General features: G+C 43.0%; 4 protein-coding genes, 1 non-coding gene and 2 pseudogenes across 7 annotated transcripts; 5 read left to right on the forward strand and 2 right to left on the reverse strand.

Annotated features, from left to right (window-relative positions):
• Positions 1-2,908: 2,908 nt before the first annotated feature.
• LOC103690178 (nucleolar GTP-binding protein 1-like) lies at positions 2,909-21,425 on the forward strand. Its single transcript, XR_010059014.1, has 12 exons — positions 2,909-2,941; positions 7,973-8,164; positions 8,879-8,944; positions 11,496-11,585; positions 11,907-12,017; positions 13,430-13,507; positions 13,895-13,941; positions 14,535-14,635; positions 15,745-15,942; positions 18,353-18,418; positions 19,092-19,241; positions 20,394-21,425. It is a non-coding gene; the product is annotated as a nucleolar GTP-binding protein 1-like (transcript).
• Positions 21,426-24,394: 2,969 nt separating this feature from the next.
• LOC134482634 (isopentenyl-diphosphate delta-isomerase 2-like) lies at positions 24,395-26,970 on the reverse strand. Its single transcript, XM_063276837.1, has 4 exons — positions 26,829-26,970; positions 25,979-26,071; positions 25,439-25,569; positions 24,395-24,712 (listed from the first exon to the last, which is right to left on the reverse strand). The coding sequence occupies exons 1-4, from the start codon at positions 26,968-26,970 to the stop codon at positions 24,395-24,397; spliced, it is 684 nt and encodes a 227-aa protein (XP_063132907.1).
• Positions 26,971-38,611: 11,641 nt separating this feature from the next.
• Positions 38,612-42,826, forward strand: LOC134482635 (isopentenyl-diphosphate delta-isomerase 2-like). Its single transcript, XM_063276838.1, has 5 exons — positions 38,612-38,621; positions 40,020-40,163; positions 40,921-41,013; positions 41,433-41,563; positions 42,509-42,826. Exons 1-5 carry the CDS (start codon positions 38,612-38,614, stop codon positions 42,824-42,826), a joined length of 696 nt encoding a protein of 231 aa, XP_063132908.1.
• Positions 42,827-45,609: 2,783 nt separating this feature from the next.
• LOC134482732 (GTP-binding protein 4-like) lies at positions 45,610-53,010 on the reverse strand (annotated as a pseudogene).
• Positions 53,011-93,521: 40,511 nt separating this feature from the next.
• On the forward strand, positions 93,522-100,355 carry LOC134482779 (isopentenyl-diphosphate delta-isomerase 2-like). The gene is made up of 4 exons (XM_063276974.1): positions 93,522-93,663; positions 94,649-94,741; positions 95,178-95,308; positions 98,596-100,355. Exons 1-4 carry the CDS (start codon positions 93,522-93,524, stop codon positions 98,911-98,913), a joined length of 684 nt encoding a protein of 227 aa, XP_063133044.1. The 3' UTR covers positions 98,914-100,355.
• An 18,239-nt stretch (positions 100,356-118,594) lies between these two features.
• On the forward strand, positions 118,595-127,508 carry LOC100360477 (hypothetical protein). 3 transcript variants are annotated; one of them, XM_063276962.1, is made up of 5 exons: positions 118,638-118,766; positions 120,042-120,202; positions 123,535-124,574; positions 124,951-125,349; positions 127,215-127,508. In XM_063276962.1, the coding sequence occupies exons 3-4, from the start codon at positions 123,601-123,603 to the stop codon at positions 124,982-124,984; spliced, it is 1,008 nt and encodes a 335-aa protein (XP_063133032.1). In that variant the 5' UTR covers positions 118,638-118,766; positions 120,042-120,202; positions 123,535-123,600; the 3' UTR covers positions 124,985-125,349; positions 127,215-127,508. The 3 variants fall into 3 exon arrangements, with proteins under 3 accessions (XP_008770018.1, XP_063133032.1, XP_063133033.1); XM_008771796.4 differs by lacking the exon at positions 120,042-120,202 and having other exon boundaries at positions 118,595-118,766; XM_063276963.1 differs by lacking the exons at positions 118,638-118,766; positions 120,042-120,202 and adding an exon at positions 120,842-122,704.
• An 11,697-nt stretch (positions 127,509-139,205) lies between these two features.
• Positions 139,206-140,491, forward strand: Eef1g-ps11 (eukaryotic translation elongation factor 1 gamma, pseudogene 11; annotated as a pseudogene).
• Positions 140,492-142,023: the final 1,532 nt, after the last annotated feature.

Here is a 142,023-nt window from a genome sequence, read left to right on the forward strand (position 1 = left end):
AAATTCCAGTGCAAGGGATGGCATCATTCCCTGCAAATTGTTGATCAGGAAGACCCAGAGGCCCCTAAAATGACAGAGTATCACTAATGCTATTGGTTGCATGCCCGAGCTAGATGGTACAACTGTAGGCTTAAGATCATGTAGTGGGGTTGGGGATTTAGCTCAGTGGTAGAGCACTTGCCTAGCAAGCACAATGCCCTGGCTTCAGCCCCCAGCTCCGAAAAAAAGAAAAAAGAAAAAAAAAAGGATCATGTAGCACGTGAAGAAGACAACCTGAGACTGAGCTGAAAGCTCCCTTCTGAAGGGTGACTTTTATGGTCACTGGAAGTTATTATTATCCAAGATGTCAAGGGAGAATTTTCAACAACTGTCTCTGCAGGAGTGTACCTTATCAACATGAACAATAAGATTTGCCATCTAGTACAGTAGTGGCATAGGTACAATGGTTATGAACAGAGCAACAGATTCCTGGTTGGGTTTAAGAACTGCTCCATAAAGGAAAGTCATGTCTGGCACTGTAGTCAAGGACAAACTTGTGATTTGTGAAGTCCTGGGCCCCATTATGGAAGCAACAGCGACTGTCTGGTTGAGTAGGGTACCTGTCAAATTGTCCTCTCTCTAAACATTTGTGTTGATGCCTATAGACTACAGCTGCTGTTCCACATTTGTTTTGGAAGAAAACAACAAATGGGTAGTGGTTGCTGATAGATTTACCACTGGCTAAAATCTCAGGTAGAGATGAAGCTTAGGGTGTCATTGCCATCCAACATTAAAAGAGGGATTATGAGTATATCACCCCTTCCAGGGTTCAAGGAACACTGTAGACAAGAGGATAGAGAGAATGTAAGAGTTGAAGAAAAGGGGAGATAGCCTTGATCTAGACATGGAAAGTAATGACTAGTGGAGCAGAGTGATAGAATGATAGCAGTCAGATCTATGGTGGCAGTCATGGGGCTAATGATACTAGTAGATGGGTGGGGGTAAACTCAAAGGAGCTTCACTTGGGATTTAAGCCATTCATCCTTTCTGTCTTTCCCACTCCACCATCTTCAAATGATCTTGGAAAATGCTAGAGCATTCAAGAAGTAGACGGCTGATTGAAGGAGGACTCCATGATGCAGCTTCTATATTGCAAGGACTGTGAATTGACTCAGCCAATTTTTTTCAATTAAATTCATTTAATGAGTCAAAAATTGAATTATGAGCATTAGAAGAAGAAACTTGTTTAGTGGTCAAAGCTTCCACCAACACCTCATTTCGCCATGCTCCATCCTCATCATGCTCAAACTTTCCACCCTTAGATTATTTCCTCTCTTTCATTTTGTCTCTATTTTATCAGTATTATTTATTTATTTATTTATTTATTTTTTTATTAACTTGAGTATTTCTTATATACATTTCGAGTGTTATTCCCTTTCCCGGTTTCCAGGCAAACATCCCCCTCCCCCCTCCCCTTCCTTATGGGTGTTCCCCTCCCAACCCTCCCCCCATTACCACCCTCCCCCCAACAATCACGTTCACTGGGGGTTCAGTCTTAGCAGGACCAAGAGCTACCCCTTCCACTGGTGCTCTTACTAGGATATTCATTGCTACCTATGAGGTCAGAGTCCAGGGTCAGTCCATGTATAGTCTTTAGGTAGTGGCTTAGTCCCTGGAAGCTCTAGTTGCTTGACATTGTTGTTCATAAGGGGTCTCGAGCCCCTTCTAGCTCTTCCAGTTCTTTCTCTGATTCCTTCAACGGGGGTCCTATTCTCAGTTCAGTGGTTTGCTGGACTCAGCCATTTTGAAGTCACCCAAATTCTTGTAATGTACCCTTGCCCCATGCTCCATAAGGAAATGAACACACCGAGTCACCAACCTGGATTCTGGTGGACTCATACTTTGGTCTGTCATTGGTGTCCTATCTGAGTGAACATGCATTTGTTTTCATCTTGCCTGTTATTGTAATCATTATGTCTCACAGTATATTCAGATGGAAAAATGAGGAAAAACCACCCTGTGTACATAGAACACATTAATAATTAATTTGTTGGCCTCTGAACATGCACTTTCTTGTCCCAGGACCCAGACAGTCAGCTATCCAGAGTAGACAGTCCAATCTGGTCTCCCATCTTATTCTGTCTGTTTGTCTCTGTCTGTCTGTCTGTCTGTCTGTCTGTCTCTATCTCTCTCTCTGTGTGTGTGTGTGTGTGTGTGTGTGTGTGTGTGTATGTGTACATATTCATGTGGATGTGTGCATGTGTTTGGAGGCCAGATGCTGACATTGTTGCCTTCAACTGTTCTCCTCTCTGCCTTATTTATTGAGACAAGATCTGTCGCTGGGCCTGAAGCTCAGTGACTCCGTTAGGCAGAACAGCCAATGTGTGCCTGACACCCTCCCCTTCCCTCCCCTCCTCCCAGCATTGTCACCAGGTTTACAGGTGCTCACTGCTGCACTTGGCTTGTTACCTGGGTGCAGGGGTTTCATGCTCTTGCAGGACACTTTACTGACTGAACCCTTTCTTTAGCTCCTTAACTGTCACTTTTTAAAATCTACATTCCCAGCTTTTCACCTCAGGAGTAAGTCAGTTTAGGATGACTTGTTGAGAATATATTCGTGGATTCAAGATAGGTCTTCCCTGTTCCTACGACTTGCTATAAAAATTCTAGGTCAAGTTTTCCTTGAAAATATTTTTTAAGATTTGCGTGCATGCATGCATGTGTGTGCGTGGATGCGTGCATGTGTGCGTGCGTGTGTGTGTGTGTGTGTGTGTGTGTGTGTGTGTATTACCCTGAAGTACAGCTTGCCCTAATGTTTCTTTCCAGGTGATTTTAGTCTAGGTGACTTCCTATTGTGTGGCTATGATTAGAACATTTTATCCCCATAGAAATAAAGATAATTATTGAGTATGAAAAAAGTTTCGCAAACATGGGAGGAGGAACTAAAGAGCCTAGTATTGATGTAAATCACACGCACACAATGAGCAGTAAAGCAAGCTTTACTTGGCAGCAGAGTTAGTATTTCAGTGAATTAAACAAAAGGGAAAAAACAGTGTAGGCATAGGACCTGGAGCAAGGGCTCATTGACTTTCAGATGCTGAGTTACCAAAGGTGATAGGTTAACAAAGGCTTTGTTAAATGGTTCATTGTGTACTTGGTGAATGACAGAATGGTGGCTGCACAGAGTTGTCTAGTTCTCTTAGGTCCACTGAAAAATCTATTGAAGAATCTATTTTCAACTGGTATCCCTTAACGAAATTGGGTTGTTCTGGCTAGTTTTATGCCAACTCGATACAAGCTAGAGTCATCAGAGAGAGGGGAGCCTCACCTGAGAAATGCCTCCATAAAATCAGGCTGTAGGTAAGCTGTAGGGCATTTTTAAATTAGTGATTAATGGTGGAGAACTGAGAACTTATGGGTGGTGCCATCCCTGGGCTGGTGGTCCGGGGTTCTGTAAGAAAGCAGGTTGAGAGAGTCATCAAAAACAAGCCAGTAAGAATCACCCCCCATTGTCTCCATATCAGCTCCTCTCTGCAGGCCCTTTTCCTGCTTCAGTTCCTGTCCTGATTTCCTTGGAACCATAACCTAAATAAACCCTTTCCTCCCCAAGTTTCTTTGGAGTTTTATCACAGTGAGAGTCTCATCACCCTACGACACAAGTCTATTACTTTGTGTTTGTTACATAGATTATTGGATAAAGAAGTTCTCAGAGGGTTTCAGTCATCCCCAATTGTGGTACAGTTCCCATTAGTGTGATGCCAGTTGAGTGACACTGTACTAAGAATAATACCTCTTTCTCTTCCCCACCTCCCCTCACTTCCTTTCCACCCCTGACCCATCTTTCCCTGTCTTTCTTTTTTATGCAGATGCCAAACTCAGGACCTTGGATACACTAGGCAAATACTTTACTCTAATAGCTATTTGGCAAACACACAACAACCAGAAGTCTAAATTTTAGATCTGGAGAAATTCTCACCAGATTAAGAGCACTTGCTGGTCTTGCAGAAGACCCTAGTTCGTTTCTCAGTACTCATATGTGGTGGTTCTCAACCACCTGCAACCCAACTCCAGGAGGTCTAATGTTCTCTTCTTATCTCTACAGGTATATATGTACACACACACACACACACACACACACACACACACACACACACACAAAGTGGTAATTTATGGTTTCTTTGGAAACTCAGTTATGTCATATGATGTTTTGTTGGGGAAGATAGGTGAAAGGATATTTTGCTGAAGCAAACACACGAGAGGACATACGATGTTTAGAAAGAATAGAAATATGACCCCACAGCCGGTGGGAGGAGTCTCTGGCATTGGTTCACCTTACATCTTGTTGCTGATCTTTGCTTGTCATGACTTTGTAGAGAGAAACTCACCAAAGTACTTTTCATGATATTGTGGAGGCTGCTTGCTGCTTGCTGCTTCCATGGACTCAGATGGACTGGTGAGGTCTTGAAGAACTTTGGACAAAATCCAAGCCTACATGCATGCATACAAACAAACAACATGCAGGCAAAGCACTCATACACATAAAATAAAATAGGAAAAAAATTTTAAAGTCTAAACTTTCTATGTCAGGTCACCGTATATATAGAACATAGTTTCCTATTTATAAGGTGACCTGAAGTACTAACTTGTCCTTCCTTTGCAAAACAAAGGAAGAAAAAGTGAAGAGCTAAGTACTTCTTGTTTTGAGGCAGGGTCTCTCTCCTTACACACTAGTTTCCGGCCAAGTCTCCTGCCTGTGCTCCTGTGTCACCCTGGGAAATCTGAGATTACAGCTGTGCATCACTACATCCAAGGGCTGAAGTCAGCTCACCAGACTTGTATGGCTTTTGTCTGCAGAACCATCTCCCAGTCCCTAGGCATCATCCTCTTTAAAAGTGAACGAGTAGTTTGCACTGGTTGGCTCACCTTTGCATTCATTCCCCTGCCCGGCCTTGAATGCTTTCCAAGGCAAAAACCACCATTGGCTTTTTTGTGGCTGGATCAGAAAGATCCGATGGCAGTGTGGTTCAGCAGACACCATTTGAACATGAAGCAGAATGGTTGAAATATTCCCAGAAGGGAAGTATTTGGCATTCATATTTAACAGAAAATAGATGCTTCTTGGGGTTGGAGAGATGGGTCAGCAGTTAAGAGCTCTGGCAGCTCTTCTAGGGGACCTGGGTTCAAGTCCCAGCAACTACATGACAACTCACAACTGTCTGTAACTCCAGTTCCAGGGAATTTAACATGCTCGCACAGACATACATGCTGGAAAAACACCAATGCAAATAAATCATAAACTTCATTAAAACTTTGAGGTTTTTTTTTCTTTTATGTAATTTAACCATCATTTCTCCAGTGTGAACTTTGTAGATATCAAACTGTTGTAAAGGTTGAAGGGCTTCAATAGAGTGGCAAAAGGCAAATAAGAAACAAGGTTTTGACCTGAAGGGACTGACCGGATAAACAGTTCTCTGCACCCGAATCCCATGGGAGGGAAAGCTAAACCTTCAGAGAGGCAGACATGCCTGGGAAACCAGAAGAGTCTACACTCGGCCCACATCTCTGACTCCAGAGGAAAACACCAAATGCCATCTGGAACCCTGGTGCACGGAAGCTCCCGGAAAGGGAGGCAAAGATCTTCCTGAATGCCTCCGCCTCGGAGAGCTCATAAGCAACACCCCACGAGCAAACTTGAGCCTTGGCACCACAGGTAAGACAAACCTTCCAGCTCCAAGCGACCTGCCTGGTGAACTCAAGACACAGGGCCACAGGAACAGCTGAAGACCTGTAGATAGGAAAAACTACACGCCCCAAAGCAGAACACTCTGTCCCCATAACTGGCTGAAAGAAAACAGTAAAACAGGTCTACAGCACTCCTGACACACAGGCTTACAGGACAGTCTAGCCACTGTCAGAAATAGCAGAACAAAGTAACACTAGAGATAATCTGATGGCGAGAGGCAAGCGCAGGAACCCAAGCAACAGAAACCAAGACTACATGGCATCATCCGAGCACAATTCTCCCACCAAAGCCAACACAGAATATCTAAACACACCAGAAAAGCAAGATCTAGATTCAAAATCACACTTCATCATGATGCTGGAGGACTTCAAGAAAGACATGAAGAACTCCCTTACAGAAACACAGGAAAACATAAATAAACAAGTAGAACTCTACAGACAGGAATCACAAAAATCCCTGAAAGAATTCCAAGAAAATATAAATAAACAAGTAGAAGCTTATGGAGAGGAATCACAAAAATCCCTGAAAGAATTCCAGGAAAAAATAATCAAAGAATTGAAGGAATTAAAAATGGAAATAGAAGCAATCAAGAAAGAACACATGGAAACAACCCTGGATGTAGAAAACCAAAGGAAGAGACAAGGAGCCATAGATACAAGCATCACCAACAGAATACAAGAGATAGAAGAGAGAATCTCAGGAGCAGAATATTCCATAGAAATCATCGACTCAACAGTCAAAGATAATGTAAAGCAGAAAAAGCTACTGGTCCAAAACATACAGGAAATCCAGGACTCAATGAGAAGATCAAACCTAAGGATAATAGGTATAGAAGAGAGTGAAGACTCCCAGCTCAAAGGACCAGTAAATATCTTCAACAAAATCATAGAAGAAAACTTCCCTAACCTAAAAAAAGAGATACCCATAGGCATTCAAGAAGCCTACAGAACTCCAAATAGATTGGACCAGAAAAGAAACACCTCCCAACACATAATAGTCAAAACTCAAAATGCACAAAATAAAGAAAGAATATTAAAAGCAGTAAGGGATAAAGGTCAAGTAACATATAAAGGCAGACCTATCAGAATCACACCAGACTTTTCGCCAGAGACTATGAAAGCCAGAAGATCCTGGACAGATGTCATACAGACCCTAAGAAAACACAAATGCCAGCCCAGGTTACTGTATCCTGCAAAACTCTCAATTAACATAGATGGAGAAATCAAGATATTCCATGACGAAAACATATTTACGCAATATCTTTCTACAAATCCAGCGCTACAAAGGATAATAAATGGTAAAGCCCAACATAAGGAGCCGGATTTAGATCGCTCCTGAGAGACACAGCCAGAATACAGCAAATACAGAGGCGAATGCCAGCAGCAAACCACTGAACTGAGAACAGGACTCCCGTTGAAGGAATCAGAGAAAGAACTGGAAGAGCTTAAAGGGGCTTGAGACCCCATATGAACAACAATGCCAAGCAACCAGAGCTTCCAGGGACTAAGCCACTACCTAAAGACTATACATGGACTGACTCTGAACTCTGACCTCATAAGTAGCAGTGAATATCCTAGTACGATCATCAGTGGAAGGGGAAGCCCTGGGTCCTGCTAAGACTGAACCCCCATTGAATGTGATTGTTGGGGGGAGGGCAGCAATGGGGGGAGGATGGGGAGGGGAACACCCATAAAGAAGGGGAAGGGGAGGGGTTAGGGGGATGTTGGCCTGGAAACCGGGAAAGGAAATAACACTCGAAATGTAAATAAGAAATACTCAATTTAATAAAGACAAAAAAAGTTAAAAAAAATGATGAAGTAGCCAAGTCTTTAGGAGGTGGGAGAGTTTGTCAGTTTTGATAGCCATGTGAAGAAAAGGCTCATTTCTCCCAGGGCCAATGTCTCTTCAGTGGACTCTGCAGGGTTTCCTTAGATGCCTGCATCTGTTCTTTTGAGACAGGCAGGGTCTCTCTAGTCAGGGTGACCTTAGCTCACTCACTGTAGTCACTCTAGTTTTACACTCATGGCAGTTACAGATGAGAGCCACCATACCAGCTCCTGTATTGGGTTTTTGTCTTATTAAAAAATAAGTACTTTTTCTCCTTGTTCCTTTGGTTATTGTGGGCAGTTTTCAATGTTGCATTTTACACACTAGTTTTGTTAAAACTGTTTTGGATGTAGGAGAGTGACTCTGGGACAGCCGAGACACTTTGGAGTGAGTGTACTTCGGTTAATGAAGCCTGGTTGTTAGGTTGTAGATACTCCAGGGATTTCGGATCATCCTTTGGAGGATCGGAACACCATTGAGATGCAGGCCATCACAGCCCTGGCCCAGCCCCGAGCTGCAGTTCTGTATGTGATGGATTTGTCTGAGCAGTGTGGACATGGGTTGAAGGAGCAATTAGAACTCTTCCAGAATATCAGACCCCTGTTTATCAACAAGGTAAGTGTGCTAACTAATGCTTAGTTTACGTAGTAGCCCCTTCTCACTCATAGGTAATGGGTTCCAAGACCACTGGAGCCGTTCTATGTTCCTTGACCATAGATGTTAGTGATGTGACAACTTACATAAACCTGGTTGCCTGGTAGCACAGACAGTAGTAAGCCAGACAAAGGGATGATCTGTGTCCTGGTGGGAATGCAGCACTAAGACAAGACTTCATTGCACTGCTTAGGATGGAGCACATTTTATTTACAAGTTGTTTATTTATAGAACTTTCCACTTGGTGTTTTATAGCAGTAATTGATTTCAGCTTGGGTCAGGGAAATAGCAGAAAGCAAGGGCGTGGACAAGGAGAGGGACTACATGACTCTATACATGGTTTTATACATGGTTCTATACATGATTCTATACATTCTTCTATACATGATTCTATACATGATTCTATACATGCTTCTATACATTCTTCTATACATTCTATAAATGATTCTATACATTCTATACATTATTCTATACATTATTCTATACATGATTCTATACATGATTCTGTACATGATTCTATACATGATTCTATACATGATTCTATACATTCTTCTATACATGATTCTGTACATGATTCTATACATGATTCTATACATGATTCTATACATGATTCTATACATTATTCTATACATGATTCTATGGTGTGAAAGTAGTGACTTCTTTCTTCCTTGCTAGCCTCTTATTGTTGTAGCAAACAAATGTGATGTGAAGAGAATAGCTGAACTTTCTGAAGAAGATCAGGTAAGTCACTGATACATTAATTATGTATACTTTATTTTAAAGTAGCTGTGAGTCCTTTGACTGTCCTTTAGAAAGATTTTTAGTGCTCCCAGAACAGGTTTCTATTCGAGAACTAAGATGATCCTCAGTGGTTTAGTGGCAGGACATTAAAGCTGGAGTGTAGGTTCCTGACTCCTGCTCTGTGTCCAGTCTGTAGGAACGCCTGTGTTCTGGGGTTGCTACACTAAACCATTGGGAAATGTGCTTCCCTAGAAAAGGACTGCTTTTAAATTGGTACCCAAGGGGAAGCCAGGTACCTCAAGTCATGTGTACTTTTATCTTTTCCAGGCCTTAGGCTATCAAATGTTCTAGGGAAGTATTTCCCACAAGTTTCTCTTTAGAACGAGTGTAAATATGGCTTACTTTATTACATAGTGGAATCTGTAGCTAAGTAAGTTTGCAAGTGAGTAAGGGAGAACACCTTCTAAGTTCAGTGTCTGCCAGCATTATCCATGAGGTAGGCTGCATTGGTAGTCAAAAATTTTCAAACAGTTTAATCCTTTTAGTAGACAGTTTTCAGGATAAATGCTTTGAGAGACAGGTACTTGAACAGTGCTCTCACTGCCATCCTGAGTATAAGTTCCCTTCATGTTTACCTGTAGCTTGTCAGAAATTAATACCCTAGGGCTCATAGACTCCTCGTCCAACCCCCTGGGGTATGAAGCAGTATGAGTTTCCACAGGTGACAAGTGCACACTGAAAGTGCTGTCTGGATATATCTTTATATCTTTTGTCATGTTTAAACCAAGGTGGATGGTTCCTGAGTGGAAGGGACTTCTGTCCATGGGAAGCATTAGTTTGTCCTAAGTTGTCTTCTTAGGGCAGAACACAGCAAGTTTGGGGTTTTTTTTCGACTACTTACTTATTTAAAGACAGGACTAATGTAGGTTAGGATGGCCTTGAACTCTTTATCCTCCCGTCTGCTCATTCCAGCTGGCAGGATCGTATATTCTTTAAATTACTAATTACCTAACTGATGTCAGAGAATCAGTTTATTTTGAAAAGCAGAGAAACAAAAACTCTTTATATCTTATAAATAATCTTAATTTGTCAGTCCATATGGCATTGAAGAGAGGAGGAGGCGGGAAGGGAGTGGGCAGAGCCTGGGAGACTTACAAGTGAAACAAACTGGTCAGGTGCTCAGGCTTTGGGGTCAGCTCAGGTCCAGCTTCACTACTCAGCAATGTGGTAGGAAAGGGAGTCACCCTGTGGAGCCCCACATGTCTGGCTAGTGAAGGTACTGCCTGGATAATTGGTCACTGGCCAGCTGTTAGTAGAGAGCTGACATCACTGTAGGTTATCTTTCTGGTCTCTGATTCTCTCTAGTGAAAACAGTGCCTACCCTGCAGTCATTGGTGTTACAGGAATTGGGAAGTGGATGCTGTAGAAATGTACAGCTTGCTTAGCACTTGCACTATAGAGCCTGTCCTTCAACATTGGTGTGTTGTCACATGGTAGTAACAGTCAACAGTTATCACATGACTGGGGACTCAGTGACTGCCTTACACCCCGGGTCACAGTGACTGCCTTACACCCTGGGTCACAGTGACTGTTTTACACCCCGGGTCATTCTTTGTTAAGTGACAGGATTTGTGCTCAGAGACCCTAGCTTTCGCTGAAATCATGCTCTACACCCTTGATAATAGAAGTTGACCTTGTTCATGGGAACTTTTAGTGTCTATTAGAAGTTGGTCCCCCGTCTCTAAGCTAGAGAGAGGTTTGTAGTTGTAAACATTTGAGAAGAGCATATTGCGTCCCTTCTTTAGAGTCTTAGTGATTCACAAAATGAAACAGCAAATATTTTTGTATTTTCTGAAGAATTATCTTGGGCTATTATAGCAGAAACTTTAAAATAAGGAATAGCATTGAAAACGTCTTTTGAAAAGTTGGTCCTGTCTTCATGAGGAACTGTGCTTCAGAAATCCCAGCAGGGAGACTGAGGCAGAAGCTAGCTTGTATTACATGGTGTATGTGTTCTAGGCCAGCCTGAACTACGAATCCAGGGTCTGCCTTCTTAAAACAAAACAATAAAAGTTGGTCATCCTCTTCTTTTGCATTTTTCCTCCTGAGAAATTGCATCTTGAGTTTGTGGATATAGGTCAGTGGGAGCTTGCTTGTAGCTGAGTTTAACCCCTAGTGCTGGGAGTTGGGGAGTAGGGGAAATCTTACAGAGTATTCCACAGAGCTTCTGACTTTGATTCGGTTTGATTCTGTGGGGGTTTGTTTGTTTGTTTAATTTTTGAGGCAACATTTTTCTCTGTAGCTTTGACTGTTGTAGAGCCTCACTTTAAACCAGGCTGGCCTTGAACTCAGAGATCCACCTGGCTCTGCTGTTCCACTTATGTATTTATTTATTTATTTATTTATTTTTAATTATATAAGATTGTTGTAGAAATTAACTTAAAACTGTTCTTAGAGTTAAAAACAAATCATAGTTGTTGAGCAAATAGTGTTTGCAACTTCCATTCACAAAACATTAATGCATGTTGCCCTTCTTTTCTTTGTATTCCAGAAAATATTTCTAGACTTGCAGGCTGAAGGATTTCCTGTCATCGAGACCAGCACCCTGACTGAGGAAGGTGTCATTCAAGTTAAAACAGAGGTTGGTGCTTTCTTAACTCGGGGCTAGTGTTTTTGTCTGAGATAGGTCAGTTGTGGGAAACTGTTTGCATTTTGGGAATTACTAACACTGGAAATAATTTAGGTTGGGTTTTTGTTTTTGTGTTTGTTTTTGTTTTCCTTGAATAGGATTAGTTGTTTAAATTCTTAGGGGAACCTAGTTACCTGCTGAAAGAAAATATGTAGGAAGTTCCATACTGGGTTGTGAACCTGTGGATGAGTGGAGGACTTGATTCTTCCTTGCAGTGTGAGGCTGGGGACTGGCCTCAATGGCTTTGTGACTCTTGTTTTTCTACTTTCTTAGGCTTGTGATAGGCTTTTGGCTCACCGAGTAGAAACGAAAATGAAAGGAAATAAAGTGAATGAGGTTCTGAACAGATTGCACTTAGCTGTGCCCAACAAGAGAGATGACAAGGTAAGGCAAGGCTGCCCTTCTTCGCAGGCTTCAGTTTGTGTTGCTGTGCTGGGCCGGTGGCCGCTTGGCACGTCCTCTTCCTGGTGTACACAGAGTCACATGTGGGTTTCACTTTTTCGTTCCTGGTGAAGTCACACATGCCTGTGGGAGGGATGAAGTAAAGAAGAGTTCTGTGCACCTACTTCTCCCTGTCACAGTCTGTGTTGTAACTTGTTGTTTGTCCCTTAGAAGTAGCTTGGGTGCAATTGTCACACATCCCCATCCCCCCTGTTTTTTAAATTGTCAGTGGAAGCATATTTTTGTGTTTTTCTGCCATTATAAGCAGTCTACATCTTTATAGATGTGTTCCTACAAATAAATCTGTATTTTAGGATAGAAGTTCCTAAAAGTTGTTTTCTTTACCACTTTTTTCCTTGCCTGCTTTGTAAATATGTACACAGTGTGCATTCCTGGTGTCTGTGGGGGTCCAGAGACAGCATCAGATCCCCTGAAGTCATAGTTAGCGGTGAGCCAATTGAGTCCTGAGTCCTGTGAACTGAACTAGGTCCTCCACAGGAACAACCTGCAGATTTTCTTAACTGCTGAACTGTCTCTCCAGCCCCTCTTTATTTTATTGTTGTTTTTAAACACCTCAAAAACCTGCACATTTTCATTACATTAGCATTAGTGCTCTTTCGTAGTTATTAGATTGTGGGTTCTAGAGAACTGACAACATTATTTCTAAAATACTTTAGTGTCATTTTTCTCTGTATTTTCGTATTTTTGTTTCTGTTTGCTTTCATTTTTCTTCTGAATAGAGTTTTATGTGTGCTCAATTTAGTTTTTCCTGAGGGAGGTGTGGTTTACTACTTGTTTCATGGGGTGGTCATTGTTCTCAACTAATTAATGAATTTAATTCTGTTGAATTGTAAACATACTTAGGTTTATGTCTGTTTCTCATTCTACTGTTTTCCTGTATGTTTTTCTTATATGTTTCATGATAATTTTTTAAAAAGATTTATTTATCTATTATATATAAGTATACCGTAGCTGTCTTCAGATACACCAGAAGAGGGCATCGGATCTCCTTACAGATGGTTGTGAGCCACCATGTGGTTGCTGGGAATTGAACTCATGACCTCTGGAAGGGCAGTTGGGTCCTCTTAACCGCTGAGCCATCTCTCCAGCCCTTACGATAATTTTTGTTTTTGTTTTTTTTCCAAATGAACTATAGAATCAATTTTGGTGGTTGTCTGGTCTCTTTTACCTACTCTGGCCCCAAACCTCACTCCCCAGAATGCACTTTCTTTTAATTGGTGTGGGTTGTTTTGTGTTTCCCTTGTAGACTGTCTTTTTGTGTGTGTGTTTGGTTCCTTTAAGTTTCTTTCATACTTGGGAAGGCATTTCACATACTTTAAACAATGTCTTCTTAGGAGAGACCCCCTTTCATCCCAGAAGGAGTGGTAGCTCGTCGGAAGAGAATGGAGATCGCAGAACCCAAGAAGAAGAGGGTCGGTTACTGGACCTCTTTGTCTGAGTTTCTTATGAACAGGGACAGAGGGCCTGCCTGTGCACCAGAAAAAGTGATGCTGGGTGGTGGTCTTAGCCATGTGAAGCCTCCTTGGTGCAGGAAATGCAAATTGAGTGTGCCCAGGGTTTGGCCCTGTAAGATTCAGGGACACAGTGGTGAATCCTTAGCATATGCTTGACTGGAGCTTTTCAGTTGATGTCATAGTTCAGTGAACAAAGTCCATGAGACACGTAGTCCTCAGGTGGGCAAAACAGCCCTCCTGATAGACATAGATGTGCAAAAGGTCAGAGGCTGCTTCATCGGGAAGGAGGCTGCAAAGCATCTGGGGACATAAAGCTAAGACAAACTTTTGGGGCTTTCTTTTCAGGAACGAGATCCTGAAAATGGGAGATGATTATATTTTGGATCTTCAGAGTAAGTAAGGTGTTTTGGAATGTCAGTTGTATGAAAAGTGTTTCAGAAAAGAAAGGAACTCAGTGAGTGAAAGTCTTCCAGAGAGTTTATTGGTTTATAAACTTTTACTTATTTTCTTTTTTTTAAAAAATATTTATTTATTATATATGAGTCCACTTAAGATGTCCTCACACACACACAGAAGAGGTCATCAGATCCCATTACAGATGGCTGTGAGCTACCATGTGGTTGCTGGGAATTGAACTCAGGACTTCTGTAAGAGTAGTCAGTTCTCTTAACCACCAAGCCATCCCTCGAGCCCCCAAGATTTTACTTTTTTGAAGATTAGAACTTGCAGACTTACAGAGATGTGTATAAATAATGTCCTGTTGTTTCAGATGAAAGGATTCTTTTTTTGTAGTATTTGGAAGTCGGACACACGGGTCAGTATTCTTGTTAGTAGTAAGTTAAGGGTGTTGAACACAGCTGTTTTGTTAGGCTGTAAAGTGGTTTTACTTATAAAGGGATTATCCAGAGTAGTCATCTTGATGACACAGTACTTGAAGATTTGAGAAACTACCATAAACATAACTCCTTTTTCCTTTCAATATTAGAATACTGGGACTTAATGAATTCATCTGAGAAGTATGATAAGATACCAGAGATTTGGGAAGGCCACAATGTTGCTGATTATATCGATCCTGCTATCATGAAGGTCTGCAATGCTTTTTGAATTACTTGCCCCACTTTGACATTTAGAAGAACTTCACCAACTTTTACTCCTTCCTTGTTCTCCTTTTGTTAAATGCCCTCAGAGATCCTTTCACCCTGTTTTTGCTCTCTTGGAGACATCACTTCTCAATTCAAAGGACATTAATTATTCTTTTTCTGTGTGGTCCTGGTGGCGCCCAGCCTTCCCTACCGAGCTGCAGTGGCCCCATCATTTTGCTTGTGTTGATGTCCAGTGTGGAGATCCATCCTGTCCCTGGCTCCGTCCTCTCTCTGGAACATCTTCTGAGTCTTCTCAGACATCCTCCTGCAGTCTTTTGCCAGTTTAGCAAGTGACAGCAAATTAACAAGAAAATTCAGTCCATGGGGTGTGAGCTCTGATTTCCAGATTTCTCTGTCTCACTGACCTTTTTATGTTTGGTTCCTTCTAATCTGGAAGGGGGGATTAACCTCAGTGCCTTTCTTAGACACATTCCCACAGAGAGCTGGCCCACCGCCGACCTCTCTCCTGCCGGGCACCTATCCCTTGCTTGCTTTTTCATAGCGCGTCAATGTTTACACGATTATCTTCTCATTTATCTATATTTCTGTGTGCGTGCGTGTGAGTGTGCATGTTTGTGTTCGTGTGCATGTGCGTGTTTGTGTGCGTTGCTGGGGCGTGAACCCAGGATCTTGTGCTTGTGAGCTTTGTCACCTCGCTGCATCCCCAACCTCTGTGCATTTAAAGTTTCACTTTGTCACCAGTGCAGTTGTGCTTAGTATGGTATTTGAGAGGATGAATGGGGGTTTGTACAGATTTATTTTGTGTATCTGCAGTGGACACTAGGGAATGAGGGAAGGGGTCCCTATGTTTTTTATCTTTAAAGATGAAATGCAATTGGCAGAAAACAGTGCATACGTTGGTCATGCTGTCTCTTTGGCCTTCGTAAATCCTCTTTTCCATGAGATTAACTGTACACGTGGGCCCCGGTTGTGACGAGACCACACAGCGTTCTCATACCTTCAGGTATCTGAGGACACATGATTCCTGTAAATATGTCGCTGCACTTACCTCCCTGCAGGGTTTCCTTGTTAACTTCATGATTCTTTTTAAAGAAATTAGAAGAGTTGGAAAAGGAAGAAGAGCTCAGAACAGCTGCTGGGGAGTATGACAGCGAGTCTGAGAGTGAAGACGAGGAAATGGTGGAAATCCGACAGCTGGCAAAACAAATTAGAGAGAAGAAGAAGTTGAAAATTCTACAGTCCAAAGAAAAGAACACACAGGGACCCCGGATGCCCCGGACTGCTAAGAAGGTTAGTGTGGAGCCCCGCAGAGCCAAGTCCAGGCTTGCATGCTGGATCCTGTGTAATCCGCCATGAGAGCCCGGCTTCGCTGCCTGGGATGTCAGGTGCGGCACACCCCGGCGTTCGCAGGGTCCTGCTCTGGGCTGCAGCTTCTCTCCATGCATTGCAGCTCCAGGTGCATCCCTGCTGCAGACTGAGTCATTGCTGCCATGATGTGAGTTAAACCGAAACCTGATGACGGCTGAGGATGTTAGGTAGTTGTTAAAGAGGGTCTCAGGTAGTCCGGGCTTGAACCTGCAGCCAAGGAGTTCCTTCCCGACTCCTGCTCCACAGGTGCCAGGAGTACAGCCGTGTGCCACTGTGCATTTTCGTGACCTAGTTTTCTATTGATTGAGACTCCTAAATCCACAAGGCAGCTCGCCAGCCCCTGATGTTGCTGAGCATAGGAGCATCGCTCTCCAGGTGTGAATGGACCCTGAGCACCACTTGGCTTTGTGTCGGGATGTCATTGTCTTTACTTCTGTTCTCCTTGGAACTACCTCTGTGTCCATAGCCTTCCTGAAAGCTGAGGTCAGGGAGTGAGTGGCAGGTTCCCAAAAGGGATAGATACTGGGCAGTTAAAGTATAATGGAGGTGGGGGGTTGGAGGTGGGGGGTTGGCGTTGTAGATTCCACAATGGACGCTCCTGGTTTGAAAATACTGTTTTCATGTGCTTGGGCGGCCACTAATATTCACAGACGTGTTGTTTCTCCTGGTGCTTAGTTGTCTGTGAGAAGAGAGTCTGGTTCCCGAGTCTGTCTTCCCTCAGCTGTAGTGCCTTCTCTAGCCCATGCAGCCATTCTCTCACCCCGAGAACATAGCAGTCTTGCCATGACTTCTGTGTAGCAAATGCACTGTTTGTTTTTGTGGGGTTTAGCTGAACTGTCCAGAAACTGAAGTTATCCCAACTGGCAACAAGCATTGACAGTAGGTAATAGTCACTGTACAGCTATACTCTGAAGACCCAGAGCAGGAACAAACTCAGTCTCTCCTGCTGTATGATGACACGTGGATCCTTTATTTGACTCCGGCTGGGTGGGAGAAATCTCCACCATCAAGCCATCAATCAGTCCTGCACCGACTCTGCTGGGTATCCCTCAGTTAATTCACATCTCACACTGTCTCCCTGCCTGAAGGGAGCATCAAGACCGTGAGGCTGAGAGTTTCCTTGCACCAGGCTAGCCCCACTTGCAGGTTATGGGGCAGGGCCTCTAGAGCTCAACTCTCTAATTACAGAGTGTGGTTCCCCTGATCCTGTCTTTGAGTTTGATTAATTTACTAGAGTACCTCACAATTGGGAAAACATTCCCTTTTGTTGATTACATTTGCCAGTTCATCGTAAAGTGTATTTTAAAATTTAAGAGATGAAGGCAGTGAAGTGCTGAATGAGGGCAATCTGAAGGGACCTTCAGTCCTGGGCCATGTGACCCCTCTTAGCACATGGCTGGGTGTTTCTCATTTTCCTGTATGCTAGGCATTTAGAGTCACTTCAAACTCTGTTCTTTTAGGTTTTTATTAAAGCTTTTTGCATAAACATACTTGGATCCTGGACTGTAAAAGTGTGATGGGCAAGCTTCTAAACTAATGCTAACAGACTATGTCTGTCCGCCCAGCCTCTTTAGGCCTTTCTGTGCTACATACCTGTGCGCCTCTGAAACAGGGTCTTGAGTTTGCTGCCACAGGGTAATCATAGGTGGCCTGCTCCCGTACAGAAAGGCGGGGGAAGGGGAAGGGACATTTTTTTCCCCTTCGGAGCTGGGGACCGAACCCAGGGCCTTGCGCTTGCTAGGCAAGCGCTCTACCGCTGAGCTAAATCCCCAACCTGGGAAGGTACCTTTTTAAGGTCTGTCGTCTGCCTTGGAGAAGAGATTATAATATTACATGTAATGGTGTAATACTATAGCCTGTCCTTCCATAGAGACGTAGTTGGTGCAGCTTTCTATTTCTTAGGAAGAAAATGGAGCATGTGTAAAGGGGGCAGAAGATGAGAGAAACCGAGAGACAGACAGACTGACTGACTGACTCTTGTGTATGACCTGAAGTCCATAGTTAAAAAGACTCAACTTTACCCCAGGTAGCCTCTGGAACCAGGGACTAAAGGCCAGATGCTCTAGTCCTTTCTGTTCCAGTCCTGAGGAAAGGATGAGGGCTGCGGGCTGGCATCCAGTAACCGAGAGCAGAGCACGTGTCTGCCACTTCTCTGTCCAGCACAGCTTCACCTGTTTTTTTCCTCTCTCTCTTTCTCTCTCTTTCTCTCTCTCTCTCTCTCTCTCTCTCTCTCTCTCTCTCTCTCTCTCTCTCCCCTTTTCTTTTAAAATTAAATTTCAACAGACATCTTACTTAGAACAAGTTATCTTCCCTCCCTTCCCCACCTTCTCAGGTTCAACAGGCAGATTTAGAGAATGAGATGCGTAGTCTTGGCGTGGACATGGATGATAAAGACAATGTAAGTCTGGAGGGGCAGTGTGGTTTCAGATGATCCGTGCTTTTGTTGTTTTGAGACGTTCATTGTCTTGCTGTGTCGCCCAGCCAGCCTTCAATCTCAGTCTTTCCCTGCCTCTAGTTCTCCAGTGCTGGTGGCAGGCATGTGCTGCCAAACCCTTCCCACAGTCAGTTTGCTTAACGATGCGGGTACCTTCCGAGAAATCTGTCCTAGGTGATCTGCTAATGTAAATGTCATGGCATGCACATGATATACGTAATGTAGCTGATGCATATGCCTACTGCCTCAGCTGTTTGGAGTGGGAGGTTAAAACCTCAGCATACATCATGTGAACTGTGGACCAAAACCATTGCCATTACTGCTTGTGATTGATGTTATCCAGTAAAGAACATTAGTGCACAGGATGTGCAAGAGCTGTGGCCTAAGAGCACCATCTTACTCACCACCAGCATGGGTGCTGAGCTGGACATTTCTGAAGCCTTGTCAGGAGACACAGGAGAGCATAGCACTGCGTCTGACCCTTAACCCCTGGCTTCAGACCAGAGCCCGCGAGTAAGCTGCAGTAGGCCTTCCAGAGTCTTTCACTTGCGAGTGATATTGTCTTTAAGAGCTTGTCTGTTTTCTCTTCTTGTTGGACTAATTTCGATTGTTACCAAGAGCACTGTTTGTTTTCCAGGCCCACTATGCAGTCCAGGCCAGAAGATCTCGGAGTGTCACCAGGAAAAGAAAACGAGAAGAGTCTGTTCCTCCCTCTTCCATAGCCCGCAGTCGCAGTCGGAGTTGCTCTAAAACGCCACGTGATGTTTCTGGTCTTCGGGATGTCAAGGTTTGTTTCGTTGATCTGGGACAAAAGAAAATAAGAACCTTCAGGGGTGTTTATAGAACCTCCAGCAAGCACCAGCCATTACTTGAGGAGGGTTGTGATTAAGAGATTAGCTGTTCGTCCTATCTTCTACTTTGTAGCATCTTTGGAGAGGAACTTGGACCAGAAGCAGTTGGATCCCCTGGATAGGTGTTCTGGCAAACCATTCTGAACCCCTTGACATGGCAGATAGACAGACATGGCCTCATAAAGTATGGATAGTCTAGGCTTAGGTCCCAACTGTTTGCAAAATACTAGGAAGAGGCCCCATTTCCAGTGAGGAAGTAGGCTGGGAAAACTTGGTTCATTTTCCTCATTAGGGGAATTGTTATCTCTTCAAGGTGGTAGCTTGTCACTATGGTATAATTTGTAATGTCTTTTTCAAAGGTGCAATAGTTGCTTAAAATCTCACTGAAATTTCTTTTTGAGAAAAAACTTTTTTTTTTAGTATTTTGAAAATTCAAATATAAGAGAAAACCTATTTAAACTAGCAGGTTCTCTAATAGAAGGCTGAAGTTTTCATTTCAGATGTCATTTCTATCTGGAAGTCTAGGAAGTGAGTGTTGAGTTGAGGTAGTGTTTTACTATGACTCCTAAGCGGCCTGAGAGTCCAGACTGCTCCATGTTCACCCGGGAGTAAGATTACACTATTGGTCTATGGGTTTCAATACTGGCATTGACATAAGTCAGAAGGTTCAGACCCTGGAAGTCTGAACAGATGCTCTTATAGTCTACTAATGGTAGAAAGGTCCAAGGCTTCCTCACGTAGTCACTGAGCTCAGATGCTCTTGTAGTCTATTGACTGTAGAAAGGTCCAAGGCTTCCTCATGTAGTCACTGAGCTCAGATGCTCTTATAGTCTACTAACGGTAGAAAGGTCCAAGGCTTCCTCAGGTAGACACCGAGCTCAGATTCTCTTATAGTCTATAACTGTAGAAAGGTTCAAGGCTTCCTCACGTAGTCATTGAGCTCATGCAGATAGTTGGGTGGTCTGAGAACCCGGTGACTGAGACAACTGGGTCTTGATGGTTCCTTCTGACTTTGGTAAAATGGTTCCCAGGTAATTACAATGCAGGACAGAAATGTGGTTTTCATTGTTGTGTGTTCTCCTGTGTAGATGGTGAAGAAAGCCAAGACCATGATGAAGAAAGCCCAGAAGAAGATGAATCGCTTGGGGAAGAAGGGGGAAGCAGATAGGCATGTGTTTGATATGAAGCCCAAGCACCTACTCTCTGGGAAGAGGAAAGCTGGTAAAAAGGACAGGAGATAATGTCCTCTTCGGTCGGAGTAGTTTAACTAGACCCGTGATTATTTCTGAGTGTGTGATCTTGTGTTTTATAGAATTTGGGATCAACATCTGTTAACCAAAGAAACGATGGAAATGACTTTTAAATGCTTGTTGCTGTGCTGAAAACTGGTAAAGCCGAGTAAGCGTGTGGTGCCGTGGCCCTGCGCAGTCAGATGTTACCTGCAGAGCGCTCTGTACTGGATGACGCGCTTCTTTCACAGCCAAGGGACTCATTTTGCAGAAAAGATGTATTGGTGTAAGGAGGCTGCTTTGGTGGGGGAAAACTTTTGTAGTAGATCTTTTGACACCCAAAATACCTATTTTTGTTAAGAAAGTATTCCTGCTGGGAGGTCTTACATTTAGCGTGTATCAGAACTTAAACTACAGTCTTAAATTATTTTCTGCATCTGTAGTACAATGTATCATTGTAACTTCAAACATTTTATCCAAAGTAAACATCCAGCAAAAACATAGTTTTGATCATTTACATTTAGTTTGATTTAATTGCAAGTCTCTTGATAGCCAAAAGGAACGGGCAGGGAATAGGACTTTGCTTAGAGCAAAAATAGTTTTTTAAAGGGAATAAGTGCCTGGATATGTCTTCTTTCACTAACAACAGCTGGATTAAGATTGGTGTCCTAGAAAGTAAAGAAACATTGATGAGAGGGATCCCAGTGTGGCTGGAACTGCAGCCCTGTCCACAGATCAGAAGACAGCCTTCCCACTGTCAGCGCTTCCTGTCAGTGTGACCGCTTCTGACCTGTATCGGAAACCAGTGATGTATACATGTATTATATTCTCTATCCTAAATCATATGGACTCTTTGAGACTTTTTTAAAAAATAGTTTTATTTGTCTTGGATATGTCATGTATTTGCATTTCAAGTGTTATCCCCTGTCTCCCCTCTTCCATCCCCCTCCCCAGCTTCTATGAGGGTGCTCCCACTCCCACCCACCCACTCCAACCTCAACACCCGAGACTTCTTATATTGGCTTTAGTTGTCTGATGACATTTGATGTCTTGATCTATTTTTTTATGTGTAGATGATTAAAGTTTATAATCATTAGTATGACTAATACCTTGATTAAATCATAGAATTATTCATCTAACAGTAGAAGATCTAGACAAAGCTTTTTTTTTCCTTAATAGAACTTGTATTTACTTAAATTTCAGAGGCGTTAGTGAGAAAGGGTAGAAGGTGCTGTTCAAAACAAAACAATTAAGCAAATACAGGAGCAGAATGTTCGAGGTCTTGAGCTTCACTGTGTTAGGAATCTGTCCTCATTGCTGTTAGAAAGAACTGGCTGTGAATGCTGGTGTTTGGTAGGTAGGCACTGGGCTACCTCTCTGCCTACCATGCCCTTTAGCAGTGCTGGTTACTAATAGAAGAAGCTGGAATGTGGTGGGGATTCAGCCGCTCCTCCTCTAGAGAGACACTAAATAGTCTTTAAATGTTAGAGGACTCATTCTGATTGTAAGCATATACTACAAAGACTACAAAGACTAAAGACAGCACTGCAGTACTGTCATAAAGACAACCATGCAGATGGTTGGAACAGAGTAGAGTAATAGCAGAAATCATTATCCTAAACAATGGACCAGAACAAACAGTGGGCAAAGGACTGTTTCTCCAGCAGCCACTGTGGGAAATGTATGGTTAAAGTCAGGCTCTACCTTACACCACATTAGAACATACATGTTTAAAAGCCTAAGGAGGAGAAGGACCTGCAGAACTCCAAAGCTTTAAAGAAAAGGGTAAAACCATCAGAACAATTGACAATTTCTTGGCTATGGCACCAGAGTAAAGGAAAGGTGAAAGTACATAAGCAGGACGCCCTCGGGATTCTTGGTATCGGAGGAGACAGCCTGCGGGATGGGAGAGGAGGTCTGCAGGTGGCAGGAGTATGAGTAATCCATGGTTTGTAAAGCTCAACAGAGACCAACTCAATATTGCAAGGGTCTTGAATATGTATTTCTCCAACCGAGATAGTCAGGTGTCCAGATAGCCACAGGCAGACATCTTCAGGGATGCTTTCACCTAAACATTGGGGAAATAGGAATTAGCGTGAAACCACTGCTGCACACCCACCAAGCTGACCAGGTCAAACAACAGCCAAGAAGGGGGTAAGCATGGGAAACCCAGGTAATTCTTCCCTTGTAGTATGTCCCTCAGGTGCTTGGTAGAGTGCTTTGCTAACATGAAACATTCCTGGATAGACAGTCAACACACAGGTGGAAACCTTACCATGCCTTGCTCCTTATCCTGCTTGCTGCTAAGGTGATCCCTCCTTGTTTGAGAAAAATAACTGACTGTATTTTCAAAAGCTATCTCACTCATTTTTAATTTTTTTCTAAAGATATCAGTCATCTTGTTTGTAACAATGATAGTTTAATTTCATGTTTATTCTGTTCCTGGGGTTCAATACATAAAACGAAAAATGTTTATAACCAGAAAATGTTCACTGGATCAAAGTTTTCCCTAAATCTGTCTGTGAATTATCAATAAAAAAGTGATCTGAAGTTAGGGTCTATTTCCAACAAGGTAAAAGTTATTGTTCACAGTGGGGAGGGCGTGATGCCTATTCTTGGTTGTCAACCTGACTATGGGGATTAACTAAAACCCCAAAATGGCGAGCACAACTGTGAGGGATTTTTGCTTAATTTGAAGCTTAGATTCTTCCTGGGCATTCCAGCAGGAAAAATCTACTGAGTCTAAATGTTGCAGCACGACAGGAGAGATGGGAGAAAAGACATCCTGGGGTTTCGGTGTTAGAATTTGTTCCCTCCAAGTCAGCCTGTTGAACTCTGAATTCATTATAGGAATAATGACTCCTACTCAAGGAAGAATTAGGCAACATCCACTGGATGTTTTTAATTTTCAAGACAGTTGCCCAAGCTTGGTGTAGTGGCAAATGCCTTTAATCCAGCACCTGGGAGGCAGAAGTAGAGGGATCTCTGAGTGGAATGCTAGCCTGGTCTACAGTGAGTTCTAAGACAGCCAGAGCTTATAGTGAGACCCTGTCTTTGAAAAAAGAAAAGAAACATACCCAGTACTATGGGGAACAGGGAATTTTTTGATGACTGAATCTTCTAGCACAATTCTCATAGTAAAGATTATATGTTTCCATCATTATTGGTAAGTATATTCACAATGACATTTGACCAGGCAAATTTATTCGTTGATTTATACTGACGAACATTAAGCTGCTTGCTTTTTGGCCGTTATTTAACATGTAGAAGACAGGCTTAATGTTTTGTACTGGGGGTCAGCAGTGGCCTAGGTAAAAATTCAACAGGAAGTACTTGATTAAGCTCATCAGCTCCACAAAGAGTCCTTGTGAAATCTGTGAAGCCGGTGAAAACCAACAAAGCTCTTATGTAATCCTCACGCACCACATGCTGCCTACAGAGAGAGCCCTGATCAGGTGAGCCTATGTAACACAAGGGACGGTGGTGACACCACAGGGAGGTTTTAGGAGAAAAGAGATATTTTTCCATAGATGATACAGAAATATTCTGAGCTGGAGAGAAAGAGGAAGCAATTAAATGAAATGAAGAGCTTGAATTTTATTTAGTGCAAGCAATTAAAGGAAATTAGAACTCAAGGTTCTGTCATACATGCCAGTTTTACCCATGGGTTATTAAAGAACTTTGTTTTTGAGACATTTTATAATTTTATGCACACGAGGTTTTGCCTTGTTCTGTATGTATACCACATAGTTCATTCCAGGTACCCACAGAGGTCATAAGAGTGAACAGGAGCAAGTACTCTTAGCTGCTGTCATTTCCCACACCCAATCCCTGCTTCAACCATTACTTTTCTATACCCCTCAAAGTCCATATATCTTGTCAGGCTCCACAAATGGGGACACATCCTCTAAATAAGGCCACCAAGGCAACAGGAAGTCTTCTACCATGCTTCTGAACCATGGGGTGATCTTCTCTGCCCCACGGGCCTCCCTGTCCAGTAGCCCCTGCACATCCTCCTGGCTCATATAGCTGTAGCTTCTCACTTCCCTGGGATCTGGGTTCAGCGTAAGGTCCTTCCTTACCAACAGAAGATAGCCAATCTCATGGTCTCCCCAGACGGCATCTGACTGACACTTTTGGTATTTTCGGGTCATGAAGGTTATGTCCTTTATGGAAATCTGTTAAAGTTGTTACAGTATTAATAACAGAGAAAATGGGCATTAGATAGAAAACAGCTCATTTCTTTCCTCATTCCTTTCCAGAATGCCATACAAGCACTTAAGCTTCAAGCAGATGGTAGGCAAATCACAATGAGGAGAGCACCGAACTTGGGTTTCATTTCCTGGTCACTATGGCTTCCTTGTTCACTTACAGTGAAGACCATGTATACAGGACATAAGGCTAAACACAGTTATGTAGTGTAGGACATACAGTTACGGGAAAGATTTCTTTTAGAAAATGCAAATAAAAGCACTGGAGGGCTGGTGATGGTAGTACACGCCTTTAATCCCAGTACTAAGGCAAGGCAAGCAGATCATTGTGAGATCCAGGTTAGCCTAGTTTACAAAGCAAGAACCAGGACAGCCAGGCTTACCTACACACACAGACAGACACACACACTCACACACACACACACACACACAAGCACACACACATACACACACACACACACACACACACACACACACAAGCACACACACATACACCCTGTAAAAAAAGTTGGGCACTTCATAGGAATGCTGTTTCCTACGGGAGACAGAAGCCATGTTAGCCCAGCAGCCACTCCCTAAGTTACCATTTTATGGATGAAACTTGACAACACTGGCATGTGACCTTCTATGTATCAAACAGATCCCTGAGCACATGAAAAAGTTCATTGAGCCCCATGCTGAGTAAGTGTGTACCTGGTCCTGGGGGATGCCCAGTTCAGCCTGCAGACGTCTCAGGGCCGCCCTCCTCACTCCCACGGCATCCTCCTCTTCCAGCTCCTCAGGCACATATAAAGGGTGACTAGAACAGGAATCTGTAAAATGTCCTGGGGCAGCATACAGCATGCTGCTTTAGAGAGAACACTATTGAATAGGAGCAATTTCCTTCCTGGTCATAGTGTAGAGAGTGGGTTCACCTTGGACTTTTATCAGTATCAGCTCTTCTATATGCAAATAGTAGATTATAAAATCTCAAAACTTGATTCGAGTTGCAAAATGCTTATAATTTAATGTCCTTGTATCGAGTGCGAGTGGGACTGTCTTTCTGTCTCTCTCTCTCTCTCTCTCTCTCTCTCTCTCTCTCTCTCTCTCACACACACACACACACACACACACACACACACGGGGTTGTGAGGGAAGAGTGCTCAGATGTGTTCTCTCACTAGTCATTCCTGTGAGGTTCCCAAACCCTAAGTTAGACTCAAGTGCTCCCTGGGGTTGAGCTGGGTGGCTCACCAGGAAAAGTGTACTTGGCATCTGCTCTCTGCTGAACCAAGAGCTGGTTTTGTGTGTTGAAGAGGACCACACTGAAGCCTCGGTGTAGCAGACCTGCAAAGTGACCATGTGCGAGTTAGGGTCATGCTGGAGTCAGCATGGAGTCTGCATATCCATCTCTTTCTCAGTCTCATGCAACTCAGGATGATGGCACCAGGAGTGGCTGGTGATTCTTGCTGGGATAGAACCTATGCCAGTCGACTGCATTTGGTGACTCACACAGTAAGTCTGCAAGTGAGTACTGCAGTTTTCCTCCACTTGTAAACAAAACCTAGAGAGCCAAGAAGTAAAGTAAGCCTTGCAAGGCAGGCTGAGCCCCACTGTGTGAATCTAAAGCTATAACTTGAAAGTATGTCCTAGCTGCTTTGGTCACACTGTGCAGGCATATGGATGACCGAGTGGCACACAGACTCACTGCTTATGCCTGGAAGTTGGGACACATGACGCACCGAGAGGGCTCACAGTGGGGTGTCTCCCACCACCCCCTTTTCCTGAGACACATATAGACCTCACAGGCCTGCCTATGGAGAAGAGGCTGGCCTTGAACTCAGAGAGATAACTTGTCTCTGCTTCTCTACTGGGACTAAAGATGTACAGCGCCACCCCCAGCTTGTCTACAATTTCTGACTTTCCCAATCCCTTCGAGGCAGCAGTCACAGTCTGCATCACCCAGTGCACTGATGGAAGTGTTAGCCTTATCAAGTTAGCAGCAGCCGCAGCAGCACCCGCTGGACAGCTGCCTCCTGACCCTGCATGGCTCAGAGTGGCCCATGGCACCAGGCCTGCACATGGCACCCTCCTTTCCACTCACCCTTGTTGATGTTTTCCATCAGGTGGCAGTTCCTCTTGGTGTCGGCCCCAATGATCTGGTCCTGCTTGTCAATGACAATGAGGATCTCCTCCAGGCGTTTTATCTGGAGTTCATTCAGGTGGGTTTTGCTTGCCTGGAACATACCTGTGAACACCAACGGCCTCTTGTGTAAACAGAAAGCATAAGGGGAGAGAGGTGTGTGAGCCCCTCCAATGTCAGCGCCGGAAGCATGTGCAGATATGGAAGTGTAAGGAGAAGGATGAGGCTTTAGTGATCAGACAGTGAGCTACACGGGCAACTGAGAGTGCTCATGGTCTGAATTTTATTTCTCCATGATGATTAAATCGCTGTGTAGAGAGAGCAGTGTCCTCAAATGAAGCTAACTGTGGGCAAGGGACACTCCTGCACGAATGCCACCAAAGAACGTCTCTACTGTTAGCCATCATTGTCGCTGTCTGGGTCTTCCTTTAATATGTGATATTTTTATCTTTATTAACTTAAGTATTTCTTATTTACATTTTGATTATTATTCCCCTTCCCTGTTTCCAGAGCAACATGCCCCTATCCCCTCCCCCTCCCCTTCTATATGGGCTTCCCCTCCCCACCCTCCCCCCATTACCGCCCTCCCCCAAACAATCACATTCACTGTGGGTTCAGCCTTCGCAGGACCCAGGGCTTCCCCTTCCACTGGTGCTCTTACTAGGATATTCATTGCTACCTATGAGGTCAGAGTCCAGGGTCAGTCCATGCATAGTCCTTAGGTAGTGGCTTAGTCCCTGGAAGCTCTGGTTGCTTGGCATTGTTGTACATATGGGGTCTTGAGCCCCTTCAAGCTCTTCCAGACCTTCTCTGATTCCTTCAATGGGGGTCCCAATCTCAGTTCAGTGGATTACTGCTGGCATTCGCCTCTGTATTTGCTGTATTCTGGGTGTGTCTCTCAGGAGCGATCTACATCCGATTCCTGTCGGTCTGCACTTCTTTGTTTCATCCATCTTATCTAATTGGGTGGGTGTATATGTATGGGCCACATGTGGGGCAGGCTCTGAATGGGTGTTCCTTCTGTTTCTGTTTTAATCTTTGCCTCTCTATTCCCTGCCAAGGGTATTCTTGTTCCCCTTTTAGAGAAGGAGTAAAGCATTTGCATTTTGGTCATCCTTCTTGAGTTTCATGTGTTCTATGCATGTAGGGTAATTCAAGCATTTGGGCTAATAGCCACTTATCAATGAGTGTATACTATGTGTGTTTTTCTGTGATTGGGTTACCTCACTTAGGATGATATTTTCCAGTTCCATCCATTAGCCTATGAATTTCAAAAGTCATTGTTATTGATAACTGAGTAGTATTCCATTGTTTAGATGTACCACATTTTCTGTATCCATTCTTCTGTTGAAGGGCATCTGGATTCTTTCCAGCTTCTGGCTATTATAAATAAGGCTGCTATGAACATAGTGGAGCACGTGTCTTTGTTATATGTTGGGGCATCTTTTGGGTATATGCCCAAGAGAGGTATAGCTGGGTCCTCAGGTAGTTCAATGTCCAATTTTCTGAGGAACCTCCAGACTGATTTCCAGAATGGTTGTACCAGTTTGCAGTCCCAGCAGCAATGGAGGAGTGTTCCTCTTTCTCTGCATCCTCGCCAGCATCTGCTGTCACCTGAGTTTTTGATCTTAGCCATTCTCACTGGTGTGAGGTGAAATCTCAGGGTTGTTTTGATTTGCATTTCCCTTATGACTAAAGATGTTGAACATTTCTTTAGGTGTTTCTCAGCCTTTTGGCATTCCTCAGCTGTGAATTCTTTGTTTAGCTCTGAACCCCACTTTTTAATAGGGTCATTTGTCTCCCTGCGGTCTAACTTCTTGAGTTCTTTGTATATTTTGGATATAAGCCCTCTATCTGTTGTAGGATTGGTAAAGATCTTTTCCCAATCTGTTGGTTGCCATTTTGTCCTAACCACAGTGTCCTTTGCCTTACAGAAGCTTTGCAGTTTTATGAGATCCCATTTGTCAATTCTTGATCTTAGAGCATAAGCCGTTGGTGTTTTGTTCAGGAAATTTTTTCCAGTACCCATGTGTTCGAGATGCTGCCCTAGTTTTTCTTCTATTAGTTTGAGTGTATCTGGTTTGATGTGGAGGTCCTTGATCCACTTAGACTTAAGTTTTGTACAGGGTGATAAGCATGGATCGATTTGCATTCTGCTACATGTTGACCTCCAGATGAACCAGCACCATTTGCTGAAAATGCTATCTTATTTCCATTGGATGGTTTTGGCTCCTTTGTCAAAAATCAAGTGCCCATAGGTGTGTGGGTTCATTTCTGGGTCTTCAATTCTGTTCCATTGGTCTATCTGTCTGTCTCTGTACCAATACCATGCAGTTTTTATCACTATTGCTCTGTAATACTGCTTGAGTTCAGGGGTAGTGATTCCCTCATAAGTCCTTTTATTGTTGAGGATAGTTTTAGCTATCCTGGGTTTTTGTTATTCCAGATGAATTTGCAAATTGTTCTGTCTAGCTCTTTGAAGAATTGGATTGGTATTTTGATGGGGATTGCATTGAATCTGTAGATCGCTTTTAGTAAAATGGCCATTTTTACTATATTGATCCTGCCAACGCATGGGAGATCTTTCTATCTTCGGAGGTTTTCTTCAATTTCTTTCTTCAGTGTCTTGAAGTTCTTATTGTACAGATCTTTTACTTGCTTGGTTAAAGTCACACCGAGGTACTTTATATTATTTGGGTCTATTATGAAGGGTGTCATTTCCCTAATTTCTTTCTCGGCTTGTTTCTCTTTTGTGTAGAGGAAGGCTACTGATTTATTTGAGTTAATTTTATACCCAGCCACTTTGCTGAAGTTGTTTATCAGCTTTAGTAGTTCTCTGGTGGAACTTTTGGGATCAGTTAAATATACTATCATGTCATCTGCAAATAGTGATATTTTGACTTCTTCTTTTCCGATCTGTATCCCCTTGACCTCCTTTTGTTGTCTGATTGCTCTGGCTAGAACTTCAAGAACTATATTGAATAAGTAGGGAGAGAGTGGGCAGCCTTGTCTAGTCCCTGATTTTAGTGGGATTGCTTCAAGTTTCTCTCCATTTAGTTTAATGTTAGCAACTGGTTTGCTGTATATAGCTTTTACTATGTTTAGGTATGGGCCTTGAATTCCTATTCTTTCCAGGACTTTTATCATGAAGGGGTGTTGAATTTTGTCAAATGCATTCTCAGCATCTAATGAAATGATCAGGTGTTTTTGTTCTTTCAGTTTGCTTATATAATGGATCACGTTGATGGTTTTCCATATATTAAACCATCCCTGCATGCCTGGGATGAAGCCTACTTGATCATGGTGGATGATTGTTTTGATGTGCTCTTGGATTCGGTTTGCCAGAATTTTATTGAGTATTTTTGCGTCGATATTCATAAGGGAAATTGGTCTGAAGTTCTCTTTCTTTGTTGGGTCTTTGTGTGGTTTAGGTATAAGAGTAATTGTGGCTTCATAGAAGGAATTCGGTAGTGCTCCATCTGTTTCAATTTTGTGGAATAGTTTGGATAATATTGGTATGAGGTCTTCTATGAAGGTTTGATAGAATTCTGCACTAAACCCATCTGGACCTGGGCTCTTTTTGGTTGGGAGACCTTTAATGACTGCTTCTATTTCCTTAGGAGTTATGGGGTTGTTTAACTGGTTTATCTGTTCCTGATTTAACTTCGGTACCTGATATTTGTCTAGGAAATTGTGCTTTTCCTGTAGATTTTCAAGTTTTGTTGAATATAGGCTTTTATAGTAAGTTCTGATGATTTTTTGAATTTCCTCTGAATCTGTAGTTATGTCTCCCTTTTCATTTCTGATTTTGTTAATTTGGACACACTCTCTGGGTCCTCTCGTTAGTCTGGCTAAGGGTTTATCTATCTTGTTGATTTTCTCAAAGAACCAACTTTTGGTTCTGTTGATTCTTTTTTTTTTTTTTTTAAAGATTTATTTATTTATTATATATAAGTACACTGTAGCTGTCTTCAGATGTACCAGAAGAGGGCATCAGATCTCTTTACAGATGGTTGTGAGCCACCATGTGGTTGCTGGGAATTGAACTCATGACCTCTGGAAGAGCAGTCGGGTGCTCTTAACCGCTGAGCCATCTCTCCAGCCCCGGTTCTGTTGATTCTTTCTATGGTCCTTTTTGTTTCTACTTGGCTGATTTCAGCTCTGAGTTTGGTTATTTCCTGCCTTCTACTCCTCCTGGGTGTATTTGCTTCTTTTTGTTCTAGAGCTTTTAGGTGTGCTGTCGAGCTGGTGACATACGCTCTCTCCTGTTTCTTTCTGCAGGCACTCAGTGCTATGAGTTTTCCTCTTAGCACAGCTTTCATTGTGTCCCATAAGTTTGGGTATGCTGTACCTTCATTTTCATTAAATTGAAAGAAGTCTTTAATTTCTTTCTTTATTTCTTCCTTGACCAGATTATTGTCGAGTAGAGCATTGTTCAACTTCCACGTATATGTGGGCATTCTTCCCTTAATGTTATTGAAGACCAGCTTTAGGCCGTGGTGGTCTGATAGCACGCATGGAATTATTTCTATCTTTCTGTACCTGTTGAGACCCATTTTTTGACCAGTTATATGGTCAATTTTGGAGAAAGTACCATGAGGAGCTGAGAAGAATGTATATCCTTTTGCTTTAGGATAGAATGTTCTATAAATATCTGTTAAGTCCATTTGGTTCATGACTTCTCTTAGTCTGTCTAGGTCTTTGTTTAATTTCTGTTTCCATGATCTGTCCATTGATGAGAGTGGGGTGTTGAAATCTCCTACTATTATTGTGTGAGATGCAATGTGTGCTTTGAGCTTTAGTAATGTTTCTTTTATGTATGTAGGTGCCCTTGTATTTGTAGCATAGATATTCAGGATTGAGAGTTCATCTTGGTGGATTTTTCCTTTGATGAATATGAAGTGACCTTCCTTATCTTTTTTGTTGACTTTTAGTTGAAAATTGATTCTATTTGATATTGGAATGGCTACCCCAGCTTGCTTCTTCAGACCATTTGCTTGGAAAGTTGATTTCCAGCCTTTCACTCTGAGGTAGTGTCTGTCTTTGTCTCTGAGGTGTGTTTCTTATAGGCAGCAGAATGCAGGGTCCTCGTTGTGTATCCAGTTTGTTAATCTATGTCTTTTTATTGGGGAGTTGAGTCCATTGATGTTGAGAGATATTAAGGAATAGCGATTATTGCTTCCCGTTATATTCATATTTGGATGTGAGGTTATGCTTGTGTGCTTTTCTTCTCTTTGTTTTGTTGCCAAGGTGATTAGTTTCTTGCTTTTTCTAGGGTGTAGCTTGCCTCCTTATGTTGGGCTTTACCATTTATTATCCTTTGTAGCGCTGGATTTGTAGAAAGATATTGCGTAAATATGTTTTCGTCATGGAATATCTTGATTTCTCCATCTATGTTAATTGAGAGTTTTGCAGGATACAGTAACCTGGGCTGGCATTTGTGTTTTCTTAGGGTCTGTATGACATCTGTCCAGGATCTTCTGGCTTTCATAGTCTCTGGCGAAAAGTCTGGTGTGATTCTGATAGGTCTGTCTTTATATGTTTCTTGACCTTTTTCCCTTACTGCTTTTAATATTCTTTCTTTATTTTGTGCATTTGGTGTTTTGACTATTATGTGACGGGAGGTGTTTCTTTTCTGGTCCAACCTATTTGGAGTTCTGTAGGCTTCTTGTATGCTTATGGGTAATTTTTTCTTTAGGTTAGGGAAGTTTTCTTCTGTGATTTTGTTGAAGATATTTACTGGTCCTTTGAGCTAGGAGTCTTTACTCTCTTCTATACCTATTATCCTTAGGTTTGATCTTCTCATTGAGTCCTGGATTTCCTGTATGTTTTGGACCAGTAGCTTTTTCTGCTTTACATTATCTTTGACAGGTGAGTCGATGAATTCTATGGAATCTTCTGCTCCTGAGATTCTCTCTTCTATCTCTTTTGTTCTGTTGGTGATGCTTGTATCTACGGCTCCTTGTCTCTTCCTTTGGTTTTCTATATCCAGGGTTGTTTCCATGTGTTCTTTTTTGATTGCTTCTATTTTCATTTTTAATTCCTTCAACTGTTTGATTGTGTTTTCCTGGAATTCTTTCAGGGATTTTTGTGATTCCTCTCTGTAGGCTTCTACTTGTTTATTTATGTTTTCCTGTGTTTCTGTAAGGGAGTTCTTCATGTCTTTCTTGAAGTCCTCCAGCATCATGATGAAGTGTGATTTTGAATCTAGATCTTGCTTTTCTGGTGTGTTTGCTTTGGTGGGAGAATTGGGCTCCAATGATGCCATGTAGTCTTGGTTTCTGTTGCTTGGATTTCTGTGCTTGACTCTCGCCATCAGATTATCTCTAGTGTTACTGTGTTCTGCTATTTCTGACAGTGGCTAGACTGTCCTATAAGCCTGTGTGTCAGGAGTGCTGTAGACCTGTTTTCCTGTTTTCTTTCAGCCAGTTCTGAGAACAAAGTGTTCTGCTTTTGGGCATGTAGTTTTTCCTATCTACAGGTCTTCAGCTATTCCTGTGGGCCTGTGCCCTGAGTTCACCAGGCAGGTCTTTGGAGCAGAAAAGTTGGTCTTACCTGTGGTCCCGAGGCTCAAGTTTGCGCGTGGGGTGTTGCTTATGAGCTCTTCGTGGGGGTAGCAACCAGGAGAACCTGTGCCGCCCTTTCTGGGAGCCCCCATGCACCAGAGTCCCAGATGGCGTTTGGTGTTTTCCTCTGGATTCAGAGATGTGGGCAGAGTGTAGTCTCTTCTGGTTTCCCAGGCGTGTCTGCCTCTCTGAAGGTTTAGCTCTCCCTCCCATGGGATTTGGGTGCAGAAAACTGTTTATCCAGTCAGTCCATTCAGGTTCCGGCGGTGTCTCATTCGCAGGAGACCTGCTGCTCCTGTGCCCTTATCTATGGGAACCCAGAGGCCGTATACAGTTTCCTCTTGGGCCAGGGATGTGGGCAGGGGTGGGCAGTGTTGGTGGTCTCTTCCGCTCTGCAGTCTCAGGAGTGCCCACCCTGAGAGTTTTAACTAGTTGTTCCCTTGATTCTTCGAGCTCTTAAAAAGTTTTCCACTGCAGTCTACAGAAATATCACTTTCCTCCCTAAAACTTCTGTGTGGTGCATCTGATATGCTGTAGTCTCTGTAGAGCAGAGGCTCAGACAAGGACCACTGCGATCCCGGTCATCTCTCTGCCTTTTATAGTCATCACTTGCAACTGCAGAATTCCCTCCGGTGGGATGTGTGCTGCATGATTATAACAACATACAGGAGGAATTTGTGGCTGGACAGGGGTTGGGCACCTTTGGTCATAGCACTCCAGAGGCAGAGGCAGATGGATCTCTGAGTTTGAGTCTAGCCTGATCTACTTAGTGAGTTCCAGAACAGCCTGGACTACACAGAAAAACCCTGTCTCCAAAAACTAAAATAAATAGAAAGATAAAAAGGTAAGTAGATGATTGAAAGATAGGTAGGTAGGTAGGTAGGTAGGTAGATAGATAGATAGATAGATAGATAGATAGATAGATAGATAGATAGAATAAAGTTAAAAGAGGCAGAAATTTGCATTTCTAATCAGGTTCATTAACTTCACAGAAGCTCGCCCTCATTTGGTGAGCTAAACCCCAGAATTCCAGTTGCTTTCAGGTCTAACTCTATGCTATCTAGTAATGATTTACAAGAGAAAATACAGGACTGTTTTGGACAAATGTAAAAAGAAGTCAAAACATTCATTTTCTTCAAAGTGAGGAAGGGGTGAATATTTTTGGCAAAATGCTATACCTATATTATAAAAAATGTTGAATGTCTATTCCAAACTACCTTTAATCTATAAAATTCATGGAAATGCTCAATGCAGACTCTGGAGCCATTGGCTTGTTAGTCGGCGTTCTGGAACTGTGATAAAATAGCTGGGAAACAAACTTAGTACACAGGGACGAATGCTTTGGGTTTACTGTATCAAAGTCTCAATGTGTGTTTATGGCTCAATTGCTTTCGACCTAAGGTAAGACAGAAAGCAGTAAGGCAAAAGCTAGAGCTATGAGGTAGGTAGAAGAGGGCAAAGTTCATGTTGGCAGGGAAGCACAAAGAGAGAGAGAGACGCACAGAGAAGAGTAAATCCTTCACAGGCATAACCCACCTAGATCCCACCTCCTTAGAGCCCATTATCTATGAGTTCAATAGATTTGCCCGCTGTTGCAATAAGAAAGCCCCAATGTTCTAGTCACCTAAACCATCTATCATCAATCCTGCATCAGGGTAAACACTTAAATGCATGGGCTTTGGGAGAAACATTTCTGAACTAACTAATAACAAGCAGATGAAAAAAAAAAACTAGCTGGGTTTGGGGATTTAGCTCAGTGGTAGAGCGCTTGCCTAGCAAGCGGAAGGCCCTGGGTTCGGTCCCCAGCTCCGAAAAAAAAAAAGAAAAAAGAAAGAAAAAACTAGCTATTTTGATTTTTCTAAGTTTTTTGGGTTGTTTTTTTTTGTTTTTGTTTTTTTTTGTTTTTTGACTAATGAGAAAAGTAATTTCTTGTTACTACAAAAACAAAAAGGTTTTTTTGTTAACTGCTTTGCCATTTGCTGTCTTATTGCATTCGGTCGTTTTTCTTGTCAATAAATAAAAACTGAGAACAAATTACCTGTTCCTTCACTGAGTATTGTATGGCCTATAGTCCTGGGGTGATTGTTGGAATAAGGAATTCATAGGATTTCAAGGTAGAACTGGTCACTTGGAGAGGAGGGCTTCTGTCATTAGGATCTCTTCTCTGTCATTCCCAGTCTTGTCCCTTGCCACATTTAGACTCAGTGCTTTTGTCCTGATGACATCCCCAGCAGAGTCGAGGAGTCATCTGCACTCGTCATCACCGACCCTTCTTGGTTGATTTCACACTGTGATGTTTCTCCCAACAACTTCCCAGCGCACTGTTGGGGAGCACTGATTCCAACGATAATTCAAAGATGAGTGTAGAACCCATGACATCTATAGGTTTGCCACATTAAAGACCGTGGTTAGTGTATTCAATTTCCCATCTGAGCAGAGCCATTTCACACTTTGACAGTAATAGATCCTACTGTGAGGAGGGAATGTGATGCAGTCCTCAAAATGTTTCCCTTGCAAGTCTAAAGACCTGGGTTTGATCCTCAGAACTCAGGTAGAGATGTAAGGTGCAGGACCAGGTGAGAGGCCCTTACTGCTAAAAGCACGTATGAGTCAAGACTGGAGAGCCCAGTTCAATCCCTGGACACACGTAAAGGTGAAGGGAGAGAACCAACTGTGCAATTGTCCTCTGACCTCCCCAACAGTGCTGTGGAACATTCCACTCCCCATATTAATGATCGGTGTAATCATTTCATTGTAATAAATCACAGTACTAAGGCAAAGACAGGAAAATCCCTAGGGCTTACTGCTTCCTCAATCTAGCCTAGTGAGAGATCCTGCTCCCAGGAGTTGGCTGGTGCTTGTGAGGCCGACACCCACCTTCCTGTGGTGTCTCTTGTACACATACAATCCCCATATGCAGCTGAACATGTGAACCTGTACATAATGTACACATGCATACAGCACACACATATAACACACACACACACACACACACACTCACCTGATGAACCACTAAACTCCACAATGAGACCCAAGCAGGGCCATGTGTGACAGCAGACAGACAGATTCTTTCAGCTCAGCCACACCTGCCCATTCAGTCTACACTGACAAAACCCTGCCCCAAATCCTTCTAAGGGTTCTGTTGTTGTTGTTTTCACCAAAAATGGTCAGTCTTTCTTCTCCTTCCAACTAAGACTCTGCATTGCAAACAAGCTTCCAAATACTCCTGCTGGTTCCGGGCTGAGCTTAGAATAGGAAAGATGACTGAAGTATCCGCACCACACAGGACACGTCATTTAAACCCAAGCTCAAGCTCTGCTTGAAGTGGAACAATACACAGATCCTACTTGGGGTTTTTATTGCTGCAGTGAAACACCATAACCAAAGCAACTCAGGGAGGAAAGGGTTTATTTTTCTTATGCTTTTGACTACTGTTCACTACTGAAGGAAGTCAGGACAGGAACTCGGAGGCAGAAGCTGATGCACAAACCATGGATGGGTGCTGTTACTGGCTTCTCCTCATGGCCTGCTCAGCCTGCTTTCTTATACAACCTAGGATGACCAGCCCAGCAGTGGACCAATGAACAATGGACTGGGCACTTTCCCTGTCAATCACCAATTTAAACAATGCCCTACAGGTCCTATGGTGGCGTTTGGCAACTGAAGTTTCTTCTTCTCTAATGATTGTAGCTTTGTCAAGTTGACATCATGCTAGACAGCACAACATACAAAATATTTTGACTTTTTCTACAAATAATATGTTCCAGCTTCAGGAAATAGTGATGGTTTGGGTGTGTGTGTGTGTGTGTGTGTGTGTGTGTGTGTGTGTGTGTGTGTGTGTGTATTGTGTGTGTGTATAAAATAAAAGCAAGGATGTGAAGAACCAACAAAATGATTGTCAGGCAATCTGGAGTCCCTAGATAAATTTAAGGTCTACAACCCCTCACACTTTTTACATGCATACATACATACATACACTCAATATGTATTTCTTGTTACTAGACTCAAACAGAGCTAGGAGCCACTGTCAACTTTAATATTTACATGTGATCATTTTAGGGGCAGGGGGAGATGGTTCGACACTTAAGAGTGCTCACTGCTCTTCCAGAGGATCTCAGTTCAGTTCCCAACATGCACCTACATGATAGGTCAAAACCATTTGCAACACCAGCTCCACGGGATCTGATGAATCTTCTGATATCTACCTGTTCCTGCACGCACATGGTGTGTGTGGGCGTGTGTGCCAATACACACACACACACACACACACACACACACACACACAAACACACACACTTTCACAAAATAAGATAAACACATAGAAAACGTGATCAGTCTTGGTATGACCTTCAGGGTAAGTAGCTTTACTCCTTTGGGCCAGTGCAGAGGCTCCATGTAAGTGACCACAGCCTAAGTATTTTATTTAATCAATAATTTGGCTAAGTAGCAATCTAATCGGAACGTCTAGACTAACTTTACATGAGTTCATTGAGATGCATGGTGTTGGGAATGGAAAAATGTTGGTTTTTATTTGTGTGTTCATTACAATAATGTGACTTTTAAAATTAATATATGTATGTATACATATATGTAACTTATATATAAAAGTAAAGATTTGATTTATTCAACATATTGTGTATATGTTTGAATTTTTGCATTTCAGCTGAGATTACAAAGACATTATATGAATAAAACTTAGAAGGGACTGAATATTTTTTCTGCAATGCAAAAAGAAGTCAAGCCTTGAAGAATCTTTAACACAGTGTGGCTCTTTCTGTAGACAGGCCCGTCCCAGTGTTAACTGCAATTTTCCTTCTTTCACTCTGAAACAGTAGAGAGCCATGTGTTTTCCAGAGAAAGAAGACAGACCACTTACAGCATGGAATGACATTCAAACACCTACTTGGTGAAACTTAAGTCAGCTGCTACATCCCAGTTGTTGGCATAAAAACTGAATCCAGCGGGTGGAGGAGAGAGAGGAGATGGGCTGGGGCAGGAGATCAGCCTAGTTCAGACCTACAGGGAGGGATGTTAAGACTTTCCTTAAGACTCCACTGCATCTTCTCAAGTTTGAGTCGGAGAAGGTTACACGGACAGAAGTAGATGCCTGAGTGAGTGTGCATGGCCTGCCAGGGAGAGGGACGTTAGCATGCATGTACCTTGGGAGAGTGTGACGGGATGCGGCTGGGTAGGTGGCCTCCACACATAGTCTCTACTCCAGGCACTGATGCTTCAGATTTGGGGCCTTCATTTATTTAATTTTGTGTGCATTGGTGTGAAGTTGTCAGATCCCCTGGAACTGGAGTTATGGACAGTTGTGAGCTGCCTTGTGGGTGCTGGGAATAGAACCTGGGTCCTTCAGAAGAGCAGACTGTGCTCTTAACCACTGAGCCGTCTCTCCAGCCCCGCTCCTGCTTTTTCATTTTAAATTTAGTTTATTTTGCTCTGCTCTGACCTGACTACTGTATTGGAGATGAAAAGCATTCTGACATCGCTATGGACTTCCGTGTTCTAGACATGTACAACTACCTAATTCAAACTGCCGCCTCGGCCTTTTTATTTTACTTTATGTGCTTTTGGGGTTAAGTGCAATCAAGACTCTTGAATAATGTTACAGTGACTTGAGCCTCTAAGATCTCAGATAAACTACAGTGGAATACTTAATGCATGGATTCCAGGAAAAAAGTTGCAACACCTGTCATTCTTATTCATCTATGCTAATACACTGAGGTAGGCACACCGTCTGTCAGTCTCCAGTGGGAAGGGATAAGGACAGAGACCGTTTTGTCACAGAGCCAAATCTGAAAAGGTCTTCCAACAGGATACTACTGTGTTACCACGTATAAAGGAAGCTGCAGCTGAGGTCTCCTGTGTCCATTCACTCCCGGGTTTCAGAGGCGGCACAAACAAAACTTCAGAGAAGGTGAGAGCCTAAGTCTGTCTGTGCCTAACGGTTGGTATCTCAGAGCTGTGCTGTCAGTGCGGTGTGTATCTCTCTGACCCAGGCACTCGTCTCCTGGCTTCCTTAGCATGATCACCCTGTATTGGGAGTGGGCTGCATGGGCTTGTGGGAACATTTATTTATCTATTCTGTAGTACTGCGCATTGGGTCTCAGGTCCTCGCTCAGATAAAACAAGTTCCCTATCACTGAACTCTATTCCCAACCCTGGTGCTTTTGATTTCTCCAGTTCTACATTCTCCTGGACTTCTTTTGTGAACAGGCAAGTATCAAATACAAAAAAAAATAATAATCGCAAATTAAAGGAAGACACAGAGAGCGACAATGATGGCTAACAGTAGAGACGTTATTTGGTGGCATTCGTGCAGGAGTGTCCCTTGCCCACAGTTAGCTTCATTTGAGGACACTGCTCTCTCTACACAGCGATTTAATCATCATGGAGAAATAAAATTCAGACCATGAGCACTCTCAGTTGCCCGTGTAGCTCACTGTCTGATCACTAAAGCCTCATCCTTCTCGTTACACTTCCATATCTGCGCATGCTTCCGGCGCTGACGTTGGAGGGGCTCACACACCTCTCTCCCCTTATGCTTTCTGTTTACACAAGAGGCCGTTGGTGTTCACAGGTATGTTCCAGGCAAGCAAAACCCACCTGAATGAACTCCAGATAAAACGCCTGGAGGAGATCCTCATTGTCATTGACAAGCAGGACCAGATCATTGGGGCCGACACCAAGAGGAACTGCCACCTGATGGAAAACATCAACAAGGGTGAGTGGAAAGGAAGGTGCCATGTGCAGGCCTGCTGCCATGGGCCACTCTGAGCCATGCAGGGTCAGGAGGCAGCTGTCCAGCGGGTGCTGCTGCGGCTGCTGCTAACTTGATAAGGCTAACACTTCCATCAGTGCACTGGGTGATGCAGACTGTGACTGCTGCCTCGAAGGGATTGGGAAAGTCAGAAATTGTAGACAAGCTGGGGGTGGCGCTGTACATCTTTAGTCCCAGTAGAGAAGCAGAGACAAGTTATCTCTCTGAGTTCAAGGCCAGCCTCTTCTCCATAGGCAGGCCTGTGAGGTCTATATGTGTCTCAGGAAAAGGGGGTGGTGGGAGACACCCCACTGTGAGCCCTCTCGGTGCGTCATGTGTCCCAACTTCCAGGCATAAGCAGTGAGTCTGTGTGCCACTCGGTCATCCATATGCCTGCACAGTGTGACCAAAGCAGCTAGGACATACTTTCAAGTTATAGCTTTAGATTCACACAGTGGGGCTCAGCCTGCCTTGCAAGGCTTACTTTACTTCTTGGCTCTCTAGGTTTTGTTTACAAGTGGAGGAAAACTGCAGTACTCACTTGCAGACTTACTGTGTGAGTCACCAAATGCAGTCGACTGGCATAGGTTCTATCCCAGCAAGAATCACCAGCCACTCCTGGTGCCATCATCCTGAGTTGCATGAGACTGAGAAAGAGATGGATATGCAGACTCCATGCTGACTCCAGCATGACCCTAACTCGCACATGGTCACTTTGCAGGTCTGCTACACCGAGGCTTCAGTGTGGTCCTCTTCAACACACAAAACCAGCTCTTGGTTCAGCAGAGAGCAGATGCCAAGTACACTTTTCCTGGTGAGCCACCCAGCTCAACCCCAGGGAGCACTGGAGTCTAACTTAGGGTTTGGGAACCTCACAGGAATGACTAGTGAGAGAACACATCTGAGCACTCTTCCCTCACAACCCCGTGTGTGTGTGTGTGTGTGTGTGTGTGAGAGAGAGAGAGAGAGAGAGAGAGAGAGAGAAAGAGAGACAGAGAGACAGAGAGACAGAAAGACAGTCCCACTCGCACTCGATACAAGGACATTAAATTATAAGCATTTTGCAACTCGAATCAAGTTTTGAGATTTTATAATCTACTATTTGCATATAGAAGAGCTGATACTGATAAAAGTCCAAGGTGAACCCACTCTCTACACTATGACCAGGAAGGAAATTGCTCCTATTCAATAAAGAGTGTTCTCTCTAAAGCTGCATGCTGTATGTTGCCCCAGGACATTTTACAGATTCCTGTTCTAGTCACCCTTTATATGTGCCTGAGGAGCTGGAAGAGGAGGATGCCGTGGGAGTGAGGAGGGCGGCCCTGAGACGTCTGCAGGCTGAACTGGGCATCCCCCAGGACCAGGTACCCACTCACTCAGCATGGGGCTCAATGAACTTTTTCATGTGCTCAGGGATCTGTTTAATACACAGAATGTCACATGCCAGTGTTGTCAAGTTTCATCCATCAAATGATCACTGAGGGAGTGGCTGCTGGCTAACATGGCTTCTGTCTCCCATAGGAAACAGCATTCCTATGAAGTGCCCAACTTTTTTTAGAGGGTGCATGTGTGTGTGTTTCTGTGTGTGTATGTGTGTGTGTGTGTGTGTGTGTGTGTGTGTGTGTGTGTGTGTAGGTGAGCCTGGCTGTCCTGGTTTGTGTGTGTGTGCATGTGCGTGTGCGTGTGTGTGTGTGTGTGTGTGTGTGTGTGTGTGTGTGTGTGTGTGTAGGTGAGCCTGGCTGTCCTGGTTTGTGTGTGTGTGCATGTGCGTGTGTGTGTGTGTGTGTGTGTGTGTGTGTGTGTGTGTAGGTGAGCCTGGCTGTCCTGGTTTGTGTGTATGTGCGTGTGTGTGTGTGTGTGTGTGTGTGTGTGTGTGTGTGTGTGTGTGTGTAGGTAAGCCTGGCTGTCCTGGTTCTTGCTTTGTAGACTAGGCTAACCTGGATCTCACAATGATCTGCTTGCCTTGCCTTAGTACTGGGATTAAAGGCGTGTACTACCATCACCAGCCCTCCAGTGCTTTTATTTGCATTTTCTAAAAGAAATCTTTCCCGTAACTGTATGTCCTACACTACATAACTGTGTTTAGCCTTATGTCCTGTATACATGGTCTTCACTGTAAGTGAACAAGGAAGCCATAGTGACCAGGAAATGAAACCCAAGTTCGGTGCTCTCTTCATTGTGATTTGCCTACCATCTGCTTGAAGCTTAAGTGCTTGTATGGCATTCTGGAAAGGAATGAGGAAAGAAATGAGCTGTTTTCTATCTAATGCCCATTTTCTCTATTATTAATACTGTAACAACTTTAACAGATTTCCATAAAGGACATAACCTTCATGACCCGAAAATACCAAAAGTGTCAGTCAGATGCCGTCTGGGGAGACCATGAGATTGGCTATCTTCTGTTGGTGAGGAAGGACCTTACGCTGAACCCAGATCCCAGGGAAGTGAGAAGCTACAGCTATATGAGCCAGGAGGATGTTCAGGAGCTACTGGACAGGGAGGCCCGTGGGGCAGAGAAGATCACCCCATGGTTCAGAAGCATGGTAGAAGACTTCCTGTTGCCTTGGTGGCCTTATTTAGAGGATGTGTCCCCATTTGTGGAGCCTGACAAGATATATGGACTTTGAGGGGTGTAGAAAAGTAATGGTTGAAGCAGGGATTGGGTGTGGGAAATGACAGCAGCTAAGAGTACTTGCTCCTGTTCACTCTTATGACCTCTGTGGGTACCTGGAATGAACTATGTGGTATACATACAGATCAAGGCAAATAACTCGTGTGCATAAAATTATAAAATGTCTCAAAAACAAAGTTCTTTAATAACCCATGGGTAAAACTGGCATGTATGACAGAACCTTGAGTTCTAATTTCCTTTTTGCTTGCACTTTCCTAATTGCTTGCACTAAATAAAATTCAAGCTCTTCATTTCATTTAAGTGCTTCCTCTTTCTCTCCAGCTCAGAATATTTCTGTATCATCTATGGAAAAATATCTCTTTTCTCCTAAAACCTCCCTGTGGTGTCACCACCATCCCTTGTGTTACATAGGCTCACCTGATCAGGGTTCTCTCTGTAGGCAGCATGTGGTGCGTGAGGATTACATAAGAGCTTTGTTGGTTTTCACCGGGTTCACAGATTTCACAAGGACTCTTTGTGGAGCTGATGAGCTTAATCAAGTACTTCCTGTTGAATTTTTACCTAGGCCACTGCTGACCCCCAGTACAAAACATTAAGCCTGTCTTCTACATGTTAAATAACGGCCAAAAAGCAAGCAGCTTAATGTTCGTCAGTATAAATCAACGAATAAATTTGCCTGGTCAAATGTTATTGTGAATATACTTACCAATAATGATGGAAACACATAATCTTTACTATGAGAATTGTGCTAGAAGATTCAGTCATCAAAAAACTCCCTGTTCCCCATAGTACTGGGTATGTTTCTTTTCTTTTTTCAAAGACAGGGTCTCACTATAAGCTCTGGCTATCTTAGAACTCACTGTAGACCAGGCTAGCATTCCACTCAGAGATCCCTCTACTTCTGCCTCCCAGGTGCTGGATCAAAGGCATTTTCCACTACACCAAGCTTGGGCAACTGTCTTGAAAATTAAAAACATCCAGTGGATGTTGCCTAATTCTTCCTTGAGTAGGAGTCATTATTCCTATAATGAATTCAGAGTTCAACAGGCTGACTTGGAGGGAACAAATTCTAACACCGAAACCCCAGGATGTCTTTTCTCCCATCTCTCCTGTCTTGCTGCAACATTTAGACTCAGTAGATTTTCCCTGCTGGAATGCCCAGGAAGAATCTAAGCTTCAAATTAAGCAAAAATCCCTCACAGTTGTGCTCGCCATTTTGGGGTTTTAGTTAATCCCCATAGTCAGGTTGACAACCAAGAATAGGCATCACGCCCTCCCCACTGTGAACAGTAACTTTTACCTTGTTGGAAATAGACCCTAACTTCAGATCACTGTATTATTGATATTATCACAGACAGATCTAGGGAAAACTTTGATCCAGTGAACATTTTCTGGTTATAAACATTTTTCGTTTTATGTATTGAACCCCAGGAACAGAATAAACATGAAATTAAACTATCATTGTTACAAACAAGATGACTGATATCTTTAGAAAAAAATTAAAAATGAGTGAGATAGCTTTTGAAAATACAGTCAGTTATTTTTCTCAAACAAGGAGGGATCACCTTAGCAGCAAGCAGGATAAGGAGCAAGGCATGGTAAGGTTTCCACCTGTGTGTTGACTGTCTATCCAGGAATGTTTCATGTTAGCAAAGCACTCTACCAAGCACCTGAGGGACGTACTACAAGGGAAGAACTACCTGGGTTTCCCATGCTTACCCCCTTCTTGGCTGTTGTTTGACCTGGTCAGCTTGGTGGGTGTGCAGCAGTGGTTTCGCGCTCATTCGTATTTCCCCAGTGTTTAGGTGAAAGCATCCCTGAAGATGTCTGCCTGTGGCTATCTGGACACCTGACTATCTCGGTTGGAGAAATACATATTCAAGACCCTTGCAATATTGAGTTGGTCTCTGTTGAGCTTTACAAACCATGGATTACTCATACTCCTGCCACTTGCAGATCTCCTCTCCCATCCCGCAGGCTGTCTCCTCCGATACCAAGAATCCCGAGGGCGTCCTGCTTATGTACTTTCACCTTTCCTTTACTCTGGTGCCATAGCCAAGAAATTGTCAATTGTTCTGATGGTTTTACCCTTTTCTTTAAAGCTTTGGAGTTCTGCAGGTCCTTCTCCTCCTTAGGCTTTTAAACATGTATGTTCTAATGTGGTGTAAGGTAGAGCCTGACTTTAACCATACATTTCCCACAGTGGCTGCTGGAGAAACAGTCCTTTGCCCACTGTTTGTTCTGGTCCATTGTTTAGGATAATGATTTCTGCTATTACTCTACTCTGTTCCAACCATCTGCATGGCTGTCTTTATGACAGTACTGCAGTGCTGTCTTTAGTCTTTGTAGTCTTTGTAGTATATGCTTACAATCAGAATGAGTCCTCTAACATTTAAAGACTATTTAGTGTCTCTCTCAGAGGAGGAGCGGCTGAATCCCCACCACATTCCAGCTTCTTCTATTAGTAACCAGCACTGCTAAAGGGCATGGTAGGCAGAGAGGTAGCCCAGTGCCTACCTACCAAACACCAGCATTCACAGCCAGTTCTTTCTAACAGCAATGAGGACAGATTCCTAACACAGTGAAGCTCAAGACCTCGAACATTCTGCTCCTGTATTTGCTTAATTGTTTTGTTTTGAACAGCACTCTCTACCCTTTCTCACTAACGCCTCTGAAATTTAAGTAAATACAAGTTCTATTAAGGAAAAAAAAAGCTTTGTCTAGATCTTCTACTGTTAGATGAATAATTCTATGATTTAATCAAGGTATTAGTCATACTAATGATTATAGACTTTAATCATCTACACATAAAAAAATAGATCAAGACATCAAATGTCATCAGACAACTAAAGCCAATATAAGAAGTCTCGGGTGTTGAGGTTGGAGTGGGTGGGTGGGAGTGGGAGCACCCTCATAGAAGCTGGGGAGGGGGATGGAAGAGGGGAGAAAGGGGATAACATTTGAAATGCAAATACATGACATATCCAAGACAAATAAAACTATTTTTTAAAAAAGTCTCAAAGAGTCCATATGATTTAGGATAGAGAATATAATACATGTATACATCACTGGTTTCCGATACAGGTCAGAAGCGGTCACACTGACAGGAAGCGCTGACAGTGGGAAGGCTGTCTTCTGATCTGTGGTGTAGTTCCAGCCACACTGGGATCCCTCTCATCAATGTTTCTTTACTTTCTAGGACACCAATCTTAATCCAGCAGTTGTTAGTGAAAGAAGACATATCCAGGCACTTATTCCCTTTAAAAACCTATTTTTGCTCTAAGCAAAGTCCTATTCCCTGCCCCTTCCTTTTGGCTATCAAGAGACTTGCAATTAAAGCAAACTAAATGTAAATAATCAAAACTATGTTTTTGCTGGATGTTTACTTTGGATAAAATGTTTGAAGTTACAATGATGCATTGTACTACAGATGCAGAAAATAATTTAAGACTGTAGTTTAAGTTCTGATACACGCTAAATGTAAGACCTCCCAGCAGGAATACTTTCTTAACAAAAATAGGTATTTTGGGTGTCAAAAGATCTACTACAAAAGTTTTCCCCCACCAAAGCAGCCTCCTTACACCAATACATCTTTTCTGCAAAATGAGTCCCTTGGCTGTGAAAGAAGCGCGTCATCCAGTACAGAGCGCTCTGCAGGTAACATCTGACTGCACAGGGCCACGGCACCACACGCTTACTCGGCTTTACCAGTTTTCAGCACAGCAACAAGCATTTAAAAGTCATTTCCATCGTTTCTTTGGTTAACAGATGTTGATCCCAAATTCTATAAAACACACCATCACACACTCAGAAATAATCACGGGTCTAGTTAAACTACTCCGACTGAAGAGGACATTATCTCCTGTCCTTTTTACCAGCTTTCCTCTTCCCAGAGAGTAGGTGCTTGGGCTTCATATCAAACACATGCCTATCTGCTTCCCCCTTCTTCCCCAAGCGATTCATCTTCTTCTGGGCTTTCTTCATCATGGTCTTGGCTTTCTTCACCATCTACACAGGAGAACACACAACAATGAAAACCACATTTCTGTCCTGCATTGTAATTACCTGGGAACCATTTTACCAAAGTCAGAAGGAACCATCAAGACCCAGTTGTCTCAGTCACCGGGTTCTCAGACCACCACACTATCTGCAGGAGCTCAATGACTACGTGAGGAAGCCTTGAACCTTTCTACAGTTATACACTATAAGAGCATCTGAGCTCAGTGACTACATGAGGAAGCCTTGAGCCTTTCTACAGTCATACACTACAAGAGCATCTGAGCTCAGTGACTACGTGAGGAAGCCTTGGACCTTTCTACAGTTATAGACTATAAGAGTATCTGAGCTCAGTGACTACGCGAGGAAGCCTTGGACCTTTCTTCCGTTAGTAGACTACAAGAGCATCTGTTCAGACTTCCATGGTCTGAACCTTCTGACTCATGTCAATGCCAGTATTGAAACCCATAGACCAATAGTGTAATCTTACTCCCGGGTGAACATGGAGCAGTCTGGACTCTCAGGCCGCTTAGGAGTCATAGTAAAACACTACCTCAACTCAACACTCACTTCCTAGACTTCCAGATAGAAATGACATCTGAAATGAAAACTTCAGCCTTCTATTAGAGAACCTGCTAGTTTACATAAGTTTTCTCTTATATTTGAATTTTCAAAATAGTAAAAAAAAAGTTTTTTCTCAAAAAGAAATTTCAGTGAGATTTTAAGCAACTATTGCACCTTTGAAAAAGACATTACAAATTATACCATAGTGACAAGCTACCACCTTGAAGAGATAACAATTCCCCTAATGAGGAAAATGAACCAAGTTTTCCCAGCCTACTTCCTCACTGGAAATGGGGCCTCTTCCTAGTATTTTGCAAACAGTTGGGACCTAAGCCTAGACTATCCATACTTTATGAGGCCATGTCTGTCTATCTGCCATGTCAAGGGGTTCAGAATGGTTTGCCAGAACACCTATCCAGGGGATCCAACTGCTTCTGGTCCAAGTTCCTCTCCAAAGGATGCTACAAAGTAGAAGATAGGATGAACAGCTAATCTCTTAATCACAACCCTCCTCAAGTAATGGCTGGTGCTTGCTGGAGGTTCTATAAACACCCCTGAAGGTTCTTATTTTCTTTTGTCCCAGATCAACGAAACAAACCTTGACATCCCGAAGACCAGAAACATCACGTGGCGTTTTAGAGCAACTCCGACTGCGACTGCGGGCTATGGAAGAGGGAGGAACAGACTCTTCTCGTTTTCTTTTCCTGGTGACACTCCGAGATCTTCTGGCCTGGACTGCATAGTGGGCCTGGAAAACAAACAGTGCTCTTGGTAACAATCGAAATTAGTCCAACAAGAAGAGAAAACAGACGAGCTCTTAAAGACAATATCACTCGCAAGTGAAAGACTCTGGAAGGCCTACTGCAGCTTACTCGCGGGCTCTGGTCTGAAGCCAGGGGTTAAGGGTCAGACGCAGTGCTATGCTCTCCTGTGTCTCCTGACAAGGCTTCAGGAATGTCCAGCTCAGCACCCATGCTGGTGGTGAGTAAGATGGTGCTCTTAGGCCGCAGCTCTTGCACATCCTGTGCACTAATGTTCTTTACTGGATAACATCAATCACAAGCAGTGATGGCAATGGCTTTGGTCCACAGTTCACATGATGTATGCTGAGGTTTTAACCTCCCACTCCAAACAGCTGAGGCAGTAGGCATATGCACCAGCTACATTATGTATATCATGTGCATGCCATGACATTTACATTAGCAGATCACCTAGTGACAGATTTCTCAGAAGGTACCCGCATCGTTAAGCAAACTGACTGTGGGAAGGGTTTGGCAGCACATGCCTGCCACCAGCACTGGAGAACTAGAGGCAGGGAAAGACTGAGTTTGAAGGCAGGCTGGGCGACACAGCAAGACAATGAACGTCTCAAAACAACAAAAGCACGGATCATCTGAAACCACACTGCCCCTCCAGACTTACATTGTCTTTATCATCCATGTCCACGCCAAGACTACGCATCTCATTCTCTAAATCTGCCCGTTGAACCTGAGAAGGTGGGGAGGGGAGGGAAGATAACTTGTTTTAAGTAAAATGTCTGTTGAAATTTAATTTTAAAAGAAAAGGAGAGAGAGAGAGAGAGAGAGAGAGAGAGAGAGAGAGAGAGAGAGAGAGGAAAAACACAGGTGAAGCTGTGCTGGACAGAGAAGTGGTAGACACGTGCTCTGCTCTCGGTTACTGGATGCCAGCCCGCAGCCCTCATCCTTTCCTCAGGACTGGAACAGAAAAGACTAGAGCATCTGGCCTTTAGTCCCTGGTTCCAGAGGCTACCTGGGGTAAAGTTGAGTCTTTTTAACTATGGACTTCAGGCCATACACAAGAGTCAGTCAGTCAGTCCGTCTCTCGGTTTCTCTCATCTTCTGCCCCCTTTACACATGCTCCATTTTCTTCCTAAGAAATAGAAAGCTGCACCAACTATGTCTCTATGGAAGGACATGCTACAGTCTTGCACCATTACATGTAATATTATATATAATGTCCTCTCCAAGGCAGACGACAGAACTTAAAAATGTCCGTTCCCCTTCCCCCGCCTTTCTGTACGGGAGCAGGCCAGGTCTGATTACCCTGTGGCAGCAAACTCAAGACCCTGTTTCAGAGGCGCACAGGTATGTAGCACAGAAAGGCCTAAAGAGGCTGGGCGGACAGACGTAGTCTGTTAGCATTAGTTTAGAAGCTTGCCCATCACACATTTACAGTCCAGGATCCAAGTATGTTTATACAAAAAGCTTTAATAAAAACCTAAAAGAACAGAGTTTGAAGTGACTCTAGATGCCTAGCATACAGGAAAATGAGAAACACCCAGCCATGTGCTAAGAGGGGTCACATGGCCCAGGACTGAAGGTCCCTTCAGATTGCCCTCATTCAGCACTTCACTGCCTTCATCTCTTAAATTTTAAAATACACTTTACGATGAACTGGCAAATGTAATCAACAAAAGGGAATGTTTTCCCAATTGTGAGGTACTCTAGTAAATTATGCAAACTCAAAGACAGGATCAGGGGAACCACACTCTGTAATTAGAGAGTTGAGCTCTAGAGGCCCTGCCCCATAACCTGCAAGTGGGGCTAGCCTGGTGCAAGGAAACTCTCAGCCTTACGGTCTTGATGCCCCCTTCAGGCAGGGAGACAGTGTGAGATGTGAATTAACTGAGGGATACCCAACAGAGTCAGTGCAGGGCTGATTGATGGCTTGATGGGGGAGATTTCTCTCACCCAGCCGGAGTCAAATAAAGGATCCACGTGTCAGCATACAGCAGGAGAGACTGAGTTTGTTCCTGCTCCGGGTCTTCAGAGTATAGCTGTACAGTGACTATTACCTACTGTAAATGCTTGTTGCCAGTTGGGATAACTTCAGTTTCTGGACAGTTCAATTACACCCCACAAAAACAAACAGTGCACTTGCTACACAGAAGCCATGGCAAGACTGCTATGTTCTCGGGGTGAGAGAATTGCTGCATGGACTAGAGAAGGCACTACAGCTGAGGGAAGACAGACTCGTGAACCAGAGTGTCTTCTCACAGACAACTAAGCACCAGGAGAAACAACACGTCTGTGAATATTAGTGGCCGCCCAAGCACATGAAAACAGTATTTTCAAACCAGGAGCGTCCATTGTGGAATCTACAACGCCAACCCCCCACCTCCAACCCCCACCTCCATTATACTTTAACTGCCCAGTATCTGTCCCTTTTGGGAACCTGCCACTCACTCCCTGACCTCAGCTTTCAGGAAGGCTATGGACACAGAGGTAGTTCCAACAAGAACAAAAGTAAAGACAATGACATCCCGACACAAAGCCAAGTGGTGCTCAGGGTCCATTCACACCTGGAGAGCGATGCTCCTATGCTCAGCAGCATCAGGGGCTGGCGAGCTGCCTTGTGGATTTAGGAGTCTCAATCAATAGAAAACTTAGGTAACAAAAATGCACACTGGCACACGGCTGTACTCCTGGCACCTATGGAGCAGGAGTCGGGAAGGAACTCCTTGGCTACAGGCTCAAGGCTAGCCCGGACTACCTGAGACCCTCTTTAACAACTACCTAACATCCTTGGCCATCATCAGGTTTCGGTTTAACTCACATCACGGCAGCAATGACTCAGTCTGCAGCAGGGATGCACCTGGAGCTGCAATGCATGGAGAGAAGTTGCAGCCCAGAGCAAAGACCCTGCGAACGCCCGGGTGTGCCGCACCTGACATCCCAGGCAGTGAAGTCTGGCTCTCATGGCAGATTACACAGGATCCAGCATGCAAGCCTGGACTTGGCTCTGCGGTGCTCCAGACTAACCTTCTTAGCAGTCCGGGGCATCCGGGGTCCCTGTGTGTTCTTTTCTTTGGACTGTAGAATTTTCAACTTCTTCTCTCTAATTTGTTTTGCCAGCTGTGGATTTCCACCATTTCCTCGTCTTCACTCTCAGACTCACTGTCATACTCCCCAGCAGCTGTTCTGAGCTCTTCTTCCTTTTCCAACTCTTCTAATTTCTTTAAAAAGAATCATGAAGTTAAGAAGGAAACCCTGCAGGGAAGTAAGTGCAGCGACATATTTACAGGAATCATGTTTCCTCAAATTCCTGAAGGTATGAGAATGCTGTGTGGTCTCGTCACAACCGGGGCCCACGTGTACAGTTAATCTCATGGGAAAGAGGATTTATGAAGGCCAAAGAGACAGCATGACCAACGTATGCACTGTTTTCTGCCAATTGCATTTCATCTTTAAAGATAATGAGGGACCCCTTCCCTCATTCCCTAGTGTCCCCAGCAGATACACAAAATAATCTGTACAAACCCCCATTCATCTTCTCAAATACCATACTAAGCACAACTGCACTGGTGACAAAGTGAAACTTTAAATGCACAGAGGTTGGGGATGCAGCGAGGTGACAAAGCTCACAAGCACAAGATCCTGGGTTCACTCCCCAGCAACGCACACAAACACGCACACGCACACACACAGAAACATAGATAAATGGGAAGATAATCGTGTAAACATTGACGCGCTATGAAAAAGCATGCAAAGGATAGGTGCCCCAGCAGGAGAGAGGTCGGCGGTGGGCCAGCTCTCTGTGGGAATGTGTCTAAGAAAGGCACTGAGGTCAATCCCCCCTTCCAGATTAGAAGGAACCAAACATAAAAAGGTCAGTGAGACAGAGAAATCTGTAAATCAGAGCTCATACCCCATGGACTGAATTTTCTTGTTAATTCGCTGTCACTTGCTAAACTAGCAAAAGACTACAGGAGGTTGTCTGAGAAGACTCAGAAGATGTTCCAGAGAGAGGATGGAACCAGGGACAGGATGGATCTCCACACTGGACATCAACACAAGCAAAATGATGGGGCCACTGCAGCTCGGTGGGGAAGGCTGGGCGCCACCAGGACCACACAGAAAAAGAATAATTAATGTCCTTTGATTTGAGAAGTGATGTCTCCAAGAGAGCAAAAACAGGGTGAAAAAGATGTCTGAGGGCATAGAACAAAAGGAGAACAAGGAAGGAGTAAAAGTTGGTGAAATTCTTCTAGTCTCATCAAAGTGGGGCAAGTAATTTAAAAAGCATTGCAGACCTTCATGATAGCAGGATCGATATAATCAGCAACATTGTGGCCTTCCCAAATCTCTGGTATCTTATCATACTTCTCAGATGAATTCATTAAGTCCCAGTATTCTAATATTGAAAGGAAAAAGGAGTTATGTTTATGGTAGTTTCTCAAATCTTCAAGTACTGTGTCATCAAGATGACTACTCTGGATAATCCCTTTATAAGTAAAACCACTTTACAGCCTAACAAAACAGCTGTGTTCAACACCCTTAACTTACTCTTAACAAGAACAATACTGACCCGTGTGTCCAACTTCCAAATACTACAGAAAAAGAATCCTTTCATCTGAAACAACAGGACATTATTTATACACAGCTCTGTAAGTCTGCAACTTCTAATCTTCAAAAAAGTAAAATCTTGGGGGCTGGAGGGATGGCTCAGTGGTTAAGAGAACTGACTACTCTTACAGAAGTCCTGAGTTCAATTCCCAGCAACCACATGGTAGCTCACAGCCATCTGTAATGGGATCTGATGCCCTCTTCTGTGTGTGTGTGAGGACATCTTGAGTGGACTCATATATAATAAATAAATATTAAAAAAAAAAGAAAAAAGTAAAAGTTTATAAACCAATAAACTCACTGGAAGACTTTCACTCACTGAGTTCCTTTCTTTTCTGAAACACTTTTCATACAACTGACACTCCAGAACACCTTACTTATTCTGAAGATCCAAAATATAATCATCTCCCATTTCCAACTCAAGATCTCATTCCTGAAAAGAAAGCCCCAAAAGTTTGACTTAGCTTTATGTCCCCAGATGCTTTGCAGCCTCCTTCCCGATGAAGCAGCCTCTGACCTTTTGCACATCTATGTTTATCAGGAGGGCTGTTTTGCCCACCTGGGGACTACGTGTCTCATGGACTTTGTTCACTGAACTACGACATCAACTGAAAAGCTCCAGTCAATCATATGCTAAGGATTCACCACTGTGTCCCTGAATCTTACAGGGCCAAACCCTGGGCACACTCAATTTGCATCTCCTGTACCAAGGAGGCTTCACATGGCTAAGACCACCACCCAGCATCACTTTTTCTGGTGCATAGGCAGGCCTTCTGTCCCTGTTCATAAGAAACTCGGACAAAGAGGTCCAGTAACCTACCCTCTTCTTCTTGGGCTCTGCGATCTCCATTCTCTTCCGACAAGCTACCACTCCTTCTGGGATTAAAGGGGGTCTCTCCTAAGAAGACATTGTTTAAAGTATGTGAAATGCCTTCCCGAGTATGAAAGAAACTTAAAGGAACCAAACACACACACACACACAAAGGCAGTCTGCAAGGGAAACACAAAACAACCCACACCAATTAAAATAAAGTGCATTCTGGGGAGTGAGGTAGGTAAAAGAGACCAGGCAACCACCAAAATTGATTCTATAGTTCATTTGGAAAAAAAAAACAAAAATTATCATAAAACTTATAAGAAAAACACACAGGAAAACAGTAGAATGAGAAACAGACATAAACCTAAGTATGTTTAGAATTCAACAGCATTAAATTCATTAATTAGTTGAGAACAATGACCACTCCATGAAACAAGTAGTAAACCACACCTCCCTCAGGAAAAACTAAATTGAGCACACACAAAACTCTATTCAGAAGAAAAAAGAAAGCAAACAGAAACAAAAATATGAAAATACAGAGAAAAATGACACTAAAGTATTTTAGAAATAATGTCGCCAGTTCTCTAGAACCCACAATCTAATAACTACGAAAGAGCACTAATGCTAATGTAATGAAAATGTGCAGGGTTTTTGAGATGTTTAAAAACAACAATAAAATAAAGAGGGGCTGGAGAGATAGTTCAGTGGTTAAGAAAATCTGCAGGTTGTTCCTGCGGAGGACCTAGTTCAGTTCACAGGACTCAGGAGTCAAGCGGCTCACCGCTAACTATGACTTCAGGGGATCTGATGCTGTCTCTGGACCTCCACAGACACCAGGAATGCACACTGTGTACATATTTACAAAGCAGGCAAGGAAAAAAGTGATAAAGAAAACAACTTTTAGGAACTTATATCCTAAAATACAGATTTATTTGTAGGAACACATCTATAAAGATGTAGACTGCTTATAATGGCAGAAAAACATAAAAATATGCTTCCACTGGCTCAATTTAAAAAACAGGGGGGATGGGGACGTGTGACAATTGCACCCAAGCTACTTCTAAGGGACAAACAACAAGTTACAACGCAGACTGTGACAGGGAGAAGTAGGTGCACAGAACTCTTCTTTACTTCATCCCTCCCACAGGCACGTGTGACTTCACCAGGAATGAAAAAGTGAAACCCGAGTGTGACTCTGGGCAACACCAGGAAGAGGCACGTGCCAAGCGGCCACCGGCCCAGCACAGCAACACAAACTGAAGCCTGCGAAGAAGGGCGGCCTTGCCTTACCTTGTCATCTCTCTTGTTGGGCACAGCTAAGTGCAATCTGTTCAGAACCTCATTCACTTTATTTCCTTTCATTTTCGTTTCTACTCGGTGAGCCAAAAGCCTATCACAAGCCTAAGAAAGTAGAAAAATAAGAGTCACAAAGCCATTGAGGCCAGTCCCCAGCCTCACACTGCAAGGAAGAATCAAGTCCTCCACTCATCCACAGGTTCACAACCCAGTATGGAACTTCCTACATATTTTCTTTCAGCAGGTAACTAGGTTCCCCAAAGGTTCACCTAACAATTTAAACAACTAATCGTATTCAAGGAAAACAAAAACAAACACAAAAACAAAAACCCAACCTAAATTATTTCCAGTGTTAGTAATTCCCAAAATGCAAACAGTTTCCCATAACTGACCGTTCTCAGACAAAAACACTAGCCCTGAGTTAAGAAAGCACCAACCTCCGTTTTAACTTGAATGACACCTTCCTCAGTCAGGGTGCTGGTCTCGATGACAGGAAATCCTTCAGCCTGCAAGTCTAGAAATATTTTCTGGAATACAAAGAAAAGAAGGGCAACATGCATTAATGTTTTGTGAATGGAGGTTGCAAACACTATTTGCTCAACAACTATGATTTGTTTTTAACTCTAAGAACAGTTTTAAGTTAATTTCTACAACAATCTTATATAATTAAAAATAAATAAATAAATACATAAGTGGAACAGCAGAGCCAGATGGATCTCTGAGTTCAAGGCCAGCCTGGTTTAAAGTGAGGCTCTACGACAGTCAAAGCTACAGAGAAAAATGTTGCCTCAAAAATTAAACAAACAAACAAACCCCCACAGAATCAAACCGAATCAAAGTCAGAAGCTCTGTGGAATACTCTGTAAGATTTCCCCTACTCCCCAACTCCCAGCACTAGGGGTTAAACTCAGCTACAAGCAAGCTCCCACTGACCTATATCCACAAACTCAAGATGCAATTTCTCAGGAGGAAAAATGCAAAAGAAGAGGATGACCAACTTTTATTGTTTTGTTTTAAGAAGGCAGACCCTGGATTCGTAGTTCAGGCTGGCCTAGAACACATACACCATGTAATACAAGCTAGCTTCTGCCTCAGTCTCCCTGCTGGGATTTCTGAAGCACAGTTCCTCATGAAGACAGGACCAACTTTTCAAAAGACGTTTTCAATGCTATTCCTTATTTTAAAGTTTCTGCTATAATAGCCCAAGAGAATTCTTCAGAAAATACAAAAATATTTGCTGTTTCATTTTGTGAATCACTAAGACTCTAAAGAAGGGACGCAATATGCTCTTCTCAAATGTTTACAACTACAAACCTCTCTCTAGCTTAGAGACGGGGGACCAACTTCTAATAGACACTAAAAGTTCCCATGAACAAGGTCAACTTCTATTATCAAGGGTGTAGAGCATGATTTCAGCGAAAGCTAGGGTCTCTGAGCACAAATCCTGTCACTTAACAACGAATGACCCGGGGTGTAAAACAGTCACTGTGACCCAGGGTGTAAGGCAGTCACTGTGACCCAGGGTGTAAGGCAGTCACTGAGCCCCCAGTCATGTGATAACTGTTGACTGTTACTACGATGTGACAACACACCAATGTTGAAGGACAGGCTCTACAGTGCAAGCCCTAAGCAAGCTGTACATTTCTACAGCATCCACTTCCCAATTCCTGTAACACCAACGACTGCTGGGTAGGCACTGTTTTCACTAGAGAGAATCAGAGACCAGAAAGATAACCTACAGTGATGTCAGCTCTCTACTAACAGCTGGTCAGTGACCAATTATCCAGGCAGTACCTTCACTAGCCAGACATGTGGGGCTCCGCAGGGTGACTCCCTTTCCTACCACATTGCTGAGTAGTAAAGCTGGACCTGAGCTGACCCCAAAGCCTGAGCACCTGACCAGTTTGTTTCACTTGTAAGCCTTCCTGGCTCTACCCACTCCCTTCCCGCCTCCTCCTCTCTTCAATGCCATATGGACTGACAAATTAAGATTATTTATAAGATATAAAGAGTTTTTGTTTCTCTGCTTTTTAAAATAAACTGATTCTCTGACATCAGTTAGATAATTAGTAATTTAAAGAATATACGATCCTGCCAGCTGGAATGAGCAGACGGGAGGATAAAGAGTTCAAGGCCATCCTAACCTACATTAGTCCTGTCTTTAAATAAGTAAGTAGTTGAAAAAAAAAACCCCAAACTTGCTGTGTTCTGCCCTAAGAAGACAACTTAGGACAAACTAATGCTTCCCATGGACAGAAGTCCCTTCCACTCAGGAACCATCCACCTTGGTTTAAACATGACAAAAGATATAAAGATATATCCAGACAGCTCTTTCAGTGTGCACTTGTCACCTGTGCAAACTCATACTGCTCCATACCCCAGGGGGTTGGATGAGGAGTCTATGAGCCCTAGGGTATTAATTTCTGACAAGCTACAGGTAAACATGAAGGGAACTTCTACTCAGGGATGGCAGTGAGAGCACTGTTCAAGTACCTGTCTCTCAAAGCATTTATCCTGAAAACTGTCTACTAAAAGGGTTAAACTGTTTGAAAATTTTTGACTACCAATGCAGCCTACCTCATGGATAATGCTGGCAGACACTGAACTTAGAAGGTGTTCTCCCTTACTCACTTGCAAACTTACTTAGCTACAGATTCCACTATGTAATAAAGTAAGCCATATTTACACTCGTTCTAAAGAGAAACTTGTGGGAAATACTTCCCTAGAACATTTCATAGCCTAAGGCCTGGAAAAGATAAAAGTACACATGACTTGAGGTACCTGGCTTCCCCTTGGGTACCAATTTAAAAGCAGTCCTTTTCTAGGGAAGCACATTTCCCAGTGGTTTAGTGTAGCAACCCCAGAACACAGGCGTTCCTACAGACTGGACACAGAGCAGGAGTCAGGAACCTACACTCCAGCTTTAATGTCCTACCACTAAACCACTGAGGATCATCTTAGTTCTCGAATAGAAACCTGATCTGGGAGCACTAAAAATCTTTCTAAAGGACGGTCTAAGGACTCACAGCTACTTTAAAAGAAAGTATACATAATTAATGTATCAGTGACTTACCTGATCTCCTTCAGAAAGTCAGCTATTCTCTTCACATCACATTTGTTTGGTACAACAATAAGAGGCTAGCAAGGAAGAAAAGAAGTTACTACTTTTACACTATAGAATCATGTATAGAATCATGTATAGAATCATGTATAGAATCATGTATAGAATCACGTGTAGAATCATGTATAGAATCATGTATAGAATAATGTATAGAATCATGTATAGAATCATGTATAGGATAATGTATAGAATAATGTATAGAATCATGTAGTCCCTCTCCTTGTCCATGCCTTTGCTTCCTGCCATTTCTCTGACCCAAGCTGAAATCAATTACTGGTATAAAACACCAAGTGGAAAGTTCTATAAATAAACAACTTGTAAATAAAATGTGCTCCATCCTAAGCAGTGCAATGAAGTCTTGTCTTAGTGCTGCATTCCCACCAGGACACAGATCATCCCTTTGTCTGGCTTACTACTGTCTGTGCTACCAGGCAACCAGGTTTATGTAAGTTGTCACATCACTAACATCTGTGGTGAATGAACATAGAATGGCTTCAGTGGTCTTGGAACCCATTACCTATGAGTGAGAAGGTGCTACTACGTAAATTAAGCATTAGTTAGCACACTTACCTTGTTGATAAACAGGGGTCTGATATTCTGGAAGAGTTCTAATTGCTCCTTCAACCCATGTCCACACTGCTCAGACAAATCCAACACATACAGAACTGGGCCAGGGCTGTGATGGCCTGCATCTCAATGGTGTTCCGATCCTCCAAAGGATGATCCGAAATCCCTGGAGTATCTACAACCTAACAACCAGGCTTCATTAACCGAAGTACACTCACTCCAAAGTGTCTCGGCTGTCCCAGAGTCACTCTCCTACATCCAAAACAGTTCTAACAAAACTAGTGTGTAAAATGCAACATTGAAAACTGCCCACAATAACCAAAGGAACAAGGAGAAAAAGTACTTATTTTTTAATAAGACAAAAACCCAATACAGGAGCTGGTATGGTGGCTCTCATCTGTAACTGCCATGAGTGTAAAACTAGAGTGACTACAGTGAGTGAGCTAAGGTCACCCTGACTAGAGAGACCCTGCCTGTCTCAAAAGAACAGATGCAGGCATCTAAGGAAACCCTGCAGAGTCCACTGAAGAGACATTGGCCCTGGGAGAAATGAGCCTTTTTTTCACATGGCTATCAAAACTGACAAACTCTCCCACCTCCTAAAGACTTGGCTTCTTCATCTTTTTTTTTTTTTTTACTTTTTTTTTGGCTTTATTAAATTGAGTATTTCTTATTTACATTTCGAGTGTTATTTCCTTTCCCGGTTTCCAGGCCACCATCCCCCTAACCTCTCCCCCTCCCCTTCTGTATGGGTGTTCCCCTCCCCATCCTCTCCAAATTGCCACCCTCCCCCTCAACAATCACATTCACTGGGGGTTCAGTCTTAGTAGAACCCAGGGCTTCCCCTTCCACTGGTGATCTTACTAGTATATTCACTGCTACCTATGAGGTCAGAGTCCAGGGTCAGTCCATGTATAGTGTTTAGGTAGTGGCTTAGTCCCTGGAAGCTCTGGTTGCTTGGCATTGTTGTTCATATGGGGTCTCAAGCCCCTTTAAGCTCTTCCAGTTCTTTCTCTGATTCCTTCAATGGGGGTCCTGTTCTCAGTTCAGTGGTTTGCTGCTGGCATTCGCCTCTGTATTTGCTGTATTCTGGCTGTGTCTCTCAGGAGCGATCTACATCCGGCTCCTGTCAGCCTGCACTTCTTTGCTTCATCAATATTGTCTAATTGGGTGGCTGTATATGTATAGGCCACATGTGGGGCCGGCTCTGAATGGGTGTTCCTTCTGTGTCTGTTTTAATCTTTGCCTCTCTATTCCCTGCCAAGGGTATTCTTGTTCCCCTTTTAAAGAAGGAGTGAAGCATTCACATTTTGATCATCCGTCTTGAGTTCATGTGTTCTATGAATCTAGGGTAATTCAAGCATTTGGGCTAATAGCCACTTATCAATAAGTATATACCATGTGTGTTTTTCTGTGATTGGGTTACCTCACTCAGGATGATATTTTCCAGTTCCATCCATTAGCCTATGAATTTCATAAAGTCATTGTTTTTCATAGCTGAGTAATATTCCATTGTGTAGATGTACCACATTTTCTGTATCCATTCCTCTGTTGAAGGCATCTGGGGTTTTCCAAGCTTCTGGCTATTATAAATAAGGCTGCCGGTTGGGGATTTAGCTCAGTGGTAGAGCGCTTGCCTAGGAAGCGCAAGGCCCTGGGTTTGGTCCCCAGCTCCGAAAAAAAAAAAAAAAGAATAAATAAGGCTGCTATGAACATAGTGGAGCACGTGTCTTTTTTTGAATATTTATTATTCATTCATTTATTCATTCATTCATTCTACAACCCAATTGCTTCCTCCCAGCTCCACCCCCATGGAGTCTCTCCCCTCCCTCTCCCCTTTCCCTGAGAGGGTAGGGCCCCCTGTAGGTATCCCCCAACCCTGGCACATCAGGTCTCTGCAGAGCTAGATGCATTCTCTCCCACTAAGGTCAAACAAGGCAGACCAGTTGGGGAACGAATTCCATAGACAGGCAACAGATTTAGGGAGAGCCTCTGCTCCAGGTTTTGGTGGACTCCCATGAAGACTGAACTACCCAACTACACATCTGCTACATATGTGCAGGAAGGCCTAGGTCCAGCCCGTGTATGTGCTCTTTGGTTGGTGGTTCAGTCTGTGAGAGCCCCAAAGGTCCAGGTTAGTTAACTCTGTTGGTCTTCCTGTGTATCCCTCAGTCCTTCCCTCAACTCTTCCATAAGAAACTCCCAGCTCTAATGTTTGACTGTGGGTCTCTGCATCTGTCTGAGTCAGCTGCTGGGTGGAGTCTCTCAGAGGACAGTGATGCTAGGCTCCTATCTGCAAGCAGAACAGAGTATTTATTAATCATGTCAGGATTGATGCTTGCCCACGGGATGGGTCTCAATTTGGGCCAGTTATTGGTCAGTTATTCCTTCAGTCTCTGTTCTATCTTTGTCCCTGCATTTCTTTTATTTTTTTTATTAACTTGAGTATTTCTTATATACATTTCAAGTGTTATTCCCTTTCCCGGTTTCCGGGCAAACATCCCCCTCCCCCCTCCCCTTCCTTATGGGTGTTCCCCTCCTCCCCTCCCCCCATTGCCGCCCTCCCCCAAAAGTCTAGTTCACTGGGGGTTCAGTCTTAGCAGGACCCAGGGCTTCCCCTTCCACTGGTGCTCTTACTAGGATATTCATTGCTACCTATGAGGTCAGAGTCCAGGGTCAGTCCATGTATACTCTTTAGGTAGTGGCTTAGTCCCTGGAAGCTCTGGTTGCTTGGCATTGTTGTACATATGGGGTCTTGAGCCCCTTCAAGCTCTTCCAGTTCTTTCTCTGATTCCTTCAACGGGGGTCCTATTCTCAGTTCAGTGGTTTGCTTCTGGCATTCGCCTCTGTATTTGCTGTATTCTGGCTGTGTCTCTCAGGAGCGATCTACATCTGGCTCCTGTCGGTCTGCACTTCTTTGCTTCATCCATCTTGTCTAATTGGGTGGCTGTATATGTATGGGCCACATGTGGGGCAGGCTCTGAATGGGTGTTCCTTCAGTCTCTGTTTTAATCTTTGCCTCTCTATTCTCTGCCAAGGGTATTCTTGTTCCCCTTTTAAAGAAGGAGTGAAGCATTCACATTTTAATCATCCGTCTTGAGTTTCATTTATTCTAGGCATCTAGGGTAATTCAAGCATTTGGGCTAATAGCCACTTATCAATGAGTGCATACCATGTATGTCTTTCTGTGATTGGGTTAACTCACTCAGGATGATATTTTCCAGTTCCAACCATTTGCCTACGAATTTCATAGACTCGTTGTTTTTGATAGCTGAGTAATATTCCATTGTGTAGATGTACCACATTTTCTGTATCCATTCCTCTGTTGAAGGGCATCTGGGTTCTTTCCAGCTTCTGGCTATTATAAATAAGGCTGCGATGAACATAGTGGAGCACGTGTCTTTTTTATATGTTGGGGCATCTTTTGGGTATATGCCCAAGAGAGGTATAGCTGGATCCTCAGGCAGTTCAATGTCCAATTTTCTGAGGAACCTCCAGACTGATTTCCAGAATAGTTGTACCAGTCTGCAATCCCACCAACAATGGAGGAGTGTTCCTCTTTCTCTGCATCCTCGCCAGCATTTGCTGTCACCTGAGGTTTTGATCTTAGCCATTCTCACTGGCGTGAGGTGAAATCTCAGGGTTGTTTTGATTTGCATTTCGCTTATGACTAAAGATGTTGAACATTTAGGTGTTTCTCAGCCATTCGGCATTCCTCAGCTGTGAATTCTTTGTTTAGCTCTGAACCCCATTTTTTAATAGGCTTATTTGTCTCCCTGCGGTCTAACTTCTTGAGTTCTTTGTATATTTTGGATATAAGGCCTCTATCTGTTGTAGGATTGTTAAAGATCTTTTCCCAATCTGTTGGTTGCCATTTTGTCCTAACCACAGTGTCCTTTGCCTTACAGAAGCTTTGCAGTTTTATGAGATCCCATTTGTCGATTCTTGATCTTAGAGCATAAGCCATTGGTGTTTTGTTCAGGAAATTTTTTCCAGTGCCCATGTGTTCCAGATGCTTCCCTAGTTTTTCTTCTATTAGTTTGAGTGTGTCTGGTTTGATGTGGAGGTCCTTGATCCACTTGGACTTAAGCTTTGTACAGGGTGATAAGCATGGATCGCTCTGCATTCTTCTACATGTTGCCCTCCAGTTGAACCAGCACCATTTGCTGAAAATGCTATCTTTTTTCCATTGGATGGTTTTGGCTCCTTTGTCAAAAATCAAGTGACCATATGTGTGTGGGTTCATTTCTGGGTCTTCAATTCTATTCCATTGGTCTATCTGTCTGTCTCTGTACCAATACCATGCAGTTTTTATCACTATTGCTCTGTAATACTGCTTGAGTTCAGGGATAGTGATTCCCCCTGAAGTCCTTTTATTGTTGAGGATAGCTTTAGCTATCCTGGGTTTTTTGTTATTCCAGATGAATTTGCAAATTGTTCTGTCTAACTCTTTGAAGAATTGGATTGGTATTTTGATGGGGATTGCATTGAATCTGTAGATTGCTTTTGGTAAAATGGCCATTTTTACTATATTAATCCTGCCAATCCATGAGCATGGGAGATCTTTCCATCTTCTGAGGTCTTCTTCAATTTCTTTCCTCAGTGTCTTGAAGTTCTTATTGTACAGATCTTTTACTTGCTTGGTTAAAGTCACACCGAGGTACTTTATATTATTTGGGTCTATTATGAAGGGTGTCGCTTCCGTAATTTCTTTCTCGGCTTGTTTCTCTTTTGTGTAGAGGAAGGCTACTGATTTATTTGAGTTAATTTTATACCCAGCCACTTTGCTGAAGTTGTTTATCAGCTTTAGTAGTTCTCTGGTGGAACTTTTGGGATCAGTTAAATATACTATCATATCATCTGCAAATAGTGATATTTTGACTTCTTCTTTTCCGATCTGTATCCCCTTGACTTCCTTTTGTTGTCTGATTGCTCTGGCTAGAACTTCAAGAACTATATTGAATAAGGGAGAGAGTGGGCAGCCTTGTCTAGTCCCTGATTTTAGTGGGATTGCTTCAAGTTTCTCTCCATTTAGTTTAATGTTAGCAACTGGTTTGCTGTATATGGCTTTTACTATGTTTAGGTATGGGCCTTGAATTCCTATTCTTTCCATGACTTTTATCATGAAGGGGTGTTGAATTTTGTCAAATGCTTTCTCAGCATCTAATGAAATGATCATGTGGTTCTGTTCTTTCAGTTTGTTTATATAATGGATCACGTTGATGGTTTTCCGTATATTAAACCATCCCTGCATGCCTGGGATGAAGCCTACTTGATCATGGTGGATGATTGTTTTGATGGGCTCTTGGATTCGGTTTGCCAGAATTTTATTGAGTATTTTTGCGTTGATATTCATAAGGGAAATTGGTCTGAAGTTCTCTTTCTTTGTTGGGTCTTTGCGTGGTTTAGGTATAAGAGTAATTGTGGCTTCATAGAAGGAATTCGGTAGTGATCCATGTGTTTCAATTTTGTGGAATAGTTTGGATAATATTGGTATGAGGTCTTCTATGAAGGTCTTATAGAATTCTGCACTAAACCCGTCTGGACCTGGGCTCTTTTTGGTTGGGAGACCTTTAATGACTGCTTCTATTTCCTTAGGAGTTATGGGGTTGTTTACCTGGTTTATCTGTTCCTGATTTAACTTCGGTACCTGGTATCTGTCTAGGAAATTGTCCATTTCCTGAAGATTTTCAAGTTTTGTTGAATATAGGTTTTTATAGTAAGATCTGATGATTTTTTGAATTTCCTCTGAATCTGTAGTTATGTCTCCCTTTTCATTTCTGATTTTGTTAATTTGTACACACTCTATGTGTTCTCTCGTTAGTCTGGCTAAGGGTTTATCTATCTTGTTGATTTTCTCAAAGAACCAACTTTTGGTTCTGTTGATTCTTTCTATGGTCCTTTTTGTTTCTACTTGGTTGATTTCAGCTCTGAGTTTGATTATTTCCTGTCTTCTACTCCTCCTGGGTGTGTTTGCTTCTTTTTGTTCTAGAGCTTTTAGGTTTGCTGTCAAGCTGCTGACATATGCTCTTTCCTGTTTCTTTCTGCAGGCACTCAGCGCTATGAGTTTTCCTCTTAGCACAGCTTTCATTGTGTCCCATAAGTTTGGGTATGTTGTACCTTCATTTTCATTAAATTCTAAGAAGTTTTTAATTTCTTTCTTTATTTCTTCCTTGACTAGGTTATCATTGAGTAGAGCATTGTTTAATTTCCACGTATATGTGGGCATTCTTCCCTTATTGTTATTGAAGACCAGTTTTAGGCCGTGGTGGTCCGATAGCATGCATGGGATTATTTCTAACTTTCTGTACCTGTTGAGGCCCGTTTTTTGACCAATTATATGGTCAATTTTGGAGAAAGTACCATGAGGAGCTGAGAAGAAGGTATATCCTTTTGCTTTAGGGTAGAATGTTTTATAAATATCTGTTAAGTCCATTTGGCTCATGACTTCTCTTAGTCTGTCTAATTCTCTGTTTAATTTCTGTTTCAATGATCTGTCCATTGATGAGAGTGGGGTGTTGAAATCTCCTACTATTATTGTGTGAGGTGCAATGTGTGTTTTGAGCTTTAGTAAGATTTCTTTTACGTATGTAGTTGCCCTTGTATTTGGGGCATAGATATTTAGGATTGAGAGTTCATCTTGGTGGATTTTTCCTTTGATGAATATGAAGTGTCCTTCCTTATCTTTTTTGATGACTTTTAGTTGAAAATGGATTTTATTTGATATTAGAATGGCTACTCCAGCTTGCTTCTTCTGACCATTTGCTTGGAAAGTTGTTTTCCAGCCTTTCACTCTGAGGTAGTGTCTGTCTTTGTCTCTGAGGTGTGTTTCCTGTAGGCAGCAGAATGCAGGGTCCTCATTGCATATCCAGTTTGTTAATCTATGTCTTTTTATTGGGGAATTGAGACCATTGATGTTGAGAGATATTAAGGAATAGTGATTATTGCTTCCTGGTATATTCATATTTGGATGTGAGGTTATGTTTCTGTGCTTTTCTTCTCTTTGTTTTGTTGCCAAGACGATTAGTTTCTTGCTTTTTCTAGGGTGTAGCTTGCCTCCTTATGTTGTGCTTTACCATTTATTATCCTTTGTAGTGCTGGATTTGTAGAAAGATATTGTGTAAATTTGGTTTTGTCATGGAATATCTTGGTTTATCCATGTATGTTAATTGAAAGTTTTGCAAGGGTTGGGGATTTAGCTCAGTGGTAGAGCGCTTACCTAGGAAGCGCAAGGCCCTGGGTTCGGTTCCCAGCTCCGAAAAAAAGAACAAAAAAAAAAAAGAGAGTTTTGCAGGATACAGTAACCTGGGATGGCATTTGTGTTCTCTTAGGGTCTGTATGACATCTGTACAGGATCTTCTGGCTTTCATAGTCTCTGGCGAGAAGTCTGGTGTGATTCTGATAGGTCTGCCTTTATATGTTACTTGACCTTTTTCCCTTACTGCTTTTAGTATTCTTTCTTTATTTTGTGCATTTGGTGTTTTGACTATTATGTGTCGGGAGGTGTTTCTTTTCTGGTCCAATCTATTTGGAGTTCTGTAGGCTTCTTGTATGCCTACGGGTATCTCTTTTTTTAGGTTAGGGACGTTTTCTTCTATGATTTTGTTGAATATATTTACTGGTCCTTTGAGCCGGGAGTCTTCACTCTCTTCTATACCTATTATCCTTAGGTTTGATCTTCTCATTGAGTCCTGGATTTCCTGTATGTTTTGGACCAGTAGCTTTTTCCGTTTTACATTATCTTTGACTGTTGAGTCGATGATTTCTATGGAATCTTCTGCTCCTGAGATTCTCTTCTATATCTTGTATTCTGTTTGTGATGCTTGTATCTACGGCTCCTTGTCTCTTCCTTTGGTTTTCTATATCCAGGGTTGTTTCCATGTGTTCTTTCTTGATTGCTTCTATTTCCATTTTTAATTCCTTCAATTGTTTGATTGTGTTTTCCTGGAATTCTTTCAGGGATTTTTGTGATTCCTCTCTATAGGCTTCTATTTGTTTGTTTATATTTTCCTGGAATTCTTTCAGGGATTTTTGTGATTCCTCTCTGTAGACTTCTACTATTTATTTATGTTTTCCTGTGTTTCTGTAAGGGAGTTCTTCATGTCTTTCTTGAAGTCCTCCAGCATCATGATCAAATATGATTTTGAAACTAGATCTTGCTTTTCTCGTGTGTTTCAATATTCTGTGATTGCTTTGGTGGGAGAATTGGGCTCCAATGATGCCATGTAGTCTTGGTTTCTGTTGTTTGGGTACCTGCGCTTACCTCTCGCCATCAGATTATCTCTAGTGTTACTTTGTTCTGCTATTTCTGACACTGGCTAGACTGTCCTATAAGCCTGTGTGTCAGGAGTGCTGTAGACCTGTTTTCCTGTTTTCTTTCAGCCAGTTATGGGGACAGAGTGTTCTGCTCTCGGGCGTGTAGTTTTTCCTATCTACAGGTCTTCAGCTGTTCCTGTGGGCCTGTGTCTTGAGTTCACCAGGCAGGTCAGTTGGAGCTGGAAGGTTTGTCTTACCTGTGGTCCCGAGGCTCAAGTTTGCTCGTGGGGTGTTGCTTATGAGCTCTCCAAGGCGGAGGCATTCAGGAAGATCCTGCCCTTTCCGGGAGCTTCCGAGTACCAGGGTTCCAGATAGCGTTTGGTGTTTTCCTATGGAGTCAGAGATGTGGGCCGAGTGTAGACTCTTCTGGTTTCCCAGGCGTATCTGCCTCTCTGAAGGTTTAGCTTTCCCTCCCACGGGATTCGGGTGCAGAGAACTGTTTATCCGGTCATTCCCTCAGGCCAAAACCTTGTTTCTTATTTGCCTTTTGCCACTCTATTGAAGCCCTTCAACCTTTACAACAGTTTGATATTTACAAAGTTCACAGTGGAGAAATGATGGTTAAATTACATAAAAGAAAAAAAAACCTCAAAGTTTTAATGAAGTTTATGATTTATTTGCATTGGTGTTTTTCCAGCATGTATGTCTGTGCGAGCATGTTAAATTCCCTGGAACTGGAGTTACAGACAGTTGCGAGTTGTCATGTAGTTGCTGGGAATTGAACCCAGGTCCCCTAGAAGAGCAGCCAGTGCTCTTAACTGCTGACCCATCTCTCCAACCACAAGAAGCATCTATTTTCTGTAAATATGAATGCTAAATACTTCCCTTCTGGGAATATTTCAACCATTCTGCTTCATGTTCAAATGGTGTCTGCTGAACCACACTGCCATTGGATCTTTCTGATCCAGCCACCAAAAAAGCCAATGGTGGTTTTGCCTTGGAAAGCATTCAAGGCCGGGCAGGGGAATGAATGCAAAGGTGAGCCAACCAGTGCAAACTACTCGTTCACTTTTAAAGACGATGACGCCTAGGGACTGGGAGTCGGTTCTGCAGGCAAAAGCCATACAAGTCTGATGAGCTGACTTCAGCCCTTGGATGTAGTGATGCACAGCTGTAATCTCAGCTTTCCCAGGGTGACACGGGAGCACAGGCAGGAGACTTGGCAGGAAACTAGTGTGTAAGGAGAGAGACCCTGCCTCAAAACAAGAAGTACTTAGCTCTTCACTTTTTCTTCCTTTGTTTTGCAAAGGAAGGACAAGTTAGTACTTCAGGTCACCTTATAAATAGGAAACTATGTTCTATAGATAAGGTGACCTGACAAAGAAAATTTAGACTTTAAAATTTTTTCCTATTTTATTTTATGTGTATGAGTGCTTTGCCTGCATGTTGTTTGTTTGTATGCATGCATGTAAGCTTGGATTTTGTCTAAAGTTCTTCAAGACCTCACCAGTTCATCTGAGTCCATGGAAGCAGCAAGCAGCAAGCAGCCCCCAGAATATCATGAAAAGTTCTTTGGTGAGTTTCTGTCTACAAAGTCATGACAAGCAAAGATCAGCAACAAGATGTAAGGTGAACCAATGCCAGAGACTCCTCCCACTGGCTGTGGGGTCATATTTCTATTCTTTCTAAACATCGTATGTCCTCTCATGTGCTTGCTTCAGCAAAACATCCTTTCACCTATCTTCCCCAACAAAACATCATATGACATAACTGAGTTTCCAAAGAAACCATAAAATACCACTTCGTGTGTGTGTGTGTATGTGTGTGTGTGTGTGTGTGTGTGTGTGTGTGTGTGTGTACATATATACCTGCAGAGATAAGAAGAGAACATTAGACCTCCTGGAGTTGGGTTGCAGGTGGTTAAGAACCACCACATATGAGTACTAAGAACCGAACTAGGGTCTTCTGCAAGACCAGCAAGTGCTCTTAATCTGCTGAGAATCTCTCCAGATCTAAAATTTAGACTTCTGGTTGTTGTGTTTTTGCCAAATAGCTTTTAGAGTACAGTATTTGCCTAGTGTGTCCAAGGTCCTGAGTTTGGCATCTGCATAAAAAAGAAAGACAGGGAAAGATGGGGTCAGAGGTGGAAAGGAAGTGAGGGGAGGTGGGGGAGAGAAAGAGGTATTATTCTTAGTACAGTGTCACTCAACTGGCATCACACTAATGGGAACTATACCACAATTGGGTATGACTGAAACCCTCTGAGTACTTCTTTATCCAATAATCTATGTAACAAACACAACGTAATAGACATGTGTCGTAGGGTGATGAGACTCTCACTGTGATAAAACTCCAAAGAAACTTGGGGAGGAAAGGGTTTATTTAGCTTATGGTTCCAAGGAAATCAGGACAAGAACTGAAGCAGGACAAGGGCCTGCAGGCAGGAGCTGATGCAGAGACCATGGGGGGTGCTGCTTACTGGCTTGTTTTTGATGACTCTCTCAACCTGCTTTCTTACAGAACCCCGGACCACCAGCCCAGGGATGGCACCACCCATAAGTTCTCAGTTCTCCACCATTAATCATTAATTTAAAAATGCCCTACAGCTTACCTACAGCCTGATTTTTTGGAGGCATTTCTCAGGTGAGGCTCCCCTCTCTCTGATGACTCTAGCTTGTATGGAGATGGCATAAAACTAGCCAGAACAACCCAATTTCGTTAAGGGATACCAGTTGAAAATAGATTCTTCAATAGATTTTTTTCAGTGGACCTAAGAGAACTAGACAACCCTGTGCAGCCACCATTCTGTCATTCACCAAGTACACAATGAACCATTTAACAAAGCCTTTGTTCCCGGCCCGCAGCAGCTCTCTGCTCCCAGACCCGGTGAGAGAGAGACCCAACCGCCTGGTCAGGTGGGCACTCCTGAGGCTGCAGAGCGGAAGAGACCACCAACACTGCTCACCCCTGCCCACATCCCTGGCCCAAGAGGAAACTGTATAAGGCCTCTGGGCTCCCGTGGGGGAGGGCCCAGGAGCGGCAGGACCCCTGCCACAGACACCGCCGGACCCTGAAGGAAACAGACTGGATAAACAGTTCTCTGCACCCAAATCCCGTGGGAGGGAGAGCTAAACCTTCAGAGAGGCAGACAGGCCTGGGAAACCAGAAGAGACTGCTCCCTGCACACACATCTCGGACGCCAGAGGAAAAAGCCAAAGACCATCTGGAACCCTGGTGCACTGAAGCTCCCGGAAGGGGCGGCACAGGTCTTCCTGGTTGCTGCCGCTGCAGAGAGCCCCTGGACAGCACCCCACGAGCAAACCTGAGCCTCGGGACCACAGGTAAGACCAAATTTTCTGCTGCAAGAAAGCTGCCTGGTGAGCTTGGGACACACGGAAGCAGAATTTCTCTAGAACCGGGCACGTTCTGTGTTTACCGGAAGTCCCACACCCGCGGATCCCGGCCCGCAGCAGCTCTCTGCTCCCAGACCCGGTGAGAGAGAGACCCAACCGCCTGGTCAGGTGGGCACTCCTGAGGCTGCAGAGCGGAAGAGACCACCAACACTGCTCACCCCTGCCCACATCCCTGGCCCAAGAGGAAACTGTATAAGGCCTCTGGGCTCCCGTGGGGGAGGGCCCAGGAGCGGCAGGACCCCTGCCGGAGACACCGCCGGACCCTGAAGGAAACAGACCGGATAAACAGTTCTCTGCACCCAAATCCCGTGGGAGGGAGAGCTAAACCTTCAGAGAGGCAGACAGGCCTGGGAAACCAGAAGAGACTGCTCCCTGCACACACATCTCGGACGCCAGAGGAAAAAGCCAAAGACCATCTGGAACCCTGGTGCACTGAAGCTCCCGGAAGGGGCGGCACAGGTCTTCCTGGTTGCTGCCGCTGCAGAGAGCCCCTGGACAGCACCCCACGAGCAAACCTGAGCCTCGGGACCACAGGTAAGACCAAATTTTCTGCTGCAAGAAAGCTGCCTGGTGAACTCAAGACACAGGCCCACAGGAACAGCTGAAGACCTGTAGAGAGGAAAAACTACACGCCCGAAAGCAGAACACTCTGTCCCCATAACTGACTGAAAGAGAGGAAAACAGGTCTACAGCACTCCTGACACACAGGCTTATAGGACAGTCTAGCCACTGTCAGAAATAGCAGAACAAAGTAACACTAGAGATAATCTGATGGCGAGAGGCAAGCGCAGGAACCCAAGCAACAGAAACCAAGACTACATGCCATCATCGGAGCCCAATTCTCCCACCAAAACAAACATGGAATATCCAAACACACCAGAAAAGCAAGATCTAGTTTCAAAATCATTTTTGATCATGATGCTGGAGGACTTCAGGAAAGACCTGAACACACTTAGGGAAGCACAGGAAAACATTAATAAACAAGTAGAAGCCTACAGAGAGGAATCGCAAAAATCCCTGAAAGAATTCCAGGAAAACACAATCAAACAGTTGAAGGAATTAAAAATGGAAATAGAAGCAATCAAGAAAGAACACATGGAAACAACCCTGGATATAGAAAACCAAAAGAAGAGACAAGGAGCTGTAGATACAAGCTTCACCAACAGAATACAAGAGATGGAAGAGAGAATCTCAGGAGCAGAAGATTCCATAGAAATCATTGACTCAACTGTCAAAGATAATGTAAAGCGGAAAAAGCTACTGGTCCAAAACATACAGGAAATCCAGGACTCAATGAGAAGATCAAACCTAAGGATAATAGGTATAGAAGAGAGTGAAGACTCCCAGCTCAAAGGACCAGTAAATATCTTCAACAAAATCATAGAAGAAAACTTCCCTAACCTAAAAAAAGAGATACCCATAGACATACAGGAAGCCTACAGAACTCCAAATAGATTGGACCAGAAAAGAAACACCTCCCGTCACATAATTGTCAAAACACCAAACGCACAAAATAAAGAAAGAATATTAAAAGCAGTAAGGGAAAAAGGTCAAGTAACATATAAAGGGAGACCTATCAGAATCACACCAGACTTCTCGCCAGAAACTATGAAGGCCAGAAGATCCTGGACTGATGTTATACAGACCCTAAGAGAACACAAATGCCAGCCCAGATTACTGTATCCAGCAAAACTCTCAATTAACATTGATGGAGAAACCAAGATATTCCATGACAAAACCAAATTTACACAATATCTTTCTACAAATCCAGCACTACAAAGGATAATAAATGGTAAAGCCCAACATAAGGAGGCAAGCTATACCCTAGAAGAAGCAAGAAACTAATCGTCTTGGCAACAAAACAAAGAGAATGAAAGCACACAAACATAACCTTACATCAAATATGAATATAACGGGAAACAATAATCACTATTCCTTAATATCTCTCAATATCAATGGCCTCAACTCCCCAATAAAAAGACATAGATTAACAAACTGGATACACAACGAGGACCCTGCATTCTGCTGCCTACAGGAAACACACCTCAGAGACAAAGACAGACACTACCTCAGAGTGAAAGGCTGGAAAACAACTTTCCAAGCAAATGGTCAGAAGAAGCAAGCTGGAGTAGCCATTCTAATATCAAATAAAATCAATTTCCAACTAAAAGTCATCAAAAAAGATAAGGAAGGACACTTCATATTCATCAAAGGAAAAATCAACCAAGATGAACTCTCAATCCTAAATATCTATGCCCCAAATACAAGGGCACCTACATATGTAAAAGAAACCTTACTAAAGCTCAAAACACACATTGCACCTCACACAATAATAGTGGGAGATTTCAACACCCCACTCTCATCAATGGACAGATCATGGAAACAGAAATTAAACAGTGATGTAGACAGACTAAGAGAAGTCATGAGCCAAATGGACTTAACGGATATTTATAGAACATTCTATCCTAAAGCAAAAGGATATACCTTCTTCTCAGCTCCTCATGGTACTTTCTCCAAAATTGACCATATAATTGGTCAAAAAACGGGCCTCAACAGGTACAGAAAGATAGAAATAATCCCATGCGTGCTATCGGACCACCACGGCCTAAAACTGGTCTTCAATAACAATAAGGGAAGAATGCCCACATATACGTGGAAATTGAACAATGCTCTACTCAATGATAACCTGGTCAAGGAAGAAATAAAGAAAGAAATTAAAAACTTTTTAGAATTTAATGAAAATGAAGATACAACATACTCAAACTTATGGGACACAATGAAAGCTGTGCTAAGAGGAAAACTCATAGCGCTGAGTGCCTGCAGAAAGAAACAGGAAAGAGCATATGTCAGCAGCTTGACAGCACACCTAAAAGCTCTAGAACAAAAAGAAGCAAATACACCCAGGAGGAGTAGAAGGCAGGAAATAATCAAACTCAGAGCTGAAATCAACCAAGTAGAAACAAAAAGGACCATAGAAAGAATCAACAGAACCAAAAGTTGGTTCTTTGAGAAAATCAACAAGATAGATAAACCCTTAGCCAGACTAACGAGAGGACACAGAGAGTGTGTCCAAATTAACAAAATCAGAAATGAAAAGGGAGACATAACTACAGATTCGGAGGAAATTCAAAAAATCATCAGATCTTACTATAAAAACCTATATTCAACAAAATTTGAAAATCTTCAGGAAATGGACAATTTCCTAGACAGATACCAGGTATCGAAGTTAAATCAGGAACAGATAAACCAGTTAAACAACCCCATAACTCCTAAGGAAATAGAAGCAGTCATTAAAGGTCTCCCAACCAAAAAGAGCCCAGGTCCAGACGGGTTTAGTGCAGAATTCTATCAAACCTTCATAGAAGACCTCATACCAATATTATCCAAACTATTCCACAAAATTGAAACAGATGGAGCCCTACCGAATTCCTTCTACGAAGCCACAATTACTCTTATACCTAAACCACACAAAGACACAACAAAGAAAGAGAACTTCAGACCAATTTCCCTTATGAATATCGACGCAAAAATACTCAATAAAATTCTGGCAAACCGAATTCAAGAGCACATCAAAACAATCATCCACCATGATCAAGTAGGCTTCATCCCAGGCATGCAGGGATGGTTTAATATACGGAAAACCATCAACGTGATCCATTATATAAACAAACTGAAAGAACAGAACCACATGATCATTTCATTAGATGCTGAGAAAGCATTTGACAAAATTCAACACCCCTTCATGATAAAAGTCCTGGAAAGAATAGGAATTCAAGGCCCATACCTAAACATAGTAAAAGCCATATACAGCAAACCAGTTGCTAACATTAAACTAAATGGAGAGAAACTTGAAGCAATCCCACTAAAATCAGGGACTAGACAAGGCTGCCCACTCTCTCCCTACTTATTCAATATAGTTCTTGAAGTTCTAGCCAGAGCAATCAGACAACAAAAGGAGATCAAAGGGATACAGATCGGAAAAGAAGAGGTCAAAATATCACTATTTGCAGATGACATGATAGTATATTTAAGTGATCCCAAAAGTTCCACCAGAGAACTACTAAAGCTGATAAACAACTTCAGCAAAGTGGCTGGGTATAAAATTAACTCAAATAAATCAGTTGCCTTCCTCTATACAAAAGAGAAACAAGCCGAGAAAGAAATTAGGGAAACGACACCCTTCATAATAGACCCAAATAATATAAAGTACCTCGGTGTGACTTTAACCAAGCAAGTAAAAGATCTGTACAATAAGAACTTCAAGACACTGAGGAAAGAAATTGAAGAAGACCTCAGAAGATGGAAAGATCTCCCATGCTCATGGATTGGCAGGATTAATATGGTAAAAATGGCCATTTTACCAAAAGCAATCTACAGATTCAATGCAATCCCCATCAAAATACCAATCCAATTCTTCAAAGAGTTAGACAGAACAATTTGCAAATTCATCTGGAATAACAAAAAACCCAGGATAGCTAAAGCTATCCTCAACAATAAAAGGACTTCAGGGGGAATCACTATCCCTGAACTCAAGCAGTATTACAGAGCAATAGTGATAAAAACTGCATGGTATTGGTACAGAGACAGACAGATAGACCAATGGAATAGAATTGAAGACCCAGAAATGAACCCACACACCTATGGTCACTTGATTTTTGACAAAGGAGCCAAAACCATCCAATGGAAAAAAGATAGTATTTTCAGCAAATGGTGCTGGTTCAACTGGAGGGCAACATGTAGAAGAATGCAGATCGATCCATGCTTATCACCCTGTACAAAGCTTAAGTCCAAGTGGATCAAGGACCTCCACATCAAACCAGACACACTCAAACTAATAGAAGAAAAACTAGGGAAGCATCTGGAACACATGGGCACTGGAAAAAATTTCCTGAACAAAACACCAATGGCTTATGCTCTAAGATCAAGAATCGACAAATGGGATCTCATAAAACTGCAAAGCTTCTGTAAGGCAAAGGACACTGTGGTTAGGACAAAACGGCAACCAACAGATTGGGAAAAGATCTTTACCAATCCTACAACAGATAGAGGCCTTATTTCCAAAATATACAAAGAACTCAAGAAGTTAGACCGCAGGGAAACAAATAACCCTATTAAAAAATGGGGTTCAGAGCTAAACAAAGAATTCACAGCTGAGGAATGCCGAATGGCTGAAAAACACCTAAAGAAATGTTCAACATCTTTAGTCATAAGGGAAATGCAAATCAAAACAACCCTGAGATTTCACCTCACACCAGTGCGATTGGCTAAGATCAAAAACTCAGGTGACAGCAGATGCTGGCGAGGATGTGGAGAAAGAGGAACACTCCTCCATTGTTGGTGGGATTGCAGACTGGTAAAACCATTCTGGAAATCAGTCTGGAGGTTCCTCAGAAAATTGGACATTGAACTGCCTGATGATCCAGCTATACCTCTCTTGGGCATATACCCAACAGATGCCTCAACATATAAAAGAGACACGTGCTCCACTATGTTCATCGCAGCCTTATTTATAATAGCCAGAAGCTGGAAAGAACCCAGATGCCCTTCAACAGAGGAATGGATACAGAAAATGTGGTACATCTACACAATGGAATATTACTCAGCTATCAAAAACAACGACTTTATGAAATTCGTAGGCAAATGGTTGGAACTGGAAAATATCATCCTGAGTGAGCTAACCCAATCACAGAAAGACATACATGGTATGCACTCATTGATAAGTGGCTATTAGCCCAAATGCTTGAATTACCCTAGATCCCTAGAACAAACGAAACTCAAGATGGATGATCAAAATGTGAATGCTTCACTCCTTCTTTAAATGAGGAAAAAGAATACCCTTGGCAGGGAAGGGAGAGGCAAAGATTAAAACAGAGACTGAAGGAACACCCATTCAGAGCCTGCCCCACATGTGGCCCATACATATACAGCCACCCAATTAGACAAGATGGATGAAGCAAAGAAGTGCAGACCGACAGGAGCCGGATGTAGATCGCTCCTGAGAGACACAGCCAGAATACAGCAAATATAGAGGCGAATGCCAGCAGCAAACCACTGAACTGAGAATAGGTCCCCTATTGAAGGAATCAGAGAAAGAACTGGAAGAGCTTGAAGGGGCTCGAGACCCCAAAAGTACAACAATGTCAAGCAACCAGAGCTTCCAGGGACTAAGCCACTACCTAAAGACTATACATGGACTGACCCTGGACTCTGACCCCATAGGTAGCAATGAATATCCTAGTAAGAGCACCAGTGGAAGGGGAAGCCCTGGGTCCTGCTAAGACTGAACCCCCAGTGAACTAGTCTATGGGGGGAGGGCGGCAATGGGGGGAGGGTTGGGAGGGGAACACCCATAAGGAAGGGGAGGGGGGAGGGGGATGTTTGCCCGGAAACCGGGAAAGGGAATAACACTCGAAATGTATATAAGAAATACTCAAGTTAATAAAAAAAAAAAAAAAAAAAAAATAACAAAGCCTTTGTTAACCTGTCATCTTCCGTAACTCATCATCTGAAAGTCGATGAGTCCTTGCTCCAGGTCCTATGCCTACATTGTTTTTTCCCTTTTGTTTAATTCACTGAAATACTAACTCTGCTGCCAAGTAAAGCTTGCTTTAGTGCGCATTGTTGCGTGTGATTTACATCAATGCTAGGCTCTTTAGTTCCTCCTCCCATGTTTGCGCAACTTTTTTCATACTCAATAATTATCTTTATTTCTATGGGGATAAAGTGTTCTAATCATAGCTACACAGTAGAAAGTCACCTAGACTAAAATCACCTGGAAAGAAACATTAGAGCACGCTGTACTTCAGGGTATTAAACACACACATGCACGCACGCACGCACACATGCACACACACGTGCACGCATGAATGCACACAAATCTTAAAAAATATTTTCAAGGAAAACTTGACCTAGAATTTTTATAGCAAGTCGTAGGAACAGGGAAGACCTATCTTGAATCCACGAGAATATTCTCAACAAGTCATCCTAAACTGACTTATTCCTGAGGTGGAGAGCTGGGAATGTAGATTTTAAAAAGTGACAGTTTAGGAGCTAAAGAAAGGGTTCAGTCAGTAAAGTGTCCTGCAAGAACATGAATCCCCTGCACCCAGGTAGCAAGCCAAGTGCAGCAGTGAGCACCTGTAAACCTGGTGACAATGCTGGGAGGAGGGGAGCGAAGGGGAGGGTATCAGGCACACATTGGCTGGCCTGCCTAACAGAGTCACTGAGCTTCAGGCCCAGCAACAGATCTTGTCTCAATAAATAAGGCAGAGAGGAGAACAGTTGAAGGCAACAATGTCAGCATCTGGCCTCCAAACACATGCACACATCCACATGAATATGTACACACACACACACACACACACACACACACACACACACACAGAAAGAGAGAGAGAGAGAGAGAGAGAGAGAGAGAGAGAGAGAGAGAGAGACAGACAGACAGACAGACAGACAGACAGAGACAAACAGACAGAATAAGATGGGAGACCAGACTGGACTCTCTACTCTGGATAGCTGACTATCTGGGTCCTGGGACAAGAAAGTGCGCCCAGACCCCGTGAGAGAGAGACCCAACCGCCTGGTCAGGTGGGCACTCCTGAGGCTGCAGAGTGGAAGAGACCACCAACACTGCTCACCCCTACCCACATCCCTGGCCCAAGAGGAAACTTGACAAGGCCTCTGGGCTCCCGTAGGGGAGGGCCCAGGAGCGGCAGGACCCCTGCCTGAGACACCGCTGGAACCTGAAGGAAACAGGCCAGATAAACAGTTCTCTGCACCCAAATCCCGTGGGAGGGAGAGCTAAACCTTCAGAGATGCAGACAAGCCTGGGAAACCAGAAGAGACTGCTCTCTGCACACACATCTCGGACGCCAGAGGAAAAAGCCAAAGACCATCTGGAACCCTGGTGCACTGAAGCTCCCGGAAGGGGCGGCACAGGTCTTCCTGGTTGCTGCCGCTGCAGAGAGCCCATGGGCAGCACCCCACGAGCGAACTTGAGCCTCGGGACCACAGGTAAGACCAAATTTTCTGCTGCAAGAAAGCTGCCTGGTGAACTCAAGACACAGGCCCACAGGAACAGCTGAAGACCTGTAGAGAGGAAAAACTACACGCCCGAAAGCAGAGCACTCTGTCCCCATAACTGACTGAAAGAGAGGAAAACAGGTCTACAGCACTCCTGACACACAGGCTTATAGGACAGTCTAGCCAGTGTCAGAAATAGCAGAACAAAGTAACACTAGAGATAATCTGATGGCGAGAGGCAAGTGCAGGAACCCAAGCAACAGAAACCAAGACTACATGGCACCATCGGAGCCCAATTCTCCCATCAAAACAAACATGGAATATCCAAACACACCAGAAAAGCAAGATCTAGTTTCAAAATCATTTTTGATCATGATGCTGGAGGACTTCAAGAAAGACGTGAAGAACTCCCTTAGAGAACAAGTAGAAGCCTACAGAGAGGAATCGCAAAAATGCCTGAAAGAATTCCAGGAAAACATAAATAAACAAGTAGAAGCCCATAGAGAGGAGACACAAAAATCCCTGAAAGAATTCCAGGAAAACATAAATAAACAAGTAGAAGCCCATAGAGAGGAGACTCAAAAATCCCTGAAAGAATTCCAGGAAAACACAATCAAACAGTTGAAGGAATTAAAAATGGAAATAGAAGCAATCAAGAAAGAACACATGGAAACAACCCTGGATATAGAAAACCAAAAGAAGAGACAAGGAGCTGTAGATACAAGCTTCACCAACAGAATACAAGAGATGGAAGAGAGAATCTCAGGAGCAGAAGATTCCATAGAAATCATTGACTCAACTGTCAAAGATAATGTAAAACGGAAAAAGCTACTGGTCCAAAACATACAGGAAATCCAGGACTCAATGAGAAGATCAAACCTAAGGATAATAGGTATAGAAGAGAGTGAAGACTCCCAGCTCAAAGGACCAGTAAATATCTTCAACAAAATCATAGAAGAAAACGTCCGTAACCTAAAAAAAGAGATACCCGTAGGCATACAAGAAGCCTACAGAACTCCAAATAGATTGGACCAGAAAAGAAACACCTCCCGACACATAATAGTCAAAACACCAAATTCACAAAATAAAGAAAGAATTCTAAAAGCAGTAAGGGAAAAAGGTCAAGTAACATATAAAGGCAGACCTATCAGAATCACACCAGACTTCTCGCCAGAGACTATGAAAGCCAGAAGATCCTGGACAGATGTCGTACAGACCCTAAGAGAACACAAATGCCATCCCAGGTTACTGTATCCTGCAAAACTCTCAATTAACATACATGGATAAACCAAGATATTCCATGACAAAACCAAATTTACACAATATCTTTCTACAAATCCAGCACTACAAAGGATAATAAATGGTAAAGCACAACATAAGGAGGCAAGCTACACCCTAGAAAAAGCAAGAAACTAATCGTCTTGGCAACAAAACAAAGAGAAGAAAAGCACAGAAACATAACCTCACATCCAAATATGAATATACCAGGAAGCAATAATCACTATTCCTTAATATCTCTCAACATCAATGGTCTCAATTCCCCAATAAAAAGACATAGATTAACAAACTGGATATGCAATGAGGACCCTGCATTCTGCTGCCTACAGGAAACACACCTCAGAGACAAAGACAGACACTACCTCAGAGTGAAAGGCTGGAAAACAACTTTCCAAGCAAATGGTCAGAAGAAGCAAGCTGGAGTAGCCATTCTAATATCAAATAAAATCAATTTCCAACTAAAAGTCATCAAAAAAGATAAGGAAGGACACTTCATATTCATCAAAGGAAAAATCCACCAAGATGAACTCTCAATCCTAAATATCTATGCCCCAAATACAAGGGCGCCTACATACGTAAAAGAAACCTTACTAAAGCTCAAAACACACATTGCACCTCACACAATAATAGTGGGAGATTTCAACACCCCACTCTCATCAATGGACAGATCATGGAAACAGAAATTAAACAGTGATGTCGACAGACTAAGAGAAGTCATGAGCCAAATGGACTTAACGGATATTTATAGAACATTCTATCCTAAAGCAAAAGGATATACCTTCTTCTCAGCTCCTCATGGTACTTTCTCCAAAATTGACCATATAATTGGTCAAAAAACGGGCCTCAACAGGTACAGAAAGATAGAAATAATCCCATGCGTGCTATCGGAGCACCACGGCCTAAAACTGGTCTTCAATAACAATAAGGGAAGAATGCCCACATATACGTGGAAATTGAAGAATGCTTTACTCAATGATAACCTGGTCAAGGAAGAAATGAAGAAAGAAATTAAAAACTTCTTAGAATTTAATGAAAATGAAGGTACAACATACCCAAACGTATGGGACACATTGAAAGCTGTGCTAAGAGGAAAACTCATAGCGCTGAGTGCCTGCAGAAAGAAACAGGAAAGAGCATATGTCAGCAGCTTGACAGCACACCTAAAAGCTCTAGAACAAAAAGAAGCAAATACACGCAGGAGGAGTAGAAGGCAGGAAATAATCAAACTCAGAGCTGAAATCAACCAAGTAGAAACAAAAAGGACCATAGAAAGAATCAACAGAACCAAAAGTTGGTTCTTTGAGAAAATCAACAAGATAGATAAACCCTTAGCCAGTCTAACGAGAGGACACAGAGAGTGCGTACAAATTAACAAAATCAGAAATTAAAAGGGTGACATAACTACAGATTCAGAGGAAATTCAAAAACTCATCAGATCTTACTATAAAAACCTATATTCAACAAAACTTGAAAATCTTCAGGAAATGGACAATTTCCTAGACAGATACCAGGTATCAAAGTTAAATCAGGAACAGATAAACCAGTTAAACAACCCCATAACTCCTAAGGGGATAGAAGCAGTCATTAAAGGTCTCCCAACCAAAAAGAGCCCAGGTCCAGACGGGTTTAGTGCAGAATTCTATCAAACCTTCATAGAAGACCTCATACCAATATTATCCAAACTATTCCACAAAATTGAAACAGATGGAGCCCTACCGAATACCTTCTACGAAGCCACAATTACTCTTATACCTAAACCACACAAAGACACAACAAAGAAAGAGAACTTCAGACCAATTTCCCTTATGAATATCGACGCAAAAATACTCAATAAAATTCTGGCAAACCGAATTCAAGAGCACATCAAAACAATCATCCACCATGATCAAGTAGGCTTCATCCCAGGCATGCAGGGATGGTTTAATATACGGAAAACCATCAACGTGATCCATTATATAAACAAACTGAAAGAACAGAACCACATGATCATTTCATTAGATGCTGAGAAAGCATTTGACAACATTCAACACCCCTTCATGATAAAAATCCTGGAAAGAATAGGAATTCAAGGCCCATACCTAAACATAGTAAAAGCCATATACAGCAAACCAGTTGCTAACATTAAACTAAATGGAGAGAAACTTGAAGCAATCCCACTAAAATCAGGGACTAGACAAGGCTGCCCACTCTCTCCCTACTTATTCAATATAGTTCTTGAAGTTCTAGCCAGAGCAATCAGACAACAAAAGGAGATCAAGGGGATACAGATCGGAAAAGAAGAAGTCAAAATATCACTATTTGCAGATGACATGATAGTATATTTAAGTGATCCCAAAAGTTCCACCAGAGAACTATTAAAGCTGATAAACAACTTCAGCAAAGTGGCTGGGTATAAAATTAACTCAAATAAATCAGTTGCCTTCCTCTACACAAAAGAGAAACAAGCCGAGAAAGAAATTACGGAAGCGACACCCTTCATAATAGACCCAAATAATATAAAGTACCTCGGTGTGACTTTAACCAAGCAAGTAAAAGATCTGTACAATAAGAACTACAAGACACTGAAGAAGGAAATTGAAGAAGACCTCAGAAGATGGAAAGATCTCCCATGCTCATGGATTGGCAGGATTAATATAGTAAAAATGGCCATTTTACCAAAAGCAATCTACAGATTCAATGCAATCCCCATCAAAATACCAATCCAATTCTTCAAAGAGTTAGACAGAACAATTTGCAAATTCATCTGGAATAACAAAAAACCCAGGATAGCTAAAGCTATCCTCAACAATAAAAGGACTTCAGGGGGAATCACTATCCCTGAACTCAAGCAGTATTACAGAGCAATAGTGATAAAAACTGCATGGTATTGGTACAGAGACAGACAGATAGACCAATGGAATAGAATTGAAGACCCAGAAATGAACCCACACACATATGGTCACTTGATTTTTGACAAAGGAGCCAAAACCATCCAATGGAAAAAAAGATAGCATTTTCAGCAAATGGTGCTGGTTCAACTGGAGGGCAACATGTAGAAGAATGCAGAGCGATCCATGCTTATCACCCTGTACAAAGCTTAAGTCCAAGTGGATCAAGGACCTCCACATCAAACCAGACACACTCAAACTAATAGAAGAAAAACTAGGGAAGCATCTGGAACACATGGGCACTGGAAAAAATTTCCTGAACAAAACACCAATGGCTTATGCTCTAAGATCAAGAATCGACAAATGGGATCTCATAAAACTGCAAAGCTTCTGTAAGGCAAAGGACACTGTGGTTAGGACAAAATGGCAACCAACAGATTGGGAAAAGATCTTTAACAATCCTACAACAGATAGAGGCCTTATATCCAAAATATACAAAGAACTCAAGAAGTTAGACCGCAGGGAAACAAATAACCCTATTAAAAATGGGGTTCAGAGCTAAACAAAGAATTCACAGCTGTGGAATGCCGAATGGCTGAGAAACACCTAAAGAAATGTTCAACATCTTTAGTCATAAGGGAAATGCAAATCAAAACAACCCTGAGATTTCACCTCACACCAGTGAGAATGGCTAAGATCAAAAACTCAGGTGACAGCAGATGCTGGCGAGGACGTGGAGAAAGAGGAACACTCCTCCATTGTTGGTGGGATTGCAGACTGGTAAAACCATTCTGGAAATCAGTCTGGAGGTTCCTCAGAAAATTGGACATTGAACTGCCTGAGGATCCAGCTATACCTCTCTTGGGCATATACCCAAAAGATGCCTCAACATATAAAAGAGACACGTGCTCCACTATGTTCATCGCAGCCTTATTTATAATAGCCAGAAACTGGAAAGAACCCAGATGCCCTTCAACAGAGGAATGGATACAGAAAATGTGGTACATCTACACAATGGAATATTACTCAGCTATCAAAAACAACGATTTTATGAAATTCGTAGGCAAATGGTTGGAACTGGAAAATATCATCCTGAGTGAGCTAACCCAATCACAGAAAGACATACATGGTATGCACTCATTGATAAGTGGCTATTAGCCCAAATGCTTGAATTACCCTAGATCCCTAGAACAAACGAAACTCAAGACGGATGATGAAAATGTGAATGCTTCACTCCTTCTTCAAATGAGGAAAAAGAATACCCTTGGCAGGGAATAGAGAGGCAAAGATTAAAACAGAGACTGAAGGAACACCCATTCAGAGCCTGCCCCACATGTGGCCCATACATATACAGCCACCCAATTAGACAAGATGGATGAAGCAAAGAAGTGCAGGCTGACAGGAGCCGGATGTAGATCTCTCCTGAGAGACACAGCCAGAATACAGCAAATACAGAGGCGAATGCCAGCAGCAAACCACTGAACTGAGAATAGGACCCTCGTTGAAGAAATCAGAGAAAGAACTGGAAGAGCTTGAAGGGGCTTGAGACCCCATATGTACAACAATGCCAGGCAACCAGAGCTTCCAGGGTCTAAGCCACTACCTAAAGAGTATACATGGACTGACCCTGGACTCTGACCTCATAGGTAGCAATGAGTGTCCTAGTAAGAGCACCAGTGGAAGGGGAAGCCCTGGGTCCTGCTAAGACTGAACCCCCGGTGAACGTGATTGTTGGGGGGAGGGCAGCAATGGGGGGAGGATGGGGAGGGGAACACCCATAAAGAAGGGGAGGGGGAGGGGTTATTGGGATGTTTGCCCGGAAACCGGGAAAGGGAATAACACTTGAAATGTATATAAGAAATACTCAAGTTAATAAAAAAAAAAAGAAAGTGCATGTTCAGGGGCCAACAAATTAATTATTAATGTGTTCTATGTACACAGGGTGGTTTTTTTCCTCATTTTTCCATCTGAATATACTGTGAGACATAATGATTACAATAACAGGCAAGATGAAAACAAATGCCTGTTCACTCAGATAGGACACCAATGACATACCAAAGTGTGAGTCCACCAGAATCCAGGTTGGTGACTCGGTGTGTTCATTTCCTTATGGAGCATGGGGCAAGGGTACATTACAAGAATTTGGGTGACTTCAAAATGGCTGAGTCAATTCACAGTCCTTGCAATATAGAAGCTGCATCATGGAGTCCTCCTTCAATCAGCCGTCTACTTCTTGAATGCTCTAGCATTTTCCAAGATCATTTGAAGATGGTGGAGTGGGAAAGACAGAAAGGATGAATGGCTTAAATCCCAAGTGAAGATCCTTTGAGTTTACCCCCACCCATCTACTAGTATCATTAGCCCCATGACTGCCACCATAGATCTGACTGCTATCATTCTATCACTCTACTCCACTAATCATTACTTTCCATGTCTAGATCGAGGCTACCTCCCCTTTTCTTCAACTCTTACATTCTCTCTATCCTCTTGTCTACAGTGTTCCTTGAACCCTGGAAGGGGTGATATACTCATAATCCCTCTTTTAATGTTGGACGGCAATGACACCCTAAACTTCATCTCTACCTGAGATTTTAGCCAGTGGTAAATCTATCAGCAACCACTACCCATTTGTTGTTTTCTTCCAAAACAAATGTGGAACAGCAGCTGTAGTCTATAGGCATCAACACAAATGTTTAGAGAGAGGACAATTTGACAGGTACCCTACTCAACCAGACAGTCGCTGTTGCTTCCATAATGGGGCCTAGGACTTCACAAATCACAAGTTTGTCCTTGACTACAGTGCCAGACATGACTTTCCTTTATGGAGCAGTTCTTAAACCCAACCAGGAATCTGTTGCTCTGTTCATAACCATTGTACCTATGCCACTACTGTACTAGATGGCAAATCTTATTGTTCATGTTGATAAGGTCCACCCCTGCACAGAACAGTTGTCGAAAATGCTCCCTTGACATCTTGGATAATAATAACTTCCAGTGACCATAAAAGTCACCCTTCAGAAGGCAGCTTTCAGCTCAGTCTGAGGTTGTCTTCTTCACATACTACATGATCTTAAGCCTATAGTTGTACCATCTAGCTCGGGCATGCAACCAATAGCATTAGTGATACTCTGTCATTTTAGGGGCCTTTGGGTCTTCTTGATCAACACTTCACAGGGAATGATGCCATCCCTTGCACTGGAATTTTCATTTGATACCCTTTTGGATTGGGAGGTTAAGCCCCTTTTCATGCAGGCAGGATACCACTTAAAAATTCTGATTTTTTCCAACTGTTTCTCCAATTCTATAAACACTCAGAGGCTAGCAGTATGTCACCCATGTGATACAATCTTTGTATTTATTCACCGAGGAATGGAAGGATCTCCGAGGGCCCACAGATGTCCAGCCAAAACTGAACCAGAAATCAGCAATGAAAGCGATACTAAAGCAAAATGTTTGCAAGTAACAAGACAGGATGAAAAGATTCCATTACTTGCTTCGTCAAAAGACCAATGTTGAGTTCAATGCAATGGTGGGAAGGCACTGCTTTACTTAGATTGCTAACATCCACAGATGTTCTCCATAAACAGGTTTGCCTCTTTTTCCCAAGGTGTTGCCATGGGTCTTCTAATCATCCTCCCATCCCCGTGGAGCTAGGAGAGGCTGGCTCAACTAAATACTGACACATTCGCCTTTACATGACCTGAATGAATCTCTTTGCCTTTTGAACTCTATCTGACAAACACATACTGAGGAGCCCCATATGTTAAGGATTCTACAAGGTCAAATGATGGAACCTATGATTATAGAGTTAAAATATAACAGGTTAGAGCCAATTACTTTGGGCTAATTTCAGTTCCTTTGGAAGCCATTCTTCTATGTCATTCTTTTATATCTGTTACTATCCAATTCTCTTAGAAAAACACTAGCCTTCAGCAGTTTGAAAGCCAAAGAATATCACTGGAAAATATTTGGGTCATTAACAGAGATTTCCTTAGTTCATATCTACCTATTGTCCTCCACCAATGTGTTTGGTAAAGGTCCCTATTTTTTTTCTCACTTTGTTCTATAACTAATAAAATCCCATGTGACTACACTTTCACAGTGGAACATGAGGTTTGAGATAACCGGAATCTGTGTTCCCACCTGGTGATCACTCATATTTGATAATAATATCTTATTCCCCTGGAGTTGAGAGTTTCGTTTTTGTGTTGACAGTTTTGTGTGGATAAATCTGGGCACGCCAAACAATCTGTGATCACCAAACGAGTCACCCAGGTAGACACCGGATACCAGCACGGGACCTCGTGACCATCTGATATTGCCACCCCAAGTGGATTGTTAGGGAGTTCTTTCTGGGCTGGGACCTTCATGTTTTTGCTGATGGTCCACTCTTTTGCTGATGGTTTACTCTGAGCTCGATTTTCAGATGTATTTGGGTGCCATTTTGCTGCTTTCAATAAGCGATTTAAGGTATCCTTTTGTTTGTGTGCTCACTTGAACCTTTCATCTGTCATCACTCTGATATTTAATTTGACAAAAAGAGGAAATGGTTGCAGGGGAAACTGTAATTTGGTACTTTAGCTGCTCCTGTGTTTTATGATTATGTTAATTCAACTCATGAGGATTTGGGGAAAATGGGAAGGCTATCTACAAAGAACTTGGCTTTCTTCCTGCCTTATGGGGGAAACCCTTGACCCTGTATGGTTGGGATTTCTTTTCCTCACTCTACTGAAAGTTTTAACTGAAGGTCACACATGAACAGGCTGCTGTGATTAAAATTTAAAAATAAGGAAAATCATTCAAGGAGACGTTAAAAATAAATAGAAAACTAAGAAAAACTTAGAGGTCATGTCAGAACTAATGATAAACTCTGAGGGGAAAAAAATCACACTTTTCTCAACCATCTGCTTTCATGTTGCTCCAACCTTGCCTAGTCATTCTTTCTCTCTAATCATGGCAGAATTCTAGATCAAAGAAAAAGATGGTTATGACATATTTCAGAATCAAAGCTAGAGGGGAGGAGAGATCCCGTAAATACTAAAAATTCTCACTTTTAGCTGGACAATGGTGGAAGATACCTTTAATCTCAGAACTCAGGAGGCAGAGGCAGGCAGATCTTTGTGAGTTTAGGGCCAGCCTGGTCTACAGAGTGAGTTCCAGGACAGATGGGGCTGCACAGAAAAACCCTATTTTGAACCCCCCACCTCCCAAAAAAATCTCAGTTTTGAAGACTACTCTGCTGATTAATTTTGTTCATTTAGATTTTTTTAATTTTATGTGTATGAATACATTTCAGGATAGGCTGAGACGTGGAATAGAATTTAATAACTGTAAAGGGAAACAAAATCATATGAGATCAATAAGATTAAACCACAAATCAATAACAGGAGGAAATTTATAAAATCCAAACATTTGGAAGCTAAATCACACACTTCTTCTAGGTAACTTACAATTCAAAGATATCACAAAGGAAATTAGCGAAATATATTTAATCAAGTGAGGGACACCCACAACATATTGATAAATAATGCTGGGGGAGCAGTTATAACTATGAGTGCCCATATCAGAAAAAAAGGTCGAATGGGTTGGTGAGATGGCACCGTTGTAGACTATTTACCTCCATAGAGTGAGGAGTGGAGTTCTGATCTCTAGATTCCACATTGAAAAGCTGGGTGTGGTGGCAGCCTTGTACCTCTGGTGATGGTGAGACAGGAGAAAGCAACAGACAAAACCTTCTGAAGCTTGCTAGTAGGGACAGATGCAGGATAATAAGAGACCCCATATCAAATAGCAGATAAAGGTCACCTGAAGACAGACACCCAGGGTTGTCCTCTGACCTCCACATTCATGCCATGGGTGCATGCACCTGTACCCACAAGAGCACGCTCACACATGTGTACACAAAACTCTAAAAGCCATAAGAAACCTCAGACAGATAACAATTTACACCTCAAGAAATCAGAAATTGAAGAGGGAACTAACCTCAAGAAAAAAAGAAAGAAAGTGAAGGTTGGAGAGGAAATCAATCGGTTGAGAAGAGAATAGAATCGGGAAAATCAATGGCTTTGGAAGCAAACCACTAAATAAAGATGGTAAGAAAACACTGTAACAGAAACTGACATCATGGCATCAGACCCAAAGGCTTGAGGACAACAGAGACAGCTGTACCACGAGTTAGGATGGCCACGTTCTGATAGAGGATGTGGACACAGGGACATGCGTGCATCTATTCTAATCTTCTTTCATTTCTCATGTGTGTGTGTGTGTGTGTGTGTGTGTGAGAGAGAGAGAGAGAGAGAGAGAGAGAGAGACAGAGAGACAGAGAGACAGAGAGAGACAGAGAGAGACAGAGACAGAGAGAGACAGAGAGAGACAAAGAGATGGAGAGAAAGAAACTTCTGCATGCATGTGTTCACGGGTGTGTTCTCATGTCTGTATGGGTTCAAGTGCACATGTGCGGCAGTGTGAGGTTGATATGCAGAATCTCCCTTGATTGTCCTTCCGAATTACTTTACCTTTTTGTGTTTTAAAGAGTCAGCCACTTAAAGAATAAAGACAACCTTCTCAATTCAGAAGGAAACATAGCATATTGTCCCAAACACATGACATTCTGGAAAAGAAAAGGCGGTGTCACCCAAGACATTACAAAACCAAACAAGGAAAGACGTGAGGTTGGAGGGGAATGTGAAGAGAGAATCCAGGAGGAGTTGGTGGGAATACGAGGCAAACAAGATAGAAATACATTATATGCACATATGAAAATCTCAGAGAATGAATTTAACATATTAAAATAGAGAAAGTTAGGGACCTAGAGAGAAGGCTCTGTGGTTAAGAGCACTGACTGCTCTTAGAGAAGATCTAAACCTGTTCCCAGCACTCACATGGCAGTTCAAAGCTATCTGTTACTCCAGTTCCAGGGGATCTGACACCTCTCCTAGCCTTTGGGAAACCATGAATTTATATGCTGTGCATAAAAATTGAACGGAAGGGCTGGAGAGATGGCTCAGTGGTTAAGAGCACCAACTGCTCTTCCAGAGGTACTGAGTTCAATTCCCAGCAACCACATGGTGGCTCACAACTATCTGTAATGGTATCCGAACCCCTCTCCTGGTGTGTCTGAAGACAGTGACAGTGTACTCACATAATTGAAATAAATAAATAAATCTTTTTTTAAAAATGAAGGAAAAACACCCATACACATAGAATAAAATAAAACTATTCTTTTAAATGGAGGCAGTTAAAAGCTCAATGGTGATGGGCTGGAAATTAGGGAGGATGTCGGAGTAGGGAGGATACCTTTGGGATTGTAATCCTGGTTGTTCAGAGAAACTCTGACTCATTAATCAGGTTCATCCCTGATTAACCGTGAAACTTCTGTGTGCAACTACAATGACAAGTATGTGTCATTATACATCTGTCTAAAGAAAGTACACCAAGAATTAGCCTTCTTGTAAACTGTTGACCTTATATGACACTGAGGTGTCATTGTAGGTTCATTGGTAATAATAAATGTATCGTACTAAAGCAAAGTAGCAATAACAGGGACAGGAGTGGCTTGCATATGAGGAGACTACATGAAAATGTGCTTTCTCCTCATTTTTCTGCAAATAAAAACTTCTCTAAAGTGATCTACTAGCTTTTTAAAAAAATACCAAAAGTCAATAAGAAAAACATCTGTACTGCCTTCACATTGATAGGATCATTTTTTTTAGGATATGCCCAACTCTCATGAGGAGAGAGAGGAAAGGGACGTGACTTAAGAGAGATCAGAACAACTGGAAAATATCATCCTGAGTGAGGTAACCCAACCACAGAAAAACACACATGGTATGCACTCATTGATAAGTGGATATTAGCCCAAATGCTTGGATTACCCTAGATGCATAGAACACATGAAACTCAAGACGGATGATCAAAATGTGAATGCTTCACACCTTCTTTAAAAGGGGAACAAGAATACCCATGGCAGGGAATAGAGAGGCAAAGATTAAAACAGAGACTGAAGGAACACCCATTCAGAGCCTGCCCCACATATGGCCCATACATATACAGCCACCCAATTAGACAAGATGGATGAAGCAAAGAAGTGCAGGCTGACAGGAGCCGGATGTAGATCTCTCCTGAGAGACACAGCCAGAATACAGCAAATACAGAGGCGAATGCCAGCAGCAAATCACTGAACTGAGAATAGGACCCCCATTGAAGGAATCAGAGAAAGAACTGGAAGAGCTTGAAGGGGCTCGAGACCCCTTATGAACAACAATGCCAACCAACCAGAGCTTCCAGGGACTAAACCACTACCTAAAGACTATACATGGACTGACCCTGGACTCTGACCTCATAGGTAGCAATGAATATCCTAGTAAGATCACCAGTGGAAGGGGAAGCCCTGGGTCCTGCTAAGACTGAACCCCCAGTGAACTAGATTGTTGGGGGGAGGGCGGCAATAGGGGGAGGATGGGGAGGGGAACACCCATAAAGAAGGGGAGCGGGAAGGGGTTAGGGGGATGTTCGCCCAGAAACTGGGAAAGGGAATAACATTCGAAATGTAAATAAGAAATGCTCAAGTTAATAAAAGGGAGAGAGAGAGAGAGAGAGAGAGAGAGAGAGAGAGAGAGAGATCAGAACAGAGAAAGAGAGAGGGCAGTTTTTTTTTTTAAGATATATTTATTTTACTTATATGAGTACACTGTAGAGTCTTCAGACACACCAGAAGAGGGCATTGGATCCCATTACAGATGGTTGTGAGCCACCATGTGGTTGCTGGGGATTGAACTCAGGACCTCTGGAAGAGCAGTCAGTGCTCTTAACCGCTGAGCCATCTCTCCAGCCCCATATTTTTAAAATTAGTGATGGAATTGATAAATAATTGCTTGATACAGGGATGTGAATCCAGTCCTGTATACATCTTTAAGAGATGAGCAATTAAAATCTTACCGCAGAGAAAGGATACGCAGGGTGGCCTCACTGGAGAGCTCGACCAAACATTTGAAAAGAAAATAGGACGGAGATGCCGTTCACTTTCTTAGCACATGTGAAGCTTTGGGTTTCATTGCCAGAATTCCACCATGGCCTCACAAATAAATCATGGAAAAGGATATCAATTCTTCACAGGGTCTCCCCTAGAAGAAAGCGCTTCACTTACTGAACCTCTCCCAGCCCTATCCGTCTGAATTCAATAATACTAATTCCGTTTTTTCTTTTGAGACAATGTCTCTCTATGTAGCCCTGACAGTCCTGAAACTCACTCTGTAGACCAGGATGGCCTCAATCTCACAAAGATCCACCTGCCTCTGCCTCCTGAGTGCTAGGATTAGAAGTGTAAGCCACCACACCCAGCAAGCATAAGCTGGGCTACTGTTTTTCAAAGTACACATGTTTGTTTTGTTTTTTATTGTTTTGTTTTTGTGTGCATGTGTCCCCCTCATATATGCACTGCTCTGTCTAATCCTTTTAACCCAGTCTTTTTGCAGTTCTTAATCTTTGTTTCAAACATTTTATTATCATGTTATATGTGAGGGTGTTTTGCCTACATGGCTGTCTATGTACTACATGCACCCAAGTGCCTGTGACGGTCAGAAAAGAGCATCAGATTCCCTGGAACTGAGTTACAGATTCTTGTGAGACAAAATGTGGGAGCTGAGTATCGAACCCATGTCTTCGGGAAGAGCAACCCCGAGTTTTATCCACTGAAATTTCACTCTCCCACCAATTGCTTGCTTTTCTTCTAGCCCTGTCTTTCTCTATCTCCCCTTGATAGCTCATACTCTTTCTGCTGCTTCTAGTTTGTCTCCATATAACATAACAAGCTTTCCTAGTAATCGTCTGATTTTATAAATCCTCTTCTAAGGCTTTCATGTGTACCATCTTGGTTATGAACTGCAACTCTGAAAACCATAACAGTGGAAATCTTGCACAGTGATAGAGCCTTAGTGAGGCCCAGGGTTCCCTTCAGCAATGAAAAAAAAAGTTGTGAAAACTGTTTTAGGAAAATTCTTTGTATTCTTCAACCACGATCTCCACCCCTATCTCTTTCTTTCTTCTTCCTTCTGTATCTGTCTCTTCTCCCTTCTCTCCTCTCATTCTTTCTCTTCATGACTTGTATTTTTGTGCTCTACAGATCCAGATTCCTCCACTAACCCAGTGACAACATTCCCTCTCTTATGCTCTGGAGCACGTTGAAAAGGGATAGAGAATACTGAGTGAATTTGCCTGTAGTACATTCTGTGCTTAATTTGGTTCTACAGGTTATGAGCCACCATAGGGTGATGGGAACTGAACCTGGGTCCTTTCCCAGAGAAATAATCTCTCATAACTGCTGAATCATCTCTCCAACCCCATTTCAAAATGTTCTTTTATCTTTTCATCTGGACATTGTTAAGGTTTGTATATGCTCGGGCAAGGGAGCGGCACTATTAGGAGGTGAGGTCCTGTTACAGGTGTGTCACTGTGGGTGTGAGCTTTAAGACCCTCATCCTAGCTGCCTGGAATCTAGTATCCTGCTAGCAGCCTTCAGATGAAGATGTAGAACTCTCAGCTCCTGCACCATGCCTGCCTGGATGCTGCCATGTTCCCGCCTTGATGATAATGGACTGAACCTCTGAACCTGTAAGGCAGCCCCAATTAAATGTTGTCCTTACAAGACTTGTCTTGCTCATGGTGTCTGTTCACAGCAGTAAAACCCTAACTAAGACAGACAGTAAGAGGGAGACACTAGCCTTTCTATGGGTGAACATGTCTTTCTGAAAAGACTATATAGAATGTCTCCAGGTCTGTTCCAACCGCCAGGCCTTCATTTTGAAATATGTCACAAACAGCATTACATGTACTTTTCCTCGGCATTCATTCATTTTGTGGAGATTTACCTTTGGGTCATCTTTGAAAAGACTCAAGGGACCTTGAGGGCTATGTTCTCACTCAGAAAGTCATCAAGATCTTCTCTACAGAAATATACAATTGGAAACATACATGCCCCGTTGGTACCTAACAACGATATTGCGTCCATAGATAGTGTTTTCTGTCATTGAGGGATGAAGGTGTGTGATGACCTTGGAGGTGTCTGATAACGAATAGCAAAACAGTAGATGGTGCTACTCTTTTACACAGGTCGGATCACAGCTAGCAGACATGTCTGATGTCACTGTTGACTGGATCGATAAACACCAGCTGCAGCGTTTAGACGAGATGCTGATTATTGTTGATGAAAACGATAAGGTCATTGGTGCAGACACTAAGAGGAACTGCCATCAGAATAAAAACATTGAGAAAGGTAGTTTTGTTTTGTCTACTGTGCAATAGTTTCTCCCTCTCCCTCTCCCTCTCCTTCTCCCTCTTCTTCCTCTCCCTCTCCCTCTCCCTCTCCCTCCCTCTCCCTCTCCCTCTTCTTCCTCTCCCTCTCCCTCTCCCTCTTCCTCTCCCTATCCTTCTGTCTCCTTTTCTCTTCTCACTCCCTCTCCATTCATTCCCTCTTCCCTCCCTTTCTCCTCCTCTCCCTTTTTATTTGATAAAGAGGCAAAGACGAAAATGAGGAGGCGACTTGGACAGAAGATTGTCTGTTTAAACCATCCAGCATCAGAATTCTGAACCTTATAGGCAGCTGCGCACTTCCCTCTAAAATCCTATGGGATAAGAATCCTGTGAGGATCAAAAAGAATTCCCCCTCCTGAAACTCAATCGTGTTTTCAAGCCCTATCACAGGGGGTATTGGATTATCTAGGTGTTATTTGTTTGTTCTGAGACAGAGTCTCATGGTGCAGTCCTGGCTGGTCTGAAACTTGCTAGGAATTACAGGCAGACCTGAAACTCACAGAGACCTGCCTACCTCTGCCTCAAAACTTCATGGATCTCCAAGGCCAGCTGAACGTACCAATTTCTCCCAACTCTCCTTTTTCCTTGTCTTTCTTCCCATTTAGACATTTCCCCTCACCTCCACTCTGTCACTTGACTTTAAGTGTCCATTTGATGCTCAGAGTTGGTCCCAAATCTATACCGAGGTCTCTTTTGTCCCAGTTACAATAATCCTGAATAAAATCTTTGTGTGCGGATTTTGCTTCGCTAGCATCTAGATCTGGTTTTCCCTCACAAGTTTGTCAAATAAATTTTAATAGCTAGATGGTATGAAACCTTGGTCCTATGAAGCATGCAACTGCTAGAAGCATCTAGGTCTCTTTGGAAACATGGAGATTGAAGACAGGATGTAGGCAACCGTCACAAGTCTGTCACGCATGCGCACACGAGGACCTTTGCCTTTTCAGGGCTGCTGCACCGAGCCTTCAGTGTTGCTTTGTTCAACTCAGAGAAGAAAGTTCTGATTCAGCGCCGAGCAGACACGAAGCTTACCTTCCCTGGTAGGTTCACAGTGGCTTAACAAGAACAGGCCTACACGATTTGATTCAGTGGAATCTCCAACACAACTCTCTCTTCTCTCTTTCTCTTCCTCGCTTCTTCCCCTCCCAAAGGGAGAACTGAGCTGGCTTGGTGTGATCTGTCCAGGAATTTCAACTAACACTTAGTTTTTCAACTAACAACATCACAGCCCTGGAAGCAAGGACCCTGACTCCCTTCCCTTCTCTCCTCTCTCATGCCTTGATGATCCTGTGAGGGCTGCAGTTCTGTTGCAACTATTGTATCTCCAGGGACAAATAAGAATATTGTTTCTCGGGGCTGGGGATTTAGCTCAGTGGTAGAGCGCTTACCTAGGCAGCGCAAGGCCCTGGGTTCGGTCCCCAGCTCCGAAAAAAAGAACCAAAAAAAAAAATTGTTTCTCATGTGTCTTTTCTCCAGGGTACTTTAGTGATTCCTGTTCTAGTCATCCACTGAGTAATCCTGAAGAAATGGAGGAGAAGGACGCCTTGGGAGTGAAGAGGGCAGCCCTGAGACGGCTGCAGGCTGAGCTGGGCATCGCCCAGGACCAGGTAGTCATGTCTGTGCCACTGGCCTCAGCTCCCCCAGAGGCTGTGAGAAAGAGGTGGTAGGGCTTGGCGAATTCGATATCTGGGCAAGGTGAAATCTACTGAGGAATCTGGCTTTTGGGAAAACTCTGAGGTTTCACAAAATATGCAAATATGCACTGAAAAGAATGTCTAGGATTGGCTGTGCACATCCCTTCATTTATCCACTGGAGCAGGGGCTTGAGAGGGGATAGATATTTTCCATAGAAAACTGCTGAGCTTGCATGGTGATCTCTGAAATAGGGGGTGGAATAGTTTCTTCTTTAAAGGATTCAGGCCATTTCAATGGGTCTAACTAAGATTTAGTTGTCTAAATTAAGGTATAGAAAAAAAAGGCCAACAATCTCAACAGCAAATTGACAAATGAGTGAACCCGAGTTCATAACAGAAGTGCAAATAGCCTGTAAGTCTTTAATGTTCTTTGTCCTTGGGGGAAATATAACTGAAGAACTGAAATACACTGAGGTTCTGTCTTATTACTATCAAAAATGGCTTCTTGGGAAGAATGGCAAATGCTGACAGAGATGTGGTTAGAAAGAAAGAAGCCCTCTTATTCTGCTAGTGGGGTGTAAACTAGTGTATCCACCATGGAAATCAGCATGGAAACTCCTCAAAAAAATAGAATGAAGACTTCTATAGGAAATACTTATTATCTCTTGCTATGTGAGAAGGTACTCCCACCTCTGGACCCTCACTTCATCCTTGACTTTGGACCTACAAAAAACTATAAGGTTTCCACACTAGTACAATGTCTTTGGAACCAATAGTAGTAGATTTCAATGAGACATGGAATAAAAGCCCAACTGACCGAAGCCATCGTGTTAGAATATGTCAGGAGAGCAATGTGGAATGACCAACTCTTACCTGGGCTTTATGCGTGGTCTACCCTGAACTTCGTAGAGAAAGAGTTTACAAAGGTACCAGGTGGTTTGTCTGGTTTTGGTTTGGAAAACATGTTGTACATTGGCACAAGAGCATCCTGGAGACTGAGAAATGAGTCCTAGGCAGACAGTAGTAGCCAGGTTGAGATTAAAGGGATTGCTTAAATAGGTGTGTCATTACCCAGTTTAGTAAAAAGGATAAGTTGACAGAAGCTGATCTGGCAGAAAGAGCAGAGCCAAGGTTAGACACGCGGCACCAATCCATGGTTGAACTCCTTCAAACCACCCTTTCCCAGAGCTGCTCCAAGAAATCAAAATGACTGTGGTGGAGAAGACCTAAACCAGACAGAAATCCACAGGGTTGTTAACTCCTTGGCTCACGCTGAAGAGTTTAAGGGACTTTTTTCTCTTAAAGTTTTTTTTTAGGGAATCTTGGAGTCTCCCTTTCCAACTGAAGCAGGGGGTTATTGCAAGCAAGAAACTTCATGTTTATTATAAAAAAAATCAAATTATCACCACATAGGAAAAAGGTTCTAGGTGGACTAAAAGATAAAGAATTTCAGTGTTGAAAATCCATACAAGTTCGTATACTAAAGTGATCATGAGTATCCCCAACGGACAACAGCAGGCCCCTTACAGTTCTTGCATGTGGAATGCCATATTACTTGCCAAGAGAAACATGACATGGCAAACATGTATGACTTACACCACGCCGTGTCTACTGGTTTACCTCATAATGACTCAGGAACAGAGGACTCTCATCCACAGCAAGGGCCTGGGAGTGATTACGGAAAACACGCCAACACTACATGGACAATGACTTTTGGAAGTACGTGGTAAATTTGTCCAACGTATCAACACAGCTTTGAATGTTGATCAGCATTTTACGAGTGCTCTAGATAAGGCCTCTGAGTCCTTTGTAAATTTCTGAGGACTCAAGTCTGTTTGCAAAGTGCATGAAGCACTTGCCACGAGCTGAGACAACTGGCTAAAGAAGTCAGCAAGGATAGAGAAGGCAGAGGAGGACAGATTAAACAGCTCTGTCACCGATTAAATCTATTGATGATAAATATGTCTTCCAAAGTTTTAATGAAATAATTATTGGCAAAATCAAGACACAGTAGTAGGTTGAAGAACTGTCTTTTAAATAGCAGTCCTTCAGGCTGGCTCGGGGCCTCTCGATAAGGCTTCCTCTTCCATATCTGCACCTCAACATGAGCTAGAAGAAAGAGACACAGATGTTTGGGTTATTCTATAACTGTCTATGCCAAGCAGTTGCCAAGCATCATCTTCTCCAGTATCAGTGTGGGGGCCCCTGTGTTCCCATGAGAAATAAAGCAAGCCCGAGCCCTATTTAGCAGCCCCTGTTTCCCTTCTTTTTACACCAGTGTTGTGTTGTGAGTACCAAAGAAAATGCCTAGAGATGATGCAAGCTCATGCCACTCCCTATGGCACATCTGAAAACTTCTAAGAAAAATGGCAAAGAGTGCTGTGGAAGTATATCTCTCCCCTTCATGTCTGGAGTTCATACGGGTCTTATATCTTTAATGTATATTAAAGGGCATGGGGTGAAACTTAAACATCATAACCATTACCCTAATGATTACCCTAACTACATTGAAATGCCAAACAAGATGTTGCTGCTTGTTAAGAAAAAAAAAAAGACTTCCATTTGAGCTGGTTCTATAGCTCTTGTACACAGGCCCATAGGAATCCTTATACACATACAACAAAGATACATGTGTATGTTTCTTGGGACAGTAGTCACAGCACTCAAAGTGTAGAAGTAGACTGGATTGGATGTATGAAAGGTTGATATCATTTAAAACAAATGTGGGGGATATGCGTGTGTAATATATTCTTTTAAAAATATTTTAAAATTTATTTTATCATTAATTTATGTGTGTTATCATCACACCAAACAAAACAAGACTAAGAAAGACAATTATCACATTTTCTTTCATAAACAGAATCTAGATTTGTGTGTTTGTGTGTTTATCTGTGTGTACGTGTGTTTGTCTCTGTGTGTGTCTGTGTGTGTGTCTTTATGGTGAAAACAGAAGATTGGTGGTTAGGAAAGAGGGTAACAACAAGAATTGTAAAAAGAGGCAAGTGGTGTTAAACGGTGTGTGTGTAAATTATATTTTACACGTGTGTGAATATACTGTAAAAAATCCATCATTTATAAAATATATTACAATCACAAAAAAATGAACAGATCAGTCAACCAAATTAAGCTTTAATCAATTACCAACTACTAAACAAAGTTGTTAATGTCTCTTGAGAACACATATATTTGCTTTTATTTCTCCATGTATTCTGCATTTTACACCATTGCATTTGTTCTCGTTGTATCCATTTCTATCACAGGTTTCTCTAGAGGACATCGTGTTTATGACAAGGTATCATTATAAGGCAAAATCTGATGCAGTCTGGGGAGAACACGAAGTTTGTTACCTTCTGCTTATCAAGAAAGACGTCAAGATCTGTGCAGATCCGAGTGAAGTCAGTAGCTTCAGCTACCTGACTCGAGAGGAACTGGAAGAGCTCCTAGAAAGGGGGGCCCGGGGTGAAGTCCAAGTCACCCCCTGGCTGAGATTCGTCGTGGAGCAGTTCCTGTATGCATGGTGGCCTTACTTAGATGAAGCGACCAAGTTCATAGAGCTTGACAAGATATACAGAGTATGAGGAACAGGAAATCAGACACTGGCTGTGAGGATGCCCCAGTCCAGCACTGAGCTCAGGGCAGACCCACAGCTCAGATGTTAGCTATGCACCCGGACCAAAACAGGGAAAGGACTCTTCTTTTCCAGAAAGCCAAAAATCATTATCATTATCTCTGAATCTTCTTTTCTTTTCTTTCTTGACACAGAGCTATGTATCCCAGACCAGCCTCAAACTTCTCGTGTAGCCAAGGATGACTTTGAATTTCTGATCCTCCTGCCTAGACTTCCTCTGGCCCTTGGATTCCAGGCACACACCAGCATGCCTGCTCGGTGCTGGAGGCTGAACCTGCAGCTTCACGTACAGCGCGCAAACATGCTACCAACAACCAATCCCATCCCGTGGTTTCTTGCCTTTTTCCCCCCAGTTGCTTCATTTCTTTATTTTCAACTGCCTCGGTGTGAGAAAGAAATGCATTGTTTTCCCCAAATTAGAAACAGAGGAACTAAAGAAGAAAAGATCCCCTAAAGATAGAGTCGATGTCAACGTTGTAAGAACTGAAGTTACACAACCACCGGAAGCAGCCCTTGAATGGCAGGCATGCCAGTCCTCTCAAAGGCCTGAGGCTTTGTGTGGAGGAAACCGTAAGAACATTAAATCCAGAATAATCTGTTAAGCACCCAAATTTGGCAAGACTAGAGTACCTAGCTAATACTTAACTTGTATCCTGCTCTGACTTGCAGCCACTGGATAGATAACCTGTCCGCTGGGAGCCTCTGTCTTCACTGCTATGCTAACTATTTGTATAGAACACAGTCACGCAGTCAAACTCAAATCAGTTGGGTAAATGAGTGAGCAGTCACTTAAATAAATATACTTTTTAAAGTAGTTGATTTGACAAAGTGTTTTGATGTCCTCAAAAGAACACTTTGAACTCCAGTCTCTAGCCAGCTGTTTTGTTTTTCTTACGGAGGAGAGAACACCATTTATGAAAAAAATAATACGGATTTTACTGTTGGAAGCGATGCCCTTGAAGCCCTCCATTGTTGATGCTATTATTATGGTTAGAATTAAGTATGACTGGGTTCATGGAGAATCCCCAGCGAGCTGCAGAGGACTAATACAAATCTGTGGTCAGGATGAATGATACGATAAAGCTCTCCTGCTGACTAATAATATGACAAACCTGTGACCTTTCTGACATCCTGTCAACATCAGCCGACTCCCTGACCACACGAATACTGTGTCCTTGGCCTACATAAACGTTTCACAGTCCCCCCCCCCCCGCTCTGTTACTCATGTTATGGTATAAATTCAGCTTTGGGAAAAATATAATTGTCGCCTTGATCAGACTCTTGTCTTGGCGTCTTTCTTCGTGTCTCTTGTCCCCCATTCTCTTCCAGGTACCCCCAACAACCTTTGCTTACATTTTACATCTTGCTAAATTAAACCCTGTGTTTGTAAAGCAATTTCATTTCATTTTGTCTAACCTCTGTTTGTTTGTTTGTTTGTTTGTTTGTGATAGTATCACACTATGTAACCCAGGTTAGCCTAGAACTCAAAATTCTTCCTCCTCAACCTCCCAACTTTTCAACCTACCATGCTTGGTAACTGTGGCTCATATTTTGACGTCTGCCCCTTAACACACACAGGCCATTGTGTGTTCACCCTGTCTATTAATGTATATTAAATTCCCCTTATATGATTGTCATCAAGCACTGAAACTGCTTAACTGGCTTGGCTCATGATCTCAGAGGGTCAGAGTCCAATATGGTGAGGAAGCAAAGCAGTGAAAACGTGAAGCATAAGCTGGTGCATGTGACACAAATGAAACGGAAGAAACTGGTCAGAGCCAGAGGCTAAGGCTCAGACCAATACTGAGGCCACACTTTCGTATGTCAGCATGAGGATGGTCAGGATGGACAGCTGAGAGAGGTTGAACATGTGGTAGTTGGTTATTGTATTCTCGTTCTGCCTTTAAAATATTATGTTTATTTGTGTGTGTGTGTGTGTGTGTGTGTGTGTGTGAGAGAGAGAGAGAGAGAGAGAGAGAGAGAGAGAGAGAGAGAGAGTATGTGTGTGTGTTACCTGTATCACAGTGCAGATCTGGAGATCAGAAGACAGTGGGAAGGAGATGGATCTCTCCTTCTATCCTGAGGGGCATGGGAATTGAACTCAGGTCATCAGCCTTGATGGTATCTTTACCCACTGATTCATCTTGCCCATCCCTAATTTAGTTTTCTGTCAACCTTAATACCCACAGTTGCCATGAAAGTTCAGTTGAATACCCATAGGGCATAAACATCTGTGATTAGAGATTTGTGGGCATAGCAGTCTGGAGGATACCTGAAATAGGGTAGCAAGACAGGGTAGTCCTACCCTGAGAATAATATAGCCTGTGACTGATACCATTGGCTGTCCCAGTGTTATATCAGTCCTCCAGGCATTCCAGACTTTCTCACCAATCTTTACACTCCCGTCATTCTTGATCAGAACAAAAAGAGAAAGGAAACGCATCTAGGTGTAAAGGCTCATAAGAGTAAAAGTTATTTTTCTCCCCTAAGACCTTTAGTATTCCCTTACTATGAATTAACTACAGTCAACCTCTCAGCATGCTTTTAGTCCTCACAGCTAATTGGGGGGATTACATGTGTAATAGTCAGGGTTCTCTGGAGTCACAGAACTTATGGAATGTCTCTCTATACTGAGAGAATATACTGTGATTACAGTCTGTAGTCCAACTACCCAAAAAATGGTCAGATGTAGCTAGGAAGTCCAAGAATCTAGTAGTTACTCAGTCCCACAAGGCTAGTTGTTTCAGCTGGTCTTCTGTAGAAGTTGAGTTCCCAGGGATGTGCTGGCAAGTAAATGCAAGCAGGTGAAGAAGAGCAAATCTTTCGGCCAATGTCCTTATGTAGGTCTCCAGCAGAAGGTGTGGTCCAGACTAAAGGTGTGTACCACCATGCCTGGATCTGTCCCAGCTGACCTTGAACTCAGAGATCTCCTTGCCTTGGTTTCCCAAATTAAGGCTGTGTACTACTTGCCTAGGCCTAAGTTTTTCATGGCCACTGTGTGTCAAGATCTCCATGTGAAGATCCAGGTCAGGAACTTGTGTGTTCCAGACTCAAGATCTGGATTACAGTTGAGCCCTCCAATTCTGGATCATAGTTCATTCCAGATATAGTCAAATTGACAACCTGGAACAGCCATTGCACCCGGATATTTATTCTCAAAGATAATAGCAAAGAAGTGCAGCTATTGAGTTCAAAGAAAGTAAAAGTAACAAGAACCTCGCTGGCCAGGTTCTTCAATGGATACTTCAAAGGATTAAGAATCAAAATCATGCAGTGTCACTGAGTTTCTCTCTGTTGGGAGCAGGCTTTTCTTACTGTCATTCCAAAGAGTGCACAACAATGGGGTTTTGTGAGCAGAGCTTCAGACAGAGACTCTATTTGGGAAGCAGCCTTCCCCTACATTTGGAAGAGGGACTATGACTGCATTTGGGTAAGCATTTGAAGGGCATCTGCTGCTCAACACTGCCCACATGCACAGACATGCAGAGATGACCTATTCCTGGGAATAGAAAGGTACCTAATAAATATATTGGGGTTAATTGGGACCACAGGGGAACATGGCTATATTAAAATAGTATCAGAGAAAACAGATCCAAGAACTCACTGAACACAACAGGCCAAGGAAAGGGTGTAACTCCCATAATAACCTAGTGTAGGTTGATGTCTATATGCAAGTGAGGGCTGGCACAGGTTAGGTCAAGGCCATGATTGTACAGTAAAAAATACAGTAAAAAAATAATAAGGCGGGGAGAAAGCTTTTGTAAGGTGGGAGAGAAGGGGAAGGAGGAGGAGAATCGAGATGGAGAGCAAGAAGGATGACCTAGATCCGGGTGATCTTGAATTGCCAAGGTAGTTATGTATATTCCTTAAGGAATGGATTTGTGTAGGAAAATTTATCTTATCTGAATGGACGGATTACACCCTTATCAATGGGTTATGAGTTTATTGTGTGGATGTATTGTGGATTGGGAATTTAACACATATATCTGATTGTTGGGTTGCAGTTCGTTGAGTCTTGATTTTACCAGGTAGCTGGGACCAGGGAGTTCACGGCTAGCAGAGAACTGCTAGGAGAGATAATAATCAAAGATACTATGACTAGTTCCGTATAGCCCCACGGGTGCCAGAACTGACTCTTGGGATCAGAGTGGCAAGGTGCCATACTGGAACAGCTAGCGGACTGCCTGGGTCTAAGAGGACTTGGGGGCAGCGTGGAGTCGCTGAGATAGATACCCAACAGCGCCATGTGACCCCACGGGTGGGCGAACTAGCACTGGATAATAGGTTTAGCATTTTTTAATATTTACCTCAACAACTTAGCACCACCCTATTGACCTATCATCTGACCACGCAATGTGTACATCAAAGACTGAACTACAATTCCTAACAGCTTTTCCCTACTGTCAACACAGCTCCCTTAAAAGCCCTTTGCCCCTTTTCCTGCCCACGTGGACCTGCCATCTGTCTTCTCACTCATCCCTTCAGACTTAGTCCTGCCTTTTGCCTCTACGGCTGGTCAACTGAGTTCAAGTGAGGCAGGGGTTCCAGGTAAGTCAAGTCGTAACGAAAACGTAATTGCTGGAAGGACCTAGTGACATCCTCATAGTAACACCGTTAAAATTAAGATTAGCATTGTCACTTAGGAGAATATACCAAGTGAAATTCTAAGCATCGAAATAATCGAAATATCAAATTACAAAGGGACTTAAGAAAGGTAAAATGTAAGAGAAAATTTTCAGTTGCTTGAGATAATTGTCATTGCAATAGAAGATGTTATTCTGCATTTCTGAAGTCCGTGTAGATGTGTTCGGTTCTCAAAGCTGGCATGAGTTTGATAGGGGAAATGTGGATCTGAACATACATCCACATAGTCTTTCCCTCCGGTTAGAATTGACTCTTTTAACGATGTATTTATGGTGTGTGTGTGTGTGCGCGCGAGCGCGCGTGTGTGTGTGTGTGTGTGTGTGTGTGTGTGCCTGAGTGTATGTCTGTGTGCCACATGTGTGCATGGGCCTGCAGAGGCCAGAGAAGGAAGTTGATCTGGAGGAACTGGAGTTACCGGGGGTGGTGAGGTGCCTGACACCGGTTCTAGGAACTGAACCTGGGGTTCTCTGCAAGAGTAGCAAATGCTGCTAAATGCTGCGCCATCTCTCCAGCCCTAAGACTAAAATCTTTGGTGTGTGTTGGTTTTTTTTTCTTTTGGTTGATGAAATCGTTTGGTTTTCTCCACATTTTGGGGATGACTCTGTAACCACTTTTGACTTTTTAGTTATCTTACATAGAAGTCTCTTATACAACATATGTCTCTCTTTAATGGAGAACACTTCTGTAGTTTTTTTCCTTAATTAGTTTCTAGGGCACCCAGTACTTATTTTATAAGGAGATAATGGGCGCTTTCTAAAAGGCTTGAATAGACTTGTGAAGAAATACAAAGCTTCAGACTATTTTGACAAATTATTGTTATTTGTTTATATAATCAGCTAAATTTCGTAGCTAGAATTAAACATTTGCCCTTTCAAATGTACTGTAAGATTACTATGTAATTGCCCCAAGTAGGGATAATTCTTGTTTGTTCCTTTATTCGTTTGTTAAGACGACATGATCTTACTATGTAGACCAGGTTGTCCTGGAATGCATAAAAATCTGCCTGCCTCTGCCTCCTAAATTCTAGGGTTAAAGGCGTATATTACCATTCTCAGCTAGGAACAATTCTTTTTTTTTTTTTTACTTTAAAATTATATATGTTTTTTTTTTTATTAACTTGAGTATTTCTTATAAACATTTCAAGTGTTATTCCCTTTCCCGGTTTCCGGGCAAAATCCCCCTCCCCCCTCCCCTTCCTTATGGGTGTTCCCCTCCCAACCCTCCCCCCATTGCCGCCCTCCCCCCATAGTCTAGTTCACTGGGGGTTCAGTCTTAGCAGGACCCAGGGCTTCCCCTTCCACTGGTGCTCTTACTAGGATATTCATTGCTACCTATGGGGTCAGAGTCCAGGGTCAGTCCATATATAGTCTTTAGGTAGTGGCTTAGTCCCTGGAAGCTCTGGTTGCTTGACATTGTTGTACTTTTGGGGTCTCGATCCCCTTCAAGCTCTTCCAGTTCTTTCTCTGATTCCTTCAACGGGGGACCTATTCTCAGTTCAGTGGTTTGCTGCTGGCATTCGCCTCTGTATTTGCTGTATTCTGGCTGTGTCTCTCAGGAGCGATCTACATCCGGCTCCTGTCGGTCTGCACTTCTTTGCTTCATCCATCTTGTCTAATTGGGTGGCTGTATATGTATGGGCCACATGTGGGGCAGGCTCTGATTGGGTGTTCCTTCAGTCTCTGTTTTAATTTTTGCCTCTCCCTTCCCTGCCAAGGGTATTCTTTTTCCTCATTTAAAGAAGGAGTGAAGCATTCACATTTTGATCATCCGTCTTGAGTTTCGTTTGTTCTAGGGATCTAGGGTAATTCAAGCATTTGGGCTAATAGCCACTTATCAATGAGTGCATACCATGTATGTCTTTCTGTGAGTGGGTTAGCTCACTCAGGATGATATTTTCCAGTTCCAACCATTTGCCTACGAATTTCATAAACTCGTTGTTTTTGATAGCTGAGTAATATTCCATTGTGTAGATGTACCACATTTTCTGTATCCATTCCTCTGTTGAAGGGCATCTGGGTTCTTTCCATTTTCTGGCTATTATAAATAAGGCTGCGATGAACATAGTGGAGCACGTGTCTCTTTTATATGTTGAGGCATCTTTTGGGTATATGCCCAAGAGAGGTATAGCTGGATCCTCAGGCAGTTCAATGTCCAATTTTCTGAGGAACCTCCAGACTGATTTCCAGAATGGTTGTACCAGTCTGCAATCCCACCAACAATGGAGGAGTGTTCCTCTTTCTCCGCATCCTCGCCAGCATTTGCTGTCACCTGAGTTTTTGATCTTAGCCATTCTCACTGGTGTGAGGTGAAATCTCAGGGTTGTTTTGATTTGCATTTCCCTTATGACTAAAGATGTTGAACATTTCTTTAGGTGTTTCTCAGCCATTCGGCATTCCTCAGCTGTGAATTCTTTGTTTAGCTCTGAACCCCATTTTTTAATAGGGTTATTTGTTTCCCTGCGGTCTAACTTCTTGAGTTCTTTGTATATTTTGGATATAAGGCCTCTATCTGTTGTAGGATTGGTAAAGATCTTTTCCCAATCTGTTGGTTGCCGTTTTGTCCTAACCACCGTGTCCTTTGCCTTACAGAAGCTTTGCAGTTTTATGAGATCCCATTTGTCGATTCTTGATCTTAGAGCATAAGCCATTGGTGTTTTGTTCAGGAAATTTTTTCCAGTGCCCATGTGTTCCAGATGCTTCCCTAGTTTTTCTTCTATTAGTTTGAGTGTGTCTGGTTTGATGTGGAGGTCCTTGATCCACTTGGACTTAAGCTTTGTACAGGGTGATAAGCATGGATCGATCCGCATTCTTCTACATGTTGCCCTCCAGTTGAACCAGCACCATTTGCTGAAAATGCTATCTTTTTTCCATTGGATGGTTTTGGCTCCTTTGTCAAAAATCAAGTGTCCATAGGTGTGTGTGTTCATTTCTGGGTCTTCAATTCTATTCCATTGGTCTATCTGTCTGTCTCTGTACCAATACCATGCAGTTTTTATCACTATTGCTCTGTAATACTGCTTGAGTTCAGGGATAGTGATTCCCCCTGAAGTCCTTTTATTGTTGAGGATAGCTTTAGCTATCCTGGGTTTTTTGTTATTCCAGATGAATTTGCAAATTGTTCTGTCTAACTCTTTGAAGAATTGGATTGGTATTTTGATGGGGATTGCATTGAATCTGTAGATTGCTTTTGGTAAAATGGCCATTTTTACTATATTAATCCTGCCAATCCATGAGCATGGGAGATCTTTCCATCTTCTGAGGTCTTCTTCAATTTCCTTCTTCAGTGTCTTGTAGTTCTTATTGTACAGATCTTTTACTTGCTTGGTTAAAGTCACACCGAGGTACTTTATATAATTTGGGTCTATTATGAAGGGTGTCGTTTCCCTAATTTCTTTCTCGGCTTGTTTCTCTTTTGTATAGAGGAAGGCAACTGATTTATTTGAGTTAATTTTATACCCAGCCACTTTGCTGAAGTTGTTTATCAGCTTTAGTAGTTCTCTGGTGGAACTTTTGGGATCACTTAAATATACTATCATATCATCTGCAAATAGTGATATTTTGACTTCTTCTTTTCCGATCTGTATCCCCTTGATCTCCTTTTGTTGTCTGATTGCTCTGGCTAGAACTTCAAGAACTATATTGAATAAGTAGGGAGAGAGTGGGCAGCCTTGTCTAGTCCCTGATTTTAGTGGGATTGCTTCAAGTTTCTCTCCATTTAGTTTAATGTTAGCAACTGGTTTGCTGTATATGGCTTTTACTATGTTTAGGTATGGGCCTTGAATTCCTATTCTTTCCAGGACTTTTATCATGAAGGGGTGTTGAATTTTGTCAAATGCTTTCTCAGCATCTAATGAAATGATCATGTGGTTCTGTTCTTTCAGTTTGTTTATATAATGGATCACGTTGATGGTTTTCCGTATATTAAACCATCCCTGCATGCCTGGGATGAAGCCTACTTGATCATGGTGGATGATTGTTTTGATGTGCTCTTGAATTCGGTTTGCCAGAATTTTATTGAGTATTTTTGCGTCGATATTCATAAGGGAAATTGGTCTGAAGTTCTCTTTCTTTGTTGTGTCTTTGTGTGGTTTAGGGATAAGAGTAATTGTGGCTTCGTAGAAGGAATTCGGTAGTGCTCCATCTGTTTCAATTTTGTGGAATAGTTTGGATAATATTGGTATGAGGTCTTCTATGAAGGTTTGATAGAATTCTGCACTAAACCCGTCTGGACCTGGGCTCTTTTTGGTTGGGAGACCTTTAATGACTGCTTCTATTTCCTTAGGAGTTATGGGGTTGTTTAACTGGTTTATCTGTTCCTGATTTAACTTCGATACCTGGTATCTGTCTAGGAAATTGTCCATTTCCTGAAGATTTTCAAATTTTGTTGAATATAGGTTTTTATAGTAAGATCTGATGATTTTTTGAATTTCCTCTGAATCTGTAGTTATGTCTCCCTTTTCATTTCTAATTTTGTTAATTTGGACGCACTCTCTGTGTCCTCTCGTTAGTCTGGCTAAGGGTTTATCTATCTTGTTGATTTTCTCAAAGAACCAAATTTTGGTTCTGTTGATTCTTTCTATGGTCCTTTTTGTTTCTACTTGGTTGATTTCAGCTCTGAGTTTGATTATTTCCTGCCTTCTACTCCTCCTGGGTGTATTTGCTTCTTTTTGTTCTAGAGCTTTTAGGTGTGCTGTCAAGCTGCTGACATATGCTCTTTCCTGTTTCTTTCTGCAGGCACTCAGCGCTATGAGTTTTCCTCTTAGCACAGCTTTCATTGTGTCCCATAAGTTTGGGTATGTTGTATCTTCATTTTCATTAAATTCTAAAAAGTTTTTAATTTCTTTCTTTATTTCTTCCTTGACCAGGTTATCATTGAGTAGAGCATTGTTCAATTTCCACGTATATGTGGGCATTCTTCCCTTATTGTTATTGAAGCCCAGTTTTAGGCCGTGGTGGTCTGATAGCACGCATGGGATTATCTCTATCTTTCTGTACCTGTTGAGGCCCGTTTTTTGACCAATTATATGGTCAATTTTGGAGAAAGTACCATGAGGAGCTGAGAAGAAGGTATATCCTTTTGCTTTAGGATAGAATGTTCTATAAATATCCGTTAAGTCCATTTGGCTCATGACTTCTCTTAGTCTGTCGACATCACTGTTTAATTTCTGTTTCCATGATCTGTCCATTGATGAGAGTGGGGTGTTGAAGTCTCCCACTATTATTGTGTGAGGTGCAATGTGTGTTTTGAGCTTTAGTAAGGTTTCTTTTACGTATGTAGGTGCCCTTGTATTTGGGGCATAGATATTTAGGATTGAGAGTTCATCTTGGTGGATTTTTCCTTTGATGAATATGAAGTGTCCTTCCTTATCTTTTTTGATGACTTTTAGTTGGAAATTGATTTTATTTGATATTAGAATGGCTACTCCAGCTTGCTTCTTCTGACCATTTGCTTGGAAAGTTGTTTTCCAGCCTTTCACTCTGAGGTAGTGTCTGTCTTTGTCTCTGAGGTGTGTTTCCTGTAGGCAGCAGAATGCAGGGTCCTCATTGCGTATCCAGTTTGTTAATCTATGTCTTTTTATTGGGGAGTTGAGGCCATTGATATTGAGAGATATTAAGGAATAGTGATTATTGCTTCCCTTTATATTCATATTTGGATGTGAGGTTATGTTTGTGTGCTTTCATTCTCTTTGTTTTGTTGCCAAGACGATTAGTTTCTTGCTTCTTCTAGGGTATAGCTTGCCTCCTTATGTTGGGCTTTACCATTTATTATCCTTTGTAGTGCTGGATTTGTAGAAAGATATTGTGTAAATTTGGTTTGGTCATGGAATATCTTGGTTTCTCCATCAATGTTAATTGAGAGTTTTGCTGGATACAGTAACCTGGGCTGGCATTTGTGTTCTCTTAGGGTCTGTATGACATCAGTCCAGGATCTTCTGGCCTTCATAGTTTCTGGCGAGAAGTCTGGTGTGATTCTGATAGGTCTCCCTTTATATGTTACTTGACCTTTTTCCCTTACTGCTTTTAATATTCTTTCTTTATTTTGTGCGTTTGGTGTTTTGACAATTATGTGACGGGAGGTGTTTCTTTTCTGGTCCAATCTATTTGGAGTTCTGTAGGCTTCTTGTATGTCTATGGGTATCTCTTTTTTTAGGTTAGGGAAGTTTTCTTCTATGATTTTGTTGAAGATATTTACTGGTCCTTTGAGCTGGGAGTCTTCACTCTCTTCTATACCTATTATCCTTAGGTTTGATCTTCTCATTGAGTCCTGGATTTCCTGTATGTTTTGGACCAGTAGATTTTTCCGCTTTACATTATCTTTGACAGTTGAGTCAATGATTTCTATGGAATCTTCTGCTCCTGAGATTCTCTCTTCCATCTCTTGAATTCTGTTGGTGAGGCTTGTATCTATAGCTCCTTGTCTCTTCTTTTGGTTTTCTATATCCAGGGTTGTTTCCATGTGTTCTTTCTTGATTGCTTCTATTTCCATTTTTAATTCCTTCAACTGTTTGATTGTGTTTTCCTGGAATTCTTTCAGGGATTTTTGCGATTCCTCTCTGTAGGCTTCTACTTGTTCTCTAAGGGAGTTCTTCATGTCTTTCTTGAAGTCCTCCAGCATCATGATCAAATATGATTTTGAAAATAGATCTTGCTTTTCTGGTGTGTTTGGATATTCCATGTTTGTTTTGATGGGAGAATTGGGCTCCGATGGTGCCATGTAGTCTTGGTTTCTGTTGCTTGGGTTCCTGCGCTTGCCTCTCGCCATCAGATTATCTCTAGTGTTACTTTGTTCTGCTATTTCTGACAGTGGCTAGACTGTCCTATAAGCCTGTGCGACAGGAGTGCTGTAGACCTGTTTTCCTCTCTTTCAGTCAGTTATGGGGACAGAGTGTTCTGCTTTCTGGCGTGTAGTTTTTCCTCTCTACAGGTCTTCAGCTGTTCCTGTGGGCCTGTGTCTTGAGTTCACCAGGCAGCTTTCTTGCAGCAGAAAATTTGGTCTTACCTGTGGTCCCGAGGCTCAGGTTCGCTCGTGGGGTGCTGCCCACGGGCTCTCTGCAGCGGCAGCAACCAGGAAGACCTGTGCCGCCCCTTCCGGGAACTTCAGTGCACCAGGGTTCCAGATGGTCTTTGGCTTTTTCCTCTGGCGTCCGAGATGTGTGTGCAGGGAGCAGTCACTTCTGGTTTCCCAGGCTTGTCTGCCTCTCTGAAGGTTTAGCTCTCCCTCCCACGGGATTTGGGTGCAGAGAACAGTTTATCCGGTCTGTTTCTTTCAGGTTCCGGCGGTGTCTCAGGCACAGGGGTCCTGCCACTCCTGGGCCCTTCCCCACGGGAGCCCAGAGGCCTTATACAGTTTCCTCTTGGGCCAGGGATGTGGGCAGGGGTGAGCAGAGTTGGTGGTCTCTTCCGCTCTGCAGCCTCAGGAGTGCCCACCTGACCAGGCGGTTGGGTCTCTCTCTCACCGGGTCTGGGAGCAGAGAGCTGCTCTTTTTTTTTTTTTTTTTCCGGAGCTGGGGACCGAACCCAGGGCCTTGCGCTTCCTAGGCAAGCACTCTACCACTGAGCTAAATCCCCAACCCCAGGAACAATTCTTTTAAAGATATTTTTCCCCACTGTGAAGGCAGTGGCCACACAGCAAGTGAATGCTTTCCCAATGGGAAACCGTATAAAACACATGATAAAACTGATCACAGTATCTCAGTCTGGGTCTATCAATATGTCTTCATGGATTGAGAATGACTTAAAAGGTTCCACCCTGTCTTGAGTATTTGCAGGCAGTGAATGGCTGCTGGAGTCAGGGGTCATAATCCTCTGTCCAGGGGCCACTGGGAAGTTGCCTTTGCTCAAGTAAATAATTCCAACCCATGCCGGTGCAGGCGATCCTAAAACAGTTGATTACCAAAACTGAACAAAGCAGAGCAACAACCAGCAAAATGAGGAAGTACTTGGGGGTGGGGCATCTCATTGAGAGAAAAAAGAAGTCCTGTGGGAGAGGAAGGAGACCAGAGGACAAGGGGAGAGGGGCTACAATCAAACGCCTCTCTGTGTGCATGGGTGTTTGTGAAAGTGTGAACAAATAAGTAAATAAAATCTTTAAAAAGAAAAAAAAACTGATCACAGATCTCTGTGTATCATTTCTCAAAAAAAGAAAGAAATTACTTCTCTAAACCAGTTTCTTTTCTTTAAACATTACTAATAATGAATGGATATTGCTGTAAACAAGAGAACCAAGAATGAACTTATCTCAGAGTATTGAATTTTGGCTGTATAGTTTTTAATAACATGTATATCACACGCGACTTAATTATAACCGTGTCCACTTTCTTTAAGACCAATTCCCAACAATCCTTCTACAGCTCACTTTAGTCTTCTCATTGCTCCACCAACTCCTATTTTAGAACAATCTCTACCTCATCATACAAAGTCCTTTGTCATTCAAAGCAGCTTCCTTATTTTATTACCTTTGTTTTGCCAAAAGTATATGTCATGCGTATAACCTTTACATCTCTTCTTTTCTCATTTGGTGGTCGCTTTCTTCCTTATTATCATCAAGGTTATGGGTTTAAAGACATAAAATACTTCTCTAAAACAAAACAAAACCCAAAATATATTCTAAATAACAGCCTAGGAAGCTGTACCTGGAGCGGAGAAAGCATGTATACTGTACCTTAGCTATCTAACAAGTGTGTTCAAGTAAAGCATAGAAATAGTCATGCTTCCTTAACAATTCTGTTTGTTAGAGACTTAAGTCGTTATAAGTCTCATTTTTCATTTGGGCTTCTGAGGCATCCAAAGCAGGGTAAGACCGGCCTTTCCATCTGCATCCTTTTGACAGCAGAGCAAAGACTACATCGTGAGCAGAAGCTCTTATCTCCCAGAAGTCAGTTTATCTATCAAGTAATAGCAACCGTTTGGATGTTCTCGTGGAACCAGAATTCATATAAGGATCCTGGAGACAACACCTTGACAAGAACTGTCCAATTACACACACACCACACACATAGACACAAACACATAGACACACATACAACACACAAACACACAGATACACATACAACACACAGACATACACACAACACAGAGAGACACACAAACACACACAAACATATAGACACACACACACACACACACACACACACTTTTTTCCCAAGACATTGTTTCTGTGTCAAATCCTAGCTGTCCTAAGACTTGCTTTATAGACCCAAGTGTTGGGATCAAAGCATGTGCCACCACACCCAGCTTTATGCTTTATCTTTTAAGAGAAAATACTAGACAATGGGGATTCATGCCCTGGATTGACAGAATCAATATTATAAAAATGGCTATATTTCCAAAATCAATATATAGATCTAATGCAATAAAAAACAAAACTCCAATGTAATATTTCATGGGTCTAGAAAAGGCAACCCAAGAATTCATATGGATACACAAAAGACAACAAATACACAAAGCAATCCTCAAGGTGAAACCACAGCTGGAGGCATGAGAATACCCTACTTCAAACTTTACTAGAGCTAGATTGACAAAGACAACCTGATAAAACCAGTCAGACCAAGGGAACAGAGCAGAGGACCTGGGAATTATCTGAAAAGGCTACAGACATTTTAAAAGTTTCTGACATCATAGGACCTATCAGCAGAGCAAACGGACAGCTCACAGAATGCCTGGATATCTTCACCGGCTACACCAGAAGCTAATATCCAGAATTTACAAAGAACTACATAAGTCAAATGTACCAAGGAAACAAAACTGTCAATTAACAAGTAGGCTAATAAAATGGAGTGTTTTCAAAAGAAGAAACATAAAAGACCATTAACTATACTTAGAAATGCCGGGGGCTGGAGAGATGGCTCAGTGGTTAAAAGCATTGGCTGCACTTCCAGAGGTCCTGAGTTCAATCCTCAGCAACCACATGGTGGCTCACGACCATCTATAATGTGATCTGGTGCCCTCTTCTGGCATGCAGGTGTACATGCAGATACAGCACTCAATTACTACATAAATAAACATTTTTTTTTAAAAAATATACAATTAAAGTAGAACTACAGCATGACCCAGGTTTCACTTCCAGGGCATATACCCAGTGTCTTAGGGTTTTATTGCTGTGAACAGACACCATGATCAATGTGAGTTTTATAAAGGACAACATTTGATTAGGGCTGGCTTACAGGATCAAAGGTTCCGTCCATCATCATCAAGACAGGCATGGTGCAGGAGGAGCAGAGTTCTACATCTTCACCTGAAGGAAGCCAGGAGCAGACTGAGCATCCTCAGGCAGCTAGGAGGGGGTCTCCAAGTCCACCCCCACAGTAACACACTTCCTCCAACAAGGCCACACCTTCTAGTAGTAGTGCTCCCTGGGCCAAACATATGCAAACCATCACACCCAGGGACCTCTATTTTCTACCATAGTGATGCTGCATATCCATGTTTATTACAACACCAAGGAAATGGAACCAACCTCGATGTCTACTCACAGATTAATCAATTGATGAAAATGTGGTATCTATGCAAAATGGGATATTAGTTAGTTACAAAGGGAATGAATTTTCCAGAAAAATGGATGATCTTGGAAAGTGTGATAGTAAGCAAAGTAACCCAAATTCAGAAAAAACAAAACAAAACAAAACAAAACAAAAAAACAAAAACAAGTGCCGTCCCTCATGTGTGGTTCCTAGACAATGATGATCCATTTTTATATGTAAACAACTGTGTTGGTAGAGTCTAGTGTTGAGAAGAGAGATCACAAGGAGTGGAATCAGGTGGTCAAAGGATGAGATGCACAGGAAAGGACACACAAGTCATGAAAGAGGATAGAAAGCTAATTATGCTTCTTGATTGTTTCTTTCAACTCTGTCAGCTTTTTTTTCTTTTTCATGGAGGACCAGTGCATTAAAGCATAATAAACAGAGAAGGTGTGAAACTCTGAGTGAGGCTCCAGGCCCTCTGACCAGCTGTCCTGACTGTAGAGAGGGCCATTGGGATGCACAGGACTTGCGTATGTATCTGACTGAGTACCTCACTTAGAGCTGTGTGACCTTTGCGAGTTCTTTATAAAGTGATTCTTAAAATTTAATTTTAAAAACTCATGTTGACACCCCAAAGAAAGATCTGAGAGCATCAGGCATGTGTTGTTTTCTAGACGTGGTCACATTGATGAAATAGCCTCTCTTTTTTGGTCTCTTCCCATGCTGTCTCTTGAACAGGGGAGGTAGACAGCCAAACTTAAGGAGTCAGGCTGCTGGCTTTGGATCCTTTCCTCTTGAAACCGCACTTTTGCTATAATCTGAATAGAATTGAGCTTAACTTAGCAATTATAATTTATGATAGCCTATAAGTGATATTTAAAAACTAAACACATACAGACACATAAATTTGAACCGTTATAAGTAAAGCTAGATTTTTCCAAACCTATCAAAACGCAGCCATAGTGTCCCATACATTTAATCCAAGCACTTGGGAGGAAGAAGCAGGCAGATCTCTGTGATTTCAAAGCCAGCCTGGTCTGTACACAAGTTCAAGACAGCCAGAGCTGTGTAATGAGACCTGTCTCAAAAATGAACCAGATCAAACAAAAACATCAAAAATCTCATAGCTTTTATTTGGATTTTTCTCATTGGCAGTTCTAAGCTGTTTATCTGATTTTTTTCTTAAATGGTTAGGAATACCTTGTCAAGAGCTGGAGAGAAGGTTCAGTGGTTAAGAGCTCTGACTGCTCTTAACCAGAGGCCCTGAGTTCAATTACAGCCATCTGTAATGAGATCTGGTGCCCTCTCCTGGTGGGTCTGAAGACAGCTAGAGTGTTCTTATATATAGTAAATAAATAAATAAATATTTTTTTTAAAAAGGAAGACCTTGTCAATTTTATACATTGAAAAGTATGACTCCATATGAATAAGGCTGAAGAGTTTTGACTTTCAAAGACAGAGAGACTTACAGGAAGCAGGAAGGTACCCAAACCTGGGCCACACCTTCTGGTGGCAACGTACACAAAAGCACCTGGGAGAGGGAAACTTGGCGTTTGCCCTGCTTGGCCTCACTCTACGGGCAAGCATCGTCCAGTTGCTGAGACATTCCGCCATCCGTATTAGAACAACTTCTTCTGGATTCCAATGTATCCTCCACACATGCTGCACCAGATCGGACTGCTAAGACATCCAGTTCAACAGACTGAAGAACTCGTAGATTCTCAACCTTTCCGGTGTGAAAGAGCCATTCGGGACTACAGTGTGTAAAGCAGCAGAGTAGATGTCTGTGTAATGACACTTCCATTCTCAGTTCTATGAGAATGCTCACTAACACACTCCTCAGTGAAGCCCCAGTTGATCCCTTGTATAGTAACAATATCTCAGTTCTATGAGAATGCTCACTAACACACTCCTCAGTGAAGCCCCAGTTGATCCCTTGTATAGTAACAATATCTCAGTTCTATGAGAATGCTCACTAACACACTCCTCAGTGAAGCCCCAGTTGATCCCTTGTATAGTAACAATATCTCAGTTCTATGAGAATGCTCACTAACACACTCCTCAGTGAAGCCCCAGTTGATCCCTTGTATAGTAACAATATCTCAGTTCTATGAGAATGCTCACTAACACACTCCTCAGTGAAGCCCCAGTTGATCCCTTGTATAGTAACAATATCTCAGTTCTATGAGAATGCTCACTAACACACTCCTCAGTAAAGCCCCAGTTGATCCCTTGTATAGTAACAATATCTCTGAAGGGCTAGACAGATGGCTCAGTGATTCAGAGGACTTGGTGTTCTTCCAGAGAACCTGGGCTCAATTCCCCGCAAGCCCTCACATGGTGGCTCACAGCCATCTATAACTCAGGTTCCAGAGGATCCAAAACCTTCTTCTGGCCTCTGAGAATACTGCGCACAGACTTACTTACAAGCAGGCAAAACACCAACTCATAAAAAATTAATATTAATAGTGATTTCTCTAAACTTAATCTGTAGCAATCAGTCTAAGAAGGATTTTTAAATATTTATTTATGTTTATATGCATGCTATGTGCCTGCTTGTATACCACATGCCCATAGATGTTCTTGGAAGCCAGAAGAGGGTGTCATATCCCCTGGAAGTGGAGCTACAAGTGATTGGGAACAGCATGATATGCGCACTGTGAACATGGGTCGTCTGTCTACAAAAATATCAAGTGGTCTTAGCCACTGAGTTATCTCTCAAGATCCCCACTAAGGATTTTTAAGAAATGCTTAGCCTTTTAATTAGCATACAACATTTTATGTTAATATTTTCTCCTTTACAACCTGCTACGTTAGAAAACATTTCTCAAAATCTATGTATATCACATTAAAAATGATAATAGCTTAATGAAACTTTATGATTCCGAAGAATTTCATTTTATATAAACAAAGGTTTTTAATATTTTATAAAGCAACAGACCTCAAAATTAACATTTAAATAGGATTTTTAAAAACAGATTTATTTATTTTTAAGTACATGTGTACATATGTATGTATGTATGTATTATGTATACATGATTGCATGATGTATGCATGTATTTGCTTGATGCCTTCAGAGACCAGAAGGAGGCATGGGGTCCCCTAAAAGCAAAGTTGCAGATGACTGTCACACGGGTACTGTATGAAATCCAGGTCCTCTGCAAGAGCAGCAAGTATTCTTAACCATTGAACCATCCTTCCAGACTCCCATCCTATTCAATTTTTAAAAGCTTAGAATGGGTCTGGAAAGTTGGCTCAGTTTCAATACCCATCATCATGGTGCCTTACAAACACTCTATAGTCCCTGGGGGATCTGATGCCTTCTTCTGACCTCTGAAGACACCAGGCACACCGGTGGTGCACATACAATACATACATTCAGGCAAAGGCTGCATGGTGTGTGTGTGTGTGTGTGTGTGTGTGTGTGTGTGTGTGTGTGTAAGAGAGGGAGAGAGAAAGAGAGGGAGGGAGGGAAGGACAGGAGGAGGGAAGGAGAGAGATTCATCTTTCTCTAAGTTTGGTTAAAGAACCCTGACTAATACACACACATTTTCTCAAGAAACTAGCCTAGAATGAGACCCCCTAATCATCCCCAAAACAGATTCCCATGTTACTAAGAGAAAGCAACCCTCCTCCCATGATACATCTCTTCACAGCTTGATCTTATCACCATCTCTAACAACACAATGCACCAATTCTTGTGGATGACCAATCTCGGACATGTTGTTAGAGAGCAAGGAGGCATTGATGAACCCCCCCCCCCATGTCCACAGCAAGAAGACACTTTTGACTATCGGCTCCTGGACTGACAAGTTTGCTTAATAACAACCACTGAGTCTGAACTCTAGAGCTTCCGATGGGACAAGTGATCATCAGAGGAAACTGATAAAGCTGCTTCCTCTCAGGTCACAGATGTGCGTTACACACCTTGGGAAACTGTCTCCGTGTCAGTAAGGGGCTTCAGTCTTTTAAACCAGAAGAGGTTTAAAGCCAAAGTGTTTGGATACCCTCAGTGGTCAGATGGTAAGAATCGCAAAAACCAAATGAAGTTACAGAATCTTAGAGCCTTCGTCCTGAGGGTGGTGACGCAGCCTAGGTTCAGTTTCGAGCTGGTCAGTGCCAGTGTCTATAACCCAGAGAAGCTTCCTGTTTCTTCACTAGTGTTGTTCCCGCTGCACATTAATAAGTGGAAAATATCTTTGGTATGACCTGAACGTGACCTGACCCTCATTTAGAAGCGGGGAGCCCTTGGATGGTAGCCCAGCTTAAGAAAGGGACACGTAAGTGACCTGGGAGATTGTCAACACAATAAAAACTGTTCCCTCACACCTGGCTGCCAGCTCCACCAGATGAGCCCACTACCATGCCGTACTGACTCTCTAGATGCCTGAGACAAAATGACCTCTGTGTCCCTTAAGTTGACCCTTGGCACTGATTTGAGAGGAGCTGGGAGAAAAGAACACCAAAAAAACCGAGGGTGGGTTTTGGCCAGTTGTGATTGGTCCGTGACTCCTGACCTCACAAGGAGCCATTGTGAGATAGGGTATTAGTCCACCTATAGAAGATTCTGCTGGGCCTTGATCTTCTCTTTACACTGCAGTTACACTCTTGGTTGGTTGCAGAGCGCTTGGTCTCAAGATGTTGGTCCTGAGAGTTTATTTTTTATTTCCTACTTTAGAACTACTAACCTGAAGATAGTAAGTTTGCTGCCTGGATGTTGACTTAATGTTCATTGATTTAGATTTAGTTTGTGCATACGCTTCAGTTTGTTTTAATTATCAACCATTTTCCATTAATATGTATGTATGTGTGCGTATGTATGTATGTATGTGTATGTATGTATCCATTTACTTTTTTTTTTTCTTTTTCTCTGAGGGCCATTACTCTAGCCCTCAGAATTTTTTTTAAAGGTGTATTTTATTTTTGAGTTCACTGTTACTCACACCAGACACACCAGAAGGGGGCATCAGATCCCATTACAGATGGTTGTGAGCCACCATGTGGTTGCTGGGAATTGAACTCAGGACCTCTGGAAGAGCAGTCAGTGCTCTTAACCACTGAGCCATCTCTCCAGCCCTCCATTTACTTTCAAATGTTGTAGAATGGCTTATTTTGTTACCTTAAACCTTTCGTTAGTCTATATTAGCTGTAAAAACTAAGGAATTTGACTTTACCAAGAGCTTAGATCCTATCCACCTGCTTTGTTATTTCCCTCAACCTTCCTTCCCCTGTGTTTAAAAAGAATCCCCCTATCATGTTAAGAATCTTCTCCTGACACCATGCCACTCATGAGGCAACTGAGGAATCTGTAGGGACAGCTCATTTCCTCATGGCATCACACTGTCAAAGAGCCACCATTCTTCAATGCCCATAAACATGAGTGTAAGGAACAAGGATGGCGAACCATGAGCGTAGAGGTCCGTAGTAGTTAGAGCCATTACACAACTTGAGGGTCTGAGTGAAAAGGGCCTTGAAGAAACTAGTCGATACCCAATAAGCAAGAATCTCTCCCTGAGGTCGCCCCAAAGCTCACTGGGTCCATTCTTGTTACTGCAGCTAACTAAAGCCCACATGTCCTCCTCAAGGTCTGAGTGTGAGAGGTTTCACACCCGATTCACCTCACTGAATTCTGTCCCCAGTTGGGTGGGCTATTTAGGAAGTTGGCAAATCCCATAGTAGCGGTACCCAGCAGGAGAAATTGAATCATTAGAAGCCATGGGACATGTCAGAAGCCTGGAAGCAACTACTTCAAACCCATCTTCCTGAGACCCCAGCCATGGTTTCCCTGTGCTCAGAGAGCCTGAAGCACAGTAAAATCTGTGTACCCTATGTTTTTGTTTCTCGGGGATTTTTGTCACGGCAATGAGAAAAGTAATTCTGTGCTTGGAGACAGGACGTGAAGACGTGCTTTATTATTTAATCATTTTTGGTTGTAAAAAGCTGTGATTGGTCCATTGTGTTTAACCTCACAGAAGTCATTGTGAAGAGTTGCAGACTCCGCCCACATAAGACACTACTCGCTGCTTGGTTGGCTACAGAGTCGCTGGTTCACAGAAGGCTTGGATATTATTGACCTCCTGAAAACAGATTCTGTTGATGTGCTTGGACCCCCAAACAGCGAGTTTGTTTCCTGGTTTGTGGGTTTTGCTTTTTTTTTTTTTTAAAAAAAATTCTTCACCTGACAGCAAGAGGATTTATTGTACACGAGTTACATTTGGCCACAAGAGAGAATAGAACTAGTCCAGAATGCCAAAGGTCCAGGGCAGAGGGCCAGCGGGACTGTTTTGGTTATAAGAAAGGCAGTCATTTTCCCAGGTGATCTGGGCAAGGTGACATTCCGGGTCTACTGAGACTTATTACCGACAGCAGCATACAGTCCAACAACTTGTTCCAGTGTCCCGGCCTTCAGCATCCCTTACTTCTGCTCCTGCAGGCTTCGCGGGTGCACAAGCTGCTTTACTTGGATCTCTGCCTCATCTTTCTTTTGCTGGCTTCAGCCTATGCATTCTCTTCTTCCGCCACTTCGCTCTCATGGCGCAGGATGTTCAAGGAAGATGGCGCTAAGACCGAGAGCAACATTTCTATTCTTAAGCATAATCCTTTGACATTTTAAAATTTAATCTGTCTGGTTTGAACAGCTTTATTAGTACGGACAAGTTGTAAAAGAAAAATAAGCTTTGTCCTCACCAAGAGCACTTCATCGCATCTACCTGTGCAGGTCTCTCCTGCAAGCTCTGATCAGCTTGAATGCTGGTCTATCCTGGTAACCGTCTTCCGCACTTGCTGTCTTTCACTCTAACACTCCGCAAAAAGACCAAAATCATGCCATGTGTATAGCGAAGTGCAGCCCGTTTCATTACAGCGTTGCGGTGTCAGGGAGGGCTGTCATCTTTAGATGACCATCTATACGAGCTTAAGATAAAGGATTGAAAAACTACAAGTGTAGCGAGTGTGTAGGAGGCAGATTTATTAAGAAAGGGTTAGGCTCCTAACAGAAGGCCATTGGTGTAAACGTTGCAGTGTAAGTGAGCCCTACTCAGAGAGGTATCCTGGACATCAGGAGCCAAGGAATACCACAAAGTCACACCACACAAAGACCTCACATAAGAGATTGGACAGGGAAAACCAGAAGCAGGAGGGAACTGAGCAGAAGGCATTCTTGGGGGCAGAGCCTTCCAAGGTTGCCTGGGATTGGCGGGCTTATGTGACCTGGTTTTGAAAGCTCGGGATTGGTGGGCTTTCTTTGCCCTTTATCCTACAATTGGATCAGAAACATAGATTCATTCTATAACTAATATCCTTTGTCATACCCAGATCAGCACAGAGTTCCAGAGTCAGTTGTCCTTGGACTTACTGTTATTAAAATCAAAATGTCCTCCTCAAGGTTAGATATGAATGGGCTCACACCTTCTCATGTGTCTGAATGCTTGGTCTCTCTCGGGGATGCTGTCTGGGGAAGTCATAAAACCCCAGGACCATGGAAAGCAGCAGGAGAAATTGGGTGACGAGATGCAGTAAGGGCCTGCCAAAAGCACATAACCAACTACTTCAGATCCGTCTTTCCAAGTCACTGGTTTCTCCAACTGCCATCCCTCCCTGTCTCTGAGAGTCTGAAGGAGAGAATACCTTTCATCCTTTCAACTACAACTTTTGTGTGTGTGTGTGTGTGTGTGTGTGTGTGTGTTTCTTTATTTTTCTCCATCTTTATTAAATTGGGTATTTCTTATCTACATTTCAACTGTTATTCCTTTTCCCAGTTTCCAGGTCAACATCCCCCTAACCTCCCCTCCCCTTCTATCTGGGTGTTCCCCTCCCCATCTTCCCCCCATTACTGTGCTCCCTCCAACAATCCTGTTCACTGGGATTTGTTCACAGCCATGACAAAAGTTACACAGTCCCTTCCTGTGAAGTCACCAATAAATAAATAAATAATAACCCTTTGAGAAGTGATTAAAATTTTTTATTGAAGATTTTTCATGGAAGTACACAGTGAACGGAGATCGTTTTCATGAGCCCCGTTGCATTGCAGCTGCTTTTGGCCTGTGCCAGAAAGTTCTCATTTCAGTTAAGGTTCTACTTACGATCCACAGCTCTAGTTAGACTAACCATTACCTCTGGGACTGGCATGTTACAGACAGCAATCCCTGTATCTATTTCTACTTCAGAAAATAACAATATGTCATTCTTGTGGCTGAGCCTGGGTGACCCTTCATGAATGTTGCCAATGAGTTTCCATATGGAAACTGTGAACAGTCCTGCTGAACTGTGGACCTCGCTGTGAACATGAAGCATCAACTTGGTCATGTAGAACTTTGTGTGCGATACCGAGGAATCTCATCATTTCAGTACACATGGTTATTCATTAAGGACATTGGCTTGTACTCTCTCTGTCTCTGTATTTGTGTCTGTGTCTCTGTGTCTGTGTCTCTGTCTCTCTCCCAGAGTGTGTATGTGTGTTGTTGTTGTTGTTGTTGTTGCTGCTGCTGCTGCTGCTGATTCTGCTGCTGCTGCTGCTGCTGCTACGGTTTTCACACCAGGGTAATACTGGCTTTATAGACCAAGTTTGGAATGAGCTTTTCTTGTCTCTTTGGAGAAGCAGCTTGAAGATCATCAGTCTCCACTCTAAGGCCAGTAGGTAAGACCCATAATGCAATCTGTTGTTCCCGGACCATCCTTAATGACAGATTACATCACCCTTTCCATCGTGTGACTATAATGACCACGTGCATTTTAATGTCCAGAGTTGATCATCACACCCAGGGTGTAGCAACTAGAAGGAAGCAGGTGGTACTCATCTTTAATAACATCTCGCCAAGGTTGATGTCTTATGATTCAAGCAATCCTTTTCTTTCAGAATCATCAACTCTCTAGAGTATGAGTTTGCATCACCCCCAACCCTAGGATTCCCACGGATTCCTCTCATCCTTTAATCTCACACATCAATAATTTGTATTTTCTCTGTGGGTGATACAGGTCAAGGGCTAGTCAGATTTGTTCATACTTTCAAATTACCAGATCTTTTGTGTCTTTGGTCTTTGTTTCAACCTCTATGTGTCCTCATATTTCAACTCCGATCTTTCTTATACTTTCTCGTAACTAGTTAGGGGCTTGAGTGGGCTTAGGGGAAAAAAAAACAAAAATCTCTGACCCAAGATGCATCATTAGGATGTTTGAGGTAGCTATGATTTTCTTTTTCTTTTTCAAAAAGTTTTATTTATTATTTATGCACACTGAGCTGTCTTCAGACACCAGAAGAGGACATCAGATCTCATTACAGATGGTTGTGAGCCACCATGTGGTTGGTGGCTGTTGGGATTTGAACTCAGGACCTCTGGAAGGACAGTCAGTGCTCTTAACTACTGAGCCACCTCTCCAGCCCCAGCTATGATTTTCATGATATAGAAATGTAAGCTATAAACTTGTCTCCTACACCTTATTTTGGTTTCATTTTTCTTTCCTTTTAAGATCATCTCGTGGTGATCCCATTCCCCACCTGTTACAGTGGTGGACTTGGAGAAGGAAATCCCATGCATGGATTTCTGCGATGCAAATTTACCACCAGCATCCAGACAAACTGGTTCCAGGCTGTCCATATCTACCATTGTGGACTCTATGTGTTGTTTAGGCCAAAAGGCCGAAGAAACTCTGGGACTCATAGGAGCAAATAGGCTTCATGATGTCCTGACAAAAAATAATATGTTCAACAGGAAAAAAATTGTTGGGAACATCCTTGGAGAAATAAGGCATGTTCCAAAGATTTGTTCTGCCAAGAGTCCTGCAGGTCCTGACAACCTCGCTTCCGCCCTTTGGAGGAGAGAGAGTGATCCTGCCTTGTCCATGTCCGTGGCATCTGACACCCACAAATGGCAAGGGGAGAGCTCCTCTAGGTGCTTCTCTCCAGATTTAGACGAGATGCTGGAGATCAGCTGGCTGTGGAAGTCTGCCCAACAGTGCTATGCTGAGGAGGCCTACAACAGCCACAAAAATTCTGAGGAGGCAGAGAGCACTGTCTCATTGAGTGACTCCTCTGAGGATGACCTGTCCTACCTGGAGGATATCATTCCCGACTCTAACTCGGACTCACAGCACGCTGGTGTGGGGGTAGGGACCAAGAAGACCAACAGTACCATCGGGATCAGTTACACATCCCTCAATGCTGTATTGTTCCTTGAAGACACCAACTGCAAACAGATCCCAGAACCTCAAGATGATACCAAGGTTACCAACCGCATCGGTGTATCCAGTGACGTGAGTGAAACTGACCTACAGTTCAGTGAGAGAATACATGATACTACATACTCCGTGATTTCTGCCCAGAGTAGGAACACTAAATATGAAGATGACAATGGCATAACCCTAGAGGAGTCACCATCTCTATCTAGCAAGGACCAGTTCTGGGAGGTGCCCAAAGACCCCATAAAGAAGCAAAGAAGGCAGATTAGTCAGTTCTTTTACAGTTTATTCTGTTGCCTCCCCACCCCGAAGAAAAGAGAGACAACCTCCAGGTAAGACACTGTCTTATTGCCATAAGACATGGAAAATGGAGTAGCTAGGAAACCTAGTAGCAAGGCCACCAAGGCCCTTTGACACAGATATGTTGGCTGTACCCATTTATAGAATGTGGCCCCAAGATTGCTGTGATCCTAGAAGACTCTTTCCCACTGTGCCCCTTTACGTGGATTCAGTGTCTGCCCGAAGCAGACAGCAGTGGATGCAACCATGGGCAGTGGGGGGAGGGAGGAGGAGGGACTTTGGACTTGGGGAAATGGGAAGTACATTAGGAAGGAAGAAATCGGGTGGAGAACTACATAGAGCAGAGTTGCTGAGGTTAAATCCTGCCAAAGTCACTAACAGAGCTCTTTGCTTGTGTCTCCTTTCAAGGGCTGAAGATCATGCCTGGGTCTGTGATTCTTAAGCCCTGGATTTCCGTTCAGCCTGGTATGGTCCACCAGCTACAGAAGGGAGCCAGGCCAGAACAGGATAGAGCTTTGTACCGCAAGACCTGTTGTTACCTGTCAGACACCTACAGCCTGGGCACGAGCTCTCTACCCTCCTCTCCTCTCCCTGCAGTGTAGACTATTGGCTGCCTACTTCTTAACTTACGGTGCCCCAGCACTGAGGCTGGACAGAGCGGTCGATCACTTGTTATGAAGAGACAGCTGTCCAGATGCAGCGAACCTCGGGAGAGGATTTTGTGTTTCCCATGATAGCTCATCACCTAATTTTGATCCTTATCAATGACCAGATGCAATGAACTGCATGTACTCGGTAACCCATGAGGTAAGGAGGCACAAGAAGAGGTGCGGGGACGAGGAGGGGAGGGGCACGTGGGACATGTCAAAAGGGAAGAAAAGCAGTTGGAGGGTGAGGAAGGAAAGAGCATGAAGTGGGGAAGGAGGAGGACCTACCCATAGGAAGTTCCAGCTCTGGTCGGGCAGCTGAGAAGAACAGATGGGCGTGTTGGGTGGAGTTACAGACCTAAGCCTCCATGAAAACATTAGGAGAAGAGGACTCTTGCACACACCACTATCCACTAAGAAGCGGGGTTTTTTTGTTTGTTTGTTTGTGTTGTTTTTGAGTAGCTGCTCATGTAGAGGAGCCATATTTGGGTTCCTGCACCCACACTGATGATCATAATCATCCCACAAGGTCAGAACCGGCTGGATCATGAATCTGTGTCTCAGAAAAATAGAAAATAGCACACACACCCCACAATTCCCACTGAGAGAACACAGAAAACATCACCCCTGGTCTGCCATATGTGACAACAGAAGTCTGACCCTCACCTATCCCATGCCATGGCCTCCATGGTAACTTGCTCAAGCAGATGGACTATTTAGCGTTAGTGTCTTCCAGCCCCTACCTATCAAAGACACACTATAGCAATGCAAGCATGAGCCAGGACCAGTTCAGAGCACCCTGCTGTTTAGGCAGTGGCCTGTCAATTAGCTTCTTGGGTTGGGAAAGTTTTCTAAGCAAGCATTGGATGATGTTCACGGCTCTGCTCATGAGGTCTTGAAAGTTGTAAAAATGTCACATTCAGCATGACTCCTACATCATGATCTATTTCCTCTAATATGTGAAGTAGCATGGGGGAGGGGGAAGGCAGAGAACCTGAACCATATGTCTACCCATCTCTCCTTAAGGCAGAGGGCTATCTAGCCAGGGGCAATGTGAGAGAAATATCCTGACAGACAGGATTACAGAGTCCATTATGGACAACATCCAATAAGCAAGGTGACTTCCTTTCAACAACTCTAATGCACCAAGTCTCATCTGCTTTGGGGTCTTAACTCAGCAAAGCACAGGATCACTTCTGTGGCCCTTTAAGTTCACAACTGCACACTTCTGCCCTTACCACAAGTCAAGGTACTGCTTTCTTGGCTCACCTACCTGATTCCCAAGACTGCCCACCATGCCAGGAAACTTGTTCCAACTTAGTCTGCAGGCTGCCATGAGTCCTAAAAACTTTGTAAGACAGGGAAAATATTCAACCACAAGCTTTTCATGCTTCACAGACAGAACTGTGTAACAGGGGATTGACTGCACAGGGATATGTGAACCATTTGCCCTGTGGACTACAATAGGCTTGTGAGAGATACCAGGAGATGAGAGTCTAGCCATAAACTGCTCTTCTGGTGCCGGGATGAAAGCTCGTTACACCAGGTGCTTGCTCTGCAAGCATAAGGACATAAGCGAAGGTCCAGCAACCACCTAAAAGCCTTGAAGGGCAGTGTGAGCATCCAATCCCATCTCTGTGGAGATGGAAGGGAACAGCCCCATTTGATCCCTGTGCAGATGGTCTAGCCTAATTTACAACCTCCAGCGTTAAGGAGAGTGTCTCTAAAAACAAGGTTAATAGGACACTTGAGACTCCCCTCCTACTCATACTTGAGCAAAAATGGGCAAGTGCTCAAGAACACAATGAACCCATGCACATGTACCTAGACACACATAAAAGACAGGAGGCACGAAAAGAGGAAATAGAGAAAACCATTAAGAGTTCTTCTTTTGTAATTGATTATTCTTAGGTGTGGCATCTATTTCTCAATCTGCAATATTTTTGTGTGTGTGTGTGTCCAAAAAGCTTTCAAGAGAAAGACTTCTACATTCACATGGTTTGGATTTAATTTTTGTTTCATCAGATATGTCTCTTCAAAAGTAAGCATGTGGCTTGAATCTGCAAAGAAGACCGGGGAAACTACCCTCAGCTGCATTTGTGGGACCGCCATAGAACATCATCTCTCAGCTCCATGGGGGAGCCTGCCCCACAATGACCCGGTACTGTGGATCCTGTGGATTGGTTTCTTTCGTGGTGTTGTCACATCAAGACTATGAACCTGGAGCAGTGTTATGCTCTCCGTAGTTGAAACAAGATTCCTCAGGCCTCACATGGAAAGTCCTTCATTTTTATTAAACGCTCACATCATTTTCTTTTATACTGGCCTATCTCTTCTCCTTGAAAGAAAAATATGATATCCAGTCCCAGGTGAATAAAAACATTGTGGCACATCTTCTCAGTCAAGAACACCTAACCCTGTGTTCTATACACCATGGCATTTACTTCCCAGAACTCATCCACCCCCAAAGTTTTGGCAATGACAATAGGTGCTTCCCTTTGTCGGGACACCTATATCTTATTGGTGGCTGGTTCTAAAGCCCAAATATTGTCAGGTCTGCAGCACAGTTGTCACCATAGTTTTTGGCTACTCTTTTGGGTATTTATATCAACCACCCTTCTCCACCCCAATCCCTTCAACCCCTCCCAACACTAGGTAGGTAAGAAAGTAGGTTAGAGGAGAAAGAGCCCATCAGCCTCCTTAGATTTGCTTGCTGGTTAGCAATGTCATTAAGTTCCTTGGGGCAATTCCAATCTTCATTGTCAGGACATCTCCAAGTAGTGTAGCAAACCAGCAAACACCAACAGCAACACAGCAAACAGAACATCAGCAATTCAGCAAAGAGCAGTCCAGCAACCCAAGCAAACAGCTGCAGCAGGGGCAGCGGGCAGGGGCGGCGGGCAGGGGTGGCAGCAACAACAGCAGCAACAACCACACACTCTGTAGGTGCTCTGGCATTTTCATATCCTCTCCAGAGTCCCCAAGGATTCCAGATGTAAATGCTGTTCAGGTGGCAGAATCATGCCTCTGCCAGAGCACGAGACAAATCACAGTCAGCTGCTGTGGACAATAAGAAACAGCCCCACATCCCATGCATGGGACTGAAACAAAAAGCATGTTCTCGTAACTGAGTCTCTCTCTTTTTTTTAAATTTATTTAATACTTAATAATAATTCCTTGGTTTCTGGGCAAACATCCCCCTCCCCCCTCCCCTTCCTTATGGGTGTTCCCCTCCCAACCCTCCCCCCATTGCCGCCCTCCCCCCATAGTCTAGTTCACTGGGGGTTCATTCTTAGCAGGACCCAGGGCTTCCCCTTCCACTGGTGCTCTTACTAGGATATTCATTGCTACCTATGAGGTCAGAGTCCAGGGTCAGTCCATGGATAGTCTTTAGGTAGTGGCTTAGTCCCTGGAAGCTCTGGTTGCTTGGCATTGTTGTACATATGGGGTCTCTAGCCCCTTCAAGCTCTTCCAGTTCTTTCTCTGATTCCTTCAACGGGGGTCCTGTTCTCAGTTCAGTGGTTTGCTGCTGGCATTCGCCTCTGTATTTGCTGTATTCTGGCTGTGTCTCTCAGGAGCGATCTACATCCGGCTCCTGTCGGTCTGCACTTCTTTGCTTCATCCATCTTGTCTAATTGGGTGGCTGTATATGTATGGGCCACCTGTGGGGCAGGCTCTGAATGGGTGTTCCTTCAGTCTCTGTTTTAATCTTTGCCTCTCTCTTCCCTGCCAAGGGTATTCTTTTTCCTCATTTAAAGAAGGAGTGAAACATTCACATTTTGATCATCCGTCTTGAGTTTCATTTGTTCTAGGCATCTACGGTAATTCAAGCATTTGGGCTAATAGCCACTTATCAGTGAGTGCATACCATGTATGTCTTTCTGTGATTGGGTTAGCTCACTCAGGATGCTATTTTCCAGTTCCAACCATTTGCCTACGAATTTCATAAAGCCGTTGTTTTTGATAGCTGAGTAATATTCCATTGTGTAGATGTACCACATTTTCTGTATCCATTCCTCTGTTGAAGGGCATCTGGGTTCTTTCCAGCTTCTGGCTATTATAAATAAGGCTGCGATGAACATAGTGGAGCACGTGTCTTTTTTATATGTTGGGGCATCTTTTGGGTATATGCCCAAGAGAGGTATAGCTGGATCCTCAGGCAGTTCAATGTCCAATTTTCTGAGGAACCTCCAGACTTATTTCCAGAATGGTTGTACCATAACTGAGTCTTTTTAAGAAACCAAAATTCTCACCACATAGAGGCACAAGGATACTCAATTCTTCGCTGTTGGTGAGCCTATGTCCAATCAGGTAGCCACTTAGAAACCCAGTCAATTCGTGTTGAAGCATCCGAATCCAATTCCCTGCCACAGAGCGATTTTTCCTGAGGCCCCAGGAAAGTAGGGTGGCTAGCCAAGGCCACTAGTGCAGAGGCCGGTTTAGAGCAGCCTCTGCCCCCAAAGCCCAGGGCTGTCAGTTTTGATCAGTTTACTTTCTCTCTCTGGGCCCAGGGACTGCTGTTCCCTTTTGCAATTTCACAAAAGCATTTGTGTGTGTGTTTTTTTTTTTCTTTCTTCCTTTTGGCTTTCAAAACATTGTTTCAGTTTTTTCACTCAGGAGACCAGGCCATCCTCAAACTCAGAAATCTACCTGCCTCTGCCTTCTGAGTGTGGGGATTTAAGACCTGGTGAGAGAGAGACCTGGTGTCAGGTAATGGTAGAAGGGACCTCTTTGGACTTGGGGTTATTGTGGCTGCTCTCAACTCAGCAGACAGGCACACAGAGAACAGGAATCAGAATCTGGAGGAACAGCATCACCAGGTAAGAACTGTCAATGGACACCAGGGTTACCTGCAATCCCCAAAGCTCAGAGAGAAAGGACAGAGTCCTCTCAGAACCTCAGAAGACACAAATCTCTGGGAAGAATGAGCAGGTCAGGGGCTCTGCTGACCCCACCTGGCTGATCCTCTAGCATTTTGGTGAAAGTTCTGACCAACAGGCAGGAAACTCCTTAGTAGTGTTCTTCCCGGGTGGTCATCCTTTGGTCACAGCCAAAGCCAAACTGATGCAGATGGACATTTAACCTCTGCCCTGGGATTGGACATGGACTTCTGAAGAGTCCCGCAATCTGAGGAACAGTCTGCTTGTGAGAGTGACAGAGATTACAATCATGGTACACACTGAGATTAAGAAATTGGAACTACCTAGCCTCACAGAGACGATGTACCAGGGTAGGGGATACCCAGAAAGACCCACACCTGCTTAGGAGAGAAGGAGAGGGTAGGGGAAAGGATTATGGGAGGAGGGTGACTGAGAGAGGGGTAGTTATCAAGATGTAACATGAATAAGTAAAATAACAAAAAATTAAATAAAATTCAAAACAATCTACCCTTACAAAGATTTTAAGATTTGGAACAGTAGTTTTTTTTAAATTACATTATTAATAAAAAAAATAAACTAGGGTCTGGTTGGTTGATATTGTTGTTCCTTTTATGGAGTTGCAAACCCCCTCAGCTACTTCACTCCTTTCTCTAACTTCTCCACTAGGGACCCCATTCTCAGTTCAATGATTGGCTGTGAGCATCCTCCTCTGTATTTGTCAGGCTCTGGCAGAGTCTCTCAGGAGACAGCTATCTCAGGCTCCTGTCAGCATGCACTTCTTGACTTCAGTAATATTGTCTGGGTTTGGTGGTTGTATATATGGGCTGGATTCCCAGGAGGGGCAGGCTCTGGATGGCCTTTCCTTCAGTCTCTGCTCCACACATTGTCTCCATATCTCCTCCCATGAGTACTTTGTTCCCCCCTTCTAAGAAGGACTGAAGTAGCCACACTTTGGTCTTCCTTCTTCTTGAGCTTCATGTGGTTTGTGAATTGTATCTTGAGTATTCCAGGCTTTTAGACTAATATCTGCTTATCTGTGAATGCACACCATGCATGTTGTTCTGTGATTGGGTTGCCTCACTCAGGGCATTTTCTAGTTCCATCTATTTGTCTAAGAATCTCATGAAGCCCTTTTTAATAGCTGAGTAGTAAATGTACCACATTTTCTATATCCATTCCTCTGTTGAAGGACATCTGGGTTCTTTCCAGTGTCTGGCTATTATAAATAAGGCTGCTATGAAAGTACAGCTCCCAGGGACTAAACCACCATCCCAAGAGTACACAGAGATGGGCCTATGGCTCCATCCGCATATATAGCAAAATAAGACACAGAATAAGTTTATCTTCTAAGACATCTTTGCAACTACAGTTCCATTAGGAAACTAAGCTCCAAAAAAGAAAAAAAAAAAACACAGCTTGCACAGCTTGCATCTGTTACTTTCTGGGGAAAAAAAAAGAACCAGGGGGTTGTGTTGTGGTGATCCCTCTATTGCTAATCTTTTTGTCAAAAATCAGTGAGGACCTACATTCTTGTCCCCAGTACCCACATCACCCACATACAATGTCAGGGCCAGCAACACACAGTGGTAATCCCTACTCTTGAGAGGCTCAGAAAGGAGTGTAGGAACCGGTGAGCTCAGAATCGGGAAAGTCCCAAAATTCAAGATGAGAGACCAAAGAGCAGACAATCCAGGGGTTGACTCTGGATTCTTGAACAATGACACGCAAAGATGAATAACAGATAAGTGAACTCTCTCTCTCTCTCTCTCTCTCTCTCTCTCTCTCTCTCTCTCTCTCTCTCTCTCTCTCTCTCTCCTCCTCTCTCTCTCTCTCTCAACCCCAAATCATACTTGGAAAAGTCTCGGCAACTTGTCAGGGTAGAAACTGTGGGTTGCAGCACGCGAAACCCTAGCGGTCAGCTGAACATGAAGTCCACGTTCACAGTGGTCACCCACGAAGGTCTTCTGACTGGAAACAATGCCTTTTTAACGTCACTAGGATTAAGCATCCATGCTCTATGCAAAATATAACCAAAGTCGTAAGCACAGGCCTGTACACCATTTGCCAGTTCCAGGTGGAACCGAACCGCTCAGTTTTGTACATGGGTCCACACGACCTCTAAATCCAGGAAAGCCGCGAGCACAAAGCAATGGGTCATACCTCAGCATCTCCAGCCCCCGTTCCTGGGAAGCCTTGGTTCAAGTGCTGTGGCCTGGCCTGGCCCAGGAGAGGGGCAGCCTGTCAGGCTGGGACAGGGGGCCATGGGCTTTACTGCCTGTCACAGAGAATGCTCCTGCCCCTGCATGACAACGACAAGGTATCCTGATGTAGACGTTGACTCAGTAACTCCCCCAGCCTCAGCATGGAAAAGCACAAGTCTTATGGAAGACAGAATCCTGCGTCCATTTTATCTGAGCCACACAGAGGAAGGCAAGACTACTTTACCCTAGCGCCGCGTTCCCACAAACACTGCATACTGAGTGAATGGACGTTATGTTGTACGGCACACCCATTCAAATCTCAGCCTTGCTGCCAAGCACGGGTCTTTTCAGGTTAAGCAGAAGCTTTCCTCAACAATGGCATAGTCAACTGACATATCTGTGCATGCAGTGGCCGTGTCTCATATTACACAATCCATACTAAAAATCCACTCCATGCCTACCCAGGGCTGTGGCTGTAGTCCTGAAGCTGGCTTAGTCTTGAAATAGCAGCACCTGCCCTGTGGAACTCAACAGCAAGCTTCTCATCTATAAAGCACAGCAACTTGGATGGTCACATTGTCATCCATGCAGGTTTTGGGATCTGCTTTACCTGCATCTTCCCTGTCTTCATAAAGCCCTCAACCTACACTAATTCACAACTGTACTTTTCCATTAGTGTTTTCAGAGAGTAGGCTCAGAAGACACTCTTATAGAAGAAAACCCTGATGCTAAGACAGCTATTAGATATTCTGCATTCTCTCTCTCTCTCTCTCTCTCTCTCTCTCTCTCTCTCTCTCTGTGTGTGTGTGTGTGTGTGTGTGTGTGTGAGAGAGAGAGAGAGAGAGAGAGAGAGAGAGAGAGAGAGAGAGTAGAGAATGTTATTTTGTTCCCCTCTGTGGGGTCCTGTGCTATTCACCATGCTTTGATTGATTTTCATCTTGGTTCCACGGGAGATGTAGTTTTGACTTTTCCACTTTCATTTAGAAATAAGCTTACAAAAATTGTAGCACACACACCTCTCTATGACTTTATAGGACAGCCGTGAGCATTTTTCCGTGTGCGTGTTTTGTGCACATGCGTCTATACCTAGAAACACCAACAGTAGTTCAAGGTGCAGAAGCAGACAGCTGGATCCAAGACCAGCATGCATTTTATTCTTCAATATTTTTTCATTCCTTGAGATTATCCTACCACTGTATCATCTTTCCATCCCACTTCCTCCACTCAAATCCCCGCTCTTTGTTGGTCCCTTTCAGATTCATAGCCTCTTTTTCACTAATTGCTATTAATATACATATATACATATATATATACATATTACATGTATGTCCCCCAAATTCATGGGCACAATCTGCTCCACCTGCACATTGTTTCTTGTGTGTATACTTCAGGCCAATCCACTGGGTTAGATAACCAATGGATGCACATGGAAGATTCATTATATGATATCTGTCTTTTAAAAACTTCAGAGTGAAATTGCAGAATGATCCATTCTAACCCTGGAGGGGTTCTCACTGCCTCTTGAAAGAACAGAGGATCCCTGGCATGTTCCCACCCTGGTTTCTGGTCTGGCTGTCCTATGTGTTGTGTAGAGAGTTCTCGCAGGTTTTTACCTGGACTTCCCTATGTTTGCCACCCCACAGATGCAGTGCTCCAAACACATGGCTGCAAACCTAAGTAGAGGAAGGAATAGGAATGATTCCTAAGCAAGAAGCTAGAACTATGGGGTTTTTTTAGTGTTGACAACAGGATATTGCTATGTTGTCCAGTTTGGTCTCAAATTCCTGAGGGGTCCACCACACCACTCTCCATCCATTCATTCATTCACACGCACGCACACACACACACACACACACACACACACACACACACACACACACACACACACACATCTGATTATCTCTCAGCCCAGACGTACAAACATTCACGCATCCACTTGTCTTTTCATTGGTCTATTCATGTATCCATTTATCCTTCCATGTATCCATGAATCCATTTGTCTAGGATTTCTGTTGCTTTGACAAAACACCATGACCAAAAAGCAAGTTGGGGAGGAAAGGGTATGTTTACCCCTGTTCATCATTGAAAGAAGTCAAGTCGGGGGGTTGGGGATTTAGCTCAGTGGTAGAGCACTTGCCTAGCAAGCGCAAGGCCCTGGGTTCAGTCCCCAGCTCCAAAAAAAAAAAAAAGAAGTCAAGTCGGGAACTCAAGCAGGGAAGGATTTTGGACATGGGTGCTGATTCAGAGGCCATGGAGGGGTGCTGCTTACTGGCTTGCTTCCCCTGGCTTTCTCAGTCTGCTTTCTCATAGAACCCAGAACCACCAGCCATGGGATGGCACCACCCACAACAGCCTGGGCCTTTTCCTACCAATCACTAGGAAAATGCCTTCTAGGTGGATCAGTTTGCTCATGAACTAATTAATTTGTAAAGCAATTTCGCCTCCATCCCCCCCCAGTCATATCCCCCCACACACATCTCTCCTCCCCAACCATCCACTCCTCCTCCCTTTCTCTTCAGAATATGGGGGGGGGGCGTGGATCTCAACCAGTCCTGGCAGTACGACGAGGTGCATCCTCTCCTATCGAGGCTAGACAAGGCAGCGCAGTAGGAGGAAAGGATCCCAAAAGCAGGCAACAGAGTCAGAGACAGCCCCTGCTGCCACTATTAGGAGTCCCACATGAAGTCCTGCTACACACCTGTTCCATGTGTGCAGAGGGCCTGGCCAGTCTTATGCAAGCCTCTGGTCGGCATTTTGGGCTCTGGGACCCCTCTGGGCCCAGGTTAGTTGATTCTGTAGGTGTCTTGTAGTGTCCTTGACCCCTCTGGCTGCTACCATCCTTCCTCTCCCTCCTCTGAAGAATTCCCCAAGTTCTACCTAATGTTTAGCTGTGGCTCTCTGCATCTGTTTCCCAGCTGGTTATACAGCTAGATCTTTTCTGGAGGTGTTTTCCCAATTGCGGTTTCTTCCTTTCAGATAACTCTAGCTTGTGTCCTTTTGGCATAAGACTAGCCAGCAGACCATTCACCTCACTTGTCTGTCTGTATATCCACCCATGCATCCGTCTGTACATCCATGCACGTAGGCATCCATCCTTCTGTCCATCAGTCTATCTATTCATACATACATACATTTGTCCATATTTCTATATTTGCTATTATCCATCTGTCTGTCCACCCACTTATCCATGCATCCATCTATCTTTCACTTTACACCCTAGTCAGTCAGATGTACTGTCCTTAGACAGGTCATCCCCTGGTCTGTGATCTGGATCTCCCTTATTGCTTCATGCTTTCAGAAATTCTGTATGTGGCTCTACTAATCCAATGGTTACAGGTGGATAGGGTCCCTGAAGCCTCAACTGTTCTCTCTGTCTCTCTCTCTCTCTCTCTCTCTCTCTCTCTCTCTCTCTCTCTCTCTGTCTCTCTCTCTCTCTCTCTCTCTCTCTCTCTCTCTCTCTCTCTCTCTCTCTGTGTCCATCTGTCTACCATTGCCCCTACAAATATCAAAATGCCATGCTCTATAATTATGCTGTTACCTCTCCAGTGGAGTACACCAGGAGACTGCGGTGAGCTAGTTCCCCAAAGATCTTGTACCCACTGCTTTCAAAATCAAATATGTAGAGAAAAAACAAAGCTGGGATCCAAGAGATGCTACTTTCTGCTACCAGGTCCTGGACCAACATGCAAGCCCCAAGAGTTCAGTTTGTAGAGAAAATTCATCATCCTAGCACTTCTCCTTATTCAGATCCCCCACCCCACTTACCTAGAAGTGGTAAGAGAAACCTTGAAGGAGGGGTTCTCATACTGTCAAAATGCCAGCCACAAAGATAGCCCAGATAACATATAAACTCAGCAGAAATGGCAAAGACAGGCATTGAGTTACACCCCACACCTCATAAGTGTTTCAAGACATTTCTGAGTTGAACCAAGGAGATAAGGTTGGGTGTGAGGTAGGTGAATGGAGCCACAGCCCGTCCTGTGCCTCTCAAGGAACAGCCAACTGCTGCCTTCTTTTCATGAGAAAACGATAATGTGTTTAGTCATTCTGAACCCTTCCTGATGAGAGGATGAAGCAAGTCACCCTTCATTATTCCTGACAACACTGTATTTCATGGTCAAAATGTTGAGAAATTAGTGTAAGAAAGGAAGACACTATTGTTCTGCCTCTGTCTCAACAATGATTTAGACTAAGCTATCCTAATGATAGCCACAAAAGGACCACACCTCAGAAGGTAAGTAGGGCAAAATGGGGCTTGAATCTCTGGTCTCAGTTTTTTGTTTGTTTGATCTTGGGTCTCTATTTTTTCTTTTGTATATTGCCCCTGCCTCTGAAGGCCTTGCAACAAGTGTCAGAGGCAAGCCCTCAGCACACAGTAGCTGGTTTTATCATTATTGCTGTTGTTTGTCTATTTGCTTGCTGTTTGGTTTGGTTTTTCAAGACAGGGTCTCTCTTTATACCTCTGGCTCTCCTGGAGTTCACTGTGTAGACCAGGTTGGCCTTGAGCTCACAGAGATTTGCCTGCTGTCTCTGCTGCCCAAGTTCTGGAATTAAAGCTGTGCACCACCACACTGGCTAATGCTGACTGTTATTAAATCACTGCTTTGAACTGCTCTATATTTCTATTTTTTAAGTGTGTGTGTGTGTGTGTGTGTGTCCTCACATTTGCACGTCTCTGAGTGTGATGTGAGAATTGGGGAGCACATGTATTCCATACTGCGCATGTGAAGGTCAGAGAGAACATTGGGTACAGGGAATCATCTTACACACTGCTTTAAGAAAGGAATCTCTTGTTTGCTACTGTGAACACCCAGCTAGCTGGAGTGCTGGGATTATGGACGTGCTCTGTCCTTCCTGGCTTTTACATGGCTTCTAGGGAGCTGAACCCAGGTTCTCATACTTGCACACTTTACCCATTGAATCATCTCAACAGTGCTATTCTGCTTTCTTAATAAAGTAAATTACATACATATTACATACATAATGCTGTTGGCAGGCCTCAAATGGTTATTTTACTTTGTGAATTTTATTTCCTATGAGACAAGTTTGGTTCCTGATCTCAGAGTCAAAAAAACTAGTCAACAATTGTAATGCCTATGAAGACACATTATAGGCATTACTAATACATTATTGTTATTTATATGTAAGAGTCTCTTACACATGTTTCTGTCACTATTTTTCCTTTTTCAAATTAATTTAAAAAGTAACGGGCTTTCATAGGAAGTTTTCCTACATGCTTCATTTTGGTTGGATTTCCCCCTCCTCCCTCATTTTACTTTGTGAGGTGTCACTGCAGAGGCTAGACACGCCTCAAACTCATGGACTAGTCTGTAGACAGTGAACATAACACTGCAGTCCAGCCAGGCAAGATATGCCATCGTCACGATAGTGCCAAGTCTGTTCTGCTATGAGTCAACCAAGTGGTCTCTGGTTTTGATGCCCACTTTATATGAAGGAACTGGTGTTTGGCATTGCAAACCTATCGAAAACTATATGTCCAGTGGAGAAGTTCTTACTCTTACTTTGTTAAATAGATATGATGCACACATCCAATTGCCTTCTAAATAATTATGTTTATGTCCATAGATTATTATTATTAATATGTGCTCTAATTGGAAGCTCCATTTTCAGTGGACAGTATTAACTGCAGAGATTCAACTGAGCACAGTGATGGGAATAAGTGACGTTGAACACTCAGCTCTGAATGAGACAACCATGTGACCCTCTTCAAAGATAGGAGGCATCACAGAGGAGGGAGCAGAAAGAATGTAAGAACCCCTCCCCCAATCGGTGAAGAGTGTTCAAAATGCTGTCATGAAGCCCCACCCATCCCTGAGGATTGATAAACAATTAATGGTTGCTGAGGGAGGAAGAGATATTTCTTTTCAATGGAAAAAGTGTCCATGCTCCCTGAAAACAACCCTAATGGAACCTCTTGGGTCACAAAACATAAAAGTCAGGGAAGTAGAATGGGTAGAGGGAAGAGATCAGCAGGGTTGGGAGTGGCCAACAGTAATAAAGGGTGAGTATGATCAAAATACCTTATGTGCATATATATATAAAAAATATAAAAAATGAACCCCATAATTACGCCTAGTTGATATATGCTAATAAAACATTTAAAATATCAAGATGGGGTTGTAGAGATGGCTCATCAGTTAAGATCATCAACTACTCTTTTGGATCAACGATCAATGCTCACACAGCCTTATCATAACCTCTAACTCTAGTCCTAGGGCAGCCAACACCTCCTTCAGGCTTCCAAGGGCTCTGAATATGTATAGTGTGCAGATCTACATCCAGACACACAAAATAAACACAAAAAATTTAAAAGATATTTTAAAGATCTTAGCATACAGATGTGTTCAAGCAGAGTTCCACAGGAATAAAGACCTGCTCACAAGTTTAGAGTTTTAATCTGACCAAGTCAAACCAACAAGGATAGAATCATTCCCTTTTCTAGAACTGGTCAAATCATGGACATGTAATATTCCTCCATGCAATATTTAGGCTAGATAAAAACTAAATCGTATTTATTGTTCATGTGCAGTCCATGTCAGTGGAGAGTGTGCATGGTGTCACACAAGGAGGTTGTGGTCAGGAAAAGCAAGCTTAGCCTCAGCTACATAGTGAGTTTGAGGCCAGTCTTGTCTCAAAAGAGAGTTCAATGAAACAAAGCAAAAGCTAACAAGGAGCTTCCCTTATTTGCTTGCTGACTCTGGCACCACACGTGCTTAGATAGGAATGGTTAGATCTAAAAATATAACTGTTGACACGAAACAATAGCTTAGATGTTTAGTGGAACGATAAATGTTTGGTGTGAGAACGGGACGGAGGTTTATTTATAAATAAATCATGCAGAGGGACTATGGGAAGAGTAAAATTACAGAAAATACTTAATAATTAACTTGAGCCCTTTTCTCTGCGGAATCACCATGATGGCTGGGACCCTGCACACAAACCCTGAAAACTGGAGGGCCTTCAAGGCCCTCATCGCTGCTCAGTTCAGCGGGGCTCAGGTCCGCATGCTCTCCGCACCACCCCACTTCCACTTTAGCCAAACCAACCGCACCCCCGAATTTCTCAGAAAACTTCCTGCCGGCAAGGTTGAGGGCAATGACGGACTCTGTATTTGAGAGCAATGCCATCGCTTATTGCTTAAGCAACGAGGAGTTGCAGGGAAGTACGCCAGAGGCAGCAGCTCAGGTGGTGCAGAGGGTGAGCTTTGCTGAGAGTGACATTGTCCCTCCAGCTGGCACCTGGGTGATCCCAACCTTAGGCATTATGCACCACAACAAGTAGGCCACTGAAAATGCCGAAGAGGAGGTGAAGCGAATCTTGGGGCTGCTGGACACTCATCTGAAGACACGGACTTTTCTGGTTGGTGAGAGAGTGACACTGACTGGCATCACAGTTGTCTGTACCCTGTTGTGGCTCTATAAACAGGTCTTAGAGCTTTCTTTTCGCCAGGCCTTCCCCAATATCAACCAATGGTTCCTTACCTGCATTAACCAGCCTCAGTTCAGGGCCATCTTGGGGGAGGTGAAGCTGTGTAAAAAGATGGCTCAGTTTGATGCTAAGAAGTTTGCAGAGAGACAGCCGGAAAAAGATACCCCAAGGAAAGAAAAGGGCTCACGAGAAGAGAAGCAGAAGCCCCAGACTGAGCGGAAAGAGGAAAAAGAGGCAGCTGCCCCAGCTCCTGAGGAAGAGATGGGCGAGTGTGAGCAGGCATTGGCTGCTGAGCCCAAGGCCAAAGACCCTTCGCTCACCTGCCCAAGAGTACCGTTGTGTTGGATGAGTTTAAACGAACGTACTCCAATGAGGACGTCCTCTCTGTGGCGCTGCCATTTTTTGGGAGCACTTTGATAAGGATGGCTGGTCCCTGTGGTATGCCGAGTACCGCTTCTGTGAAGAGCTCACCCAGACCTTCATGAGTTGTAACCCCATCACTGGAATGTTCCAGCGATTGGACAAACTGAGAAAGAATGCCTTTGCTAGTGTTATCCTGTTTGGAACCAACGACAGCAGCTCCATTTCTGGGGTTTGGGTCTTCCGAGGCCAAGATCTTGCCTTTCCGCAGAGTCCAGATTGGCAGGTGGACATGGCAGAAACTGGATTCTGGTAGCGAGGAGACCCAGACCCTCGTTCGAGAGTACTCTTCCTGGGAGGGAGCCTTCAGCACGTGGGCAAAGCCGTCAACCAAGGCAAGATCTTCAAGTGAACTTGTCTTGCTAGTCGCCTAACTGCCTGCACCTACCCTTCAAGGGAGATGGGGGTCATTAAAGGAAATGTACATTGAAAAAAGAATAATGATTAACTTGAACATAGAACAGCAACACATGCCAGCAGTCCTAGCACTCAGGAAGAAAAATCCAAGGTCCTACCAGACTACATAGTGCATCCGAGGCCAAGGTGACAAAATGCTGAGGCACCGTATCAAACATAGAATTTAAATAAACAGACCTGGCTGCTCTTTCAAATTACCTGGCTCCATTTCTAGCACCCACACACTAGATAACAACTGTGTAGAACTCCAGTTCTAGGGGCTCCACCTCTGTGGGTACTGAGCAGTGTACATGCATATGCAGGCAAAACATCCATAAACATAAAATAAAAATAAATAAGTCTTAAAATGAAACAAACAGGCACCAAAAAAAAAATCACATAAAAGAGGGGTGGGGATAGAGCTCCAATGTTAGAGTGCTTGGATCCCTGGGTCCTATCCTCTGATCTGCATAACTAGACAGATTGGAATACCCTCTAAATCTCAGCACATGAGAAATAAGGGCAAAACCAGGCTGGACAGTGTTTAATGGTTGACCCTCCTGTTGGAGGTGCTCATTTGTAGCATTTGATAATTGATTTTAAAAACCTACTGGGTATTATATTTCTGTCTGTTTAATAATTGTTATGACGGTTTGGAACAAAAGGGATAGAAAATATCTCAAGTCTGTGCGATCCTTTTCCATATTCAAGAACCCCTCACCCATCAGGGGCTTTGCAAACATCCAAACAAAAATCAGGAATAAAGGATCAGGGTTTGACATTGATTTGTCTAGTTACTTAAATAGCTAGTTAGTTGAGTTAGTTAGTATGTTCGTTATGAAGAAGGTCTCATGAAGCCCAGGCTGACATCACACTCACCATGTAGAGGGAGAAAACCTTGAATTTCTAATCCTGTCTCTAACTCCACGTGCTAAGATACGGGGGTTCACCACTCTACTTGGTTTTACACAGTGCTGGGCAGTGAACTAGTATGTCATGCATGCTAGGCAATCACTAAGCCAACCTAACTACCTAGCCCAAACAAAATAATTCTAAAGGAGATCATGACTAACAATCCAAGGAAGGACTCATAATCCAAGATGATGACGAAATGTGGCCTTTGTTGTAATTCTGCAGTTAGCAAGACAAAGGTTGACTATCCCAAGAAAGGACAGCAGGAGTCAGGTAGAAAAGTTGTCATCCTGCAGCATCCGATGGGCTATTGCACAAGGTTATAGGAGGGGTGTGTGGGATTGCACAGGGCCTGTTAGTTCTTTGTTGCCAGGATCCAGGGTGAACAGGAGTTACTAGGGTAGGACTTGAGTCTGTGGAAGTTTTGCAGGGAAAGTGGAATTAAGTTTGCAAGCAATGAGTCTCCGTGGGTCATCAGATTGGGAGATGAGATTTTTGGATTGTTTGCGTGTGTGTGTGTGTGTGTGTGTGTGTGTGTGTGTGTGTGTGTACATGTGTGTGTGTATGAAAGATTAG

The sequence above is a fragment of the Rattus norvegicus genome, chromosome 17 (genome assembly GCF_036323735.1).
Source record: "Rattus norvegicus strain BN/NHsdMcwi chromosome 17, GRCr8, whole genome shotgun sequence".
Taxonomy (NCBI): Eukaryota; Metazoa; Chordata; class Mammalia; order Rodentia; family Muridae; genus Rattus; species Rattus norvegicus.

Coding starts and splice junctions, on each gene's coding strand:
- LOC134482634 (XM_063276837.1), bottom strand. CDS start 26,970: ATGTTCCAGGCAAGCAAAACCCACCTGAATGAACTCCAGATAAAACGC. Junction 26,072..26,828: donor GATGGAAAACATCAACAAGG/GTGAGTGGAAAG, acceptor GTCACTTTGCAG/GTCTGCTACACCGAGGCTTC. Junction 24,713..25,438: donor TGGGCATCCCCCAGGACCAG/GTACACACTTAC, acceptor CAACTTTAACAG/ATTTCCATAAAGGACATAAC.
- LOC134482635 (XM_063276838.1), top strand. Junction 40,164..40,920: donor GATGGAAAACATCAACAAGG/GTGAGTGGAAAG, acceptor GTCACTTTGCAG/GTCTGCTACACCGAGGCTTC. Junction 41,564..42,508: donor TGGGCATCCCCCAGGACCAG/GTACCCACTCAC, acceptor CAACTTTAACAG/ATTTCCATAAAGGACATAAC.
- LOC134482779 (XM_063276974.1), top strand. CDS start 93,522: ATGTCTGATGTCACTGTTGACTGGATCGATAAACACCAGCTGCAGCGT. Junction 93,664..94,648: donor GAATAAAAACATTGAGAAAG/GTAGTTTTGTTT, acceptor TTGCCTTTTCAG/GGCTGCTGCACCGAGCCTTC. Junction 94,742..95,177: donor CACGAAGCTTACCTTCCCTG/GTAGGTTCACAG, acceptor TCTTTTCTCCAG/GGTACTTTAGTGATTCCTGT.
- LOC100360477 (XM_008771796.4), top strand. CDS start 123,601: ATGGATTTCTGCGATGCAAATTTACCACCAGCATCCAGACAAACTGGT. Junction 124,575..124,950: donor AAAAGAGAGACAACCTCCAG/GTAAGACACTGT, acceptor TCTCCTTTCAAG/GGCTGAAGATCATGCCTGGG.